We start from the raw sequence: 144,179 nt of genomic DNA, 5'->3' as shown, positions 1-144,179 counted from the left end.
ATCCTCGAGTCATAATGCCCTAAGCCAAGGATGAGATCTCTGGCTAGTCCACGTTGCTCCTCACAAGTAGTGGAAGCCTCTCTTGGGATGAGCTTGCCCTTGTTGTCCTGACCCGAACACCGAGGGATTCTTGCTTATCTCGATGAAACACCAACAATACCTTTGATTGAGCATATATCTCCTTAGTGAATCTCAAATCCTTGACCGCAGACTTGAGCTTGTCATGGTACTCTTCATGATTTTTTTTATGAAAAAGGGGTTTTCAAAAGAGAAAACCCAATGTTAGTATCTCAAAAATATTATTGTCAGAATCTTTGTATAGAAATAAAGTGGGTCTATAATCATGAACAAGGTATGATTTCTATATCACTATTCTAAGTGCTAAAAACCAAAAATAAAGGGAAGAAAAGAAAAGATACCTCTTGGTGATCTTTGCACGAAGTCACAAAATTTATGCATGTGTCGGCATCTGGCCCTCTTCGTAGGCAGAGCCTTGAACCCTCTAGGCCTCCAGAGAAATTTGCAGTTGTTCAACCATGCTCCTTAGCTCCTCGACCTCCCCTGTCTGCTTAATTGAGGGACTCGCTCATAAGCTTGTTAAGGAAGTTTGCAACTCTGCCTACTATCGATCTCGAGCCTCCACTGTATCCTCGAGGCTCCAAATCTAAGCATCGTATGTCTATTTCTCCTCCTGAGAAGTCAATAGATGAGCAAAGACTCAAATCTCAAGATGAAACAAAAAACAAAAGAAGGAAGCAAAAGCAAAAAAAGAAAGACGAGCAGGGTACTTCATGCCCTCTAGAAGGTTGCTTGACCTAGGTGGGCTCGATGTGGGATAACTGCGGTGGTAACTCCTCCTCCTCCTCCACCTCGATGGAGCAGGAACGTTGAGGCATCGAGGATCTGCCCATTAGCTCCTCAAAGGTAAAGGAGGCTACGCTAGCAAAGTTGCCTACATCTACCTTTGCATCCTCCACTGTCGGGATCTCGCATGATGCCATAGTGTTCTGCTTCGGTGCCTCCACCCTCTCCTCCATCATTGTGTCAGTCATTCCTTCCTCAGCAACTCAACAATGAAGGGGACTCAGATAGATTGCAGAGTACCATCTTTAGTACTCCATATTATCCTCTAGAATTTCCCAAAGGGCCGCCAGAATCACTAAGAGCCCCCTCTGTCTCTAGATGACTCTAGTCACATGCTTCTTCTCTGCTCTTGCCTCCATCCATGGACAAGTGAAGAGTCATTGTCCTACTAGTGCCATCTAGATCTCTTGCCGAAGGCAAATTTCCACATCACCCGATTCAAATAATATGGCTTCGTGATTCGATCAAACAACAAAGTACACAAAGCATAGTCTAGCAATAGGGCCCCATCCAGATGCTACTCCTCGATAGAGTAAGGCTGCTAAGAACTTGAAGAATAGAAGAGAAAAAGTACAACAAAGGACTAGAAAAAGAAAGAAAATAAATAAATCTTTTACCTTTTAGTGATTGAGGGAGTCGATCACCTCCATGAGCTCCCTTTGAGAGTGCATATCCCTCTTATGGCAGGCTGCCCACCAGCTAAGTCAGGGATGACTAGAGGAAGGTGGAGGACCACCTTGCTAATGGGGATATAGGCACAGAAAAGATAGAAAAAATGTTTGAAAATGTGAAAAGGGTTCAAAGTGAACATGCAGAGAAAAAGATAAAAGAAAAGAAAAAGTTTTATACCTCGAGAAGGAGAGTGCAGCCCATTAGTGCATTTGTCATTCTTCTCAAAACGTATTGATTGGAGTAATTGTAGGAATGGGCCAACATATTGTTGCACTAGTCAAATAGCATTGGGTCCACCACGAACTCCACGATACCAGAGTGGTACATGGGTCTCATCGCTAGAGAGGAAGATTGTCATGCATATCAAGTATAGAAGATAGGTCACCCGCCAATAGTAGATGTTGTGATGAACCCCACTGGGGCTTTTTGGGGCAACATACTATGTTTGCAATGAATCTTGATCTTGGTATCAGAGGAAGATGCTTGACTAAAGATCCATTTAAAAATCCATCCAGGATCCTTGTCATTGGTCACCATCCGATCCAGACCCATTAGAAGGCCAAGAAGATAGCGGACCTCTACAGGGGTGATGGTCATCTCGCCTTAAGAAACAAGGTGTTTGTCTCTCACCTGCACCTCTCGACCAATGCCAAGGTCAACTTCATGTTGACCTTGAAGATCCTATATTGGGCCATACAACCAAACCTGATCTCATCCATGACGACCATCAGCTCTTCGTCCTCATGGAGTTGCCAGGTGCGAAGAAGTTTGAGGTGTGTCCTACACCTCTTCTCTAGGACTTTCTATATTCTGAACAAAAATCAGTTAACATTTTGTCAGGATTATTCCAAGTAGGGAAGAAAAAAACATGATTAAAGTGCCAAAACTTACCATTCCCGTAAGTGCAAGATCAAAGATGTGTTGACTTTAGTCATGTAAGAAATCTTGCACCGCTTGAGGAAAGAAGGAGACATAGGAGCTAAACCTCTATCATCATCATTGCCCTCCTGAAACCATCATTGTCACCTCAAAAGAGAGAGTTGTGACAACTCACTAAGATAGCGTTATGGCCTTCTGCATATAGCGTCCATGACTGACCCTCATAACAGGCTGGCGAAGAAGAACTTCTAGCTTCTCATAATCCCCACTCTCCTCTTGGACCTCATTCATGAGAGACACTTATTTCTCACCAACCAAGCTAGCTAGAATCAGTGTTGCAAGTCCGTGACAACCTCTCCACAATATGAAAAGGTAACCCAAGTAAGTATTTTCTAACGATATATGAGGATTTTTATAAATATATTAGCAAAATGCTAATGACAATCCATGCGTTGTTAGCATATTGCTAATGACACATGCAAGTGTTCTCAACAGTAAGGTGGGTAAACATTTTAAATGTTGATGACACATCAAAACCTATGAATTGTCATCAGCATATTTTGAATTATAGTCAGAAAAGTCAACAAAAATGACCATGTGTCGTTAGCAATCATCGATTTTTGGCAACTTTTTTTATCCATTTTCATTGGATTTCAAGTTTGTTTTTCATATTTTCTCAGATAAAAATGTCTCTAAATAAGTTTAAAACCTATTTCCTAAGGTTTTAAGTCCAAAGAACTAGATTTACCATCGATATTCACCAAAAAAACCAATTTTAGGGTATTTTTTTGAAGAAAAAAAAGGTCACCCTTTGATTCTGCATCATTTCACGTGATTTAATACATGAAAAAGCTTTCTACAAGGTCATTTTTTATCCTAGAGCTTGAAAGAATGATTTGATCGATCATTTTTATCTAAGAATGCAAAAATTCAAAGATTCTTAAAAAGGGGGGGGGGAACTATTTTCATTTCTGATCGGTCTCTGCTTGAAGAAGCGGCCCTCACTATCGAATCAGAGGTGCACCCACTAGTTGATGCCATTGCTTTCTCAAATCAATAAAAAATCTAAAAAAATCTTGAGAAAAAATTAAAAAGTGGCAAAAAACATTACCCTAAAGGGTTATCACCCTTTTGACTGCTAATGACAATTCAAAAAGGAGCCTAGTATCATTAGCATTCTTGATATTATCATCAATAGTTTTAGAATATTGGCAGTGGTTTGTCGTCAACATTTGCATGTGCCATTGGGAGTTCAGATAATTAAAATCCATTTTTTTTTATGGTTTTTCGCTAATGACAATCAAATTGTTGTTAGCAATTCATGAATTGTTGCCAGCATTTTATCACACTTGAGCCCTCCAAGACCCCTCAGCATTCCTTAAAAATTGATTTTTTTTATATATTTGTGCTTATTTCTTTCAATTTTTGCATACATTTATTCATAAAATTGCATAAAAAGCTAGCAATTCATTCTTTCATGAAAAGATTGAATTTACATAGGAGAGTTATAAGAAAAATAATAAAATCGATGAACATTTTTCCACTAGATAAGGTAATCTGGGTTATGTTCGAAGCATCACAAGCAAGTAAAGGGGCAACATGATCCCAGGAAGAAGACACCAGTTTTTGGCAGAAATCCCACTCAATAGTATTAATGATGACATCTTGTAGTTCGTCTTTAGTTGCCTTGTTGTTCATGGTCCCCTGAATCTACATAAATTGGTGAAGGCAACTGTCAGGATGATAGGGCACCTTGTAACATGGACCAACTAGCCGGAGCACCCTTTGGGGATATGTCTAGGTAAACTTAGGCTTTCAATATATGTGAACATGCATAATTTTCCAAGCGATGATGCCCTCTTTCAGATTCTCCAATAGTAGTTGGTAAGTCTTCACAGACTGCCATTTTAGATCCCCTTCAAAGTTATTGTATCGCAGTCACTGACGCTTTATGGGAATCACATGTTTTGTCTGCATATCTGGAACGTGTTCATATAACTAGATCTCGAGAAAGATTTTTCTCCCTATAAATCTCTTGTCCTACAGGTAAGCGAAGGTGTTCAAGCCTCGGTAGAGTCATGCCAAAGCTACCATGCCTATGGAGAGGTGCTTTCTATGTCAAAACCAATGCTTTAGGAGATGAAAATGCTGAAAATTCATAACCTCATGGGTCTCCTCTAGGTTTATGAAAGTCACCAGGCAAATTATGAAGCAACCCCGAAGACATGTCTTGGACTAGTCGGACAGATTGTGACTACTTGTGAGACCCTGGTATGCTTCTCACAATGCTCTCAGAGTCAGGTAAGGAACCTCATGACAAATCATCTTCATCCATTAGGCCTCACCGATCAGATTTCTCAAAGTCGTTCTTTCATCACAGGGCTTTGAGTTCAAGAAAAATTAATTATAAATTGGCTCACCCTGTGGAGGAGAGTAGAGCCCTAGAATCTCTATGCATTTGTCAAGAGAGACAGTCAGTTCCCCTATTGGAAGCCAGAAGGTGTTGGTGTGGGGATTCCATCTTTTCGTGAGAGCAGTAATCAGTTTTCCATTCAAGTGAAAGTCACATAAGTGGGCTACATGATAAGGTTAATATTCAAACAAATATCCCTCATGAATAATGATAAACTCTGCAGTCCATAAGTGGAACTAGTTAGGAGAGGCCCCAGAGTCCACAAAATGTTTCATGTTCTCTCATAAAAAAGTTTACAATAAAAAGGGCATGAAAAAAAAAAAGCAAAAAAATAAAATAGAGAAATGTCATACCAAGTCGCCTTCCTCGATCCGGTGGTACTCGTGTACTAGGCCCATAATGTCAAAACATGAAAAAACATTGTCTCTATTGATCTTCACCATGATGGAAGGTTCTGGACATGCATTAATAGAGGAAGTCAAGTCATAACCAGAGGTTTTTGACAACTTAAAAGAAGCAGGGAGCCTTAGAATTTAAAATCCCTAGAAAAGTGCTAACAAGACATGGATTGTTGTTATCAAATGGCTTGAAGTTTTATTAGTATAAGCACAATCCTAATGAGATTCTAAGATCGAGAAGTGTCATAAGTGGTTTTGTAATGAAAAATGATGTGTTGTTAGTAGTTGCCTTTCAAAGATGGTTCAATCTCCTAAAAAGACCTCTTTAGTGATCATTCCATGCATTTTCATGTATTCATATGCATTGAATTTTGCAATTTTCTAACATATTTTTTTGCAAGAACCCAATTAATTCATTACAAAATGTGTACCTAGTCCTATCTTTGGATCATCCAATAGATAGATGAACATTAGGTCCATAGGATGTCCCATGGATTTGTAATACATGAAATTTTCTAATTATTTAATAAATAAAGATGAATTTTCATGTATAAAATTTGGGTCAAATTTCTAATTTAATTTGAATTTCAATTTGAGTTTAAATCTCAAGCTAATTTGAATTTCAATTTGGATTTGAATTTCATTTGAAATTTAGTTTCAATTTGGAGTGAATTTCATTTGAGATTTAATTCCAATTTAAGTTTTAATTTAATTTGAATTTGAATTAAATGCGAATTTGAATGTACAATTTAATTAAATTTAGACTTGAATTAAATATGAATTTAAAATTTAATTTAATTTAGATTTGAATTGAATGTAAAATTTAATTAAATTTGGATTTAAATTTTATTTAGGAATTTATTAATATTTAAAATTAGGTATTTAATTGAGTCAATTAAGGAATCTAGACCCATAGAGTGGATCCCCCCCCCCATATGGGCCCTCCTACTTGCCCTATACCTCTATATTTATTTAAAATCAAAATGTCTAAGTAGTTTTTTAATTAAAAAACAAACCTAGTTAGCTAAGAGCTTTAGGAGTTTCTTAATTGTTTTAGAAATCCTAATTGACTAGGATTTCATAGAATGACATGTAATTCTAATAGGATATCAATTAGAAAAGATAGAGAGGAGGTTTCCTTATGGGATTGGGAAACCTCATAAGGAACCTATAAAAGAGGAAGGTTCATCCCTCACCTTACATGCCCCTAGGTACTTTCTCTTTACTCTTTTTACCTTCTATCTTTATCTCTCCCTTCTCTCTTCATTCTTCCTCCCACGTGACCCTTAGAAGAGGTGCTAGTGTGGTTGTTCTTCTATTGGTAGTTCAGCTAGTGGAAGAAGGTGATCATCAAGGAAGGATGTTCAGTAGTTTCAATGGTTTTGATTTTTTAGGTAGGTAGACTCTAACAATGGGTGTGTGCATAGAGTTCAGAATTTTTATACTCGTCTTGAAGGATTGAGTCATCTCCACTTTGAACGCTCAGAAGTATTTCCAGAAAGGATGCACTACATTTCCGGTCAGTGTAATCTTGATAGAGTCTACTACCCAGCCGATTGAAGAGTTGAAGATCGTATATGAATTCCTAGACGTATTCTCAATGAAACTGTTGGGACTCCCTCTGCTCAGGAAAGTGGAGTTCGGCATTGACTTGCTGAAACTATTCTAATTTCCAAGACACCGTATCGAGCTAGAGGAGCTAAAGAAGTAGTTGCAGGAGCTGATAGAACAAAAATTTATTCGACTGAGTGTTTTACTCTGGGGAGTACTAGTATTGTTTATGAAAAAGGATAGTTCGATGAGGTTATGCATTGACTACAAAATGCTCAACCAAGCCACCATAAAAAATAAGTATCTTTTGCCCCATAGAGATGACCTATTTGATCAATAGCAGAAGGCTAAGGTGTTCTTAAAGATCGACCTTAGATCTGAGTATCATCAACTCAGAATCAATGATAATGACATCTTAAAGACATCATTCAGAATGAGATATGAGAATTGTGAGTTTATAGTGATGCCTTTCAAAGTCACTAATATGCCAACAACATTCATGGACTTGATGAATCAGGTATTCCGGCTATACATTAATTCTTTTGTAATTATATTTATTGATGATATGTTGGTATATTCAGAGGATGTAGAACATCGGGACCACTTGAGAGTTGTATTGAGGACTCTTAGAGAATATCAGCTTTATGATAAGTTCTTAAAGTGTGAGTTTTAGCTCGAAGATGTTATATGTTTAGGCCATGTGATCTCAAAGGATGGACTATTTGTGGACCCTACTAAGGTGGGTACTTTTTTCTAATAAACTTTATGAGAAATAAAGATGAAATTTGTATTCTTGATCATATTCTAATAAGTAGATCTCAGATATTCTAATAGGTGAAAGTCATGTTGAATTAAGAACAACCGAAGAATGTCAGTGATATCAAGAGCTTCCTCAGTTTGGTAGGTTACTATTGATGATTTATACAAGACTTTTTACATATTTTTTGCCGATAACCAAGCTTCTATGGAAGAGAGTCAAGCTTTAATGATATGATAAGTATGAAGAAATCTTCTAGATGTTGAAAGAGAAGCTCATGATGGCACCTGTATTGAACTTACTATCTGGTCAAAGTGGTTTTGTGGTATACACTAATGCCTCAGGTACAGACCTATGATACGTCTTGATGCATCACAGGAAGGTTGTTTTTTATGCATCTTGACAATTGTAGACTCATGAGCGGAATTATCTGACCCATAACCAGGAGTTGTTTGCAGTGGTATTTGCATTGAAGATATAGTTGCACTACTTATACGAGAAATAGTTTGAGGTATTTACAGATCACATGAGTTTAAAGTATCTGTTTTCACAAAATGAGCTAAATATGCGGTAAACACGATAGTTGAAGTTCATCAAAGACTATAAATTCACCATTTTCTATCATCCAAGAAAAGAGAAAATGATAGCAGACACTCTTAGTTACAAGGTTGGTGGCACTTTGGCCAGTCTATTGGGGAATAATGAAAATTAATAGAATATTTTGTTGATTAGAAGCCCTTTGTCGATGACCACGGTACTATTAGATTGTCTAGCTTGACCATCCAACCTGAGATTCTCATCAGGATAGTTGTGGAACAAAGAAAGGATCCTCACTATAAGAATCTTAAGGTACTTGCTCAATAGGAACATGCCTCTTTTATACTTAAAGTGGATGAGAGTATCTGGATGTTGGAACAACTTTGAATATCTAATGACCTTAAGTTGAGAGGAGAGCTACTTAATGAGGTTCATAAAACCAAGTACACCATTCACCCAAGAAGTATAAAATATTTAAAGACTTATAGAGAAGGTATTGGTATAACAACAAGAAGCAAAAAATCACAGGATATGTCTTGAAGTGCTTGACTTGCCAGTAGATCAAGATTGATCATTAGAGACCTGGTGGATTAATGAAGTAGATAAAGATGTCTTAGTGGAAATGGAAGGATATCACTATAGATTTTGTGGTGACTTTACCTAGAACTCAATGATAGCATAATTCTATTTGGGTTATTATGGATAGACTCATTAAATCAGTATATTTTCTGCTTATACAGATCATTCAAACCCTAAAGAGTCTACCTGATTTGTATATCAGGGAGATCATTCGACTGCATGGAGTGTCAGTCTTGATCATATCATATTGATATCCTCAATTTACTGCTAGGTTTTGGGGACAGTTACAACAAACTTTGGGTACGAAGTTAAAGTTTAGTATAATATTTCATCTCCAAACTTATGGTCAACTAAAGTGGACTATACAAACTCTCAAAGACATGTTACGAGTCTGTGTTCTGAATTAAAAAGATGATTGAGACATGCACGTGGTACTTGTCGAGTTTATTATAACAATAGTTATCACACTAGCATCGAGATGGCTCCTTTTGAGGCTTTATACGGAAGGCCCTATCGATCTTCTATGTATTGGAACAAAGTTGGTCACCAGACTATAGATTCACCAATTGTACTTTAGCACTACATTCAAAAGGTGCAAATGATATGAAACAGGTTATGTACAACCTAGAGATAGCAGAAGAGTTATGCAGACCAACGTCGTAAAAAACTCACTTTTGATGTGAGAGATTTAGTCTTTGTCAAGGTATCTCTTACCAAAAGTGTGTTCTTATTTGAAAAAAAAGGAAAATTGAGTCCCAGATATGTTGGCCCCTTTGAAATTCTAGAACTGGTTGACGAAGCAGCATACTTTTGTGATGATACCTCCTCAGTACATACAAATCCATAATGTCTTTCACGTGTCTATATTGATAAAATACATTCATGATCCATCACATATTATTCAGTACGAAGATGTAGATATAAGAGAAGACTTGACTATGGAGGAGAGGCCAATGGAGATTGTTGACCAAAGAGAACATGTATTGAGATAAAAAATCATTCCTCTTGTTAAGGTGTGTTGACAACATCATGGTATCAAGGAATGTAAATAAGAACCCAAATCTAGTATGAGGGGAAAATACCCCAAATTATTTGAATGGTCCTTGTATCTAATTTCAATGATGAACTTTTTTTAAGGAGAGAAGGATAAAATATCTGTGAGATTTTCCTAAATATTCAAATAATAAAGATAAATTTTTATGTCTAAATTTTGGGTCAAATTTTTAATTTAATTTGAATTTCAATTTTGAGTTTGAATTTCAAGCTATTTTGAATGTCAATTTGGTTTAAATTTTATTTAAGATTTCATTTTAATTTGGATTTGAATTTCATTTAAAATTTAGTTTCAATTTGAAGTGAATTTCATTTGAGATTTAATTCCAATTTGAGTTTCAATTTAATTTGGATTTGAATTGAATATAAAATTGAATGTGAAACTGAATTAAATTTGGATTTGAATTAAATATGAATTAGAATTTAGAATTTGACTTAATTTGGATAGCTAACACATGTGCACATCTATATTGAAAATCTTAGATTTAAATTCATTTTATTCAAGTCGTGATAGATTTTTTACTGATTGATAAATTTTGTCCACTGACTAATAAATTTTGTTCACAGAGTTCTGAATTTAGAACTTGTGTTTTAAGCATGTCATAGTTCTGAAAATAAATTGGTTGAACATAGATTGGTTTTAGAGCTTACCAGATGGACACACGACTTGTTAGAGTAAAGTTTGTAGGCCTAATGAGGCTATGTGGTTGTGTCTTCTATTGTGAACATGTGTTGAATCATATGCTATAATTTTCTATTATATTGTTAAAATAGATTGCATGTTATGTTAATATGCTTGTATGATGTTATTATATGCAGTATTATATTATATGTTATTATTATGTGCTATAAGACAAGAAATGCATGCATGTATATGTGAAGGAATGAGCTTATGGTTCAAGGAATTAATGTAGCGCCATGAGTGCATGAATTTGATATATTGCATATGATTATGTTCTTATGTGCTATAAGACATGAAATGCATACGTTGATGAATGAATTTGTGATTCAAGAAACTCATGTAGTGCTATATATATATATATATATATATATATATATATATATATACCTGTGTGTGTGTGGCATATGATGTTGATGATATGTTATAAGACATGAAAAGCATGCATGCATACGGGATTGCTCATGAATGAACAAGGGGTTGATGAGAACCTATGGCATGCTAAAAGTATACCAAGTTATGAAAAATACATGCACATATAAGTTTTTTGGTTATTGTCTTCTTAAGAAAGTTGCTCGACTAGTTTAAAGGTACCAAGGCATATTGAATGGGTTATTAAAATGAATAAGTTAAACAAAATGTGTAACCCATGAATGGGTAGTATGATGCTCATGCCATGAATGACTGTGTAAAGTTACCCTGGGGGGGTACTTGGGCTACTGAGCCATGTTGTGCTAATTGATATATAGTACATGTGAAAAATATAATCACACCCTTAATAAAGAGGACCCAATAACCCATTCAAATTGTGGCTTACCTTGGCAAGGGTAAGTGGTACACACTCTGATAGACCACATTTAATTTTTTGTTGAGAGCAATGACGTCTCATTAGTCCCTTGTCCTTGAAGCTTAGGAAGTCGAACTACCAATATGTCTTACGTGATAGATCTGTATCTTCTTTAGAAGTTTATGATGCATTGTATTTTTATGCTTCCATTAGTGAAATTTTCTCTAGATCACAGATCACTCACAGTGGGTCCAACTCAATTAAGGCACTCAAGTTATTAAAATACATAGCATAATAAACCCTAAAGTTGACTCTCTGTTTTGACATCTGACCCTATAAGTGCTTGTATGAATACATATTGGAGATAAACAAAGACCTTAAATGTAAACACATTTATTATGTGAAAACATGCCCTAATAATTCAAATGCATAATGATGAACATGTTCTTGTTCTTTGGCATATTGCATAAAAGTATTGCTATGGTTGTTCAGTTGAGTGTCTTATGATGATTATGTTGCAATATATATGTTCTAAGTGATGTGTGAATTCATGTATGTTTATATCTATTCACATATGCATTGTTATTATCTTTCTACTGAGACTTAACGAGTCTGACCCTTACATTACCAATATTCAGGTAATGAATAGGAAGTTGGTGTGATGGTGGGATGCTATGGGTGGTGCCAAGAATCATTTCTTTAGATCATAGATTTGTTTTTGAAAATAATTTATGAATTGTTAAGACTTGTTATTTAATTATATTTTCAAACAATTCAATCAATTTATGAATAATATTTTCTTATTGTCATATTGGATATCGAACTTCAGAGTTGAAATTGAATCATGAGTTAGACCTAGACCCAAGTCCAATACTAGAGTTGGATCCAATCCCATGTTGTGTTTAAATATCTGTAACCCGCCTGAGATTTTTAACCAAAACTAAAAACAAATGTTTTCATTGTATTTTTTATTTTTTTTAGAAAAAGTTTTTGTCTTTGGTTGTCTTCTTCTCGGAATGAGTTCTAGTGAGCTATTAAATGCTAGTGCTTACGGACAAGCTGACTCCCTAGCGCTTAGTCTGGTTAGAGTAATGTCATAGATAAGGCCTTGTATAAAAAAAATAATGTATTTTCAGATTAAAATTTTATGGCATTACAGGATTGAATGAGCAATCCAATACATATTGATAAAGAGATAAACCATTTCTATTAACCTTTATCTCCAAAGCATGTTGGGCTAGAAAGTATCATTTCAAATGTCTCTGTTGTATTATGAAGGTTTTGCCTAAAAGCTTGTTTGCCTTTGTCTTTTAAAAAAAGTTTGTCACTTACAAAGTTGTCAATCGTCTTTAGTGTGATCTTAATCCACAAGACACTTATTTAATCTTTTATCTAACCTCGCTTAGCAAGGACTTCTTGCTTAGAGTTACTGAGTTCAAGGAAAATAATCCTATAAAACAATATATTAGCTTAGTCTTCGGTCCAACTTCATTTGGCAAGATGTCTCTACCTATATAGATAGGCATTATAGAGAGACTCTTGTGTTAAGCTATGTACACAGTTTTATCTATCACTTGCACCATCAACCGCCAATGTCTATATCTTTGCATAAGATTTTCTCAAAAAGTACAATGTCATAGTCAATCTTTTGCTCTTTCTAAAATCGATGTGTCTACTTTTTTGTTATCAATGGAGCTTCACATACTCAATAACAAAGATGAGCATCTATAGACAACCCAATTTTGATTGAGTCATTTCATATACCAAATATCCCTTGCTTTCAGCTTATTTCAAAAAAGGCTAACTTCAATCTTATTTTTATCCTTAAAATGCTTCCTCATGGTTTAATGCAAAAGATGAATTAAACTAGAGGATTTTAGCTTTCAAACAAGCTAAAAATAAGGTCAAGCTGACACAGAAATCAAAAGTTATGGCCAAAACTTGATATATCGTTAAGAGACATACTTGAATTGTTGTCAGTATTTGACCTAAACCATGATGTGTCATCAGTAGTCAGCCTAACCAATGATGTGTCATTAGCAATTTCTTAATGACACATTGAATATCGTTAGAAAGTCCAAGTATCTTTAGCAGCATGTATCATTAGCAACATGTGTTGTTAGCGATTCATTTGATTCAAAACATAAATCATTTTGGAGACAAACCCTCTAACTTCCCTATCCTTAACTCATAAAGTCATGAGACAGGATCCATTGAATCTAGCCTACCCCTTGGATCCCTAAAGCCTATCTAGTATCCAATCAGAAGAGCCATTTCAAACTTCGACTAATACCTTAATTCCATATCATCCTTGGATGGACCCGAATCTACAGATCTAGGATATATGGGAATTATGCCAAAAACCCACCTAAAAACTATAAATAGGGCTTCAGTCACCCCACCCCAAGCAACTAGAGTTCAAGATCTAGTTATGTCTATACTCTGCCACAATCCCTACCTCTCTATACTTAGCCTCCTAACCTAGTTGAGCCCACTTAGCCTAGCCTAGGACCCATATCCCTTAATTCACCTATCTTCGGAGCTTATGCCTAGCTGAAGTGCTATTTGAGCTTCACTGCACTCGTTATATCATAGGAAAGGTCTACCTAAGTCTGAGGTGAGATTTGGTTTGATTTTTTATGTTTATTTCATTTATTTTCTATATTTCCTAAATGTGGAATTTCTTAACCTTTGTATATTGTTCATGATTTTTGCCTTTTCTTGAGCGTTGGTGTTGCTCTTCATCATCAACCTCACATTTCTTTTAGGACCCGTGTATGAGGTATAAGCACCCCACAAGTTGAAGATTGTGTTAAAGATTTTGAGATTTTGGTGTGGTTGATCCCTGCTCAGCAGAGGAATAACTTAAAAAGAGAACCCCAGAACTTTCACATTTGGGTTTAGTTTTTTATTCAAATATAAATTTTTTTTTTTGGAAAAACCCTTTTTTTGTTTTTTAAAAATTGGGGATCCACAAACTCAAACTCCACTAACTTTGTTATTCAAAACTTTAGATTGGTCTAGATAAACTAGGACTCTGCCTCACTTCAGATAACCTTTTCCAAAAGATAATTTCATTCATTTGAATTTTAAGTAAGATTGACTAAATTTAAAATTCATTATTCTTTAGAAAATTATAGGATAAAACATCTTTCTATAAAACTTGAAATTAATTTCAAAAGATTTTTAAAGAAAGCATACCTCTGCATATAAACATTTTATGAGATTGACTAGGTTAGAGAGCTTAAAACATGCTTGATGGAAAGCGATTCTTACTATTGGGGTCACCACTTAAGGTAAGCTTACTTGAGGACCATGTCATTAATAATGGATGATTATTTGGCCATGAATTTTAGCAAATTCTCATGCTGATAGTAACCTTTTTGAAATAGTTACACAAATTATTTTATTTTGATTTTTTTTGGAAAATTCTACAAAAATATTGTGTTAAGCCTTTTAGAACATAAGGAACCTCCTGAAAGAGCATGTTTTTGTTATTTTTCATGCTTTATAAGTGTTCATTATCATGAAAGCATGACGTTTTATATACATTTGATATTATTTAAGTTATGCATGATATTTAAACATAGATTATGATTAAATTTATGACATTTGTAATGTATTTTTTTAAAATTTATTTATGCATATAAGTTTATGCATGAACCTGTATTTTTTATGATATAATACATATTTTGTAATAAATATATATGCATTATCATGTGTGCATGGGCATGCTCCATAATACAAATATGTTTGTGGTAAAAGATTCTGTTCAACTGACTCATGCAATCACCAAAGTAATCTAAGTTGTATTAATTGAGGATTCTTTGGACCGTCTTAAGATTCAGTATTATGATTTTGTGTAACTTTATGAAACAATGATTCTACCCAAAGGTAGATCATTATGTTTCAAATTTACATAAGGTGTAATAATAGATGTGTATACTAGCCTATGAAGCATGTTCGTACACAAATGTACAATGCTGAATTGCCTTTAGTTACATGATCTGTTAGTTTCACCAATTGAAGTCAATTCCTTATGAATTAAGGAGACGAAACAGCTATGAGTATTATTGTTTCTATCAAAGTGAAATGATAATGGCTCAATTTTGCTTGTCTTAGAAAAGGTGAATAATAAGGGGTCTCACATTTACCTTCTCAATATTAATATTGTATAGAGAGATTAATCCCTCACTCATACAAAGAATTGAATAGTCACTCTGAAGGTTGTATATGAGAAGTAAGAGTGCTTAAAAAGATGCCTATGAGAAGTGGGAGTGCTGAAATAATCTTAGCATGTTGCTTTTGCAATCACGAGTGACTAAGAATATTGTAGGTGTCATCTCTCACTGCAGGAGAGTAAATGAATTTTTGAAATCCATTGGGACAGAAATTATTGATTTTATACGAGATTTTATCTCAGGTTATTTAAATTTAAAAGCTTCATTATAGATCTTGGTATAGTGGACTCTATTAAGAGGTCATTAAAGATCTTATGTGATAATGAAGTTGTCGTGTCATTTTTGAATACCAATAAAAGCTCAATCTTGTGTTGACACGTGAAGCTAAAGTATTTTATTGTTAAAAAAAGGACTGAGAATCATCTAATATGTATTGATACAATCGGTATGAAGAAAATGACTGTGGATCCCCTTACTAAAAGGCTAACACAAAGATTATATTCTCAACATATAAAGGGGATGTGTTTGTTTGATTCATTCTGATATATGATAGTGCATTATAATTATATGTGATCACGTAGATTCTCTATAGCTTTGTATATTATTGATTTTACATAAAAAAAACTCTCATTTAGGTAGAGAAAATAGTAGAATAACAATATTAAAGGATCAATAAAATGGGTTAGAGACCAACATATTCATAAAGGTAATTTTAACATGCTAAAACACTGAAAATAAATTATATTGTAGTGCATGAAAATATGATATTTCATAAAAAAAGTATTTATTTTCATGATTCGTATGATTCATTATTGTGATACAGGATAGCATGTGAACCTACATTAAAATTGAATCAAGATAACAGTAAAACCTTGATGAAGTGTTTTTTAATGCCAATGGGTCAAGTGGGAGAATGTTGAAATATGGATCGGATCCAACACCGACTATTTTTTTCTTTTTTTCAATGTTTTTAACATTTTTGATTTTTTGATTTTTAGGCCAGCCTTAGGTCAAAAAATGACTGATTTAATGGTGACCTTGCCAGGGGGCACCAACCTTGCCGCCTTTCGATCATGGCCCAGCTATTTTTTCTTTGTTTGAACATTTTATTTAATTTTTGGATTTCTGGCCATTTTGTGTCTAACCATGGTGGTACCAGCCCGACTATTTTCTTGTTGGTGGCTGACTAAAATATGGTCTATCCAATTTTCTCTTTTTTTCAATATTTTAAACTTTTTTTTATTGTTTACCCATTTTTCAGATAGCCATTGGCCATTTTCTAGCCAGCTATCAATTGGGAAATGGCGGGACCAATGCCGACCTTATTGAGTTGGATCAGACCAACCATTTTTTGGCTGGAGGCAAGCTTGAAAATGGTGTATCCATTTTCCCTTTTTCTTTTTACTTGTTTCATTCTTTTTTGTTTTTTTGGGGTTGTCTTGTCGTTTTCCGACATTTCGAGGAGTAGGAACGCAAGATGTGCATAGTCTTGAGTTGCAATCTTCATCTTGTTGGCTCTTTACCTATGGGATGAGTGAGAATCATCAAATGTAATCACCATCTCATCTTGAGTGTTATCTCATCTTGAGTGTTATCTTGTAATTCATTTATTAAATGAGAAATAGAATGTTTGCCTTTCTTCTCAAAAAAAAATTATATTCTTTTAGCTGAAAAATCATCGAAAAGTGGTCATCAATTATATTTTTTTTTATCTTTTTTTGAGTTTTGAAAATCCAAAACATATTTTCTTAAGTTTTGGGTCATTCAAACAACACAAAACTGGGTTTTTGAAAAACCAAGTTTGTCAAAAAAACAAGTTTATGGGCAAAACCAAGTTTGTGAGAACTTAATTGTCCATGTTCTTGGTTCTTATGTAAATGTTAAGCAGGTAGAATTGGAGCTTTTTAATATGTAATAGGGCTAGAACTGCTCTGCTGTGGGGCCCATACACACTTTTTTTTTTATTAAAATTGGTTATCTCAAAACAAATCAGGACCTGGATGGAAAACTGTTCAAGGTACCTTGGATGCCATTCTTCATGAAAATAAATGACACTCAAAACCCATCAAATAAGATGGTTCCTACCAAGATGGGTCCTATAAGAAGTTTTCATTGCACTAACTTCTTAGATGAACGGCACCTATCACTGACAAATGGACCGGTGAAATACGTCCAAGACAAGAGCCTTTTAGTCTGTGTTTGGGTGCTGCTCCTTTTCTTGATGGTCCCCAATTGGACCTGCTTCTCAGTGTATGGCCCAGTGAAACAAATACCAATGCAGAGGAACTGAAGTTCCAAGGTGGCCCTCTTATAGGGCCCATATTGTCCTTTGTCTTATAGGGTGTTTGTTTTCTCGTGTAAAGAAAAATATGCGGCCCAGGTGAGAAGAAGATGATGGGTCTGCCTTTTACACCAAGGCCACTTCTCTCTCAACCCTATGAAACAAACGGGCTCCAAGAGACGAAAGCATATCTAAGATCTTTTTTTATGATGGACAAGCGTGGTCATAACCCTTAATTATGATAGTACAACCTATTCGTCCCACTTTCTCATTCCACCCATGGTCAACATTTTTGTAGTTTAAATTAAATACTTAACCTTTTCTTTTGCACCTTAAGCTGTTGGTTTAAGAATATCAACATTGAAGCTAATACAAGCTGCTAGTAAATATTCACAAACAAAGGATAATTGGTGACCGCCCTTAAATCTTGTGTAATTTTCTTATAAGCATCTAACATACTGTATATTTATGTTTAGCTACCTCAGGTTTCAAATATTTAAAGTAAGTACCTAACTTTTCTAGAAATTGTTCATACCACTGCCCGAGTTGCTTTTCTCTCCGAAATTATTTATTTAGCCCTTAAGTCTAGTTAAGAAAATAAAATTCATTAATTTAACAAAGGGTTAAAATTATCATTTTTGAAGTAGCTAGGTAAATTAAAAGCAATTCAAGCAGTCATTGTGCAAACATTTGGAAAGTTGTATCGCCTTCTCTCTGAAAATACTTGTTTAGCCCCTAAGTCTAGCTAAAAAAAAAAAAATCAAAATCAATCATTTAAAAGAGTCATATTGCCATTTTTATTTAGACGTTTCATCTTTCCAAATAAGTACAGAAGACGGGGGGCTCTCAGTAGGGCTGGGAAACAAGCGAGCTGCTCGTGGCACAACTTATGCTCGGCTTTTGAAGTGCTTGTTATATATAAAATAGGCTCGAAAAGCCAATCATGAAAAGTAGGCGTTCAGCTCAGCTCAGTTCATATAAGATTGTTGAGTAGTAATAAATATGTAGTACGTAACAGAACATTGAAGTAATGTGATTTTCAAGCAATAGGTTTTGAGATAAAACCTTGCTGCTTCCAGCTCTGAAATTGTATATTTGTTTGTGAACTTATCATTTCCGGCTTCGAAACAATGCATTTTTTTTTATAAATAGAACAGCTCGAGCTCTCATCGTTTAACTCGGGCTTATCTTTTTGAGAAGAATTTAACTCAGGCTTATCATGAGCTCATCAAAAACTTTAGTCGGCCATCACAGGAATTGAGTCAAGCTTGAATACTTTGAGTTCTGCTCTTTCGGCTCATTTATAGACCCTTGTTTGAATGTACATCTGATTACACGTCCCATCCTCAATTGATTTACTAGTGGTGTGTAAATCTTGTTTATTTACAAAAAAAAAAACATGGGAAACTTGTGATTCCATACTCTGCAGTCCAGTCGGATCTCCAAGTTTAGAAAGCCTTTTGCTCTCTCTCTCTCTCTCTCTCTCTCTCTCTCTCTTATACTCCAAATGGAGCGTTCCACACCCACAAAGTGTATAGATCGTTGCTCTCCCAAGGGACAGATTGGTTTCCTGAGCGTGCGTTATGGGGTAAGGGCCCTTCTCCAAGATCTCGGTTCTTGGCTTGGTTAATTTTGCATGATAGGGTTCAGACTCACAGTTATTTAAAGAAGTTGAGCTTTCAGTTTCCAAGTTGGTGTGTGTTGTGTCAAGCTGCTGAAGAAACTACTTTTCATTTATTTTGGTCTTGCCCAATCTTTGTGGCCCTATTTAATAGGACGTGGAGATCTCCGAACGTAATTGTCAAAGAAGAGTCTTTTGCGCTTGATCTTCTCCTGGGCCCTATTGAAATTAGACGATGCAAGCGGTGGAGACTGATCTGGAAGACATGGTTGCTTACTACTTGGTGGTTTGTTTGGATGGCACGCAATGATGCTACTTTCCTTCAAATTCTGATCATCTTTAATCATCTTGTCCATAAAATCCTGGTTGATGTATATGCAATATTACGTATGCATCTTAGAGACCTCTCCTCTCATCTGAACGACGTTCACTCAGCGGTGGTTTCTTCTAATCCTGCGGATCCTGGTTGAGTAGGCTTTGTTGTTTTGTTGCTAGCTGTCTGTAGTTTCTTTTCTTTAGCTTTGTTTTTTCTATATTTTAGCTTTGTTTCTTCTGTGTCTGGTTCATGGGTTCAACATTTTGTTGGAGTATTAATGTTGATACTCTCTCTCTCTCTCTCTCTCTCTCTCTCTCTCTTTGCCATTGTTACAGAACTGCAAACCATAACTACCTGTTTTATTTTATCTAATACAGACATTTACATGATACTACTGTGAGCAATATCAATTGGGAGGGTCGGAAGGAGATCAAACTTATTTGCCAAATAACTCCAATAACATCAGTGAAAAGGGAAGGATGCAAACGCATGTCAACACAGAGAGCCGAAAAGAGATCAACGTTACTTAAAAGTGAAACTCAACAAAGCGTTGAGACCCACAAGCACAAACACAAACACAACAGCATAACATGAGAACACCAATAACACAAAAAACTCATTGAGGACCACAAACATCTATATGAGGATCGGTTTGTGGCAGAGGCAGGTCTTTGAGATATATGCGTAGATAGCATACACAGAGAGACAGAGAGACACATGGGTCTAAATTAAACGACCACAGCAAGCTAGCCAGCTAATTCCACCGACAACTACTTGCAAGACCATCAGGATACATACTAGATCCATACCATGCTCACATGTGAGAAAATTCTATTGCAGACGGCTCAAACAGCTAGAGTCAACGTCGTGAGTGAAGAAAGGAGTGTTTCCAGAGATGGGTTGGTGGCGCTGACGGTTATATATGGTTTGAGATGGTGGGAAATAGATGAGGCAGTGGCTAATCATGGGGAAGTTGGCTTGGGAGAAGTGGGCAGTTCCGGCAAGGTTGGCTTTGGGAGAGTTGGGGGAATGGCAGGAAGTGTTGGTATAGGAACGGTGGGTAACGGTGGCAGTTCAGGCTGGGGAAGAGTGGGTACTGTAGGAAGTTGAAGCTTGGGAAGAGTGGGGATGGTAGGAAGAGTTGGCTGTTCTGTTTCCAATAGATACCGGCCAGCTTGACAGAGTTCACAGCTTAGCACTGATACAGAGATGAGCAGAGCTAAGAAGAGAAGGAATCGAGAAGCCATTGTATGGATTCTGTGTGCCTTTTTCAAAATGAAACCTAGAACTTGGGCAATGGATGTGATGCTTCAAGTGGTGATGAGCAGAAAAGCAGCTTAGGCAGGGAATTTATAGAAGAAAAATTGCAAGGTTACATAGTTGTGTTGGTTAAGGTATCTTCCTAGTAGCTTTAATTGCTTATGGTGTGCAGGTCTTCAAAATTTTCTAAAGTTAAACTCATCCACAAACATGCCTACCCTATGGATAAGCTCTCAATGGGTAGGATTTATTTTCTAATCTGATCGGTGACATATAGCTCGATTGCCTAGTAGGTCCAATATGATTTTTGGGGCCATGCTGGATTTCTATCACGTGGAGCATACAGTGGTGGTGAATTGTGTTTCACTACATATCAAATCTCTCTCACAACGTGCCTGCAAATTTTTTGAAGAGGAATCAAGCTCTACCAGGTTAGGCCTAATACAGGTCATGTCTAGATGAATATATGGATCCGACCTAGGGTTCGTGTAAGGTGCAAAACGTGCATCAGTTTTGGGGTCTGCGTGGACGAACAGAAACGACCATTTACCACTTCAAGTTTGCACGTACGCCTCAGTACGTCAAGCGTACGCCTCAGAGGCGAGGCACACGCTCAAGGTACTGAGGCCTTGCAGTGAGGCGTTTCAGGCTTGAAACGCACGCTTCACTCATGTGAAGCACGCCTCAAGTCGAAACGTGCTTCGTTTCTTAAGTGTACGCATCTGTGTAGTCCCTACAAACCGTCACTTTCCTACCAAAATCCGCCACCGGGGATGGTGACAAGCAGGTTGGCACCGTTGTCAATGGGCTCAGACCACTTGCGAGAGAGCCGAGGTCAAATTCGTAGAAGCTGAGATGCTTCTGAGCGTCAATGGCAGCATGGCCGGAGGGGTCCTGGTCGGCTTCGGAGTAGTCGAGCTCGATGGCGGCAAAGACGGAGTTGTCGCAGTCGACGGCAGCGATGGAGTAGACGAGGGTGTGGGACTTGTGAACCTCGAGAGGGGAGGAGATGGTGAGGCGAGCAGCGGTGTTGCGGTTGAGGACGTAGACGAGCTTCTGCTTCTCGCAGGCATCGATCATGACAGCACGGCCCTTGGGGTCGACGGCGAGGAACTGGCCGGGGACGATTCGGCGGCAGCTGGACTTGCCGAAGGTCTCCTGGTGGACCTTGTTGAAGGCGTTGTCGAAGGTCTTTTGGAGGACGATTCGGCGGCAGCTGGACTTGTCGAAGGTCCCTTGGCAACTCATTTTCTTCTTTTTTTTTTCTTTAGGGAAGAAGAGAATTTTTCGGTTGCTTCCTATGAATTGTTCAGAGAGAGAGAGAGAGAGAGAGAGATGAGAATGCCCTAGGGGTCGGGGACTCGGGGGTGAAAATGGATCGGGTTCGATTGGACCCCAATTGATCATGATGCCTCGAGGCTTATGCATCGCTTCATAACATGCTCAACGCCTCGCTACGCCTCATCGCATTTAACAACCTTGGTTTGCAGTTATGATGGCAAGCAGCCAGAGAAAGTAACTTTCTTAATGACATCTTTTGAGTAAGGGCGGACTCGCCATCGTTGACGCATGCAACTCCACCGCTAGGATGAGTCAAAAAAATTTAAAACATCTTTTCAGTTATAAGTAGCAGGCCATAAGGAATTAGATCCAAATATGTCTACTATAATCATCTATAAAAGTAACATAATATGAGAATCATCATTTTGCCATAACGAGAGCTAGTCCCTACACATCTAAATGCATCAATTTAAAAGGTTCTTTTGACATAAAAGTTTTTTTGATATAAAAGTTCTAGATCCAAAAGGATTCATCTCATTTTGCCAAGTATACAATCATTATAAACAATTTTTTTCTTACAATGTTTTTTCTAAAAAGAAAATCAAGAGTTTGATAATTGTGGTGCATATCCATTGCCGCAAGGCCAAAGCAATGGGAAAACTTTTTGGAAGGGTGTGTTTGATCATGTGTCCTATACATGTCGTGGATGTTTGGGATGACGCAATGGATGTGCAAAAGGTGCATCCAAGAAATGGTGAATCACCATTCCACCCCTCCCCCTATTATGTCAAGAACAGGATGGTGGGGATGCTAAAAAGAAAATTGGGTAGGAGGCAGGGTCTCTCTCTCTCTCTCTCTCTCTGGTATGCATCAGCAACGAGACCAGCGATGAGAATAGCGGTGAGGTCGACTCTCTCTCCTCTTTCTTCGTTCCTTTCTCTCTCCTCCTTTTTCTTTTTTCTACCTCTTCTTCTTTGTTCCCCTCTCTCTCCTTCTTGGCTTTGCTTAAGTTTTTTTTTCACTGATTAAGGCTTTGAATAAAATAGGGATTTTCTTTGATTTGATTAAGGTTTTTTTCTTTGATTTTCTTTTATTAAGGATTTGAATCAAATGTCTTTAATTAGGGCTTTTAATATTTAATTTTGATTAGGGTTTTTTTCTTTCATTTTTTATTAGGGCTTTGAATCAATTTTTTTTAATTAGGGCTGCTTTTTTAGAGGAATTACGGCTTCTTATAGTTAATTTGATTAGGGCTTTTCTTGTATTTGATTAGGTTGGTTTTCCTTTGATTTCCTTTGATTAATATTTGAATTATAGTTTTTTATTTTTAATTTTATAGTTTATTTATATTTTGTTTGGTTTTTATGATTTAATTTTCTTGTAGTTTAGGGTTTTTTTGGTTTATTTATGATTTGTTTTCTTGCATTTTAGGGTTTCTTGATTTCTTTATGGTTTTTGCATTTGTATATAATAAATTTTTATATCTTTCTTCAAATTACTCAAAATTTAAACAATTTTTCATACTTGGATCCAGTTTGAGATCCATATTTGATGCTAAAATTCATAATTTTTTTGATAAACTTTCATAATTAGATCCAATATGATAACGATTAAAGCATTTATATAAAAAAAGATCAATTCTTATCTTTTCTCAAATTACCCAAATTTTAAATATTTTTTGGTTTTTAGATTCATATCTAGAGTTCAAATCTATAATAAATATGTTAAAACACTCATATGGTGGGGCAGATCGAATTGTACAATCCAAAATACCTCTCCCATTATATATATGTGTCCAAGCTGTCCGCATAGCATAAAAATCAAATACCTGGCACAATGAATACAACTTCTTATCCAGTCTAAACAAATTAACAGAGGACATAATACAGTTGTTAAATAGTGTTATGCTTGTTATGTTATGTTGTTCCATCTAATCTTGGACAAGCAATCAAACACACCTAAAAGGTTCAACTGAATAGGACATGTAAATGTGGCACCTCCAAGGCCAGTAAATTTTGGCACGTCCAAAGCACTCGGTGGTTTCTTTCTTCATTAAAGCAAAAAAACAAACTTAAAAAAAAAAGGTCATCCTTGTTGAGACGTGGTTGGATCCCAAAATATCCTGTGTAACCCTCCTCAAGAATTCTTCAGAAGACACTATTAAAACTTGGTCATGAAACGTGAATCCTTTGTCACCAATTTTTTGGAGAATGATACGACACGGATTTTTTATTTAATTTTTACTCAATAAAAAAACTATTTTTGATATTTTAATGTTAAAAAATACATGTTTATTAAAATAAAACATTACAAATTTTGTCCATGCATGTTGTGTCTGTGCTCACTTGCCATATCGTGTCCTATCATGTCACAAGGGACTTGCTGCCAAGTTGACGTGTCCTTGTGACATAGCGGTGAGTCCAACCAACCATGGGTCAGCCGGTCAGGAAGCTATATAGTTGGGGATATTGACCAGCATATGACCCAAAAGTCCGTTTCTCGTCGTCCATACACCATGGTTCCAGTTTTGGAGAAAACCTTTCATAACTTTGCACTCAAGTCACAGGGACAGGCCATTTTGAACGTGTCTCGTGTCCGAACATGTTATGACACGAATATGAACACAAAAATAGTTCAATAGATAAACAAAAATGCGTTTTCATATGAGAGCATTTTTTATGCAGTGACACTGCATGATGCATTTCCGCTGATACCACTAACAGCCACCCATGCATGTCACAAGGGCATTTTTAATCAATAAATTTTTTGATATTTTAATATTAAAAATAAGTTTTTTATTAAAAACACTTAAAGTTATTAGTAGTATCAAAATAATAGCCGTACGTGTTGATATCTTAATAAAGTATAAACATTTAAAAAGCTGTTGATATTTTGAAAATATCTTGAATTTATCAGTATTCTTCAAAAACTAAAATTGTGATGTTTTAAATAAAGGCTTGATTTGGAAAATATAACTATATATTTTCAGTATTTCATCGATTTTCCAATTAAAATACCAGTAAATTTCGTGATATTTTGAAACCGTTGCCGAAATTTGTGACACATGGTTTCAGGGCTTAATTTTTAGATTCAACATTGGGTCAACATTGGGAGGAATCCCTCTTATCTAAGCGACATCGATCTTGAGAATCCAACGGTCGATAGTTCTTCATTCTTGACGCTGAAACCATGGAACCCCACATATCTAGACCGTTGGGCTGTTCGTTCCTCTAGATGCAAGCAAGCACGTGAGAAAGTATCCGTTACGACTTGATCCGTTACAACTCGAACGTTGGGGCAACCGATGAACTGTACCACGGGGACAGTGACCACCGTCCCACCCATGAGTTATATATATATATATATATACCACCGACTAGGTCTGCCATCTATCTCTGTTCATCTTTTATTTGTTTGGATCTCTGCAATTAACTGGGGAATTTCAGGATTTCAGTTTGCTCTTTTTCTTGATTTGGCACCATTGATAACAGTCATATCCAACTAAAGGTACGTTTCCTCCTCAAAACTGTCTTGGGTTCTGCCTTTTCTTCCCATTTTTCATCATTAATCTTGTTTTTTTATTAAGATGGGAAACGTTTTTTCCAAAGTTGGTCTGAATTTTAGAGAGATCTCTTGAATATAAATGCAATCTTGCATTGTTCTTGAATCAGACTATGCCAAATCTCTTTTGTTTGCTGATTTCTCCTTGAGATTTCGTCGATTGCACCTGTTCCTTCCCATTTTCATCATTAATCTCGACTTTTGTTAGGGTGGGACTCGATTTCTCCAAAGTTGGTCTAATTTTTAGAGATATTTATTGAATTTACATGCATTTTTGTCAGGCTATTTTACAAAATTTCTTTTGTTTGCTGATTTCTCCTTTAGATTTCTTTGTTTCCACTTCTTTTCTTTCCTTTTTCTCTTTATGTTTTGAATTCAAAATTATGTTTTTTTATTCTTTTCTACTCCACCAAGTATTAGTCCTGTTTCTTTATGCTTTTGGTTCTGTTCTTTGTCTTGTTAGGAATTTCTTAACTGCAATCATAACTATCTTTATATAGTTAATTCAATAGTTTCAATTAAAGGGTGACTTGAACATTGCTAAGATTCTTCATCTGTTGCTCAATTGGACATTTGGATCCCGATAAATGAAAAGCGCTTCTATTTGGATCTGGAGTTCTCTAAGGTATAATGGGTCCAATTCAGTTAGGATGTAGCTTATACCAAACCCGACTAATCAGATTTCTTTCAATCGCTGGGATGTGAAATATTTCAAACCGAATCCGAATATGCTTGCTACAATAGAAACCGAATCCGATCCGAATTTAGATTTGTTATGAAAAAGTAAAACTACAATGGCTCAATGCTACAGTATTATACATTTGTTGACAAACTCTCACAACATTTATACATTGGAAACACGTGGTGCAGTTTTTTTTTTTTAAATTGTTTTTGTACATTTATGGCACTGCACAACTTTTTTTAAACCTTTTTTGAAACCATTTATTGCATTTAACAAAATTGAACACGCTTTATATCTTTGAAAAATACGTTTTAATTACATTGGTTTGCATCCATATAACCTAATAATAAGCATCCACTGGGATTCTCACTTGAAACCGAACCCGAGTCCGGATCCGACAATTTAATACTGAATGCAACCCGACTGTAATTTCGGATGTGCAACACCTTACCGAACCCGAGCAAAAGGATTCGGGTCAGGCGGATATCCGACCTAATCATGAATTGTTGACAATGGCATCCCTAGTTACCTGGAGATCATATTCAGATTGGATCCATAATGGATCCTATCTGAATTTGATCCATTTATCCTAGTGGTCTTGACTGTGAAAGAAGGTTGGTCTCTAATTAGTTACTCACCATGCTTGCTTTGGGACAGAGAAGATGGGTTTTGTTGTGGTGATCTCCCTCCCATTGATACTGTTTGCCATCCTTCTGGGGTTTGGGTGCTACTTCCTTGGTAGATCAAGGGGAAGGAAGGAGCTGCTCGCTACTGCTCAAGTGCATGTGGTTCCTGCACCTCCACCAGGAGCAGCCAAACTGGGCCCCACCTCTTCACCTCCTCCTCCTCCTCCAATCATGAAGCATGACAACTCCATGAACGTTTGATGGCTCTCTCTCTCTCTCTCTCTCTCTCTCTGTCTCTCTCTCTCTCTCTCTCATTATTTTTTGATGTACCCACAATAAATGCACCCACTGTATCAATGAATAGTCCATTGCCATTGAAATTATAATATGATGTTGTATGTTTGGTATCTTTTACTGATAACTTATAATATTGTTGTATGTTCACCCACTGTATCAATGAATAGTGCATTGCTATTGAAATTATAATATGATGTTGTATGTTTGGTATCTTTTACTGATAACTTATAATATGATGTTGTATGATTGATATCTTTTTCTGATAGCATTGGGTTTGTCACCACATGGCTGCAAGAAAATTTTGGGATCACTAAAGTTGTCAAAAAACGCTGTTGAGAGATGGGGTGTAAGAGGAGGGGTTAAGGAGAACAAAAGATTGGGAAGGCTGGTGCAACAAAGGGGGGTACAATTGTTATTTTTGTAACATACAACTATGGTCAATGCCTAACCATGGTTAACTTGTCACCAATTTAAAAGGACTATTGCGGAGACCAATTCGCAAAACCACATTAAGGTGGGGGCGATTTTGCACTTTTGTTCTCCTTAACCATGGTTTTGCGAATGGTTATTTTTGTAACATACAACTATGGTCAATGCCTAACCATGGTTAACTTGTCACCAATTTAAAAGGACTATTGCGGAGACCAATTCGCAAAACCACATTAAGGTGGGGGCGATTTTGCAAATCGACGATAAGGAGGGGGGCTATTTTGCAAAACACCTGAAAAAAAAGCCATGGTTTACTTGACACCGACTTAAAAGATTGGGAAGTTAGGAAGAAGGCATCAGAGGGTACAGTGGTCATTTTGTGTAACATGGTCAATGCCCTAACCATGGTTAACTTGACACCAACTTAAAAAGATGGACTATTTTGGGGACCAATTTGCAAAACCATATAAGGCAAGGACAATTTTTGTAAATTGATAATAATGTGAGGACTATTTTGCAAAACACCCAAAAAAACCATTGTATAAACCAAGGTTGTAAAAATGGTATAGGTCATTTACAGGTGAATCGGTTGATACTGATTCTCAACTGAATTGTGAAATGAATCAGCCTGCGAACTAATATTAAAAATATTACAAAACTATTTTGTAACATTTTTATTTACTTGAAAAAATCCAAATCGGGTCAATTGCAAATCGATTTTTTACTGATTTTTTTTATAAGGATCACATTTGTGCGGTTAGATTTAAGAAAGAACAAAAAATCATGAAAATCAGAGTTCATATGGTAGTTCTCATATTCTATATATAGAAAGAGAAAGAAGCTCGTAACAGTAGACGCACAAAGCGTCCACTGTTAGTGGATGGATGCTTCTCTGCCATTGAAATAATATTAAAAATATTCCAAAACTATTTTCTAACACTTTTTACTTAGATGAAAAAATCCAAATCGGGTCAATTGCAAATCGATTTTTTACTGATTTTTTATATGAGTCACTAGAAATATGGGCATTTCCATTGCTAGGAATCAACTGTTGAATCGTGTGTTTTCAATGAAAAATATGATTTTTGAATGCTTGATGAAGATTATGAGTTTGTTAATTTTAAGGCCTTAAAAGAATCTCATTTATTTATTATAATCGGATGATCCAGAAGCACACATCCATCACATTTGTGCGTTAGATTTAAGAGAAAAGAGCAAAACAATCATGAAAATCAGAGTTTCATATGGTAGTTCTCATATTCTAGTGACATTAGATGCACAAAGCTTCCACTGTTAGTGGATGCTTCTCCGCCATTGATCCGGCGTGATTCAACAAATATTGTTTTTGAACATAAAACATGCGGTGGTCGCGACCGTCAATAATGCTCTGGAATACACTAAATCGAACTCGCAAGGCACGTCTGATTCTCATTCAATATGCATCTATTGTTACATACCTCTCTCTCTCTATATATATATATATATCTATCTATCTATATATATATATATATATTATCAAAATATGTAAACTAGTATGAAACAAGATCTGCATAGTTTTTTTTTGCAAATCTAACCCTGTAGATGCATTTGGCGTGGTCCATTTGCTTGAAATTGACTATTGGATCATCGCCAGAAATATGATTTTTTATGCTTGCATATTTACAAAAATTCTAAGCCATTCATTTTCAAGTTATAAAATATCCTTCTTATATCATATGGATGATCCAAGAGGATGTTTCTATAAACCCATGCATCTAGAGTACGGTGAAATTTTAGAAAAAAAAAACTATGAAAATCTCAGTTTATACATGTTTACATATTTGACTGGTTTACGTATTATATATATATATATATATATATATATATATATATATATATATATATATATATATATATATATATATGGTGGTATACACTTGATTTACATAGATCTAAGCTCAAAATGCAAAATTTAACCCTTGGATCATATTTAACATGTTGTATTTACTATTTTCATGTATTGAAGTTTACCTAAATATAATGTTTTATACCATTTCTAGACCACCCTTATTTTCTTTAATTGTGAGCCATTGATTTTCACCTTTTCAAAAATAGGATCTTATGAGGTATTAGACATGATAAAACCATCTAGTTAGATCTACCATTTGGTGGTTAGATCCATATAAACAAGTGTGTACCACCATAGTAGTGTCAATGGGTTGGGTTTGACCCGGAGCCGACCCGTACCAAACCCTATAGGGTCAAAATTTGGTGATAAATAAGGTCTGATTAAAATTAATATGTGGTACCGGGTATGGTTTGTGAAATTTCATACCAAACTCGGGCTTGACCTAAGTTCTGACAAAGATCCATAATTTCTCAATATAAAAAAGAAACAAATATTATTTTATTGGGTATGGACCGGGTTTGGTTCATGTAATCAAGCTCTAAACATGGTTTATCTTATGGTGGATCCGATTGGAGCCAGGTCTGGACCACATAATCTCAAATCAGGTATAGGTTTAGTTTCACCTAAATCCGTTCCAAACCTGACCTGTTGACACCCCAACTTTATGGTATCATGGTGTAGATATATAGGGTAATACATTTGTGCTAAATGGGCACTGTGCTAAATAAAATATGATATTGGATGTCTGGTACTTTTTTGCAATTCTAACCTCATAGATGCATTCAACATGATTGATTTAGTAGAAATCGTCACTTAGATTATGCATTTCTGATATAAAAATGGCATTTGGAGCCTTAAAAATTTATAAAAATTGTAGGATGTTGATTTTTGAAACCTCCTAAAAACCTAACCATCCATCATAATCTAATGCTCAAAGTAATGATTCCTATAAAAACAAGATATAATGTTAGAATTTAGGGAAAAAAGCTCAAAAATCTAATAGCATGTTTCATTTAACACCTATATATAGGTCTCATTTCTCGTTATGCCCCATAGTTTTGAAGTATTTTATGATAGATCCGAACCGTTAGATGTGTTTAACATGCTTGATTTAGTGGAAATCAACTCTTGGATAAGGTTTTTCGACAAAAAAACATGTTTTTATGAGCCAAGAAAATGGGTACCTTTGTAGCCATTTATTTTGGATCACCGGAAAAACCTATATACAGGTTAGATTTCAGTGATCCAAAAGCGGGTTTCCGCTCAACAAAACCTATAGATCACATCTATGGTGTTAGATGTGAAAAAAATGCAAAAAATGATTATTTTTGAGAGGGGCAGACAGAATGAGAAGAGGGGCAGACAGAATGAGAAGGTGGGCAGAAGGATCACATTACTCTCCCTCTTATATATATATATATATATATATATATATATATATATATATATATATATATATATATATATATATATATATATATATATATATATATATATATATATATATATATAGATAGATAGATAGATAGATAGAGAACTAGAATATGACAACTAGAAATATGGGTATTTCCAACCACCTGGACGTGCTTGGCATGGTGAATTTACTAGGAATCAACCATTGGATCATGTATTTTTGAAGAAAAATGCATTTTTTGAATGCTTGAATATTTATGAAGCTTATCAGCCATTGATTTTAAAGACTTGAAAAAATCTCGTTTATGCATCAAAATCGGATGATTCAAGAGAGGGTTTTTAAGAAAACAAGCAAGCAGATCACATATGTATGGTTAGATTCAAGAGAAAAAAACAAAAAATCCATGAAAATCATGGGTCACACATTAATTCTCATATTTTCAGTTCTCATATATATATATATATATACACACACACACACACACACACACACACACACACACACATGAGCCATTACAAATATGAGTACTACAGTTTGAACTACTCGTTTCCAAAACATTTTTTTGCAAATTCAATGCTATACATATGTTTGGCATGGGTGAATTTGCTAGGAATTGATCTGTCTTTTCAATGAAAAACATGATTTCTGGATGCTTGAATATTTATAAAAAATTTGAACCATTGGTTTTCAAGCCTTTAAAAATCCTGCTTGCATTATAATGGAATGATACAAGAGTTGGGCCCTACAAAACCAAGCTTGTAGGTCACATCTATATGGTCAGATTTAAGAGAAGAGAACATACCATGAAATTTTTTGTTTAAACGATAGTTATACTTTCAGTTCTCTCACTCTCTCTCTAGAGAGAGAGATTGGGTGATGATCTGGTATGTGGTGGACCTGCTGAAAATGTGCAAATTCTACTGATTTTTACGTGGGACTGGACCTAGAGCCCGATTATGATAGACCCAGATCTGGTTATATTGACCATTTGAATCTAACAAAGACCTGAATATACTACACAGGTCCAACCATATGGGTTGGATATCATCCTAACAAAGGTTGGAATGGGAGCCCATTTTGATGCAGAGCATCCTGAAGATTCGAGCTTTGAAGACGAATTGGATCTAAATCCAATTCCAAGATGCGATCCAGGGCAGATCCAATCGAGCAGGACTATCAGGGTCTAATTGGATCTTTGTCAACCTAGATCCATTTTGATTATCGTGCTATAATATCTGAGATATTTTACAGCTTTCTCAGAGATTGTATTTTTATTATTCGATTCCATTTTGGCATGTGAGGAATCGCATTAAATATAATTTTATTTTTTTATTTTTTATTTTTTTTAAGAGTCGGATTCTACGGATCTAGATAGTTCTGGTACCCTGTAGGATCTTTTGGTGGTACTAGAGGGTGTATGGGGGACGCAGATAGTTTTTTTATTTTTTTGTATTTGTATTTTTCTAATGTATTTTGTGCAGGATCTAGTTTGCTACATGTTTTAGATCTAGATCAAGATCCGTTTCCAAAGGGGGTCCTAGTTGGCGACATTTGGGAATGGACCATCTTGGTCCTCATTCAAAATCCAGCCTTGACTGGTCTAAGTCAAATATAGTTGTTGGACCTTTTAATGCCCATGGCCAAAAATATCCCAAGTCAATATCATTTTTTGAGCATGGCTTGAGAAGGCCAATTGCCACTTTAATGTGGCACTTCCCCATGCTCCAGAGACTATTAATGAAGGGAGGTCGACAAAGGTAAGGGGGCTTTGTTAATGAAAATTTTGAAATTTTCTTGGTGGAGAAGAAGTGTTTGAAAGGTGAAAATAGTCTCAGTATTTTGACCATATCTCCATAGATACTAGTCTAAATTATGTGATCTTTAGCTTGTTGGAAAGCTAAGATTGTATCCTACAAGTTTGTTCTTTACCATTTTAAGTGATTCGGCTTGGTTAAGTTACTAAAATCCCTAGTAAATTTTTCTGTTGATAGCATCAAGCGCTTTGGTTGGTGGAAAAGCTCGAGTTTGTGATCTTTGAGAAGATCGACTTTAACGTGGCTGTGTAAGCATTCTTGGTTCGTGTTGGTTGCTGGTTTGAGTTGTGGTTTGAGTTATGGTTTGAAAGACTTCTTTCCATTGTCGGCTGCTTCTCGCGATATCCATTGCCACCTTCATCTGGTTATCATGTTCACTGGTTCATTTGAGTTTCATTTGTGTTATTTTTATCTTATGTGTTTCATCTTCGTCGTTACAAATTGCTTGAAAGTTGCAAGTAAACCATTTGATGTTTGATTGGAATGAATGTTTGAATTATTTTTATTAAGAAGTGATTCTATTATTCATAAAATATCCAGTTTTATTGGTTATTATATAACTCAATTTTTTGTCAAAACTCGGATTCCTGAATCTCAAGTTGTCAGAAATGTCTTCAAAGAAATGATCATATCGGGCTCAATATTGGTCGGTTTCTGGTGTTCTTTAGCTTTTAAAAAAGATAAGACATTTTTCTACAACTTTATAGTTGAGGTCATTTCGTGAATCAGACGTTTAAGTCCCTGAAAAGTATTGTCAATGTCTCAGTCTCACAGGTAACCACTGTCACCAGTTTGGTTCAGAACACTCTTAGTGGTGTTCGGTATTTTTTCATTATTTGGATATTCTCTACATGAAAATTCATTTTGTTTAATTCTATAGAAAGCTAAAACCTAGATCTATAATTTTTGTGTTTTGAGTTTTAATTGAATCTTCATTTAAGTACCTCAAAAATATCAATCTTTGTTGTTGTTGAATAGTGGAAATTTTAGTTCTTTATTCCATTTTTCAGAATTCAAAAATTTGTAGAGCCATGTAAAAATCTCAGAAAATTCTGAATTTTAGTTCGTTGGAAAGGTCTGGATCCAACCTTTGATTTTTCAGTTGAAAGTTTTTACAAACTTTACTAATTGTAGGGTCGAAAACCCCTTCGAACAGACTATCCACAGAATCCAGAAGTCTGTCATAGCCTTGTTCGTCAGTTCCAGTTTTGAGTCCGTAGAACGGACACCGCTGATCCGAATCTAGTGATTTCGGATTTGTTCAAAAGTTGTGCGAGTCGTGCATAACTTTTATTTGGGCTGCATCTGTCAAAGAAGAGTGAACGGGTCTCAAAATTTGTTCCTCAGAGTCTTATTCGCACTCATTATCGTATAAGCTTCTGTGCGTGTCAAGATCCGTTTGGATCTTGGGTCATGGATTGGTGTGTACCGAGTCCACATTGTGTTATTGCATCATTTTGATATCAGAGTGAGAGTTGCCAGATTTTTCAATCCGACATGAATCCTGGTGTTGTGGGGAGTCCAATTTTTTTTTAGATCCATGCATCATGTCTGGGCAAATAGGCTATAGGAGTCATAGCGAGTATAACCCTAAAAATGAAATCTGTGACCTTAGGTATGGAACTCAAACTCTGTGGTATAAAATCGAAGATCTAAGTCGTAGAATGGAAGATTTTACCAGAGAGCGAGAGAGAACATCCGAGTGAAGTCAGTGTGGTTCATGAGAAACGCGTAAGACATATTATTATGACTCTGATAAAGAATTTGAGTCAGAACGGGATAAGAAAGCTCAAAATTTGCAAAGTCAACTCTACGCTGAGCAAATGCGAATTGCAGGGATAAAATCGAAGCTTTATTAACTGGAATTAGGGGAAGAGCTTCATCACAGATCGGATTTGCTTCAATCCTTGAGGGTATATGGGTGGTCTGACTCCGTTCATGGATCTGACCCACATCAGAACCTGTATGCGGGTAGAAAGATGGATCTGCCTAGGAGATCCAGTCAGGAGTCTAGTGCTCCAAATCTGAAGGACCATTATATGAATTTTTCACAAAGAAATATGAGGCAGAGCCCTCATACACCTGTCTCATCCTTTAGTCCCCAACCCCACCTCATTTAAAACTGATAATTCTAGGGTTGGGTTTGAGAAAATCTCGTGTGTGAGTTGCGAGGATGAAGAAAGTTCTAATTCTTCTAATTTAGGATCTCAATAATTTGAGAAAGTCATAATAGAAAATGAGGATTGGGATAACAAAGAAGAGTCCCAGTGTGAAGAAATTAATCACACTCTTATTATTTTCGTAAAGGATCCTTCTAAGGAGCCTTTTCGTGAAATGGTTGGTGGACCGATATTCGATGAGAAAACCGAGAAGGAAACCTCACCTAAACTTGAGGATGTTACTATGAGTGTGTTCATTTTCGATCCAATCTTTAAAGAGATGAATGCAAAACCTACCCTCGTTAGAGAGACCGATGAGTTGTCTGATCTGTCTTCGTTTTCTGATATAGAAGATCGTGAAGAATGATCTCACATCACTTTTGACAACCCTTTATTCATAGAGAGCCCCAAAGGTTGTCTAAGCTTGGTCGAAGACAACTTCATCTTTAAAAATCCGCTCTTTGGAGAAGTTGGTGAAAGTATCAAAGATGAAGAGATGCTTGCATGTGAATATGTTGTTGATGACTTCACGCATGTCAATTATACCCCTATTTTCAAGGCTGATGTCGAAATTGAAAAGCTCAACCCAAGCATCAGTGAGTCTGTGGACATCCTTGTCAATGAACCCAGCATTTTTGAAAACTCTCATAGTGAACCCATGGATGTTATGGTTTACCCCCGCATTGCATCTGACATGATTGTCGACATTGTTTTGACAAGTCTCATTAGTATATCCATTGTCGAGTCAACTGTCAAAAAAGTGGATTTTGTTGATGAGAATCAACAAGACGTGTGTATCAATGAGCGCTTAGATGTTGAAAATCCTTCTATGGAATTGAATTTAGAGTCTCATTTTAGTCGTAACGCAATAGGTCTAGTTGGCATTAAAGCCCGAAATCTTGTTTATGACCATCAGGGTTTAGTAGATAATGTTGATTTTGTCTCTTTAATAAATCTCGATAGTAAATTTGGTCTATTGTTACATTGTATTGCTTGTGACTTATCTTGTGATTATCAAATTCTTAGTGCAAAATTTGACATTTTGAATTGCATGATAAATAGTCAAATTGTTATCCATTGTTGACCTAAATTTTGTTATTATCTGCAGTATGTTGATGCAAGGTAAGATTATTAAATATAATATCTTAGATGCTTTTGAGATTCAATTTCATTGTTATGCTTTGAATTTATCTAAATTGCATTTTATAGAGCATATTGCATTATATTGCATCAAATATTTTTATCATTCTTATATAGAATTTTTTGCCTTGTTTAGTTCTCTTTTATTTGCCATGAACAGATTCTGTGCTAATTACACTTTGAATGTGTGCATGGATTATGGAGTGACATTTGAGCAGAAACAGGCTTCGAGGATGAAGTCGTTTGACCTAGGAGGGAATGATGTAAAGCATCATGAAGATCCAAGCTTTAAAGATGAATTGGATCCAAATCCAATTCCCAAGATCCAATCCAGGATGCGATCCAGGGCAGATCTAATCGAGCACGACTATTAGAGTCTAATTGGATCTTTGCCAACCCAAACCCATTTTGATTATTGTGCTACAAATCTGAGATATTTTGCAGCTTTCTTAGAGATTGTATTTTTATTATTCAATTCTATTTTGGCATGTGAGGAATCGCGTTAAATATATTTTTATTTTTTTATTTTTTTATTTTTTTATTTTTTATTTTTTTAGGAGCTGTATTCTATGGATCTGGATAGTTCTGATGCCCTGTAGGATCTTTTTGTGGTACTAGAGGGTGTATGGGGAATGCAGGTAGTTTTTCTATTTTTTTGTATTTGCATTTTTTAATGCATTTTGTGCAGGATCCAGTTCACTGCATATTTTGGATCTAAATCAAGATTCATTTTCAAAGGGGGTCCTAGTTGGCGCCATTTGGGAATGGACCATGTTGGTTCTCATTCAAAATCTAGCCTTGACTCGTCCAAGTCAAATATAGTTGTTGGACCTTTTAATGCCCATGGCCAAAAATATCCTAAGTCAATACATTTTTTGAGCATGGCTTGGGAAGGCCATTTGCCTCTTTAATGTGGCTCTTCTCCATGCTTTAGAGCCTATTAATGAAGGGAGGTCGACCAAGGGAAGGGGGCTTTGGTGATGAAAATTTTGAAATTTTCTTGGTGGAAAAGAAGTGTTTAAAGGGTGAAGACAGTCTCAATATTTTGACTGTATCTCCCTAGATACTGGTTCAAATTATGTGATATTTAGCTTATTAGAAAGCTAAGATTGTGCGCTACAAGTTTGTTGTTTACTATTTTGCGTGATTTGACAAGGTTAAGTCATTAAAATCCCTGATAAGTTTTTTACTGACGGCATCAAGCCCTTTGGTTGGTAGAAAAGCTCGAGTTTGTGATCTTTGAGAAGATCTACCTTGACGTGACTGTGTAAGCATTCTTGGTTCATGTTGGTTGGTGGTTTGAGCTACAGTTCAAGAGACTTCATTTCGGTGTCGGTTGCTCCCTGCGACATACATCGCCACCTTCATCCGGTTATCGTGTTCACTGGTTCATTTGAGTTTCATTTGTGTTATTTTTATCTTATGTGTTTCATCTTTGTCGTTACAAATTGCTTGAAAGTTGCAAGTAAACCATTTTTTGTTTGATTGGAATGAATGTTTGAATTATTTTCATTAAAAAGTGAATCTATTATTCATAAAATATCCAATTTTATTGGTTATTATATACCTCCATTTTCTGTCAAAACTCAGATTCTCGAATCCTGAGTTGTCAGAAATGTTTCCAAAAAAATGATCGTATCGAGCTCAATATTGGTCAGTTTCTTATGTTCTTTAGCTTTTCAAAAAGCTAAGACATTTTCCTACAACTTTGTAGTTGAGGCTATTTTGTGAATCGGTCGTTTAAGTCCCTGAAAAGTGTTGTCAATGTCTCATTTTGACAGGTAACCACTATCACCAGTTTGGTTCAGAACACTCCTAGTGGTGTTCGGTATTTTTTCATTATCTAGAGATTCCCTGCATAAAAATTCATTTTGTTTGATTCTGTGAAAATTTAAAACCTAGATCTACAATTTTTTGTGTTTTAAGTTTTAATTGAATCTTTGTTTAGGTACCTCAAAAATATCAATCTTTGTTGTTGTTGAATAGTGGAAAATTTAGTTCTTTATTCCATTTTTCAGAATTAAAAAATTGTAGAGCCTTGTAGAAATCTCAGAAAATTCCGAATTTTAGTTTGTTGGAAAGGTCTGAATCCGACCTTTGATTTCTCAGTTGAAAGTTTTTGCAAACTCTATTGTTTGTAGGGTTGAAAACCCCTTCAAACAGACTGCCCACAGAATCCGAAAGTTTGTCATAGCCTTGTTCGTCAGTCCCAGTTTTGAGTTCGTAGAACAGACACTGCTAATCTGAATCCAGTGATTTCAGATTCGTTAGAAAGCTATGTGAGTCATGCATAACTTTTTTTTGGGCTGCATCTGTTAAAGCATAGTACACGGGTCTCAAAATTCTATTCTTCAAAGTCTTGTTCAGACTCATTATCGTATAAGCTTCTGTGTGTGTTAAGATCCGTTTGGATCTTAGGTCGTGGATCAGTGCGTACCGAGTCCACATCATGTTATTGCATCACAGTTTGTTATCCTGCATTGCATCTAGGTTATAGGTGGGTTGGATTTTAAAGCTAGTTCAAAGTCGGTCTGGGTCCAAGTCTGGAAAGTGGTCCAAGGTTCCAAGTACATAAAAAAGTTAAATGTTTGCTACCGTCATGAATAAGGAATTCCTGCATAAAAAAGTGTAATATTTTTAATTTTTAAATGCTTTTTACACATTTGAGCCATAAGGTGTGATCTAATTATTTGGGTAAGTAAAAATAGGTGTCTGAAACATTTTTTTTTTAAAGGCAAGCTATGGTTAGGCAGATCATAGTTGCCAGAGATGGGTACAAGTACGAGATACTGGTATGGGTTTATTGAAATATGTATATAAAAATTTTGGTATGAGTTTCTAATACACATTGATAAGAGATTTTGGTATGTGGTGGGTTTCTGAAAATTATATCAAATCATTTATGTTATAAAAATAATACCATAATATATATTGTAACAAAAGAAATGCCAAGAAAAAGCACTAAAAATCAAAATATCACCTAATTTTATTATGTATAGCTATATAGCAATGGGCCAATGTCTAAAAGCATAATATTGAAAGCAATATATTTTAAGACAAACTAAATAAAGAAAAACAAAGAACAATCTCAAAATAATGATGTAAGGGCTGAATCTTGCAAGAATTTATGAAAAGTATATGCAAATATGTGAATGATCTCATGCATGTCTTCTCAAATCTCAATCATGAAATTGATATAAAAAGTATAAAAATCATATTTAAATTAAAGAAAAAAATAACCTCTCGTGACAACTCAATGAAAGTGAGAGATGTTGATTGATCCACACATATATGAAAGGTGTAAGAGGGTGCTACAGAGGTTCTATTGTCTCATGTCTTACCTTGTTTTAGAGAGATACAATTATTGTTACCCCCATAAATGAAACCAAGTTTGGTACTGGTTTCACTTATATAAGAAACTAGTTTCCTATATTCTTAGAGACAAGTTTCATATGCTTTTACAGATGAAACCAAGTTTTGGTATTGTAAACACTTCAATTTGAACCAGGTTATTATAAAGTTTTGCTAGTTTAAACTTTTAGACTCCAAAATGATATTTTCTAAACTTTTATTTAAAATAGTAATTAAACTATATGATCTTAGCTTTTCAGCAAGCTAAAAATCTAGTCATTATGATATAGAAATAGGAAGTTATGACGAAAACAATGTAACTTATTCAATGAAAATCTTGTTTTCAATGCCCACTTTGAGTGCATTTTTTTTCTATCAAAATGATTAATTAAATTTGGGGATGTTAGCTTTCCAACGCATCAAACAGTGTCTCAATCTGACATTTGGATAGAAAGTTATGGCCAAAACAATTTACTCTATCATAATGGATCCGAAGTACGACCCAATTTAAGCATGGAGATCTGAAATTTCATTATCTAATCCATAGGAAACCTCTGAAAATGACATTCACATGTAATAATTGGACAGAAATAACCCAAAAGTCTATCATTGTCTTATTAGAGTCCCAAAAAGTAGAATCTTGTCCTATCCAAAGTCCTATCCCAAGCAAAACTTTTCTTGGATGACTCTTAAGGATAATAGCAAATCTATTTGGGTTTGATTCAAACCCAGAATTTCTTATATCCATATTTCATGTAGAATTCTATGAATAGGGGTTCACTCCTATAGTCTGGTCATATGAAAATCCCATACCTAAGTGTTGGTCCTGGACCAGAAGTTTACCTAAGTCTTGTCTGCCATTGATGAACACTCATACATACGTGGAGGTGCTAATAGACAAAAAGGAGCTTGAATGATAAAACGGACCCTCAAGTCCGTAAAAGGTATTTTTCAAATCCCTAATCTTATTATTTCAATTTCATATTATTTTTTGGTTGGTTGATTATGCATGTTTTATATTTGTTTGCATACCTGAATATGTGATTCGAACTACAGGGATCCCAAAATTGTTTTGACTTTACCTTTCCTTCTAGCAAATGACAGTCAGAGCTTGCAAACAACATCTCCACATTAAAAAAAAAAGGATTTTGTGTAATTTGGATAAGTCAGATCCTTTTCAAACTTTCAAATTGTTATCAACAGCTTTTTGCGATCACGATGGCATCACATTTTTTTTATAGTTAGAAGTGCATTGTTGGTAAGATTTGGGTTCTAACGAATCCAAAACCTATAAATTTTGAGTTTTTTTTTGTTCAAACGAAAAAAAAAAAAACCTTTTGCCATATAGGACAAAAATGACAACAATTTGGTTGTCCAGGGGCTAAAATGGAAAAATCCTTTTACCATTTTGTCCCTGTGTTTTTTTTCTGAACAACTGTCTTCCAAAGGTTGTATCTTAGTGATCCAGTATCAAAATCAATCAATTTTTCTTATGTTGAAAAGAATAGATTTTCAACTTTATTTCATATTTTAGGTGTTTTTCTTGAAACTATATATTTCTACCCCAAAAGTTTTCATAGAGGTTCTATTCCTATTTTGAGATATAAATTTCTAAATAGTTTATATTTTGGGAAGGTTATCTCTGTGCTTTGGTGTCAAAATTGAGTGATTTGTATTTTGTCTGAAAGATAACTCATTTTTCTACTTTGTCTTTTGTGAGTTTTTTTTTAAACAAGAATTTTTGGGTCTAAATCACCCAAAAGTTTATGTATCTCGTTTGGTAGTCAGTGAGATGGCAGAACAATTTCTATTTCGGGAGGTATTTCTCTTTGCTCGGGTGTCAGATGACATCCCAAGCTTTCTCTGATCTTTTGAGAGAAAAATCTATAAAGATAGTTTTCTTGGTTAAAAATCCCTATGAGAATTTTGTTATGTCATTTTAGGGCAGAAAAGCTCATTGGTGTTTTGGCATTCGAAATAGTGTATGTTTATGCTCCGGAATCTAAATCTCATGATTTTTATTTTTCTTTCAAAGATAATATCATCCTCTTTAAGGTTGCTTCTTAGTATCTTGCCAGTTGGTTCTTTTTTTAATATCGAATATATGATTTGCATTAGGTCCATGCATACATATGAGGTTTAGGTTTTATCACATTTTTAGAAACACTTTCTAGAGAAATTACATGTCACATAGAAAATAGAAAAACACAATCTCCAACAAGTTAAGGTTTGTTTGAGACATTGGTTGATCTAATTGTGTGCTCCTTATTTTTTATCACCATCTCTTTTAGGAAAAGAACCCTTCTTTTATTATAATTTTTTTCAAAAATCTCTTGTCCTATCATTTAGATCTTTGGATCACTTCTAGACCTTTAAGTTGTTAACTTGGGTATATCAGTGGTGGTACCATTAGAGCCAAATATTCTATATTAGTACCATTAAGTTGTTAGTTTGAGTATATCGGTGTAGACCCGGAAGGAAACCATGAAACCCCAAAACCTGAAGAGACCTCACAGATCAGTAGATATAGCTTTCTAGGGTACCCATTATTTTAAAAATCTCTCATTATTTATTGTGGGCCAGTGTGGACCAATTGTTTGGGGTATAATGCATACTTGATCCAAAACCCGCAAACTCCAAATCCAATTCATCCCAGAGGAACCATCTCTGGAGAATCCCACGTATGGAATGCCACCCTATATGATGCAAAATATCATATTCAATGAGGATCCTGAAAAAATGATTACACAAATATTCTTGATGAGTCTATAGAAAATCGAAAAAGAAGAAATGCCCTGATGTTTCCTAAGTCTAGCTTACGTCGATACCCTCATCGATCTCATAAAGTACCACAAACGGGTTACAAGACGGGTAGTTCTAACATAGATGAATCCCCAAGACCTCGCATTTTAAAGCTTGGTATGAAGGATGACACCCTCACTAGTCTAGTAAAGTCCCTCATGCAAGTTATGAGATGAACAACTCCAACACAGGTGAGTTCACCAGGAGACGAACCTTTAGGACCTCGCATTTCAAAGCCTAGTCTAAAGAAAGGGATGTGCTAGTACAAGCCAAACAAAACATGAAGAAGATGGAGAAAAATATGAGGTAGATCCACGAGCAGTTGAAACAAGAACAAACACAAGCCGAAAAAAGAGTCTGAAGAGCCCACAAATCATAACATGAAAAGGCACAAGCCAACAGAGAGATTAGAAAGACCAAATAGACTCTGGAGCCGCAAGATCTAGAGCATATAGAGAACAGTCAGTGGGGAGAGTCCCAACTGTCTAATGTGGATAGGAGAGTCCACAGATCTAGGCCGACTTGTCTAGTCCAAACCATGTCGTCTGAGTCAGACAGAAATATCAAATCACTGAAAGACATAGTCTAGAATCTAACATCGAAAATGAGATACATGGACATGGATCAGAGAGAATACTCCATGGATGACTTTCTGTCAGGGAGATACAATGATGAGACCCCTCCAAAGTTCCTAAAGTTTAGTGAAAAGGGAGACCCAAGGACTCACTTGTCTTTATTCATGAAAAGTATAGTCAAATATCAAGACAGCGATAGAAAACTAATTAATTGGTTCCCAAGAAGTTTGAATGGAAAGGCATTTGAATGGTTTGCCACCCTAAACCTTCCAAATGTCAGAGAATTTAAGCAGGTCATCAACATGTTCTTAGAAAGGTTAAGATTTAATGTTGAGGCTCTCTCCACCATCAACAAACTGTATGACCTGAAACAAAAGAAAGAGGAAGGTGCCCATGAATTCATTAACTGATGGCGGTTAATGGCTAATAAGATGCAGCAGTCAATCTTAGTTGATCATCCTGAATGACAACTTCTCCCAACCTCTACGGAGCCTAATCAGCATGGCTTAGGTTGAAACATATGTTGAACTTATCAAGAAGACTATCACCTTCAAAGTAGACATTCGAATAGGAGTGTATGACAGGTTCTTGAAGCCCAACAAGGACAACAACATACACAGAAAGTCAGACTTGTCCAAAGGCCAGGTCAACATTGTGAGAACCTCAGAACAAAACTCCCAAAAGAGCAACAATTAGGGACAGAAGGCAAGCAATCAGAAGGGCTCCCCAAAAAAGAAAAACGAGAACAGATATGGGGGCAATCCTAAGTGAACCAGAGATCGAACATTCATCAAGTTCGAGTAGCCTGAATCACAACTCCTAGATCTATTGTTACATGATGAACTAGTCAAGTTGCATGAGGTGTCTAACCTACCACAAATGAAAGAGAATGATATAGCCAAATATTGCAGATACCATAGAGATGTGGGTCATGACACCGAAGACTACTTTATCCTCATTCACATCATCCAAGACCATATAGACAATGGGAAGCTGCTAGTAAATGAAAAACAACAAGAGTCGAATAACAACGATCACGCCACAAAAAAAAATAGTCTGGACTCTGAAATAAGAGAGAATTGGTTCCCAGGGAAAGGTATGAAACAAGGATCATCTAACAATATAATGGTTTGTGTTCCATGAGCTCTCATATGTAGTAATTGTTATTGATCGATACTTCTAATACCCCAGATTCGTTGTCAAGGAGAACAAACGGTCCAAGAAAGAGGAATCCCATGAGAGAATCAAGAAGCCACTCAGATAAATATGATGCATCTAGACCCACTAGACAACAATCACATAAAGGTTTTTCTCATAACGTTCATCACAAAAAGGGACAACCTCACTATACAGTCCATATTGTTCAGATCTGAGGGGCAAGTTGACACTCTAAAGAAAGAAAAGATCATCTCATTAGGTTCATGAGTACAACACCAACCTGTTTGGGTTAAGTGTCAGTCATCTCCAAAAGGCCCAAGGTCATAAGCGAGTTTCTTCCAACCGCATCCATAATGATAACCTATGGTCTAGGCCACAAAGGACCTAAACCGAAAAGGGGCAAAAAGGAAAAACCCTCATGGGTCCTAAAGGACCATTTCACGAAAATAGCCATCATCATAAGCTCAACGAAAGGAGCATATAGCACAAGACTGACTCTCCTCCTATAAGGACTCAGCTAGAAAAAGCCATAAGGCAGCCTAGACTCTTTCATCTCTCTTTCAGCAAAAGGAAGACACTGCCCTTAGAATATTGTAATTACAGGTCGGGGCAGAGCCACAATGGTAGGGAGGAAAAAGGACATCTTGCACAGATCACCATCTCACAACCCCAGGTAAGCCTTCAAAACCTGGACTTTGTATATAGTCTTTTTCAAAAATCCAAAAAATGAGAAAAGCCAAGAAAATTAAAAAAAAAAAACTTTCTAAGGTCTAGGCTATCATCTTCGTTGCACGATGATACTATTCATGTTGACAAGACTAAGGAAGCTTTTGCCAAACCCCTTTCTTTATTTTCTTTGGTTATTCTCAATGATGTCTTTATGTCAAAATGACATGAGGCTTGTCAAAAGAGTTTGAACCAATGCAAAACCTAGGGATAGGGCATTGTAAAGTCATTTCAAAGTCTAAATCTTTTAAGAAAGAAGGAACCTTTAGTAGCCAAGCATATAAATCTCAAATCGGCTCGATCTCGTTCGATAAGACCCAAGTGGTTTTGAAAGTCTGGTTTACCTCTAAACACTGACCCGACCCCGTTCAGTGAGACTCGTGGTTTCTACATCCCAGTTGTCCTAGACAATGGCCCGACCTCATTCAGCAAGACCACAAAACGGTCTCCACACCCTAGTCATCCTTGAACTAATTCAACCTCGTTCGACAAGACCCATAACGGTCTTGACAATCCAAAACACCTTGACTCCAACAGTCATAAGATAAGGATAGAGCTTCATTATTATGTAATGCATGACATTAAAATATCATTAAAGGTTAGAGATCTTCTCCCAAAATAAATCTAGCTCTCTTCAAAACAATCATTCCCTCAAGTAGGTCCTTGCACCCGAAAGTCTACTATATGAGATAACCAAGTTTTAGAAAAATATAAGAAAATGACATATTGAAGCTAAGGTACTTTAATCGAAAGATTCTAGCCCATGAGCCTATAATGATGAATTATACAAGCACGAGAATATTATCGATGCATTCTGAGGAGCCTTTTCTTTTATCTCGATGATAAAAGCAAAAAAAAAGGAAAAAAAGGAAAACCAATACTTACCTCTGGATCTATAGCATGGTGGCAGGCTTCGATCATACGATTGCCTTAGGGGCAGAGGTTGGAATGAAATAAAAAAAATGAGAGGTAGGAGAAAGTCAATACTTGCTTCTAAACCTATAGCAAGGTGGCAGACTCCGATCATATGGCCATTAGAAGCAGAGGCTGGATAGCTAGGAGCATCTCTCCTAAACCAGAAAGCCAAACTCATGATTGCCAAACCTCAGGTTAAAGGGTGGCAAAAGTGAGGAATAAAGCCCATCCGAACTAATGATAAAGACTCTAGGAAACTTACCTAAGGGCAAGAGGTATACTTGAATGCATTATAATCAAACTTTAGCCTTTCAGAGTTCAAGCCTTAGTGGAGACCATTAGACCTAACAGTAATGCCTTGAAACTTAATCTCATATCTTTATAACTAGTCACTTTAAAACCACAAAATTAGAGAAAAAAAATATCAGTGAAGTCAAGTGTCACTATCGTAGACCAACCTGAGAAGAGAAAAGTTTAAAGTGTAAGAATCTTAAGTGCAGGAATCAACTTGTTAGGAAAGTTCTAATTTAGAGAAGTGAGAAAAGAATAAAAATCTTTGACCTTATATAATTAATCATTCATGGTTATCATAGGCTACCAACTCTACTACAAATGCATGAGTCTCACTACATATCATAAAAGTTTATTGCATGCATTAAAGAGTCTAGTCATAGGGATCCTGAGTTTGAGGAGTACAAAGAAAGACTTGTCGTCTCTTTGGTGCTACCTGACTGAAGTATGCCTGACTCTCCAAAATAGAGCAGAAAATCTTAGGTCTAAATTGATAATTTTAAGAAGGGTATCTTCACCTTAAGGCCCTATTGGGGTATTTATAAATTCAGAAGAGGTGTAGGATTCCTAATGCTTGCCCCGACAAAATTTCAAAAAAAAATTATCAAAAGGCATAAAAAATCAAAACAAACCTAAAATGCATGAAAGGGAGCCACATGGCTCTTGTGCTACCCCTACCTGAAGCTAAATATTTTTTTATATATTACAAACGAAGTGTTTTCTAAATTGACCCAACCTCATTCGATAGGACCTATAACGGTTTCTTTTGACACTAACACTGACCTCATTCAGTGATAGTAGTAGCGCTCACCATGCATGGCTGCTAGCGGTGGTGAAGGTCCCACACCCTACAGTCTACCTGACAAACGATTGTCGGAACCCATGGCAAAGTAGGCGATGACGGTAGATAGAGTGGTGGAGGTTCTTCCACCGAACTGGCCAGAGGGTGATGGTGGCCCCTCTATCGTGGGATGGTTGCGTCGAAGGGGGCGCAGCTACCGCCCCACTTTTCCTATTCACCATCCAGCAGTTTTCCCTTTTTTTTTTTGTAAAAAGGGGAAACCCTAATGGCCTCTCCCTTTTAAGAGAGAGGGTGGTGAAAAAAAAAGGAAATAAGTTAGGGTTTCAAAAACGAATCTAAAACCCACCCTTTTTTGTTTTATTTTTTTAAAAATAGTTTTTACCATCATGTGACCCTTCCTTTTTCTATTAATTGTGCTTGTACTTTTACACAAACATTCAGAACTTACTTTAAGATTCACGTCCAAGAATAAGGTGTTTGAATCGGACCAAGGCAAACCTTGGCAACTTAGTATTCGCGCCAGAAATACCCAAAATAAATGTGACGCACCAATAACCTTTATTACAAGATAAAACTCAGAATCCAGATCCATATCAAACCCAGTTTGCAAAAAAATGCAGATAGCCCGGGTCAAGCCCTACCCGGTCCATATCCTAACGGTTTACATAGCTATGCCCAGATTTGGTACCATGGAGACGTTCATTTGGTCCCAATCCAACCTAATGGGAGCTGATCCACATCCGGGTTGGCCCTCGAGTCTAGTATCACAATTGGACCCGTTACCATCACCTCCGATCCAGATGGAAGCACAATCGTCGTGTCATCCACGATATTCATTAAATCTGGGCCGTCGGTTCAAATCCAAAATTTGAAAATCACAATCGGGAAACTGACGATCCAGATTAAAGCATCATTTCCCTTCTCTTTCTTTTATCGCAAAACGGATTTCCGAAAAATTTTGAATCGAAAAAGTTTTTCCCTTCTGCTACGGTTAGGGTTAGGGTTTCTGTTTGGATCTTCAAAAAATCCTCGAATAAGAGGAGAGAAGGTTCCCTTATTGCGATTTTTCTCTCTTCCTACAGATTGAAATGGTACGTTTCTGTAATCTTTGTGTGTTCGAATTCTTGTTTCTTTCGGTTTTAGCAATGGTTACGAATTCGATGAATTCTGTCTTGATATTGTGATGATGAATGTTGATGGTTGCTGGTAGATTTTTTCGGTGGGTAGTTGTTTTCATGATGCCTTATGTATTCTTTCTATTCTTTTGGGAAGTTCTTTCCATTTGTTCTTTAAGCATTTTTTTCATGAGGAACGGGGAAACCACCCCCGAAATCATAAACCTAGTCGCGCTGGCTAAGCCGGATGTACTTACGGTCGCTTTTCCGACGGTGTAAACCGGTGGCGCACCCCTTGCCCCCAGGGAGTCGCCTTGCTTCTTCACGAGCAATGGGCATAATGCCCTTGCCCATTCTTACATGCAAGGGGCTGACGTCCGTGAGAATGGAACCCTGATAAACTGCCTAGCAACCAAGGCCCCCTCCCACTGCGCCAAACCCCTTGGGGCTTGTTCTTTAAGCATTTGTATCTAGGGATTCGGGATGACTGGCTTTGTTTTTTCAGTTTGTTGGGTTGTGGTTTAGTTTAGGGTTCCAGATTAAATTACAAGAGAAAATGGGTCGTTTGATCTTAGTTTATGCTCTGGATTCGCCATTTTCCCCATAGATTGGGAAGGATACAAGGATCGATGGAGCTGAACAATTGATTCATGCTTAGTCTTAGAGTGTCCTCAATTGGTTGGTTTTAGGTGAGAGAGAAAGTGTCTGAACGTTGAGTTCATGACCATTTCTTCATTTCAAGAAATTAATTTTGTTGTTTAGGTTTGCAATTTGATGTCTCATGTCTCCTGAATGTTGGTTGAAAGTTTAATTTTTTTTTCAGCTGGATTTTTTCAATTTATTGGTCTCGATACCTTGGATTTTGAGCTTGTGTGCAGTTTGAATGATAATTTTTTTATTGAGGATTTTGGGGCTTGGGAGTATGTGTCATCAAATGGTCTTCCATTTATAATTGGTGCATTAATTGAAAAGGTGTATACAAGCATGTGTTTTGGTGGTATATGACTATATGTTATTGTCGGTTTAGAATTTTGACAATAGTTTGCTGTTACGGTACATATGCATGCAATGCAGCTTGTTGTATTTGTTTAAAGTGGGTGGTATCTTTAAAGCCTTTATTGCTTATGTTGTGGAGCTTGATTTTCTCATTGTAATACAATATGGCTAACCTATGATTGTCCTTCTTTGTTCTTTAGTCTTATCAATTAATTTACCTTGCTTTATTTCTTTGTTCCTTAGTTTTATCAATTAATTTACCTTGCTTTATTCATTTGTATGAGGAACTGCAAACAATGCTTATTATTTCAAGCCAGTGCGATACATTTTAGGAAGAGCTGCATGTGGTTTTATAAGTGTCATCCTTATTATTTGTTCTTTATTTTTTCCAATTAATTTGTCTTACTACACACACCTTGTGCTTGCAGAGCTCATGTCATAGTAATCAGTCAGCTATATCTTGGCAACAGAAATTTGTGGGCATTAAAGGTTTTCCGATAAGCCACAGGATTTTGAAGCATGAAAAATGTAAAAAAGTGATAGAAAAATAAGAAAGAATGGATTTTATCATTTTTTTTGTAAAAAACATAAAGAAATGTAATAAAGTTAAAAACCTAAAAGATGAAGAATAGGAAAAGTCATATTTAAATATAGTTAAAATTAGAAAATGGAAAAAGCTTTGAAAATATAGTGATAATATGAATATCATGATGTTATCACATTAATGTTGTGAGATTTTAACATTGCTGGCATTTTGAATTAACATGATATTTTTTTCATTTCAATGAATTTTCATTACATTCCAATAAACCAATGTTTTCAAAATATAGCTTATATCTGGGAGAATGGTCTGTATTAGGAGGAGAACACTTGGGACAACATGTTACAAATAATTTGCCAAACCATAGATGTAGCTGCTAGCATAGATTATTTTTTTTTTATAATAAAGCTGAGGTTAGGCAGACCCCTACCTGTGAATTAAATAATAGAAAGTAGATACAGCTTATAAAAGCCTCCCGGGTTGGGCACCAGTCAAGAGGTTTATCTTTCCAGACATAATTCCAATTCAGAATGGCTAACTTAGACAGGTTCCTAGCCATTACATTACAAGATTTAGGGACAAGCGCAATCTTGACTTGAGAGAATTTATACAGGTAGCTCAACACTTCATACTTCACCAATCCCAGTATGCCTCTGCCTTCAAGTTGGGCATTCATGACTGTTATGTAGTGCAAATATATATATCAGTGACAGTGTCACTCCTCTCAATTGCATAAACTCCCATCCCAGCTACCAGCTTCCAAACACCCACCACCAAGGTAGCTTGACCATGTATCTACCTATTGTATAAACTCCCATCCCAGTTACTATTTTCCATGCAGTGTCTAAAAGGAATTGCTTGTTAGTGACCTCATGGTTGCTCATCTAAGATTACTCCTCTTTCAAATTGCATTCTTCTCTTAATAATTCAAATCTATGATTTCAGCATCCCAATTATGCATTGAAGAGTTCTCTTCTTGAAGATTCAATGATGATCTTGTGAGGAGGATCCAGCAAACAAAGAATCCTGCTCCAGCAGTCCCATTCACGCTGCATACCTTGATGGCCTTTTTTGAAACATCCTGCAGCTATGAAACTTCCCGATGAGTCCATTGGTCATGATAGGGGCTCCATCTGTCCACATTTCTCCATCTATTGAGAATTGGGTGATTAATTTCTTTGCCGATGTTCATCACAGTCTCCCTAACCCAATTCAAGCATTTAGCAACAATTTGACTCTGAGACAGGTGAATTTCTTCAAAGATCATCATATTCCTTACTGCCTGAATGGACCAAAACAAATTATAAGTTTATAACCTGGAATGCTGCAAGCCAACATCTCTGAATTGTTTTATCTTTGAAGCCTGAGGCACCCCAACGGACAAGCTCTGCCTCCAATTCGGAATTAGGAGTACACCATCTTCCAAATAGGTAGACTACCTTATTCCAGATTTCTTTGCTGACCCGGCAATTAATGAACAAGCTCTGCTAACATAGAATATTGCTTAGCAAAGATAACACATAATTTCTTGTTATAAATGATAAGGGATGACGATTTCCAGGATTTCCTACTAGATATGAAACTTGAAAGTGGTTGATGGCATGAACCAAATGGCAGGATGCACACATGCAGCATTTTTTAAGCAAACCTTTGTTTTTATTTACCTTTTCTTTTTGCCATCTTAAAGAAACTAGGTGGCATGGAGGTTAAGTGGGGAGACATCCATCAATACCATCATTGCCTTTGCCATACTTTCTATTCAAATAAAAGAAAACCATACTTTTATATTGTAACTAATTAAGCAAAAGAGGTCCATGATCAAGAGTTTTTGTGATGTAAAGTCAGAAGTACATACATATTAATTATCTCCCTGTTACATTGTTATGTATGCATTTATAATCAAATTGCCATCTAAGGTGGGAAGTGCGCTAAACATGTTGGTGTTAGCTGACCAGCAGTTTTGTTGTCTTCATCATAAACTTGCTATGCCATCTCTTATTGATTTATTCTCTGGACTAAAATTTATTTGTATTCTGAGTGCAGGATGGGCATGATCCAGCAGATCCGAAGCAAAGCACTGCTGACATGACTGCTTTTGTGAGTTTTTATTTCCTGCAAATAATTGTTTATTGAAAATGAAAAGCCATAAATTCACATAATCTATTCAGTTGTAGCTGGACAGATGTTAAAACAGATAGCTTTTTCAAATAGTGATGTTGAGCATCAGTGACATCATCATCATCTGTCAAGCCCTGATCCATCTAAATAGGCTTGATTTTGAAATGATCCTTTTCATTTTCATTCAAGGCATTCTTCAGTCAAAGCCATGCTCATTCTTAAATCTAATCTCATTTTCTACAGGTACAGAATCTCCTTCAGCAGATGGTAAGATTTCATCTGTGATAGAAACTACTCAAGTTGGTTTACCTTATTTTTCACTTGAATTAATAGGACATTTTTCATAAAAAAAATTGTGATTGCAGCAATCAAGGTTCCAGACTATGTCTGAGTCCATTGTCTCGAAGAATATCCTTTTGTTATTATGTGTGTGTGTGAGAGAGAGAGAGAGAGAGAGTCTGCCTGTTTGTGACTTCTTAACAGCATTCTACTTGATGAAATGGGCAACCGTATAAATGAGCTGGAGCAGAGCATCAACGATCTGAAATCCGAGATGGGAGCTGATGCACCAACTTCTCCTTTGCCTCCATCAAAGGCGAAGCAAGAAGAGGGCAAGTCAGACACCTTGTCTGGCAGCTCAACATAGTTCGCAACTTGGCACTTGTTGAGAAATGTTGGTACTTCATGACTGGGTGCTGACAGATTTGCATGTAGTGCAAACTATGATAACTAAATAGTCTTCTCGTGTGTATTTTTCATTGAGACAAACTAAAAATTTACTTGGGTCATCTTGAAGGATTATCTGATACATCTTATGTGTGGTCTCCTTTGCAAGGTTGTGCTTTGTCCTAACTGCTATCTCCCTGTACCAAACCAGCTTGGTTCGGTTGGCATCTGGGCAGCATCTTGGATGACTGTGTCCTGGTCAATGCAGACTACAACTGGAGTTGGTTCTAACTGAACCTGCACATTCAGGTGTCTATATGGTTGGATGCGTTTATTTATGATACTGCTGAACAGAATGCCTGTATTGGCAAATTTTTTGAAAGAAAGCGTGTTGAATACCCACCTGCTTCTATATTTGCTAGTCTGAGTGCCCGCCCATAGGTTAAGGGCGTTAGGTTGTACATATTATGATATGATTACATGTGGGTGAATAAAAATAGGGATGCACAACGAGCGGAGCTAGCTCGGGCTCGACCTGTCTAAGCTTGGCTCAAACTCGTTCGAAAAAATAAATGAGCTGACCTTGAACAAGAATTTAGGCTTGGTACACGCAAACGATCTGAGCTTCAACAGGCAGTCCAGCTCTATAAGCTCATTAAGCCCGATTAAGCTCAACTCATATAATTATATAAAAAAAATAGATTTTATATATGTATTTTGTTCATAATATAGTCACAAAGAGGGCTCTAGCCAAGATTGAACAATCAGGTTTCCAAGCCTGCCCAAGCTTGTTTTGCACCCGGCTCGTGTTCCTCCCTAATTAAAAATACCAACTAAATAAAGTAACATTAAGAAATTTATAGAAAGAAAAAAAAACTTACCTATTGCATAATCTCAGATAAATGATATCTAATGAAGGCTGTTTTTGCTCCTATGTCGGGTGTGTTTAGTCCATCTATCTGAACGATAAGGGAAAAAATACCTAATGCAGAAAATTAGACGTTAATTGAAAGTGATCTTTTAGACAAATTAGTGTTGATGTTATTGTTATCTTCCCTATATATTTGAGGATGTCCCGAGTTATGATTTTCATGCTATTATAGGCTTTGCTTACCTTCCTTTTATGAAGTTTTATCATTGATCTTGCTAAAGGCAGTACCCACGATGCTTCGCTTCGAAAACTAATCCCACACCACTCCAAAGCGCAACAAAAGCGTAAGCCTGTAAGTCTTAACATCAGGAAGCAGGGTTAGGGTAGGTTTGTTTTAGTCAAGAAAAGGGAATAGCGAGGGTGCTCCTTATCACCATCTCCTTCTTGCCAGAGAGCCCCACCGATCGCCGGCTACTTGTCCTGGTCGACCACCTTGTGATCCAGTCCATCCACTCCCTCCAATCAAGATTTGAGAGGGTTCGACCTTGATTTTAGGCTTGCCGATGACCTGAAGCTCATGTTGCAGTGCCATGGGCAGTACCTTTACGATCGGCTCTGTGATTTAGTATTTGCCGTATAATGTTTACTATTTTTTGCTCTTAACTTGTTGGTTAAGCACAATTATGATGCAAATTTTCATGTTATTATTTTTTAATGTCATAATTTTATTTTTTATAAGAAATTTTGTATTTTAAATAATTGTGTGTGAAGCATATGCTTTTTATGCTTTGAAGTGTATGCCTAGCTTTAGGGAGGCCTAACACCTCTCTCACTTTTTAGCTTTTAACAACACTGCCCAGACACCTATTTTACAGTAAGTTAAAATTTTCAACTCATATGTGTCAAGTATACCTATCGAGGCTTGAAAATGCTTGGGAGAGAAAAGTTTAGAATGGTTGACAAATCTTTTTAACAAGATTTGGCGGACAAATAAGATGTCTAATGAGTGGAGGAAGAGTACTTTGGTGCCTCTATATAAGAATAAAGGTGATATACAAGATTGCACAAACTATCGTGGTATAAAACTCATGAGTCATACTATGAAACTTTAGGAGAGGGTGATTGAGTCTAGGTTGAGGAAGGTTGTCATGATATCGAAGAATCAATTTGGTTTTGTGCCTGAAAGATCAATTATGGAAGCTATACATCTTCTTAGACAACTTATTGAAAGAAATAGAGAGATGAACAAAGATTTGCATATGGTTTTTATTGATTTGGAGAAAACATACGATAAAGTACCTATGGACGTTCTCTGGTGGACAATGATGAAGAAAGGTGTTTCTCTTAAGTACATTAGTATAATTAAAGATATGTATGAAGGAGTAGTAACCAATGTCCGTACTTGTGGAGGGGTGACAACCAATTTTCCTATAATGGTTGGGTTACATCAATGATCTGCTTTAAGCCCTTTCCTATTTGCTATAGTGATGGATGAGCTTACGAGATCAATTCAAGAAAATGTGCCGTAGTGTATGTTGTTTGCTGATGATATTGTTTTGATTGATAAGTCTAGAGCTGGGGTTAATGCTAAGTTAGAATTATGGGGACAGACATTGGAAGCAAGAGGTTTTAAGTTGAGTAAGAGTAAGACAAAATATATGGAATGTCGGTTTAGTAAGCAACGAAGTAATGATGGGAGCGTAGTGAAGCTTGGTGAGCAAGAAATACCGGTGGATGATTATTTCAAATATTTGGGATCTATCATTCAAAAGTATGGAGAAATTGATGGAGATGTAAATCATAGGATAAAGGTTGAGTGGATGAAATGAAAAAGTGCGACTGGAGTGTTGTGTGATCGTAGAATGCCATTACGGTTGAAGGAAAAGTTTTATAGGACAACTATTAGGCCCACTTTACTATATGGTACGGAATGTTGGGCTGCCAAGAGACATCATATTCAAAAAATGAGTGTAGCTGAGATGCGTATGCTTAGATGGATGTGTGGAAATACAATAAAAGATAAGATTTGAAACGAGGAGATACGTAAGAAGGTAGGTGTTACACCCATTGAAAATAAGATGAGAGAGAATCATTTACGGTGGTTTGGGCATATTCGACGAAGGCCTAATGATGCTCCAGTTAAAAGGATGGAGAAATGGGAAAATATATTAGTTAAAAGAGGTCGGGGTAGGCTTAAGAAGACTTGGATGGAGATGATAGGAAAGGATATGAATGCTTTGAACCTCACTGTGGACATGGCATTGGATAGAAATGATTGGAGGAGAAGGATTCATGTGGAAGACCCAAAATGATTTTCTTTTTTGGTTCATATCGCCGACCCCAATTGTATTGGGATGAAGGCGTAGTTATTGTTGTTGTTGTATACGTGTCAAGTGAGATAACTAGATGAGTAGGTCACACTGTCATAATTGAAGGGTCATGGGTTCAAATCGCACTAGGCGTGATAAATGAGGGGTCGTGGGTTCAGATGCCATTAAAAAAATACTTTTTTTCCTTGAAGGATGGGAAAACCACCCTTAAGATGAGAGACCTAGTCGCACTGGCTAAGCCTGATGTACTTATGACCATTGTCCCGATTAGGGGTGGCAATCGGTTGGCGGGTTGGCGTGTCAGCATACCTCAACCCGAACCCGACCCGTTTATTAAACGGGTCGGCTGTGGCAAACACGAACCTGACCCGTTTAATAAACGGGTAACCCGACATGACCCGCCAACCCATTTAATAAATGGGTTGGGTCGGGTAAACGGGTTTTCAGGTTGGCGGGTTGACGGATCGGGTTGGCAGGTAGGCAGGTTGACGGGTCGGGTTGGCGGGTTGACGGGTTTACCCACCCGCCTAACCCGTTTATTAAACGGGTCAGCCGGGTTGGCGGTTGGCATACCCCCAACCCGAACCCGACCTGTTTAATAAATGGGTTACGCGGGTCGACCCGTTTATTAAACAGGTTGGCTTAAGCCCAACCCGAACCCGCCTAAGAGGCGGGTTGGCTGGTCGTGTCAGAAATTGCCACCCCTAGTCCCGATGGTATAAACCCGTGACACACCCTTTGCCTCCAAAGGAGTCGCCCGGCTGCGGTTGAGCAAGGGTCTATTCCTTGTCCTGGCAAGGGGCTGACTCTGATGGGAATGAAACCCTGACAACTTGCCTAGTGGCCAAGGCCCCCTCCACTGCAGCAAACCCCTTGAAAAACAAACACTTGCTCATAAGAATGGAGCTTACGAATTATGTATCTTGATTAATCCAAGCGGCTGGCCGCAGCTCGTGAATGCAGACACAAGCTGTTCAAAATTCATATAATAGTAACGCTCTCATGAGTGGCTTTCTTGGAGCCCCTCCAATCAAACCCTGCAAATTTCGGAAGACAGTAAGGCAACATCATTCCAAGGGATTGTTCCAATCGTAGAATTCAATCTCTTTGGATTTGCTATACCTACAAACTTCTGGTATAGGGTTGGGAGATAATTAAATGGGAAGTTTTCGAAAATAGGCCAAAATATTGATTTTTTCCCAAAGTTTTGACAATTTTTTTTTTTTTTGGGGGGGGGGGGGAGGGGTAGCCAAACCCCGACCAGTTTACAAAACCAGGCATTACAATTTAGAGTTTCACTAAAGATGGGAACCAGTCTGGAGGGTTTGTCCTTCCATATACTATCTTGCCCAAGGTTCGCTAGCTTAGCTAGCCTAGTAGGCATGTAGTTGTGCTCCTTTGGAGTCCAACGACAGGAAAATGTCTAGAGTGAGCGCAGAAACTGAAGAGTGGACTGCTGTAGTACAGAAGAGTGTCGTAAGGAACCCTTCATTGCTGCTAAGATGGTAAATGCTAAGTACTTTTAAAAAGACTAGTATGCCTGCTAAGGATAACATCTAGCTCGACCACCCTTCAATATATCTTTGGAACTTAGAAAGCAAGGGCGCACGTAGTGAAGATTTTAGCTTTCTAAGGAAAATAGGTAGACCCAAGTATTTGATTGGTTGTGCACTTTGCTGCCAATGAACTAGTGCTTGAATATGATTAACCCAATGGCGAGCAACATGGAATGGGATAAAAAATTACTTGTAGGCCTGATTTGGATTCAAATTATTTGATTACAGAAATTTTATCAGCAATGAAGAAGAGTGCATCGTTCTCCATTTAAATGATCGGGTGTTACACAGGTATCACATTCTTCCATTTACGTGACAGGCGCTCCATTACAATCAGAAATAAATAGGGAGAAAGATAACCCCCCTGCCAAATTCCTTGCGAACTAAAAAATAGTGGGACTGGCTGTCCATTGATAATGAGAGAAAAACTATTAATGATAGCACGTCATAATATAATGAATCCAAATGCTATTAAAGTCGAAAAATTGTAAGGTCTTTTGAAGAAATGACCAATTCACATGATCATAAGCCTTGGCAAAGTCAATTTTTAAACATAAAAGTGGGCTTTTTTACTTTTAGCCATTGAATGAACCATCTCATGTCCGAAGACTTTCCTGAATATTGCGCTCTCTTCAAAAAGCTTTCTGATTATGAGATATAATCCTTTGAAGAACTGACCTTACACGATTGACAATTATTTTCGAAATGATCGTATACAGAAAATTGCACAAATTGATAGGCCGAAACTCAAAGAGTGTAGAAGCATCTTGGACCTTGAGAATAAGGCATTATTAGTACTAATCTTTTGCAATATTCTGCCGGAAAAAAATTAATGATCGCCTGAGATACGTCATTTTCAACAATGTCCCAGTATAATTGAAAGAATGTACTAGAAAAACCATCGGGTCTAGGAACACTCTCTAACTTAAGTTCAAAGACCTTAGCTCGAACCTCTTCATAAGTAACTTGTTGGAGCAGGCTAATATTTTCATCCTCAGTGACTTGGGGCGATGCTTTCCCTATAAAATCATCAGTACAAACTTGCTTCACCTAAAAGAGCTGTGAGAAAAAATTTATTGCCTCGTTGATTATTTCTTGAAGGCTATAGCATATAGAACCATCTGGCCTAGTGACGAATTTAATATTTTTTCGCATGACATTGGACTTAAACTTGGCGTGAAAGAAGGATGATTTCTTGTCGCATTCTTTAATCCATGTACATTCTGAATTTTTTACGCCAGGACTCCTTGATATTACATGAATGAAAGAGCTTATCTCGAATTTGAACTTCTTTAGCATGGAGAGCTAAATAACCTTATTCAATAAGACGTTGGATGTTATTAAGTTCTAGATGACACTCATTGATATTTTTATGAATGTCACCAAATTCATTTTTGTTCTACCATTTGAGTTGCCCGTTGACAGCATCTAGCCTTCTAGTAACTCTAAACATCGGAACTCCACATACTGGCAAGCTCCACGATTAAAGGGAGTACCTAAGTTTTTACTTCGTTATAAAGTCATCTACACATTTTAATTAGGTCTGCCACTATATCTATTCTCCCAATCCAAAAAGGAAATTCATTACGAAGGTAACTCATGAATGAATAGGTAAAGATTTAAGAACTTAAAATCCATCAACAAAGAACCCAAATTCATTTTTTAAAGGTTATTACAAGCTTTTCTCACTGCACTGCTTTTTATCCATTATTAAAAGTTGCCTTTCGAAAGGAATTAATTAACACATACAAGTTTTATTTATTTATTTATTTTAAACGCAAGCAGTGAATGTGGGATTTGTTCGCGGAAGAGGAACAGAACGATTCCACTTGTATGTCTCGAAGGAAAAGAAAATTCATACTTTTAAATAGGCTCCCCTTAGAAATGATTTGGGTTATACTTACCAAAAATACAGAATCATGCTTATAAAATGACCACAGCTTAGGCACTATGTTGAATATTTTACTAATTAAATTAACCGTTAAATTTATGAGACAAACGCAGTTATAAGCTCATGGAAGTCTAACCAACGAAAGTTATCACCCACCCTCTTTTTTTTAGGGAAGAGGCCCCGTTTTCAACAAAGATTCCCCTTTCTGCAGTAAGCCTGTAACGTCTGCTGTTTTTCTCAGGGTGGGGTCCGGCCTTGTTTCCAAGTATGAAGGCTCCACGGCATGCATGGAGCCTTAATCCACAGTACATAAATGTGCTCTAAGAGCACGTTTTATAGGCGGGAAACACCAGTGCAGAGAGGCTGGTCCCTGACCGTCCCACATTTGATATGCGCAGTGTGCTGCATCCAGGACAGACAAAGTACACCCTGTGCATTGCTCTATAAAGCGTCGGCACAGGACACACCAGTCACACCCGCAGGGGTGTTCCCAGCGAGTCTGGGACAAACACCGCAAGTTTTGTCCAAGCATAATTTGTTAGCTGAACGTGTGATTACACAAGGCTACTAACTTCTGACATAATTAAGAAAGATTAAATAATTGTCGATTCAATAGTGCTATCACAAAATTGGAGAGCAAAGTTTTACCTCACTGCTTGTTTTTCCTCTGTTTTTTGTACTCCTTGTACAGACTCAAGGAAGAGAGTGTAAGGTTCAATTCCCTTCTCAGTTTCTCATTCTCAGTGATGTCTCTAAGCACCACAAAATGATCTGAAAAACTTTTATTCAATTCATCATCTCCAATGTTTTCTTGATTGCTCATGTGCGTGGAAAGAAATGTTGAAGACCCAGTTCCTTTTTTCCGGTTACGAATGGTTTTTGGGGGATTCACCGCTGCGCTGAACTTCTCTTGATGTATTGAGTAGTCAGTGAATGCTTGCTGAGGAGACAAGGTTGAGAGGTAGACCTGGTTGTTTTTAACACTCATGCTAGAAATGCTTGAAGCCATTGTTGAAACAGCTGGATGATAGTGTCTGCTAAGTAAGCTAAGCTCCCATAGAACTGATGACAGTGCACCACTGAGATTTGGATCAGATGCATCAGGATGATATTTCTGCCATAAGTACACCAACAAAAGGGAGACAAAAATAAGTGATCAGGGAATTCTTGGAATGCCAAGCAAGAAATTTATCCATTCATATCTGGCCCAGTTTTTAGAATCTACAATTGTGGTTGAAAGATTAACTCTTTTAACTAGGCTTTGGGCCATGTTTTTCGAGTTGTAACTAAAAAAAAAAAAATAAACATAGGAAATATCAGTGTCATACTGCAATAGGGCCAGCCAAGGAGCCACCGCCACCATCATTTTCTAACAAACATTGGCATTTGCTGTTCTTCTGGAGCAGATGCCTTGAAGCGACCATGGCTGCAAAATTGTTTAGAATTGAAAATAGATTGTAAGAGATAGCATGCAAGACATCTGCAGGTACAACCGGAAACCATAAACAATAAACATGAAGCAACTCATGTTTGCTCATTATCACAAACACAACAAAATAGTGGCCTTGAGATGCTTGTCAATGCCAACAAGTTAACTGACTGTATTTTAATCATCATTACAAGCCAGCATGATGAATATAAATTTCTTAGAGTGACCCTATTGGCAGATAAGCCAGAAATTTGTCTTTTTTTTCCCTAACAGCTAAAAGGCATGTGGTTTGTTTTTACAAAAATGTATGTATATATGGAACCATAAACTTAAGGGAGGATTTTGCTCCCCATTATCTTAAAGTATCAAAAGATGAGATGGATACTCCATTATGAACTACAATTCTGACAACCATTTCATGCCTTTCTTGATAGAAGCTGACACCACCAGTGAGTATCATGATTTGTTAGGAGTTTTGTGTTACTGTAACTATATTGTTTTGTAATTATTTTGTAGTTTCATTTAGACTTTCATATTCTGTTGTATTACCGTGTAATATCAAGGGTATTTCATCTTTTCTGGCTCCTCACACTTATCGGTGGCAGACTTGTGATTTTATAGAATAAAGTTAATAAAGGAGAGGTTAGACCCCCCACGATTCCACATTGAACTAGTGTATCAGCCCTAACAGTCTCAGCTTTTCTTCTCATTTTGTATACTTGCGTGAAAATCTTTGATGGTATCGGTGTTAAAAACTTTTTATATATATATATATATTAAAACTGTTTGTAATAGGCAATGCCTTTTAAGGGTATTCTCATCTTTTATATCATTGTAATTAGTACTGTCCATTAAGGACAGTTTTGTATTTTTTCTTTATTTCTTATTTTTGTCATTTTTAAATCATAAAGAGGCACTTAGGTATTTTGTCACAAAGAGTTGTTGGGAGTCCCAACCGTCATAAATATGACTGTTCGGAGCTCCCAACAGCTCTATTTTGGGAGCTCATTTCTCTTGTATGTTATAAATAGGGGACTCTTTGTCCCTATTCCTTAATGCTTCTTCTAAGCATTTATGTGCAATAAAAGTTATATTTTTATGTTGTTTGTGTTTATGTTCAAGACTCTTTGAGGTCTTTGTATGCACTTTTGTGCTTGTATTGTGCCATTGTATTGTCTATTCTTGGACTTGTGCATGTGATTTTGCACCTTGTTTTATAATTTCACATACTTCATTACATGGTATCAAAGTCATAGTGTTTTTGGACTTGTGGAGACTGGCCATCAAGTGCTCTTGGTGATTGATGTGATTCAAAGAGAGGTATTCTTCCATATTTACTTCTTTATCTCTCTTCCTTCTCACATTCCAAATTAAGCATGATTCAAAGAAAGATCTTTCCTTCAAACTAAATAAAAATTATATGACGTGGGCTTCAGCCATGGAGAATAATCTTAAAAGAAAGAAGCTTTAGAGATATGTGATAAGCACAATCCCCGAACCTCAACTTTTGCTCACCAAGAAAGAAGGATAATAAATTAAAATTCTTGAAGGAGATGATCGTGACAAAGCCATTAATGAGTATCAATCCAAAGTGGAGGATTGAGAAAGCAACCATGAAAAAAATCTTGCATGGTTTATAAACAATGTTGACTTAAAAATATGAGCTAACATTGCTAAGTTTAGAAAGGCCAATGAAGCACTACCAAGCAAGGGGACATTAGTGTCTGTGACCTTTTTAGTGCCATATCTCCTTTATAGGATGAATTAGCACTTTTGGAGCCAAAATGGGTTGTCATTGAAGATGTGAAGCTTAGGCACCAACAAATGGAAAGAGAGCAATTCTTTCAATTATTGTATGGTCTCCACCCCAAATATGAGCAAGTGAGATCTTCCTTTCTACATAGATCTACTTCTCTTCCTCTAGAAGATGTCGTTGCCGAGATATGTCAAGAGTAAACTCGTCTTTGCATGTCTAAAAGAGAACATGATGTATTGGCGGTATCTAAGTCCAACAACCATATGAAATCTTACAAACCTCCACACTTTGGAAGGGCAAAGTAACTATAGTAACAATAATAACTATAATAATGAAAACTATAGTTGAGGTAACTATAATGGTGGAAGAAAAGGTATTTGCCACCATTATAATGAGCCGACACATAAGGCCTAATTATCCTAAGCTCAATTATAATTTCAAGAACAAAGTGACTTTCGTTGAAGAATCCAAACCCAAGGAGGAGACAAGCAAAAGAGGAGACATTTTTTCTCTTTCTCAATTATCGGAGGCACTTCAACAAATACTCAAATCATCATTAACATCTGGTGCCGCTATTGCCTCTTCTTCTCTTCCAAGTATATCTTCTTGGATTCTTGATTCGGGAGCCTCTTTTTATATGACTCCTTATAAGAGTTTTCTTTCCGATATATGCACCAACCCAAAATTTATCATTTGTTTCAATTGCCGATGAGACCTCTTTAAAAATTGAAAGCATTGGGATTTGGGACTTTAAATTCAAATTCCTCTAAAAAATTCCTTGTTATAAAAATAAGAATTGTTCCTAAAATTAATTTAAATATTTTTTTCGTTTCTCAAATATCTGGTTATGGATGTAAAATCTCTTTTTTCATCAAAAGGTTGCACCATACATGATCTACGGTCCGAAAAACGGATTGGGCAAGTAACTAGAAGATGTGATCTTTATTACATGGATTTTTTGTCTATTCCCTCTAAGTCATTTTGTAATTATGTTCAAGAAAAAGATATTGAAATATGGCATAAAAGACTTGGACACCCAAGCTTTTCCAAGATGTATCAATTCTCATTTGTGGAGACTTATTGAAATGAAAAAGATATTATTTGTAAAGATTGTATCTTTGAAAAAATTAAATCTATTTCCCTTCCTCAAAGAACTTTTGTTTCAAAAATACCTTTTGAATTGGTGCATTTGCATGTATGGAGACCCTCTCTGGTCACGTCAAAGGGTGGTTACTCTTATTATGTTGTTTTCATTGATGACTTCACAAGATATGCATGGGTCTACTTTCTTAATTTAAAATCAAATGTTTTTTCCTTCTTTAAAGAATTTCAAATGATGGTCAAAAATTAATTTCAAAATAATATTTTTATCCTTAGATCCAATTCATGCGGAGAATATATGTCAAATAAGTTTCAAAATTATTTAAGAAAAAATAGTATTTATCATCAAAGATCGTGTCCTAGAACCCCTCAACAAAATGGGTTGGTGAAAAGAAAGCATAAAAACAGCTAGAACCTTGTTTGCAAAAAATGTTCTTAAGAAATTTTGGGCCGAAGATGTCTTAACCTTAACATATTTAATAAATAGAATGCCCTCATCGATTTTGCAAAATGCCTCTCTATTTGAAAAATTATTCAAAATGCAACCCGATTTCAAAAGTTAACGATAAGGATGTGAATTTCTTAGAAAAAGAAAATGATTTTGATAAAGAAAGTAACAAAGAAGTAGACTATAATTTCTTATTTGATTTCTTGCCAAGACATGAAGATGATTCCCATGAATCAAAAGATGGTGAATTAAGTTATGACAATGATATTTCTTTGTATGATAAAAATCCCGATAGTGATATTTTGGAATCACTTTACAATGATGATAATTTAGTTGAGAACTTCTCAAAATATTCAAGTTTATACCCGACATAGTCAAGAAAACCAAACAAATGCGTATGAGAGATAATCTTAAGACCTTTCGTTAAATGAAGCCTCTAGTCAAGATGTGTCAAATAGAAACACTAGTCTTAGGAAATCCGATAGAACTTCCATTCCACCTAATAGGTTTGTATCCTACGAATCCTTCTTCTAACTGTTCATTTCTATCATGAACTCTTTCATTATAGTGAAGTCAAAGACTGTCCTCATTGGATTGAAGCTATGAACCTAGAGCTTGAAGCACTTCGTAGGGCACATACTTGAGAGATAGTGAATTTACCCTTAGGAAAGAAATCTATAGGATGCAGATGAGTTTTTAAAGTTAAAACTAAAAGTGATGGAACCTTATAGTGATACAAAGCCAGGTAGTTGTCAAAGGCTATGTCCAACAACATGGAATCTATGTCACACGGACTCGGCTAGGAGGTCGACGCACCCTCGTCGACACACCCCGACACGGGTGTGGCTTTCGACACGGGGCAGACACGATCAACGAAGAGTCAGACTCGGTCAACGCACCGGGGTTGAGTTCGTCCACGTTTTGGACTAGGTCAACGTTGACCAAGCCTATATTTGTCCATTTTTAAGGCAAAAAACAAAACAAAATGATTTATATATATAAAACCAGACTGTGCACAGTCACAGTGACTGTGCTGCACAGTCACTGTGCTGCACAACACAATGCTGTGTGCACAGTATGTGCTCTGTGCAGTGACTGTGCTGCACAGCACAATGCTGTGTGCACAATCTATGCACTTTTTTTTAAATATATATATATATATATATATATATATATATATATATATATATATATATATATATATATATATATATATATATATAGCCGAGTCCCCATATCCAAAATTTTTGAAATTGTGCCGCACCTATGTGACAGCATGGAATTGACTATCAAGAAACATTTGCCCCGGTAGCCATAATGACTATAGTTAGAACTCTCATAGTTGTTGCATCCACCCAAAAATGACTTATTTACCAACTAGATGTCAAAAATGCATTTTTCAATGGTGATCTTAGTGACCGTCTATATGAATTCTCTTTTGAGTTTCAAGATTAAACAAGGAAAAATTTTAAGATTAAGGCTTTATATGGTCTTCAACGAGCTCTTAAGGCTTCGTATAACAGATTTAGTACTTTATGATATAATTGGGTTTTCGATTATGTTATACCGACACTGCTCTCTTTTAAGAATACAGGTACAAATATTGTGATATTGTTGTTATAGGTTGACCACATGATAATTACATGAAGTGATAAAAAAGGAGTTAGTAAAATTAAATCTGTGTTAAAAGAAAATTTTGATATGTATGATCTGGGTTTCTTGAGATATTTCTTAGGAATTGAAGTGGCCTATTCCTCCGGAGGATATATCTTATATCAGATGAAGTTGGCAGCTGACATTTGTGCTAAGTCAGGTATTTCTGACGACAAAAAGGTGAAGACTCCTGAAGTTGTCAATACAAAATTAAGAATTAAAGATGGAACTCTTCTTGAAGATCTGACACCATGTAGACAACTGATCGGATCCCCCACCTACCTGTCCATTACCAAACCCGACATAGCTTATGTGATTCATGCAATCAGCCAATTCCAACATGCACCAACAAGGGTGCACATGAGTGCAGTATTAAGAATTATTCGATACATTAAGAACTCAATAAGCAAAGAGCTTTTTTTCTTATCATCATCATCCTCTTTAAATTTACTTGCTCATATTGATGTTGATTGTAGAGGAAACCCTAATGATAGAATCTCAATTACCAGGTTTTGTGTTTTCTTAGGAGATTCTATGATTTCGTGAAGGTGCAAGAAGCAACAAAAAATATTTGTGTCCTCAACTAAAGCTGAATATTGTGCGATGGCTATAACAACAATAGATATTGTATAGCTAAGAAGTCTTTTCAAAGAAATGAGAGTGATCTTGTGATAATAAGAGTGCAATCTACATTGCGAGCAACCATACCCTTTATGAATGAACCAAACACATTGAGATAGATTGTCACTATGTACGCGATGAATATCTAAGAACTATTGAGTTGTCGTATGTTATATCAAAGTACCAGCTTGCAGATTTCTTCACTAAAGCTCTTGTTGCACCTCGATTTATGTCCTCCTCAACAAACTTTTGATAATGTCACTGTAAGTTTGAAGGGGGTGTTAATATATATATATATATATATATATATATTAAAACTGTTTTATAATAGGTAAAGCCTTTTAGGGGCATTCTCATCTTTTTTTATCATTGTAATTAGTATTGTCCATTAGGGACAGTTTTGTATTTTTTCCTTATTTCTTATTTTTGTCCTTTTTAAATCATAAAGAGGCGCTTTCATCCTTTTATCCCAAAGAGTGGTTGGGAGTCCCACCGTTGGGATATCCCAACAGCTCTATTTTGGGTGATCCATTATCTTGTATGTTATAAATAGGGGACTCTTTATCCCTATTTTTTAATGCTTCTTCTAAGCATTTTATGAGCAATAAAATTTATATTTTTATCAAGACTCTTTGAAGTCTTTGTATGCACTTTTGTGCTTGTATTGTGTCTTTGTGTGTTTGTATTGCCCATTATTGGACTTGTGTATGTGTTTTTGCCTTAGTTTTATAATTCTGCACACTTCATTACAATCGGAGCCAAGGATAAAGATCTGAATCTGCCACAAATAAGTTTAGAAAGGTCTCAGTATCTTCTTCTCTTCCAAGCTTTCCAAAACCCTCTTTCATCTTTCTCTTTCTTTTTGAGTTTCAAATCTTTTGCTTCTTGATATTTTCTAAGTTTTTAACCTTATTTCTTTCTTTCTAGTTTCAATCAACATATTTCCTTCATCAAATCTGTTTCTGACATGTGTGTGTAACCACTACGAATATTGTCTAAGGTTGTAGAGCTTGTTCATCAAAGTGCAAAACGTGGCAGTGGCATTTGTGCAACTGAAAAGCCTCACAAGGAAGAATGATCCATACTTTGTTACACAAGTCCTCTTTGGCTTGTTTCCCTTCCCAATCAGCACAGTACCCCTTTCTTAGGTCCAAGTACTAGGCACTCCTTAATAGCTCGAACAGGCTGGCTATGAGGGGGATAGGATCAACCCTTTTTATGGTCATCTTACCTTTAGTGATGCTTTAAAAAACTTTTTTATGGTCAAACCTTTTGAAAAAGTGTTGTTAAAGGTTACAAAAACCTTTAGTGATGCTTCAAAAGTGTCGCTAAAGCCTTTAAGAGGAAATTCACATATTCTCATGTTAAAAAGAAAATTTGCATATTTGAGAAGAAATTCGCATACGTGGGAGGAAGTTCCCATATTTGAAAATTTGGGAGGAAGTTCTCATATCTAGAGAAAATTCGCTTGTGTACATAGTAAAAACTAAAAAGGTTTTTTTACAACCGAAAAATTGTGAATTTGGATATCTGGCAGATTTTGAAAATTGTAGGGCGTGCGCTGGAGGGAGGGGGTTTTGAAGTCGTGGGAGAGGAGGTCAGTAGTCATCGACACCGGTACTGGATCTGCGGTCACCGGTGCTAGAGGGAGGGGGGATCTGCAGTTGTGGGAGAAAGGGAGAGGGAGAGGATGGAGGCTTTGTAGTCGCCGATGCTGGAGGGAGGGAGGCGCAGCCATCGCCGGAGGGAGGGGGAGAGAGAGAGGTTTGGCATGTTAATCTGGACTATCTGATCATAAAATGATTGGATGATCCAAGCATGATGGGTAGGTTTGGCATGTTTTGTAGTGGGCAGGTTTTCATTTTTGTGTATATATATGCACACATCTCCATGTATGTACGGCCATGTGCTGATGTCCTCATTTTTTAGAACTATCAAGTTGTGTTGAAGGTATCAACATTGTGTTCCCCACATTCATATCTAGGTGGCATAGCACAAAGCTATGTTCTTTCATCTATAACAGATCTGAATACCTTAGATCAGATCTATTTTTAAGGCTTTTGTTTCAAACCTGAAGTATATCTTTCTGGTTTCCTCTTTCATAACCAATGACTCGTATATATGTCACCAATTATGCTCAGCATCATGAATTAGGGAAGGCATATTGATAACGTTTTACAGATCTGACAAAAGTGGTTAGTACATGCATGCACACCAAAAAAGCCAGAACTCTAGCATGGGGGAAAGACTCCAAAATGGAACACATCACATAATATGAACGTGTATCTTACAAAGGAAAAGTTACACCCGTGCTAGACCCCTGAAACTGTTTCCATGGTTTACTATATGGAATTTTGGGATGTTTTAAGTAATATATTGTAATGCATCATAAGACAAGCTACAACTTTCACAACTTTGCTTCACAGTGAATAGTCCCCAGACAACTTTTGTAGTTGACTTTCTTAAAACTTGGCTGTAACAAGTATTATGCAACTAAAACAGCTTCCACAAAGTTACAGGCAAGCAAGGAAGAATTCATCATGACAACCTTGTAAGGGTTCAGTTTCTCCAATCAGCTGCACCATTTCAAATACCAGGTGGAGGTTATCATGGTTTTATGATCAAACTATTGCTTATAAAAAGCCTCTGACAAAAATCACAACATATAACACTTCTCAGTAGTCAGCATCCATTATTTCTAGCCATACAGATCACCAAGAGGACCATTGGACCCTAATAATATATTTATTTTCCCATGCAGAATATTTAAATAAAATCTTACGAAGTATGAGAAAGAGTTTCTTCTAGCAGTCCAAGGGAACCTTTCACTATGGTAAGATATTTCAGATATTTTCAGCCGAAGAAATACATAATACATGAATACTTCATAAGTGCTGAAGGTAGAAATGAGCAAGTACCTGTCATAGCCTCCGCTGTACCAAAACAAAGAGAAAATGTCATTAGACGTTTGACAAAAGCAGCTGCTCTGTGCATGTCATGTTGTCTGCCCTCACATAACATTATCTTTAAAGCTTCAGCAAATAGACCACCAAGATTTTCTCTGGAAAATAACAAGAAAACCCCAACATTTCAGCAACATACAGGCAATGCTTACTTAAACAACTACAACATAAAATAAAATCATTCACATCAGCCATTATAAAAATTAAAGGCCTTTAGCAGTTTCAAATAGAAGTGCACATCATATGAACATAGCTTTTCATCAATGAAAAAAAGTTCAGTAAAACAATGTTCTAGATCAAAATTGAAGCAGACAAACTTGTACACTCAAACCTGTCAGGCCTGTACTCAAGCAGCAGATTGTATAGCTGAACAAAGAACTCTTGTAGATCAACATTCAGTGCATCCATATTATTCCTCATAATTCTAAATACGACAATGCAGCATTGGAGGCGCTCTGGAACAGTCAAGTTGTTCTCAGAATGCACAGTAGTGTCATCGCCTTTGCCAATAGCAACCTTTTTGAGGCAACTCAAAAGATCACCCAAGAAATCTATGCTAATCAAATGAGAGAACTTTCCCAGCCCTCTTAGGCATGGAACGAGTAATGAGTGTGCAGCAGAAGCACCATCTAAGGATCTGGTACCAGAATTTGACCTGGAAGAACATAAACAACATGATCAACAAATCAGAGAAGACTATCCTAAGCCCATTTAAACAACCACACACTATGGACAAGCAATAGCAACAATTAACAGATGATTTTAGTTCTCCAGAATACGGTAAAATCACCAAAAGGTCAAAACCTTACCAAAGCCACATACTGCTGTGACCTAAAACTAATCATTTGGCCACATTGATAGTCAAAGCACAGTGATTTGCACAAACAAGTTATACATCCAGTAATCAATCACAGCAGTAATATATGAAGAAAGGAAGCACGATTACCATGCAAAGTACAGCTATCAATAGGTCACATATCTGACCCATTGGAGTGCACCTGGACCTGCCAGATAACATGTACTTAGATCTGGGTCATATCAGGGCGAGGACATGGAACCCAAACATGACCCGTACGATTCAAAAGGTGCTAGAATATATAATTTTACTCAAAATATATATAAAATACTCAGGTAGACCAGGTTGGGTTGGATATCTGACAGAAATCATAGTTCAATCCTGATCTGAATATTGTTCAGCTCGGGTTCAGGTTAACCCAGGTAATGTTTGGGCTGGTATGCTCACACTCAGAAATTCGAGTCCGGTTGGACACCTGATCCATTGACCGACCTAAAGCGGAGAACCAAAAACTACAGGAGTAAAAAAAATTACAGAATGTTTACTGTATGTCAGCTGATTATTTGAAATATACGCGTGGTGGTAACAATGGTGATAATGACCTTTGATCGCCAATGTCATTCACAAAGATGCTTTGAGTGAAGGTTGTAAGCATTGTATCCTAATCCATATTAGTCGGATCCAAATTGAGATACGTATCATATCATAAAAAATCATAAATTTTGAAAAAAAAAATAAATTCTAAAAAAATCAGAAAAAATTAGCAAAAAGTCTAAAAAATCACCGCACACGAAACAATGATGAAATGCACAAAATATAACCATAAAATCGGTTTTCACTCATTACTCAAGTGCCCCACTGCCATGCCGGATCATTTGATGTCATCTTCCCCAAAAAAAACTCAATAAGAAACAAATAATAGGGTTTTTTTACCTTAACCCACTTTGTTGAGTGGAAAAATGGTGGAACTGCACTCTAAATTGATGAAATCACAAAATCCCTCTCCCTTGTGCATGGATCGGCCCCCAAATCGCTCTTACGGGTCCTAAAGTGCATGGTCTAATGGCCTCTACACAAATGAGAGAATCAGCCCTCAAGAGGTCTTTAAAATCCAAAAACAAAAAAATTATTATTCGAGCCTTTTTAAAGTATGCTGAAGGTGTATCGTACGATACGTACTATACGGATATGATACACACTCGTATCGTGATACGAGTGCGTATCGTATGATTTTTCTAAAAAGAAACAATATGGACAACATTGCATTGAGGAACCAACACCCTGTTCATCCACCTGCTACAAATGCACCTTACAAAATGGACAAATTCATAACTTTAGGTTGGTGTGGGTGGGAGGTGGTAGTGGCTGTTGCAAAATTGAGATGCTGAGGTCGTGATAGTGGCAGCAGAAGTAGCTAGTATCATGAAGGGGAACTAATGTACCAGTATTGGTAGTGATAGCATTGAACGTTTTCCATGGATGCGAATGCACAATTGATTAACATGATATGATAGTTATAATGATGATAAATTGTTGTGTTGAACCTCAAATAAGGTCCAAAAAGTTGCAGGAATTCTGCAATATGACACTCACGTGATTGAAATTGCTTCCATGGCAAACCAAAATGCACATGCACCTACTAATCTCAGAATGAACAGCAAATGAACAGATTAATGGCTACATCGAATGCACAATAAATCATGAATCACCTGTACAAACAATGTCATGAATGATACTGCGGCTTTTTTTTATTATTAAAATATAAATTTGAGCAGGTAAGCTTGATGTATCAGGGATTCAGGATTTTCCCAAATAATTGTCTGCACATGCACAAGATTTATTCTGACAATAAAAAGTGTTTTGGTTCTTGCCGTTAAGCTTGTGTTCCACACTTCCATGATAGATCAAAATATAATTGCACCTACTAATCTCAGAATGAACAGCAAATGAACAGATTAATGGCTACATCGAATGCACAATAAATCATGAATCACCTGTCACAAACAATGTCATGAATGATACTGCTGCTTTTTTTTATTATTAAAATATAAATTTGAGCAGGTAAGCTTGATGTATCAGGGATTCAGGATTTTCCCAAATAATTGTCTGCACATGCATAAGATTTATTCTGACAATAAAAAGTGTTTTGGTTCTTGCCGTTAAGCTTGTGTTCCACACTTCCATGATAGATCAAAATATAATAAATAATGATCATCATTTCTGTTCAATAGAAGGTTGAAGCTAAAGAAGTGAAAACAAGGTTTATAAGAATGTGACATCAAGTTGCAAATGTCTCATCTAAGGGAATGCATAAAGACAAATTTCTGAAGAACAAGTTATACATGATTCAACATGATGTACAACCAAAAAGGGAGTATTAACTATTAAATGATCTTACTAAATGACAGAACTGTACTTTGTTTACATCTTTATTGTTTTATCTCATTATTGCAACATTTTGAATGTATTATGTCTTCTGTTTAACCTATTGAGTTTATTACAAAATATAAAGATAATATTGAGTTTGGCCCCTCAAAGGTGAAAAGGGTCACATTAATCTCTTCTCTTCTTTCTTCTTCCCCTATAACATGTTAAAACTATAGGAAGGGCAACCATTACACAATGAAAGCAATACCATCAATGATCAATGAAGCTTATATTACACAAGCAAAATCTATCCAAGACAAGTCTTCCATTATATATTTGGGCATACAGATCCAACAACTCGGTTCACAAGGAGGATGGGATTTGGATTCTGAATTAAACAACCCTTGTTCACTTATTTAGAGGAGAAACAGAGTGCTTAAAGCAGAACTCCTTTCATTTCATGAAGGCTAAAATCACCCCAAAGCCTCTACCAAACAAAGCAGCATCAAGTATAGTCTAAAAAAAATGAAGATTCATGCATTTCTATCCAATGAAACAAAACCACAACACTGAAATCAGTCTTGCTATGAATTCCTAAAAGTATGAAGTTCCTTGATTCTTCTTGTATCCAGTTGTTTCCACATAAAGGATGAAGCTCTTGAACATTATTTCTGGTTCTCCACCACATGGCATGCATTAAAAAGTCATTGCTTGGCCTCGAATTAGCTTGATGTGTGAAAATGAATCCACAGACACAGCACCAAGCACTTGAAAGTTGAAACATGTCAAGCTAATAAAGCCCAACTGATGCCTCTAATTGGTTGTTTTCTTGTCCCACCACCCATAATCACAAGAAATGTTCCCCTTATTGGAACTCTCACCATAACTGAAATTTTAAATTTAGAACCTACGGGCCACCTGATGAGCTTCACTATTTGTTTTAGTTTTTAATGGCGATTTTGCACAAATAATCATAAGATTAAAAGGAGCAAAATGTAAGAATATCACAAAACTCCCTCTTCAATCCATGGAGTTAACAGGTAAATGAGGTAACTGTTGGACCGACAGTACTGACCTAGACTGCATCATGAGTTGCCAACCAAGTATTTATCTTCATTGTTGACAGCTTTTTGATTAAGGTGCATTATATTCTGTTCAATGAAGCATTGGTTGATAGAGAAAAGTTGTGTAAATAATGTAGAGAAAATATATCTTACACGAAGGCCCCATCCAAGTTCTGGACCTAAAGGCCTGATATTCACATTTCCACCTTGGAGTCTGTCCTGAAAATGACAATCTAGGAGGAATCTTCTAAGTGTGACAAGAAACAGTAAGTACTGCATGTTAACCCTATGAATATGAACAATGAATTTCACAATAAAAAGACTCACTCAACCCTTAGACACATTCCAAATTCTACGAAATTTGTAGCAAGTAAAAACCTCATTTGAAGCTTAAGTTTCACGTCTCAACTTCTATCCCAACATGGGAATTATTCAGGTAACTTCCATTATAGGAGAAGAAACAAGCATAGGAAGAGTGGCAATAACATGTGATTGCCTACTAAGCATCCAAGAATGTTTCAAGAATCAAGTATGACTAGCACAAATGTAAATTACATATACAACAAGTTAAAATCTTGCAAACTGCACAAAACATTTTATTATGCACACAGAAGATTAAGTACGCAATCTGCCACAACAAAAATATGCATAGAAGAAAAGACTAAAGTAATTTCAGGTTGTTTCCTATTCTTTTTAAAGAAAGGTAAACCTTATCTCTGTTTAAAAATGCAAATTGTTTACAACTAATACAGAAGTAAAGTCCAATAAAAATCTAAAACAAAAGGGTAATGTTGTAGTATCAATCCTTTGCTAAATTTCCTAAGTTAGACATACCCAGAAAAAGTAGTTGCCATGATGTGCTTTAAAATACGAAAGTATGTTCCAAACATAGCAGAGAGAGTTTGTGTCTGCATCCTTCGACGATCAGACTGATCCGAAACAAACGAAACTTTCCTAAAATCTGCATTAACCTTTACAACAAAGCATCTCAGACATTCAATAAAATAACAATATAAATAAAATCAATTTGCACATATCAGATGGCCTTGGTTGAAAAAGGAGACCTCATCTTGAGTCTTTGCAAGCAATTCTTGTCTGCTTCTCTTTTTTTCGTTAATTTTCTCTTGCTCCTCTGCGCCACGTTTTTCCCTTCTTCTTTTTCTCTTTGTTTTCTCATACTCCTTGACCGGCTCAGGTTTCACAAGATCCTCATCAAAAGACAATGACAGAAAAACCTGATGACATTTCACAGACAGAGGTATTTTAAGTCTTTAATGAAGAGAAGACTTTTACATTATCCAGATATTGCACAGCAATAGCAAAGCGGTATGAACAGAAAGAGGCTAACAATCTTTGAGTACATGCCATAAACCTCAACTTAAAATGCAAAGACCACAAATGCATGAGATTATGTGTGAGGCCTAGGGGAAATTTTACAATCAACTCAACAAAGACCAGTAAAGGACATAACATAGTTGCCCGAGCGGGAATCAAAGACAAGAAGCAGTACAAGAATCAGAATTGAGGAGTGATCATTTCAAATCTTCAGAGAATTGGGAAAGCAAGAAGTGAGTAGGAAGCAATGTGGGGAATCATTTAGGAAGTAATAAGTGAAATTGTGTTAAATACTGATAAATCAATGGAGATAACCAGAAAACTTTTAAGAAATGAAGATTACAGCCAATAACTATATCATTCTACTAGAAAATCTCCACATCAACTAGTTAAGAGAATAACACACAAATGTGCATTCAACAGTAGTACAAAATATTCCAAAAGCAACAACTTAATCAGAGCTTTTGAGACCAAACATTGGAACAATCAAGAAGTTGTGACTTGATTTATGCATACTTAATCATCATACAAATCTAGGAAATTTCAACTCAACAATAACATAAGTTAGCCACTACATGAGATTGAGCAGTAACTAAATATGCTAAGGATAGAAGTGTTTTATAGATTCATACTTGTAAAATGATATCCAATGCCAATCTAAAGTAAAAAACAATCATTCTTTCATCTAAAATACAAACTAATGAAGCAATAAAAAAATATATTCATAGACTTCAGATTGTATGCAGCGTCGTCGCTGCATGGTGGGCATGCAGCAACCTGCCCGACAACCATCCATCTTGACATTTCTTGAGAGCTATGTCACAGGAACTCTCCAACTAGGTGCCGCACCCACACCCACACCCGATGCGGTCAACCTAACCCTGGGTGCAGTCAACGCACCCAGGGTCATTTATGTCCAACTTGTGGACTTTATATATATAATTTTTTATATTTTTGCCGCACCCCCGCACCAAAGTTTTTTGAAAGTGCCGCACCCCTGCACCTGCACCCGCACCCATGTGACATAGCTTGAGAGGGGTCTGTTGTACACTTCGAGAAATGCTGAGATGGATGGTCAGCAGTAGTGGAGCTGCATGCTAACCATGCAGTGTTGCTGCATAAAAAATGGATATTCATATTATCTCAAAATTTGCTAAAAAAAATCTAACATTCAAACACCGTTATACCTATATCACCATCACCATTTTACAAAATGTTTTAATCAGTGACACCGATATCGCCAATATTTTCAAAATATAGTGATATTTTTTGGCAATTTCAGGTCATCCGATAATATCGCAATATTATCATGATATTTTTGAAAAAAAATTCTTATTTTTATACATTTTAAGCCTAATTTTTGTATTTTTTGTATTTCAAAAGCTTTTTAAACTTGTTCCTTATATTTTTCCAAGAAAATGATACAAAACCTATTATTTTCTTATTTTTCTTATTATTTTTAAAATTTTAAAACTCCTAAGATTTTCCTGTGAAAACCCACTTTCAATATCTCCAAGTAAAACCTTCACCGAGAAGTTACCTTGAACAATATAGGTGACTATAGTGTCATGATTTGAAATCAAGTTTCCCATGACTAGTACGATACGTATCGTTACTAATGGGGTACAATACGATACACACCTGTATCTTACAATACGGGACGTATCTTAAGATACGTTATAAATGTAGTGTAAATGCACTTATTTCAAATTTTTTTCGAAAACATATAAGGCCCCTTGTGGCTAGTTCATATTCATCCCTAAAGAGATTAAGACTGATTTAAAGATATTTTTTTCCAAAAACAAAGAAGATGATGCTGATGATACTCAATGGTTGGCGTTATCTAATTCATTTTTGTTTGAAATTTTAAAAAAAATAGTTATGTAAAATTGTTAAACATTAAAAAAACAATGTGTTTTTTTTATGTAAACACACATTATTATAATATGCATATTATTTCATAGTTTGCATTTTCCTTGTGAGATTGCCATTTATAGCATATTATCTTGATTATTTAAGGTTCAATGTCTTATGCATGCCATTCGTACCAAGACATAAATGCTTCATATGTGATTATATGGTTGTATTTTGTGAAATTCATCATTGTTTCATGTGTTATGACTTTTTTAGAATTTTTATATTTTCTGATTTTTCTTGATTTTTTGGAAATTTTTTATTAAAATTTACAATATGTCTATGATACGAAACAATAGGGTCTAACTATGGGGCCCGACCGATACAGGTTCCGATACGATACATACAACCTTGCTTCTAGTAACTATGGGACATAAAAATATCACAAACTATGGTACTTGGACATGCCATTTTACCCTCCGTACCCATGTCAACACACATTGACACCGGGACACGCCATTTTACACTCCATACATACAAGTTTATATTCAATTTACAATTTATAATTATATTTTCAGTTTATAATTTTATATTTTCAGTATATAATATATATTTTAGATATAGCATATATATTTAGATTACAAATATTCATAATACTTCATAACTAAGCATCATATGTATCCATGATGTTTTACATATACCCACAAACTGGTAGGGGCGACTTGTGAATGTCACCAAGTTGACGGGACGTCACAAGTTTGAAACCCATGGATGGTGCCCCTTGCCACAAGGTCGAAGCTTGGGTGTACTCCCCGGTGGGCAGGGGGGACCTCAAGGGTTTTACCAACCGGAGGCCAGCCAATGTGTGGTTGGTGATGGGGGGCTTCCCTTGGATTATCCAAAAAAAACTAATATGTATCAGTTTTTATCTAAGTCTGTATTTTATGAATTTCTAGACTTTCTTCTCTTTTTTGTGTTTCGGGGGGGGGGGGGGGACAGGGTACCAAAAGATTCCCTCTATGAGAAAGATTATTTTATTCAGGCCATGTGAAAGTTTGGTGAAGCCCACCTAAGATCAAAGGATCCAAACACAATATCTTTGTTCCTCTCATATCTGAGGAAAGATATAAAAAATACATGGTTCCTCAGATCTCTTTAAGGAACTTTGATATCCCTGAGGAAATCAAATGACCCCTAGGTGTCCCATGTTAATGTACAGATGGTATGAGTCCACATTTATATTTTCAATATGCTTCTTTCCGATTTTGATAATTCTGGCATTCTTTTATAATAAAATTCAAAATACCAAGAACGAAAATCTACCAGTGTTGACATAACAATATAGCAAGCAAAAGAAGGCCGCAAAAGAATACAAGCAACCTCTATGCAGTCAGGATGAAGCTGGCAATCATGAGCCTTCACAAGATCTGAAATCAATTCAGCAGCCTCCACTGTTGCCTCACCACCATGCTTTCCCTCGTTAAGAAAAAGTGATTTCACAGCATCACAACAAAGTTTCCTACAAATACAGACTAAGACAATGAGAAAGTCTATTCAACTGCAAAGCGAAAAGCAATAGTCAAACAAGATTACAATCGAAGGTCTCCTGATCCAATACTATGGGGATTAACCACCAGCTTGCTTATAAAAAACAATATTGTCACTTGTACAGCACCCACACCACCAGCATGGAGCTATTTAGCAAGAGTACTGAAAAAAAAGTCCTAGTACAATGAGAGAGAAAGAGAGATGTATGTATGCATGTACGCATACATTGGTAGAGTCAACAGTCAGCAATAGACCATTCATTAAGGTAGAATTTGGATCTATGAAGCTAGTCGGAAGGCTTCCTGATGGCTAAGATTGATAATATAAAGGGAAAAACACAGCCTTGGTAAAACAGCAAACAGCTCGAGATCTCATAGTTAATGATGAGAAATTGTAACTCTTGTCTGCTATCAAAGGTAAAATTAGGGAGCACAGAGAGAAGCAGGAGCTTTACCGCTTTACTTATATACTATGACATCCCCAAAAAGAACATCTGAATATGCAATGGTTTTGAACTCTGATTTCTTACTTTAGATGCTGATCTATTTGGGACAATGATCAAAATGCAAGCAAAGGGCAGGCAGTAAAGAATCTTAACAAATGGTTTAATAACATAACGAGATAAGGATTGACAGGTAAAATTTTGTACTAAAATAGTAAAATACTTGTTGAAACTTGTAGTCCGAAAGGGAACAACCCTTGGGTACCCCTTGTTGGAGTACAAATTAATTGCTAATAGAAAATGATGATGATCCCTTATGAGTAGTCTACAAAAATCACAACCATTAGATTCTCTACTTCGAGTTGTGATCCACTACTACATCCCAGTGTTCCTAGCATGATGTCATTTCTAATCCAAATGATCTTACCTTAGCATGGCAATATTCTCATAGCTAAAATGACCCTACCACACGACTATTTTTGTCTTTAGATAGGAGCAAACAGGAATTACAAATATGTCAAAAAATACCAAGTACTTGGAGTTGTTAAAAGAAAAACAAGCAAAAGAACTCCAATCAAGATTCTACAAGGATCAGGACACAATCTTTCTAATTAGAGAGTAGCTAGTATCCTACACATATTTTTCATCATGAGGGAAAAGGATCTACATATCCACCATAAAAAATATAATATAAAACGAATTTACCAGCACATTTTCATGCACATATCCTATCAGCACACAAGTACCTTATAACATCATCTGAGGAATTTGTGTTTTTAACCACCATATTCAGTAAGCTTTCACGTAGGTTGAAGTGAGGAACAGCCTCAAGCAAAGCACATAAACAACGAATGGCAACATGCTGAAAGAAATATTGTTTCTCCAATGTAATGAGCATCTGGAGGTATGCCTGAAAATAAAAAAACAAATGAACTCAACTCCAATAAACTTATCCCAAAGAATGTAAAATGAATTATTGAGCAAGTTGCAGTATCTTCTATGAATAAGAATGGAAAATAAAAGAAAAAAGGGGAAACACATAAGAAGCATGAAACAAGGCAGATGACTTTTGTGTGTTTGTGTGTGGGTGGGTGCTTCTACGGTAGTATTGTACCACCATAGCATATGGTGGTACACACTTGATTTACATAGATCTAAGCTCCTAAAGCAAAATCTAACTATTGGATCATGTTTAGCATATTTCATTTATTATTTTCAAGTGTTAACAACAACAACAACTACTACGCCTTCATCCCAGAACAATTGGGGTCGACGATATGAACCAACAAAGAAAATCATTTTGGGTCTTCCACATGAATCCTTCTCCTCCAATAATTTCTATCCAATGTCATGTCCTCGGTGAGGTTCAAAGCATTCATATTCTTTCCTATCATCTCCATCCAAGTCTTCCTAGGCCTACCCCGACCTCAAATATGATATTTTATACCAATTTTCAACCACTCTTATTTTTATTAATTGTGAGCTATGTCACAGAAATTCGGCCAGCCAGGTGCCACACCCGCATCGATGTGACGCGACTCGGGTGCAGGTGCGGCACCCGGTGTGGTCAAACTGACACTGGGTGCAGTCAACGCACCAAGAGTCTTAATTATCCAATTTTGGACTTAAAAAATATTTTGATGAAATGGGGCTAGGAGGGGGATTAGGACAAAAAACTCCCCCCCCCCTCCCGACCCTGACGCCTCCGCTTCTCCGTCTCCAACCCAGCGGCACGGCGAGGTCTCTCTCTCTCAGCGAGGTATGTCCCTCCAAAAAGGAGGCAGATGTCGACGGATTTCAGTGTGTTCCTTCTGACGGCGAGCTAGAAACCAAGAAGGAGGGGGAGTTTTTCGACGATGGTTGTCGCGAAAAGGAAGGAGGAGGGGACTAAGATGGGTTTTTTTTCAGCTGGGGTTAATGAGGACATCGAAGATACAGTTGGGAGATCTCAGGCAACGACTGAGGAGGAAGGAGGAGATCGGGCAGAGCCAGAGAGGGTCTTCGGCATCGACGCCATCATCTTCGTCATCTTCCTCCTCTTGGAAGGTTTTTCGGGGGCTCGATTGCCAGTTTGAAGACTTTGTTGATCCTTATTACCTTTCTTTGAAGACTTTGCTGATCCGACTTTGATTCTAGCTACTGACATTAATGTACCCTTATAGCTTTTAGAGTCAAACCTTTTTTTATGGGCAAGCTTGGTTTAGGCAGATCCCCAGCAGTTACACAAACTTCTTAGAAATCGGTGCCCATTTCAATGTAAAGTGTTTCCTTTGCATGAGAATGAAACAAACGATGAGCCCTAACTCTATGACTACCAAAGGAAAGACCTTAATTCTGAGTTGAGCCATGTTCTATCCTTCTACTATATTTCTTATTGATGTTGTTTAACCTTTTTCTCATTTATATAAAGTGTTTCTTAGCCATTAGCGGGAGTAGCTTGACTAATCTGTAGCCCAACTCTCTCTCTCTCTCTCTCTCTCTCTCTCTCTCTCTCTCTCTCTCTCTATATATATATATATATATATATATATATATATATATATATATATATATATATATATATATATATATATATATATATATATATATACACACACACACACTCCCGCACCCAAGTTTTTTTTAAAGTGCCACATCACCGCACCCGCCTATGTGACATAGATTGTGAGCCGTCTGAAAAATGGAGTCTTATGGTGCATTAAACATGGTAAAATCTTATAATATACTAAATAAATCATGCTAAACACATTTGTACGGTTAGATTTACTATTTTTTGGCTAGATCTATACAAACAAACCACCATATGGTATCATGGTACAGAACCACCAAACAATTGGAAGCTGACAGCCAGCTTCTGGTGGGTGACCTCTCTCTCTCTCTCTCTCTCTGGCTTCCAAGCAAACACACCCCACCAACTGCTCAGCTGGCCCCAAAGACTGTTCCGGATTCCGACTACTGGCATTTGAAAGGGAGATTGGGCAATAGATGGAAAGGGAACGTAAGAAGGCGAAGAGTAGTTGATTGGGAAGAGGACAAGTGAAACCTGGTGTGTGGGTGTTGTCAGACACAGAAAAGAACAGTCGGTTGCTCAACGAGAAGGCCACCAGTGACAGTCAACAGAGAGAGAGAGAGAAAGGATGGTGATCGACAATGTGTTGAGTGAGTCGATGACCATTGAATGGTTATTGTTGGATGTCAGACAGTTGTCTGACAAAGTACATGGAGAAAATGGGCGAATGGGTGGGGTTTCATCAGAATGAGAGGATCGGGCATGCACGCATGAGAGAGAGATTTGGAAGAGGGCATTTAGGACCAACCAATTGAGCACAATCGGACGGTACAAAATGACCAGTAGAGTTTGGATCGTCCTTGTGCTGGACGGTCCCCCCCCCTATATATATATATGTATATATATATATACATATATATATATAGGGAACCTACAAAATACAAAACCTGTTAAATGAAACGTGATAGTGGATTTTCATGAATTTCTAGTGTTTTTTCGAAATTCTGACCATACGGATGTGATCGATGTGCTTGTTTTTATAAGAATCACTTCTTGGAACATTTGATTCCAATGCATGAATAGGTTTTTATAAGGTTTCAAAAATCAACAACATGCAATTTTCATAAATTTTTGAGGCTCCAAATACTATTTTTTTCATCCAAAATGCATGATCCAAGTGTCAATCTCTAGTAAGCTATGTCACACGGACTCGACTAGGGGGTTGACGCACCCGCGCTGACACGCCCCGACACGGGTGCGGCTTCGGACATGGGGCAGACACAGTCAACCAAGTGTCGGACTCGATCAACGCACCGAGGCCGAGTCCGTCCATATTTTGGACTCGGTCAACTTTGATCGAGTCTATTTTTGTCCATTTTTAAGGCAAAAAACTAAAAAAAATAAAATTTTTATATATATTTTTAATATATATATAGCCGAGTCTTATTGTTGTTATATATATATATATATATTTAAAAATATATATATATATATATATATATAGCGAGTCCCCGTGTCCAAAATTTTTGAAATTGCGCCGCACCTGTACCCGCACCCATGTGACATAGCTAGTAAGTCAATCGTGTTGAACACATCTATGTGGTCCGAATTTCAAAAAAAAATACCGGAAATCCACTATCATGTTTCATTTAGTAGGTTTTGCATTTTGTAGGTTTCCATTTATATATATATATATATGATATTTGGTCATGACACCATTACGTACAAACAACTTTTTTTTATTTTTTCATTTTTTGTTGGTTGTTTTCAATGAAACTAACCTTACATATATGATCTACATGTTTCGCTTAGTGAGAATCAGTTCTTGAATTATCCAATTATAACATATAGGCAGGATTTTATAAGGCTTCAAAAATCGACAGCTTATAATGTGTAATACTTTCCTGGGTCATAAAATCATGTATTTTTCATCAAAAAAAAACATGATAAAAAAGCTGGTTCCCATTGTTTTAAACATTCTGAATCCATCCATGAGGCCGGCTTGGATCAAAACAACTTGCGCATGGGAGATCATTACCAAATACTCTCTCTCTCTCTCTCTCTCTCTATATATATATATATAGAGAGAGAGAGAGAGAGAGAAAGTTTTTCCTTCATCTTCTTTTTTCTGTCATCATTTAAATTTATTACCCACCTCCCATGCTTCATTAAATCTACATGGGGTCGAATTCATGAGTTTAGGGGAAATAACTAAGATACATCCAATCGCATCCTGTACAAACAAGTATGCGCATACAACATTCCCTAAGAAACTGACTTTAAATGCACAAATTTTGAAATAACTATAGGACCCTAACCCTAACTCTAAAGCTTAGATCATTTGTGTTCAATCATGCTATGTCGGTATACCCACCTCCCATGCTTCATTAAATCTACATGGGGTTGAATTCATGAGTCCTAATACCTCCACTCTTTCTATTTAAACCTACAACTACAACAACAACAACAACAACGCCTTCATCCCAAAACAATTGGGGTCGGCGATATGAACCAACAAAGAAAATCATTATGGATCTTCCACATGAATCCTTCTCCTCCATTCATTTCTATCCAATGCCATGTCCTCGGTGAGGTTCAAAGCATTCATATCCTTTCTTATCACCTCCATCCATGTCTTCCTAGGCCTACCCCGACCTCTTTTAACTAATATATTTTCCCATTTCTCCATCCTTCTAACTGGAGCATCATTAGGCCTTCGTCAAATATGTCCAAACCACCGTAAACGATTCTCTCTCATCTTATTTTCAATGGGTGCAACGCCTACCTTCTTACGTATCTCCTCGTTCCAAATCTTATCTTTTATTGTATTTCCACACATCCATCTCAGCATACGCATCTCAGCTACACTCATTTTTTGAATATGATATCTCTTGGCAGCCCAACATTCCGTACTATATAGTAAAGCAGGCCTAATAGTCGTCCTATAAAACTTTTCCTTCAACCGCAATGGCATTCTACGATCGCACAACACTCCAGTTGCACTCTTTCATTTCATACACCCAACCTTTATCCTATGATTTACATCTCCATCAATTTCTCCATACTATTGAATGATAGATCTCAAATATTTGAAAGAATCATCCACCGATATTCCGTGCTCACCAAGCTTCACTACACTCCCATCACTACTTCGTTGCTTACTAAATCGACATTCCATGTATTCTGTCTTACTCTTACTCAACTTAAAACCTCTTGCTTCCAATGTTTGTCTCCATAATTCTAACTTAACATTAACCCCAGCTCTAGACTCATCAATCAAAACAATATCATCAGCAAACAACATACACCACGGCATATTTTCTTGAATTGATCTCGCAAGCTCATCCATCACTATAGCAAATAGGAAAGGGCTTAAAGCAGATCCTTGATGTAACCCAACCGTTATAGGAAAATTGGTTGTCACCCCTCCACAAGTGCGGACATTGGTTACTACACCTTCATACATATCTTTAATTATACTAATGTACTTGAGAGAAACACCTTTCTTCATCATTGTCCACCAGAGAACGTCCCTAGGTACTCTATCGTAAGCCTTCTCCAAATCAATAAAAACCATATGCAAATCTTTGTTCCTCTCTCTATTTCTCTCAATAAGTTGTCTAAGAAGATGTATAGCTTCCATAGTTGATCTTCCAGGCATAAAACCAAATTGATTCTCCGATATCATGACAATCTTCCTCAACCTAGACTCAATCACCCTCTCCCAAAGTTTCATAGTATGACTCATGAGTTTTATACCACGATAGTTTGTGCAATTTTGTATATCACCCTTATTCTTATATAGAGGCACCAAAGTACTCTTCCTCCACTCATTAGGCATCTTATTTGTCGGCCAAATCTTGTTAAAAAGATTTGTCAACCATTCTAAACCTTTCTCTCCCAAGCATTTCCAAGCCTCGATAGGTATACCATCTGGGCCAACTGCCCTTCTTGATTTCATTTTCTTCAAAGCCTCTGCAATTTCTTTCTTTTGAATCTTTCTAGTTAAACCTATTAAAAAAAATGTCAAGCCGCAATTTACACATTTTGACTTACTGCTTCCCTAGAAGTGTTTATTCAGCTGTTCCTCTCAAACTTGTGTATAATTCCCTCATACTGGTTCCTGTTTATTGGTTTTACACCAGTATTCCAGCAACTTTAGGCTGACTACATTTTGAAGATTCCTGAAATGACTGTTATTTACCTGCCTCTGGATTCCTTTGAATTTACTGGGTAGTCAGGGGTGCACGAAGCTTGACAAACAGTCCTCAGTGAAAGGAAGGATAGTTCATGAAGAAATTGTAATCTGAAGAAGTGCTCCAAGCAGTTGGAGCTGAAGCTCAGACCCCCAGAAAATGTGATCATGAGGACATTAAGTATGTGTGTGTCCAATTCGCAACATGACATGATAGAACTTGATCCTTGGGCTTTATATTGGGTCAAGATATCTTTACCGCTTGAGGGAAAGACAAGAGATGCCATCTACAGCCAGAAATAGGAGATTGGAACCAAGCAATTGCTCACGCATGGATTCTTGCACACAGAAATATGAGATTGGAACCAAACAATTCCTCACGCATGCATTCTTGCACACAGTAATTCTTGCATGATATAACAATCAGATATCATAAAAAAGTATAAAAGGCCTTCTCTTAAAAAGATATTGGCAAATAATGGTGAATGTTGAAACAAATGCAATAAACCAGAAGCTACTTTTTTATATATTTCTCCAACAAAATAAACAACTAGGAGCTCTTCAATGATCCATAAATTCAGTTTGCATTCATCATGATTTCATCCTACAGTAATTTAATAAACATTGGAATGTCTTCAGTCTTCCTGACTTGGAATCATTTAACATACAAGAAGCAATCCCAAATCAAGCAAAATACCAAGTAGCATTTCAACAGCAAAAAACAAAACAAATATTTCTTCAACAAAATTAACAAAGAAAGGTAGCAAAAAAGGATTGACTTAAACAAGACATTTTTATAATCACAGCTTTTAAAAGTCAAGAAACAAACCCGATATGAGTGCAAAAGCATTGATTCATTGTACCGCATCCTTTTCACTTCCTTTGAGACTACCATTTGCAGCTCCTTTTCAGTTGGGAGTCGGATACGGTACCTGTTGCAGAAACATTGAAATAGAAAAAAAAATGAAGTCCATATGCTCTTCCAAGGGGGAGAAGAAAGAGGAACATGAGTTTATCAGTTTGACACAAACACCTATTCTTCCAAGTTACATGTTTTGAATATCAAAATAACCAAGCAGAAGTTATACCCAGGTATTATATCTTTAAAAACAGCCAACAGTGACAGCAGCCCAAGTTTGACTAAAGTTTTGTCGTCATCATTACAGATCGCTAGAAGCTCTTTCAAGGATGAAATATTCTTTTCCGGATCTACAAGTAGGCTCATTCCAACTTCAGCTAGTCTATTCTTCTTCTTTTCAAACATCTCTTCTGCCGAAAGATCTTTTTTCAGGCTTTCCTGAAGGAGAAAGAAATGAGTGATCATTTGTAGAGCATAATGAATAATAACCAAAACAATGAAAGGACTTATTGACATTTTGTAACTTGACGGCATCAAAAGCACACTTGAAGTATGAACAAAGTTGAACACTACAGAACAAGGACATGAACAGGCTACCGTTAGCTAATGAAAGATCAGGCCCAAATTTAGCAAACACCAAATAGAGCTTGTAAATCCAAAAGTGGTCCCCTCTCCCTTGCCCCCTCCTCTTCCCCAAAAGCCCCCAAGCCAAATCCCTACAGAAATTTTAATCAGTAATTATTAGTTGCCTGCCTAGAATACTTTCTCACATACATCTGTGTGCACATCCACACATTACATGTTTGTGTGATTTAAGAATATAACTTTGGGCCCGGGGAGAGCATCAGAAGCTACATATGATATGGTGAGAACTACAGTTACTTATTTAAATGGAATGATAAATCCAGCTTTTGGAGGGTTGCAAGAAACCAACATATCGTAAACACCTAAAGTTCCTATCAAGTGAGTACCATTTGGGGAAAATATTTCCCTGTTTATCATGCTCTAAGCTTGTCTTTTCTGCATCTATCTGAAGGTCTTTCAAGTGAAGGATTTTAGCTTTGAGTACTTATAACCATCAACATTTCGTAGTACCACTTGAGGATTTATAGGAATGTTAGACACAATCACTAATTTGACTTGTGGACCAGATAGACCAGATCTCTAATTTTATGATGTCCCTTTCCAAGTCTCATCTATCCCATCCTTAGGGATGCAAAAGGGAGTTGGTAATTCATGAGAGAGTACTTTTCAGTTAAAATCCTGTTATAATCTCAATTCAAGAAAAAGGACTTCCCCAGCAGTAGGGCCCAGCCTCAAAAGGACTTTTTGGGGAACTAAAGTGAGGAGGAAGGAAGGAGGTGTTAGCAATGATTTTACAATGAAAGAGCGTGACCTAGCATAGCACCATGCCACCACTTCAACTCGTTAACAAAAAAACAGAATACCCCAGCTTGAAATATAAGATACAAAATTGTACTATTCCTGAAGCTCTATACCAGATGAGAATCCTATGCAGATAATTTCCCAATTCCCTAAATCTTACCAAGTAATCAGACACATTGATCCACCTTTGCCAAGTGAGACTCTGAATCCTTGGGAAAAGTGAAGATAATCAAGCAAGCCTAATCCATAGATCATACAAGAAGTCAATATTCTTTTAATGAAATTCAATCCTTAAAACACTCAAAAATCTGAGCAATCCTTGCCAAATCCCAGAACGAGTCCAACTACAACAAGTTGCCAGCTATGTCACATGGGTGCGGGTGCGGGTGCGACACAGGTGCGGCGCAATTCCAAAAAATTTGGACACGGGGACTCGGCTATATATATATATATATATATATATTAAAAAATATACATTATAAATATAAATATATATATTTTAAATATATATAATTATATATATAACAATAAATTAACACATAAAGATTGTACATTTTAAAGCAAAAAAAAAAAGCAATTCTTAACAATACAAACTTACCAAAATATAACACGTGAAGAAGCTTGTGAGTGTGATAAACAACAAAACTTATCATAAATTTGTCTCATCGTCTGAATTAAAGGGAAGAACAGGATCGAGGTAGTCCATGTTGAGAGTATGTAAATTATGCTCTCCATCCAAGTCAAAATCTTCTGGATTTACATCCCAATTCTTGGATGGTCCATTACTGCATCAAAAAATGACTATATTAGTATCTAATTTAAAACTTTGAATACAAATATTTAAATACAAACTTTGAATACAAAGAAAAAAAAGTACATATACTCTTCTTTGGTGCGGCGAGAAATTAATCGTAGATTTGAGTGAACATAAACCAAATCCTCTGCTCTTTTACTAGTGAGCTTGTTTCTTTTAATGTTGTGAATTTGAGCATATGAATTCCAATTTCTTTCACAACAAGATAATGTAGCAGGTTGAGATAACAACTTCATTGCAAGACGTTGCAGATTTGGTGTCTCTGATCCATATGTTGCCCACCAATTAAGGGGATCTTTCTTGTCCCTTGCCACAAGTGCTGCTAAAGAATCAAATCTCCTAGTAGAAAACTTGTCAAACTCACTATTTACAACCTTAAACATGTGAGGATCATTAAAAAGTCTTCCCAAATATATCATTCCATTTCTTGATATCTCAGGATCTTCATTTGGAGAAACACGACCAACACCTACTGTCAACCATTTTTTTGCGTAGTATTTTGAATTGAGAGAGTGTGTCATGCAATGCAAAGATGTATTGCTTTTATCCCATCTTCTCACTAAAACTGAATGTACATGATTGTAAAATTCTGAATCATCAAGTGCAATATCTTTCTTCTCATGTTTAAAAATGATACTTTGAACTTTTTCAATCATATTGTCCCACATTTCATAAATTCTATGAAGCATGGGTACATCTCTTTCAACTTCTCTCAACATTTCCCAAATAGGCTCTGTAAATTCAACAAAATATGTAATTTTATCCCACCAAAAATCATCAAGATGCATTTTTTGATAGTTTGAGCCTTGACATCATCTTCAGTACGATAAAAATCCCAATCTTGATCAGCCACCATCGTCATCAATGCATTCTTGAGTTGCTTAATTCTTTTTATCATAACAATGAGAGAAACAAAACGAGTTTCAACAACTTTCAGTAACTTGAGATCAGAATGCCTATTAAATATAGAAAGGGCATGATGATGATTTACAACAAAATTTCTAATATTTCGAACATCATGCTCTATTTCCTCAATCCATAAGCACATTTCATGTGCATGTGCATCATCTTTTGATGGATTGCATATACTCTTAAGTGTCAAATTTAAACTGTATGCTGCACAAGGAGTCCAAAAAATATGTGAATATGTATCTTCACTTGCCAAATTCATTCCTGCACGACTGCAAACTGGAGCATTGTCAGTAATGATTTGCACAACACTTTCTTCACCCATTTCTTTTATCACTTCGACAAATAATCTCTTTAAATATTCAACATCTTTATACTCTCCAGATGCATCAACAGTCTTCAAAAAGATTGGCCCATTAAGTGAGTAAGCAATGAAGTTTATCAGTGATTGCCTTTGTATATCAGTCCACCCATCAGAAACAATCGACACTCCATGTCGTTTCCATGCAAATTTTTGGGTCTCTAATAAGTCTTCAATTCTATTTTTTTCCTCTGCAAGAATGACTGTTCTTAGTTTTTCTGAACTAGGAGGCACATAACCACTCAAATTGCAATTAGCCAAAGATGTAATCATATCTTTCCAGTATGGACTTCTAGCTACATTAAAAGGAATTGAGCTTGAGTAAAAGAATCGACCAATCTTTTTATCAATTTTTGCTCTTGCTATGTTTTTGAATGATGCTTGTATTGTTTTATTGCTTTCCATCTTTTTTTTCTTTAAAAGCTCTTCTTGTATATCACTAGCTGTAGGAAAAGACAAATTAATCGAATCGCTTCTTATCTCTGCAATTTTTTTCTTTTCAGCTTCCTCTTGTTCTTTTTTTAATTGCTTTAACATGTCTTTGTCAACCCCAGAACATGCCCTAATTCTTTGACCACGAATATGCAAAAGATGTGCTTTCACACGCGTATAAAAACCTGTAAAAACAGTCTTACATAGATTACAATGAAACTGCACATTCCCACCACCACCACTACTAGCTTTTACCCCTTTTGTCACAAGTCTCCAAAGTGGTTGAGAAACTTCTAATTCAGGGTTAGAACTTGAACCAAACGTATTGACACTACCGCTAGAACTCGCCATTATATCTGAAAAGTGAAAACTGAAAAGAAAATAAGTAAATAAAATAAAGTTAATAAACACTTCAAAATAATAGTAATAGGAGCTACCCCCTATCTAACTCAAAAAAGGAGGAGCAGGGCAAGCCCCTGCTGAACCTTATATGTGCCAGGGGCTTCGCCCTTGCCAAAAAGCCAAAGGCAGCAGGGGAAACGAGGAGGGGCCGAGCCTCTCCTCGTTTTCCTTTTGTTCGGCAGGGGTAAAAAGGAGGGGGGGGAGGGGGCTCGACTGACAGGCCGAGCCTTGCCACGCCAGACATAAGGGAAACGAGGGGCCGAGCCCCTCTTCTGTGAATCGAAGGCAAAGGAAGGGGTTGAGCCCCTCTTCTGCGAGCAGAGGGTGCAGGGAGGGGGGGTGGGTGGGGTCCTGCCGCTCCTTCTTACCCCTATCAAACAAAAGGAAAACGAGGAGGGGCTCGGCCCCTCCTCGTTTCTCCTGTTGTTTGGCGGGGCAAGGATCGGTCTGTCAGCCGAGCCCCCTCCTTCCCCCACTTCTACTTCTTACCCCTGCGATAAAAGGGAAACGGGGAGGGGCTGAGCCCCTCCTCTATGAATCGAAGGCACAGGGAGGGGTCGAGCCCCTCTTCTGCGAGCAGAGGGTGCAGGGAAGGGGGGCGAGCCCCTCCTCTGTGAATAGGAGGCACAGAGAGGGGCCGAGCCCCTCTTCTGCGAGTAGAGGGTGTTAAAATGTAAAACTGTACATATATGTATATATAATAATATTATATTATTATATATATATATAAATACATTTTTAATTTCTTTCTTTTCTGTATTTTTTTTTCCTTTATTTTTAATTTTTGTCTTTATGTCATCTAGTTCAGTTTGAACTAGAATGACTGTTGCTAGTCAAGTCCTGTCCAGACTTGACTAGCAATAGAGCTGTTGGACTGACACATTCCAACAGCTCTAAATAGAGCTGTTGGACTGTGCCCAACAACTCTATTGAGTCCTCTTTCAGCTGTGTATATAAAGGGGTGCAGCCCCTCTTGTATTTGTCTCCAATGCTTCTTAAGCAATTGGTTTTTCATATCAATAAAGAATACATTTTTATTTTTATTTTGTTTCCAGTTATACCCTTTTTAAGGGTTATGCTTTAGTGTCATTCTTGACACTTGCTCTTGTTAATCAAAGCTCGTGTTTCGAAGATCCCCATTTCATTTCATGGTATCAGAGCCGCGGAAGTACTAAATCTTGAGGAAAAGCTGCCTCGGTTTCCATGCCCGTTTGCAAAAGTGTTCGCCACTTGAAGAGAAGTGTTTTATCGCTTCATTGGAGAAGATTTCACATCTTGTTGTATTGTTTTTTTTTTCTTTCTTTCTCATTTTCCTTCTTGTTTCTCTTCTATCCCTATTCTTTCTCTCCTTGTAATCGATGGATGACAATGATAAAGTCACCATCATGCCTATGAAACTAAGCGATACGAACTATGTAACATGGGCTTCAATCATGAAGCACCATATATGGGGAAAAGGCTTATGGGGGATTGTGGATGGTTCCGATTCGGAACCTAAGCTATCTCTTACTAAAAAGGAGGGAGATAAAGACGTCCCTCTATCGGAAGAAGAGAAAATCAAGGCTATTGCCTCATACGAGAAGAAATGGAAAGAATGGAGAATATCTCATGCGAAGATAATGTCATGGCTTATCAATAGCGTTGACATTAAAAAATGCTCAAGTCTTGCCAAATTTGATCATGCCGATAAGGCATGGGAATACCTTAAGAATATGTATTCCCTTAAAGATATTGCACACGTGTGCAACCTCCAAGAAAAAGTTCGAATGATGACACAAGGAGACAAAACTATTCGTGAATATTACAATGGGTTGTCCGAACTTTGGGAAGAACTTTCCCTTTTAGAACCAAAGTGGCATTGTGCCGAAGACATCGAGCTTCGTCAGAAACAACTCGATGTTGAACATTTTTACCAGTTTATCACTGGATTAAGGCCGGAATTTGAAACCACTAAATCGGCCCTACTTCACCGGGGAAAAATTCCTTCTATTGTTGAAACTATTGAAGAGTTAACAATGGAAGAAAATCGTCTCCGGAAAGGTTCTTTAAAAATTGAAGATGATTCCGTTTTAGCCGTGTCTAGACCAGGGAATCATGTTCGATCATATAGGCCTCCTCACTTTAACCGACAAAATGGTGACTATGATAAGAAGAAAGTTATTTGTCATCACTGTCATGAACCGGGACACTACAGGCCACAATGTCCCAAACTTAAGGAGCTGAGAGAAAAAAGAGCTGCAATTGCTGGATCGGAGCCTAAAGATCAAGATGCACCAGTTTCCCTGGCCCAACTAATGGAGATCCTTCAGCCTCTCATCAAAGGTGCCTCTTCCTCATCTGAAGCTTCGACCGGCGCAGCAGCCTCATCTTTTTCTGATTTAGGTAAAATTTCTTGGCTTCTTGACTCTGGTGCATCTTTTCATATGACCCCAAATAATCAAAGTCTATCCAAATGTGTTAAAAATAAAACAAGTGTGTCAAAGGTCTTTACTGCTAATGGGACTTCTCTTGAAATAGAAGGAATAGGAGATTTTGAAAAAATTTATAAAACAAAAAAAATTTTTATTCCAGAAATTAGACATGTTCCCAAATTAAATTTAAATCTTTTATCTGTATCTCAAATTTCTGATTATGGGTGTAATATTTCTTTTTCTTCTCATGGTTGTTGGGTACAGGATCGCCAATCAGGCAAGCTGATTGGGGAAGGCCATAGAGAAGGAGGACTCTATTACATGAATTTTTTGGAAATGCCGAAGAAAGCTTTTTGTTATAATATTCAAAAAATAGAGTTGGAACTGTGGCATAAGAGACTTGGTCACCCACATATAGCCAAAATCCAACATTTTCCAAATCTAGGGAAATTTTGTAACTCTGAATCATTTGATTGTAAAGATTGTATTCTCGGCAAAATGAAAAGATTACCATTTCAGAACAGAACCTTTTTCTCTTCAAGACCACTTGAATTAATACACTCGGATGTTTGGGGTCCTGCACCAGTAATTTCTAAAGGAGGATTTGTTTACTATGTTATTTTTGTCGATGATTTCTCCCGACATACGTGGATGTACTTTCTCAAACATAAGTCTGAAGTATTTTCATACTTTCAAACTTTTCATAATATGGTTAAAAACAAATTTCAAAATGATATTACTATTTTTCGCACAGATTCAGGGGGAGAGTTTTTATTCACAGATTTTCAAAATTATCTTAAATTGCATGGCATCACACATCAAAGATCTTGTCCTTATACACCTCAACAAAATGGACTGGCAGAACGAAAACATCGCCATATTATAGAAACCACTAGAACTTTATTAATAGCAAATCAAGTCCCTAAAGACTTTTGGGCAGAAGCTGCCTTAACTGCCACCTATCTCATTAATAGGATGCCATCTTCTTCGTTACAAAATATCACTCCCATTGAAAAACTTATGAACATTTCTCCAGACTACTCTAGATTAAGAATATTTGGGTGCAAATGTTTCATATTTACTGACAAAAATGATAAACTTTCCCCTCGTGCGATTCCCTGTGCCTTTTTAGGATATGCTGAAAACCAGAAAGGTTATAGATGTTTTGACTTCAAAAATAATAAACTATATGTGTCTAGAAATGTTTCCTTTCTTGAAAAGGAGAGCTTCTTTGATTTTAGAAAATTAAAAGACGTCACTGAGTACTCCTTTTTGCTAGATCTAACATCAACATCTGATGAATATGACCTTGATTGTAACTTTGATGATGATCCAAGAATTATTGATCTTAATGTTGAAAATGAAGAAGTTCATAGAGATACTAGTATTCAATATTCCAGGCGACAAGAGTCTAATACTCCATGTGCACTTGAGAAATATTCTAACATTCCAACTAGACAATCATCCCGAATCTCGAGGCCTCCAGAAAAGTTTGTATCATACGAGTCTTTCTCACCCACATATAGGGCAGTTATTGCATTAATTCACTCATATGAAGAACCATCCACATATTTTCAAGCAAAAAATGATATCAAATGGATAGAAGCCATGAAAGTTGAATTAGATGCACTTGAAAAGGCTTCTACATGGAATATTCAAGATCTTCCTCCAGGGAAGAAAACTATAGGATGTCGATGGGTTTATAAAATTAAAACCAAGAGTGATGGTACTCTTGAAAGATATAAAGCCCGTTTAGTAGCCAAAGGTTATGCCCAAGAATATGGGATTGATTATGAAGAAACCTTTGCTCCGGTGGCTCGTATGACTACTGTCCGAACCTTAATTGCCTTAGCTTCTATCAAAAAATGGTCTATTTTTCAAATGGATGTCAAAAATGCTTTTTTAAATGGAAAGCTAGTTGAAGAAGTATATATGGAACCCCCTCCTGGTCTAAGTATTCCTAAGGGTAAAGTCCTTCGCTTAGAAAAAGCTCTTTATGGACTTAAACAAGCACCAAAAGCTTGGTATGATAGGTTTAGTCGTGTTATGATTGATATTGGTTTTCAATTCTGTTTAACTGACACTGTTTTGTTTATTAAGAATTCTGATGCAGGGATCATTGTGCTTCTTCTCTATGTGGATGATATGATCATCACCGGAAGCGATAAACAGGGAGTTGAAACAATCAAAACACTTCTTAAATCTCATTTTGAAATGACTGATTTGGGCTTGTTAAGATATTTTTTAGGCATTGAAGTTGCTTATTCTCCTAGAGGATATTTATTATCTCAGACTAAATTTGCTTTTGATATTGTTTTCAGGTCTGGTATTACTGATGATAAGAAAGTTGACACTCCAGAAGTTGTTAATGTTAAAATGAAGATTGATGATGAAGAACTTCTTGCAGACCCTACTCCTTACAGACAGCTTGTCGGGGCACTTTCCTATCTATCCATTACCAGACCAGATATAGCACATGCTGTTCATACAGCAAGTCAATTTCAACATGCTCCTACTTCTGTTCATATGGGAGCAGTCATGCGTATTATCAGATACATCAAGTCCTCTCTTTCACGAGGACTTTTCTTATCTTCCTCCTCTTCTCTTGATTTAATTGCATATACTGATGCTGATTGGGGAGGTGATCCCAATAACAGACACTCAACCACTGGCTTTTGTGTCTTTTTAGGGGAATCATTAATCTCGTGGAGGTGTAAAAAGCAGCAGAAGGTATCTCTCTCATCCACCGAAGCTGAATACAGAGCCATGGCAACCACGACCATGGAAGTAGTTTGGCTCCGACGACTGCTTGCTGACATGGGAGTTGAAGCAACAAAGGCTTCACAAATGTGTTGTGACAACAAAAGTGCGATCTACATTGCCAGTAACAGAACATTCCACGAACGCACCAAACACATCGAAATGGATTGTCACTACGTCAGAGAGGAATATCTACACGGGATAATTGATCTGCCATATGTCACTTCAGAATATCAGTTAGCAGACCTCTTTACAAAGCCTCTCGCTGCTCCCCGATTTCACTTTCTCTTAGACAAACTTTCGCTCATTGTACCGTAAGTTTGAGGGGGAGTGTTAAAATGTAAAACTGTACATATATGTATATATAATAATATTATATTATTATATATATATAAATACATTTTTAATTTCTTTCTTTTCTGTATTTTTTTTTCCTTTATTTTTAATTTTTGTCTTTATGTCATCTAGTTCAGTTTGAACTAGAATGACTGTTGCTAGTCAAGTCCTGTCCAGACTTGACTAGCAATAGAGCTGTTGGACTGACACATTCCAACAGCTCTAAATAGAGCTGTTGGACTGTGCCCAACAACTCTATTGAGTCCTCTTTCAGCTGTGTATATAAAGGGGTGCAGCCCCTCTTGTATTTGTCTCCAATGCTTCTTAAGCAATTGGTTTTTCATATCAATAAAGAATACATTTTTATTTTTATTTTGTTTCCAGTTATACCCTTTTTAAGGGTTATGCTTTAGTGTCATTCTTGACACTTGCTCTTGTTAATCAAAGCTCGTGTTTCGAAGATCCCCATTTCATTTCAGAGGGTGCAAGGAGGGAGGCTGCGAGCAGAAGGAGGGTCGATCGACATACCTGTTGAGTGTTGACGGAGGAGGAGGCGGTGCCTGCCTGTGCGTACCGTCGCCGGAGTCTGGATCGCCGGCGTGGGTGTAGGAGAAAGTTGCAGGGGCTGAGGGGGAGAGGCAAAATCGAGAGGGTAAGCCCCTCCCCCTGTCGATAAACCCCTTTTAGGGTTCGACTGCAAAAGAAATTTGGATCTGGGTCGAGTCTGGACCCGACCCGACCCGGATCCAAAATGTAATTTAAAAATCGAAATGGATAGTTTTGGACTCGGTCAAAGTTGACCGAGTCCAAAATGTGGACGGACTCGGCCTCGACTCATTGACCGAGTCCGGGCCGAGTCCGAAGCCGCACCCAAGTCCGCACCCGTGTCGGGGCATGTCGACTCGGGTGCGGCACCTCCTTAGCCGAGTCCGTGTGACATAGGTTGCCAGCTGTCACATGGATACTCCATTTTGGCCCCTGTATCAGGTCCCCTTGGTATATTAGTCAGATTGAAAACTTCATAACAATGGCCATATCTCCGTATTAGTGGTCATATCCATGTAACATAAGTTGCCAGTTCTGGAGCCAATGATGTAGAACATGCTTCGCTTTGAGCATTCTAGTCCAACACCATATTCCTTTACCAGTAACCACCACTGTTTGAAAGCAACCTAGCCGATGAATCCCCAAACCTCCAAGATCATTAGGCAATGACACATGACACCAAGAGAACCTCCAAACTTGACTTATTTCAATTGGTCAAGTCTCTGACTCAGCTGAATCTAAACAACAGGATTTTTCATTGCTGAGTAGATGTCCACCAACTCAAGAAAATCTTGTGAAATTTTATAATTTGAGGAAAATATTTATAATTTACAATAATGAAAAGAAATAGTAAATTATATTATTTGAAATACAAAAAGCAAATAGTAAAATCATAATAGAATCATGCTATATTGAAAACAAACAATAGATTAAATTTATCACAAATGGGTATCAAGATTTTCATGTTTAATGAATTTATATCAAGCAAGTCGGAACAACTTCAATTTTTGCAACCATTTGTAACTATTTTTGGTATAGAAGAATCTAATGCTTGACCTATTCTGGTCTTGCTTGTTTTCTTTGGGACACTTCACTGTTTGGAATAGTCAAACTGAGACAAGGGCTTTGAGATGTTCTTTTGGCAGCCTGGGTATGAACAACAGGTAGAGAATACACAATTATTTAGAAATGGTGATTGGTGACTACTTTTAAGATGATGTGAAAATTCAGATTTAGGTTGGACTGATCAAAACTGGGCCTTTGCCTAGGGAGGGCGCTAATGTGTATTTTCCTTGTTTCTTTGTACTTCCATCACTTTCTTATCATACCCCTTTTTTTTAATTAGACTGTTCTTTCTTTTATGACAATTTGATGTGATATGAGTTGAAGAACTCGATAAACAGAGGAAGACAAACAAGACTTGGCCGGAAATCATGCATACCAATATACAATATTTTTCTTCGGGAAAGAAGAAAATCTGTTTTTATTATTTATAGGCAGCAAGAGATACTTTAAACATATGAAGTTGGTGGCAAGGAATCTCCAATTCCAGCAAGCCCAACAAAAGGGTTGGTTGACCAACATGGGAGATTTTGTAGTGATAAGTTTTAGCTCTCAATGGAAGAAATGGAGAAATATGATTCATGGAGATAATCCATGTGGCAGGCATAATGCTTAATGATGATGGTTATAACTGATAATGTTGACAGTAATGCCAAAAAACATACACATCAATTCTCAAGGTTCTTGCAATTTTTTTGACAAAAGTAACAAATTAAGAAATTAACCACAAAATTTATTTGAAGCTGCAACAGAAAAAAATGTTCATACATGTCTATAAATGTTGGAAACCTATGTGGTGCATCCAAAAGTGTTGTTTACTCCAGTACCCAAGAACTAAAGTGCCAAGAAGTGAAAAGAAGTGTCACTATTGACAGATACATGCAACAGATATGGCTGCTGGTTGGAGAGTCTAGGAAAAATAAGATAAACACATCCAAAGACAAGTTCCATACGTGTCCATTCATTACAAGCTTACTTGCATAATTATCTATATGAGAATTAGAATTTGAGATTTGTAAACTAGGGTGTCAAATAGGACATATATGTGTATGAATTAAGCTTATGTTTACGAGACAGGCAAATGGAGTCATTTGCAAGCCCACATGAATTCAAATAAAGATTTACAGATCCTTCTTTATCCTAGGAAACATGAGAGCTATTTCCTATTAATTTGAGACACATGGAAATATGGCATCTTTACTAACTCCTACAACCTCCATACTATTAACCATAGGGTGTCAACGAAGTTACATACCAGAACTTCTAATGTTGAGTTTTCTTGCACCGCATTTATCTTCTTTTCTTCTTTCAACTGCACCTTTGCCTGTTTCCTACGTTCCTTTAGCTGTTGTCTTTTTTCTGCCTTTGTGGGCTTCTTTTTCATTGTTTCAGATTCATCAACTCTACAGTTGCTATCTGCACCAAGATCCACTTGAGGTTTCACAGGTTCATCCAAAGCTGCAACGACCACAAAAATCATCAAATGATAAAGTAAAGCTCTCAAGCCTTCCTCCTCTGGTAACTATGAAACTTCTAAGCATAAAAGACCAAAAATGCACCACCAACATTCATAATGATGCATCTTCTATATGCACCAGTAACATATCTTCAGTATAGAGACCTTGTATATAACAGGCAAGGAAAAGTAGTCATTCTATTGAATGAAGTTCAGCATGGGCAAAGACAAACGCAGATATTCAACAAGCTTACTTGCATAGTTATCTAATTGTGAGAACAAGAACCTGCGATTTGTAAACTACTTACGCCATCTGCTTAACTGAAAATATTAAGCAGGAGAATCAAATGTTACACACCAGAAAGCAGATGCAGTGTCAGCTTTTTGACAGATGTCTAAGTAGAAGAATACACATGGTTAGATAAGAAAAAACAACTGGAGACACTAAGCAGCAGAATGTAATGAAAAATATGTACCTGCATGTGTGTGTATAGGGGTAATGTTTGCTACACTCATGGATAAGGAACCCCTTAGTGAAAACTGTTATATTTTCATATTTTGAATGTTTTTTGCACGTCCGACCATCCAGATGTGATCTACATGTTTGGTTTAGTAAAACAACCCTTGGAACATGTTTTACCAAGATGTGTGTGAAGTTTTCTGAGGGTTGAAAAAATCAACAGCCTACAATGTGTGGAATTTTCAACCCTCAAAAAATCATATTTTTACATTGAAAAAATATGATCTAAGGGTCCATCCCTACTATTTTGGATCTTTTGACTATGCTGAACACATCCATGAGGTCAGATTTGCTCGAAACAACCTCCTCCCATGAGTTCCAACTAGGGGGTTCCTTACCCACGGGGGTAGCAAATGCTTTTATAAATAAATAAATAAATGATCATTAAAGAAACATCAGTGAACACATGAGATCATAGATGACATCATAACACTAAGAATTATGGTACTGCCTATGTCACATAGACATGGACGCAGGTAAGTGACATGAAGCACACATGTTTGGTACAACATGAGAGTTTTGTATAACTACAATGCGAGGATATGGCTGTACAAGCTTTTCCTACACATGAAGATGTTAAAGGATAAATGTAAAACAATAGTATGCAAAGTCAATGCTATTAAGGTCATTTCTGTACAGAATTAGATGTTTAATTCATGTTTGTACATTACTTAAGTTGGAAGGATATTTTAGTCCAGAAAAGTTGAAAAAGAAGGGGTCGATTGTTTATGTATTGTATTTTCTAAAACTTAAGTAATAAGAAACTGGTTTTCCTTCTCTCGTTTCCTCTTTGCTTCTTTGCTTCAATAGAAGAGATGAGCAGATTATTAAGTTGTTTGATTTATATGGGCTAAAGGATCCTGTTCAATAGTTTGTTTTTTGAGAAGTATGTGTCAGCAATAAGCAAAATGTTGAGGCATAATTCATGATCCTATGAGAATGCTATAACCATAATGTTGACAATGAAAGAAAACACAAGAGTGAGAATCTGGGGATTTTATGGAAAATTTTCCAACTCAAGTGTGTCAATTATTTCAAATGGATTGAAGAAAGCAAAAAACAAGCAATTGAACAGTAAACTTCTAACACATTTCTTTCAATGTTCCAACATGAACGTGATTTTTCAAGTGTGAAAGAAATGGAAAAAAATTTGTGTGGTTCTTGTGCTAGCATTCAAATTGGAGAACCCTTTGTAATGAAGTGCCAAATGAGTGAGGTGATATCTCCAAGAGCAAGCACGAGAGCACGCACATACACAAGAAGCCACTAATGGGCAAGATTGCAATAAACCAAAAAAGTGGTAAAACACACAAAATAAGGTGAAAAAATACATTCCACTCACATGAGGCTTTTAGCTTACAATGGGGAAAACCCCTTTATTTATAGACAAAAGAGGAGGCCTTGGAAGGGGGGGGGGGGGGCTTTCCAAGGTGAAAAAGAAAGAAAATAAGAAAAGAAAAAGGAAAAAAGGAAGAAAAGAGAAAAAGTAGAAAAAGAAAAGGAAAAATACAAGTTGTGTGAAAATGTAAAAGGGCTATTTTTCCCCTAGTCGGTATTTACAAAAGAAATATATATTTATATATGTAGATAGACACATAGACATATATATGTAATATATATATATATATATGTATGTGTCATAATATATATATAACATATTTTAACACCCTCTACATCATGAAGATCATAATAGATAATATTAGCAGTCATATCATATCTCCATTTTTTCCTGTTAGGATAGAAGTAGAAAGATTACAAAGATTACGACTATATATTTTATGGTTGCCTTGTGTAGTGCATATATTAAAGTTGATTTTCAGGATCTCTAATCATGATGTTGGGAGATGCATGCAAAGTAGAAGATGTCATAGTATACATTATTAGTCATAAGAAAGCACTTCTTATTCATACCAAATGACAACTTGGTGTTCTTAAAAATTGCAAAAATAAGGTTTGCTTCACACTGTATGTTGTTTGCTGATGATATTGTTTTGATTGATGAGTCTAGAGCTGGGGTTAATGCTAAGTTAGAATTATGGAGACAGACTTTGGAAGCAAGAGGTTTTACGTTGAGTAAGAGTAAGATAGAATATATGGAATGTCAGTTTAGTAAGCAACGAAGTAGTGATGAGAGTATAGTGAAGCTTGGTGAGCAAGAAATAGCGGTGGATGACTGTTTCAAATATTTGAGATCTATCATTCAAAAGAATGGAGAAATTGATGGAGATGTAAATTATAGGATTAAGGTTGGGTGGATGAAATGGAAAAGTGCAACTGGAGTGTTGTGCGATCGTAGAATGCCATTGCGGTTGAAGGGGAAGTTTTATAGGACGACAATTAGACCCGCTTTACTATATAGTACGGAATGTTGGGCTGCCAAGAGACATCATTTTCAAAAAATGAGTGTAATTGAGATATGCTTCGATGGATGTGTGGAAATACACTAAAAGATAAGATTCGGAACGAGAAAATACGTAAGAAGGTAGGCGTTGCATCCATTGAAAATAAGATGAGTGAGAATCGTTTACGATGGTTTGGGCATATTCGGCGAAGGCCTAATGATACTCCGGTTAGAAGGATGGAGAAATGGGAAAATATATTAGCTAAAAGAGGTCAGGGTAGGCCTAAGAAGACTTGGATGGAGATGATAAGAAAGGATATGAATGCTTTGAACTTCACCGAGGACATGACATTGGATAGAAATGATTGGAGGAGAAGGATTCATGTGGAGGACCCACAATGATTTTCTTTTTGGTTCATATCGCCGACCCCAATTGTTTGGGATGAAGGCGTTGTTGTTGTTGTAAGGTTTGCTTCACGCATTACCAGTCTAATATACCTTCTGAATGTTAGAGAAAGTATAAAATTCACAATTATATGTAACAGTTAGAATTAGTGGATTGAATAATTTGATGATGAAAATATCAAAAAGTAGAAAATCAATCCCCCCATCAAACGAGTTATGGGATTCAATCCAATTGGCTTCACCCATGATGAAGCCAATATATCTATTGATTAAATTTACTAACCATAAATTCCTTATATGTGATCAAATACATGATGAGGTAATGATATGTTGGGACTTCTAAAAGACAAATTTAATCAACATGATGATTTGTATGAAGAGACTCATATAATTCTTACAAATGGGTGGGAAAGACAAATGTCCAGATTCATTGGTTTGCACACACTTTCAGGCCCAAAAGCTACAACCACATATACCTTAAAACCCTAGTACTAGTGGTGGGGAATGAGTATTTCTAAGTAAAATTAAGAAATTATGTCACTAACCTTTGAAAATTCTTAATCTTGAATAATCGAGAGATTTTAAATAAATTTTCAATGGGAGAAGTATTTTCAAGAATAGTAGAAGGCATTCTATTAATTAAATAAACCGCCGTAAGAGCGGCTTCGGCCCACAACTTTTTTGGAACATTTTTTTATATTAGAAGAGTCTTAGTGGTTTCAATAATGTGCCGATGCTTTATTTTGGCCAACTCATTTTGTTGTGGGGTGTAAGAGCAAGATTTTTGATGAGTAATCCCTTGTTGATCGAGAAAACTTTTAAAATCTTTTGACAAAAACTCTCCCCCAGAATCGGATCTAAATATCTTTATGGAGGTTTTGAATTGATTTTTATTTCCTATTTGTTTGGTTTAAAGCAATGTCACATGGGTGCGGGTGCAGCACTTTCAAAAAACTTGAGTGTGGGGTGCGGGGTTGCGGCAAAAATATAAAAAATTATATATAGTCCAAAAGTTGGACATAAATGGCCTTGGGTGCATTGACCACACCCAGGGTCAGGTTGACTGCACCGGGTGCTGCACCCGCACGCGCACCCCCGCACCCGACGCGGGTGCGGCACCTAGTTGGCCGAGTCCCTGTGACAAAGGTTTAAAGCAATAAACAGGATAAGACAAAGAAGAAGGTGATCTTTTAAGAGCTTTACTCTTTTGCAATGAGATAAAAATGTTCTTGTAATTGAGAGAAAAGAGATGCTAAATATAAGACCATATCAGTTTTGGACCAGTGATTCTTTCACTATGGTGATAAACTTGAATCAAGAGCTTTTGCATTAAGGTTCCTTCTTAATCTATTAATATATATTTTGCAAACGGGGGCAAGTTTATCTTAAAGCAACGCCTTAACAATATTTATTTCTATTGCAGAAAATGCAGGAGGGAGTTACGATGGAGTTGTAGCACTATCCTATCTCGAACTCAACTTTTACTTAATTGGTGCATCTCAAATGGCTTCTGTTATATTTCTATGTAACAAAACATCACCATAAACCGGAGTTACCGGAAGCGCCTAGGGTAATGGGGAAGCGTGCTTCCCCGATATGCACTTCAGAAGCGCGAAACGTCGCACTTCCGAAACGCGTGGGTAAGCATCCCTTTTTTGGGGAAGTGTGCTTCCCTTTTATGGGAAGTGCGCTTCTCCCGCGCTTCCCCCATTTTTTCGCTTCCCCCTCGCTTCTGGTTCGCTTCCTAGGTTGCTTCCGGGTCGCTTCCGAGGTCGCTTCCGAGACGGTTCGTAATTTTCTTATAAGTAGTCCCACGCTTCCCCGCTTCCTACATTTTTGAAAGTGCCTCGCTTCCCGCTTCCCGTATCGTTTCCCGCTCCCACTTCCTCAACTGGCAACTCTGCCATAAACACTGCATAATCCTAAAATACTGCAATATTTTCATAATATCGTGATATCAACCCAAAGTTTACTCGATAAAAACTACTTTTTGCATCTTTTTTATACTTTTTATATGTTTTCATCCATACTGGACTTTCTATATTCTGTCATTCATATTACTCATAATTTCATTTTATAGCTCTTATGCTATCTAGCAGTCTTTCATTACATTCTTGATGGCTTCTTTCGTTTTTAGTATAGCAAACCTGCACGTTCCTTATCCCAAAACTCTTTCACTTCATTATTTCCTAAATCTTTTGGTTCATCCATCCATACTTGAAACATACTTCATATTCCACATAACGCACCTGTACGATGAAGAACTTGCATAATTGAATGGTTGCAAAAAACTACACTAGTGCAGCACATAACAACGGACAGGCAACGATCATGGAAAACAAATAACAAGATTCACTTAGCAAGCCCACCGGTTCTGTAGCACAATTTTCCTTCCATCGTCTTGATGGGAAGAGCGTCCGCAGGCGCAACATGGTGCCCCTCTTCTTCTGTCGGCTCAACCGACACCTTCCTCCGCTTCTCGTAAAGCTGCTCCAGTGCGTCGTCCTTCTCGTCATCGGCAACTCTTGCCACATGCCTACAAACAACACACCCAAAACTCAGCACGCAGACACGAAAAAACACAAATGTTGGTTTAGAATCCGATGGAAACAAGCAAAATCGCGCGCCTTGTAATGGATTTGGTGTCCATTCTCTTGAGAAACCCCGCGTAGTCTCTGTTCTCCTTCAGGAACTCGAAGTCCTCATCGGATACCTCGATTTCGTCCTCACCGATCTCCGGCGGTAGCAACGGATAGGGATTTCCCTTTCTCTTCCCCATCCTGCAGAGAATTGCAAAGGAGAGATTCAACCAGTTAAAGACGTAGATGGCATTAGCGGGACTGTTAGAAACCAAGCGAGAGAGAGAGGATTGTTTACCTTCGGCCACCGGCACCGGCCAGGGTGCCGTTCGAGCTCGCCGGTGACCGTTTGTCCTTCATCAAATAAACCCTAACCCAGAACCGCGTCTTAACCGTTGATCTCCTTTCCTCTTGTTTTTTTTTTCGTCTCCTGATTTATCATGTTTTTAGCTCAAACTTTTCTTTACGCCTTGCAATGATCGGACGTGCTCCAGACTCAGCCTACCTTTTTCTTAGGGAGCGTTTGAATTCCCCGTCCTGGGACTCACTGAGCGCTGGCTCCACACGTGTCCACATATCCACGCAAACACTGGACACGTGGACCCTGATTTGGTGCATCCTACGGATGTGAAAACGCTGTTCCGTGCCCCCAGAAAGCGTTTGAATGGCGGACAGTGCTTCCTGTCCTGTAGTCTGTGCAGACATTTTAAGACGTGTTGTCCTGCCGCATCCATACACCATAAAAATTTATTTTTTTATTGTTTGTTTCAGTTTGTTCGCCATTATTTCGTGGGAGGCCACAGAACAGCGACAGACGTTTCTGCATGTGTGTGTGTGGGACACACCAAATCGGTGACTGTGCATCTCGCGTTTGCATAGGTATGTGGATCCGAATGGGCCCGGGGTGGGTGCATCTCCTAGACTGGGATCCAAACACCCCCACGGAACAGTAGCAGATGGACAAGAATGGACAATAAAAAAATTGAAAAAAATAATGGTGCATGGACAGCACGGCTTGGAATATCTACAGACAGTACAAGACATGACATGCTGTCTATGATTCAAACACCCTAAGGTACTAGTACCTGCCTTGAATAGACCTAGCATAGGCAAAACCAAATCCAGGACCTGCCATCGATAAACTCTACTGGACCCAACAAAATAAAATTTTTATGTTTATATTGAAAAAGTAGAGGATCATAATCCAAATCGGTAAAGACATAGATGACATTAGCTTTTGAGCACAATTAGGGATGGCAGTAGACCGGGGGAAAGCGGAGCCCCGCCCCGCCCCATTTGGACCGGGGATGAAGGGTATGAAACGGGGATGGAGGTGGGGACGAAGGTTAAAATCCATCCCCGTCCGGGGATGGACGTGCACTTTTCCCCGTCCCCGCCTCATCCCCGCCCCAACCACTTTTCCCCGCAATATCCCTGCCCCGCCCCGCCTCATCCCGGTTTGAACCGGGGATGGAGGACATGAAACGGGGATGGAGGATAAAATCCATTCCCCGCCGGGGATGGAGGCGGGGGTGGAGGATAAAATCTTGAGGCGGGGCGGGGGTGGAGACCTTGTCCCCCGCCCCACCCCACTGCCATCCCTAAGCACAATATCGAGATTGGCTGCGGATTAAAAAATATGATAAATTTGGCCAATTAATTTTTTTTATTGCAATACTTTTGTCCTTTTGACCCCTAAAAAATTAGGTGCCTTAGTCAAAACCATTTTTCTAAGCTACTTGCCAAAAAAAATCAAGTGACTTTTCTCTCTTGAAAAATCAAATACCATGACAGGATCACTAGTCAAGTGAGTTTGTCCAAAGTGTTTGATTTTTCATGCAACAAAAGGGCAAAAGTATCAAGAAAAAAATTAATTGACCAGATTTATCATATTTTCTAATTTCTGAATGGTTTCGGTATTGTGCCAAAAAAGTTAGTGTCTTCTGCATCATTGTCTTGGTCATCCCGACTTTTTCTAGTTTGAAATTTCACAAATAAGATATGGGTTCATATACTACTCAGATCCAATCAATCCAAAGCAAGCAACTAAACAAGATATTGTGGATATGCAGATAATTCCACCTAAAAAGGGTTAAAAAGATAAATAATGCTTTAAAATATATATTTTTTGAAAATGATGTGGGTGCGCAGCATGCAAGTTGATCGTATTTTCTCTCCAAATGATGAAGGATCAACTTCAACATGATGGTAGCTTTTCGTACCTTAAACCACTTTTCTTTATTTCGTACCCTCCCTATTTCAACATAACCAGAGTAGAAGAACACTGCTGCATTGAGAACCAACTTAGTGTTACTATCTAGAATATGACAACAAACTTAGATCCAGTGCTCAGGATCCAGACATCACCTCTAGAGCTCCAAGAGGATTGACCAAATGTGCGTGTAACACCTATGACTTTTCATAGTACTTTTAATGTATAACATATTATTAATAAGGATTTTTTATGTGAAAAAAAATATAAAAATGCAATTTAGTCTAAGTTGAATTATAAAAGATATTTTATAAAGAATTAAAGTTTGATTTTTAGTGAAATTCAAATTCATATTTTAAAAATTGAATTTATGAAAAATAAAAGTTTAACTAGAATAATTAGAAATTTTTATCTAAATAAATTGAATATGATTTTAGATGAATTTGAGTTTAATTTGATTTGTATGTAATGTGTTTTTATTAAATTAGAATTGATTTTTGATGAATTTGAACTCTAAATGCAAAAATAATATAAAATATTTAAATGAGAATTTTATAGAATAAAAAACTTAGATTAATTAGGTTTTATAATATGGTGGAGGTCCATAGGGTGGGCATCCCTTATGTGAGCCCATCTTGTGGCATTTTATGTTGGAATTTAAGTTTGAAAATTAGTAAGTTAAAACTTTAGACAATGATATTTCTATGTTTTCTAAAAAAATTAAGTAAAGTAGAAAAGAAGAGAAATAAATTAAATATGTCAAAAGCCAATACAAATGAAGCTTTATGTGGACTTTTAAAACATAGAGAGAAAGTTCTCTAGGGTGGGACGTCCCATCCTAGTGAACTCTCTTGGCTGAATTTTATTTAAAAAATAATAATAATAAAAGTCAAAACTTACTAAATAAGTTAGAAAGGTTAGTGTATTAGGAGTTAAACTATATAGTTTTAATAATTAGTAAGTTAGAAAGAACAAGAGGGGACGTTTCATGCTTGTGGGTCCAATGTGCTTAGTTAAAACCTCTCTAAGAGGTAAGAGATGATATATCATGTTGCATATTATATAGCTACATAATGTGGTTACATAATATAAGGTTCTATATTTAGTTATATTAATATAACTAAATAGAATTAAGTAAATATTGGAGAGGTGATTTATAAATTTTCAAAATGTATTTTAGAAAGTTAGTGATGGAAATTGAGAAGAGTTTAGAAGGTTTGATAAGTGGAAAGATACTATAAAAGGGCCAATGAGGGGCTCATGCCTCTCTTATTAGATTTTTTAATTTTCTTTCAAGTTTTTCTCTTTCTTTCCTTTCTTTCTTTCCTTCTCTTTTGTTTTCTTCTTCTCTATCGGGTTGAGAGGTATTGGAACTCCATTAGAGAAAACTCAGTCAAGGAGTACAACCACTTTGAAGGAGACAGCAGATTCAATCCCACATTAGATAGTTTGGTGTTCGTGCAGTTTCAACTCCGACGATTTTCTTAAATTTTGTTAGGTAGGGGGTTCTATCCAATACTCATGAATTTAGACTTGTATGCACGATTATGATCCGAGTGCTAATGAGTTGAACATATACGTTGATTTAAATCGATATAAGTGTCAATGTAGGTTCGGATCCATTACGTATTGAGTCGGTTTCATGAACAGATCCATATATGGATAAGTCATGAAATATATTTTTGTGTTGAATCTCAATCAATCCTTGGTTGAGCCAAGACTAATCGAGTATGTTCTATAAAAAAAATCAAGCCATGTGTGTTTCTTTAGCTAAAGGGGTGTTTTGCATTTTTATAAAAGTACTATTTTACGACCTTCATGGTTCTACGATTTCTGGTATAACCTGAACTGCTTGTGCTTTATATTCATATTGGCATGTGTTTGCTTTATAAATAAATAACTGAGTTCAATAAAGTTTATTATTTTTATACAGGAAATTGTGTTCTCGCATGTACCCATATAGATGTCGGGTATGGGCGTGAGCCTAGTTTCTTGAAACCGATGTGTGGCATGGTTTAAAGAATTGTTCCCAACCACCCTTGAAAATGAGTCAGACCAGCCCTTCAGTGGACTAGACCTGCTTGGTTTCAATGAAATCATTAAAAAAAAAAGACTTTTTATTGCATGGGTAATATAAGGTTGTTGCCACTTCGATCTATCAAACCGAAGATTTGACATGGTCATGTAATCTTTTAAGGCCTCGTGAATTAGAAATGTATATACATGTTCTACTTTACACGTAAATGGTTGAGTTGGTAAGTGAAAAGAAATATATATGTGCATATGAATACAGGAAAAAACATTAATGGTGATATTCAACTTGGTATGAGTTTTCAAAAAATGGATACAACCTGATAAGAAAAACTGATCCACTCGTGGATCAGTCATGACGCTAGTTTACATGCATTGTTACTTCTTTTGATTCCTTCATGTTTTATTTGTTACAAATATGTATATACATATGTATATGAAAAGATACATATAATATGTAGAGCAAATCGGTTGGGGTTCTTCCCAATGTCCAACCGACTGCTCTTATGTTGTGCGGACCACATGGGTCCTGACCAACACAACACTCGGTGTTGTGATGGTCACAATGCCGGCCAAGCCGCACCTGTTAAACTGGGGTCAGTTGGACCCCAGCCAGCTGACTATCTTGGGTTTCTTGTACCAGTCGCGGTCTGACTGCAATTTCGGCTCAAGAAAAAAAATATATAGATATATTGATAGTTATTAATATCATTAACTATTAGTAGGTATATACGTTATTTACCTGCTCATGCATAAGATTATAATTGTTTATGAATGATATTCTTGTTATGCTCTGCGATGTTATGTATACTTGAAATGGATGATTTCATGAATAAATGTGTAAATTTATCATAATATGATCACGTATACTAGTTTTGATTTACCTGTGTTGAATAATATCTCCTACTAGGGACTCGATAATTTTGACCCCAATAAATCATCCAGGTTCCGAGTAGAGAAACCTTGTGATGGCAGGACGTTGCGGCGGGACCAGAGTCAAGTCATTCCTTTCCTGCAGAGTTTTGGATTTAAATTTTATTTGTCATTTGAGCATTTATGACTCTGATGTTATTTTTAAACTATGAGACTGAATTAAATTAATTATGTGATTGTTAAATTCAATTTAATATGGTGAATGGTTTGATAGATCTGTAACCTACCCAATCTTTTTTATTCAATTTTATTCATAAATGATTTTCACTGTGATTTTCAAATTGTAAACAAAAAATTCTCATGATTTTCGGGTTAAAATTTTAGAGTGTTATAATGTGAGTTTCATGTTGATGATGTGGCAGCAGATATAACTTCTCTAATTAAGGAAATGATAATTGTTCAGAGTATTAGTCAAGATGAGAAGCCATATCATACATGGCATCACCAGGAGGTAAGCCAACTAGCAGAGAGGCGTAACATGAGTGGGCATGAATCCAGAGAATCTTAGGGGATGTACCCCCTTCTAAAAGTTCATTTAATTGCTTTTTAATTAAGAATACTTAATTAGTGTGGGGTTCTTAGATAGGTAGGAGCCTTAACTTAGATGAGTTATTAACTTTTTTAATTGGATGATGTACTGGATAATTAGGACTCAGTTCTCTATATATGGAGGTCTGGGGAAGCTTATTTGATTATGAAATAAGATGTCTCAACTCTTCCTCAAAAGTTGTCCCTCTCTATCTCTACCTCTCTCTGTCTAATGTCTCTTTCTCTCTCTTCCCTCTTTCTCGTTTTTCTCTTTGTTCTCCCTCCTCTCTCACGACTTCTGGTCCTCCCAAGACCTTGCAACATCTCACTCACACAAGGGCTGAATGTTTATCCCCTTTACTTGAGCCCAAGCTCTCCCAATGCTCGAACCGTGCATTTTTCCTTCTCTGCGAGCAGAGTGCCCTTTCTACATTGTAGATCATGTGTTTGAGTTCTAGAACATGGGAAACTCTATCTTGGACTGCTATAGACCTTCTAGGTACCTCTATAACCCTTTCTTGGCCTTAGATTAGCGTTCGTTGGCTTACTAAAACTCAAAACCGCATCATGTCGAGTGTTTGAAATGTCTGAATTTCCTAAATCGATAACCCTTGTTCGTCAACAATCTTTCCTTGTGTTTAGATCATATCTCAATGTAACTTTCCAAAATTTTATCAATTTTTTTAGGAATTTTTTGTTTGAAATACGCATAACAAAAATAATTAAGCTAAATTGCTGAAAATCTTGGGTGAGTTACAAGTATAAACATCCAACATAAACCTTGAATTAAATGTTGTTTAAAATGAATTTAAAATAGTTATTACACAAAGTTTTATCGAATTAAACTAGAAATGATTTAAATGATAGACAATGCCTCAAGATCGCCAGAAAAAATATAGATCTTGTGAAACCAATCGATGCATCCTGCAATGGCGCCTGCTTGATCATTCCTGACTTAAAAATTTTAATAAATGAGGGTCAATCTTCACAAGCCTTAGTAGGGATCATTTTCCAAGGCACGCAAGTAATATGCTAACATACAAGAACATGCTATATTTGGAAATTGCATTACAATCATTCAAGCAAGAGTAAATAACTCAGAGCATATTAGACGTAACAGTAAATACAACTAAGTGTAGAAAAGTAAAGTTGTATAGAAATATTTATGTTTCACTTGATTAACTCCTTGTAGGTACGCGCAGTTCGAATATATTGAGATATATAAGATCACCTGAGGATTTATTATGCTTGAGTGTTTTAATACCCTGAATGACTATTTGAACTAGATTCTTAAAAAGACAATATAATAATCGAGAGATAAACCCTAAAGGTCAAGCTAAATAGGATACATCTGACTTCTGCATAAGGTATATGTCCTACCCACTTAGGATAAAATTTTATAGTATGAATCTCCTAACTCTGTGGGTGGGAGACCGAGCCATTGCCGCTCATATCCTAATAACAACAAAAACCCAATAAAGTTTGTACCACATACCTTCTCTAAGGTAGGCTGAGACCAGATGGGTATCCATTTTTTTAATTTAATTTATACAAAATTATATGTACCTGCTTCATTGGGCATCCAGGGCTTCGAGAGCCCAAGTACTACTCCAGGGTACACAGCATATCTGCCTCCATGACAAGAGCAACAAACTACTCGAGTGTGGTAGTCAAATCATTTATTTTATTGGTACATTAAGATCACTCATCCAGTGATACTCATCGTGCATTTAAACCAACATGCACTGAAAGAAAACCCTGATACATTTAAACTATGCAGTCATTCATTTAGGTTTATGTGCATGCAATTATTAAATTTAATAACTTAGGCATACAGATAGTACCCCATTGGTCTCTTTCAACCACATGGCTAGTCTCGGGCAAACACACGAGTGCACGTACTATACCATTGAAATTATAGTACAATATTGGCATGGCACACATTAAAAATTTCAAAAGTGCTTATGTGGCACACAAAGGTTCTGTGAAACCTGATTACTCCTTTTCGAGCTTTCACATAATCATGACCCTATAAGCTCTATAATTATGCAATTTACCATAAACATGCATATAACAATATGTGGTTCATACTCTGGACATGATGATGACATTCATATGTGAATCACATTCCACATTTACATGCAAAATAACAAGTATAATTAACAATTTATGTTTTTTGCAAAGCTCAAAAAAAGTGTATCATTCTTTTCATGCACAAGCGATAAAATTTGCAACTTTTGCGAAAACATGCTCATGTACACTTATTTTCATAAAATGATGGCCAAAACAATAAAATGATTAGTATTACTACATTTCACCAGGTTTCTGAGCAAAATAAACATCCCAGATAAGTGTACAATTGGAATTTGCGATTTCAAAGCATTCAAACATATTCATACACAAAATGAAAATTCTTTTTATACATATATATGTTTTTCCTTGAGAATCTTTCAAACAAAATGTTCGATATGAATTTATATATGTATATGTGTGTGTAATCCACACACACACACACACACACACACACACACACATATATATATATATATATATATATATATTCAGTGACTGGCCAATGACATACCACTTTCGGTCCGACCACACACTCGTCATGGATGTGCGTAGTATGCCATTCAACCACTACCCATTATTTATTTATTTATTTTTGTTATGAAACAAATACCATAAATTAATTCATGCAAGGTGTGTTCAAATCAAATGTGATAGATTTACACGAACATGAATCATGAATACATGCTTAATCCTTTAGACTCTACATAAGGGAAAATAACAATTAAGTGTACAAGATCTATTACATGAATATGATCATCATGTATCTAATGTATACATATATATATATACATATATATATATACATATATATATATTATTTTGAATATCATTCTAATCAATGTAACACAAGCATGCAACGTTAACTTGTACATATATATAGTTATGAACCCCTTCTCTTTTCTTTTGTTCAATTCGAATCACACACATATTCAACGTGGTTTAATCACACATAATATGCTATCGATCTCACTGACGAAGGTGGATCAATACACATATTGAAGTGTGGTCCAACATGATCCTACGTGCTGGTCCATCACCCATGCACGTAGGTAAAAGAACCCTACCTCGTTAACTGATTGAACTTGCAATGAGGGATTGCAGTTGGGTTGTGTGTGTACTTCTCCTTCCAAACTCCATCAATAGAGTTCCTACACCTCACCTATGTGGAAGGAGATGAGAGGGAAGACAAGTGAGAGAGAGGGAGCATGAGGCATGTGAAGCTCTCTACCATGTAGGGCCTTACCCAAGTTTTGGAAAGAGAGAGGGGCTCCACCCCCTTTCCTTTTTGGTGTTCTTCTTCTTAGAAGGTAGGTGTTTACTTCCTTCTTATCTTCAAGCTTTGTTTCTTTTTTTTCCTTTTGATTTAAATCCCCTTACTATAGAGAGAAATGGAGGACGATCCTCCCATCTTAGGTAGGTGGGTCCCATGGGGGGGGGGACCCACACTTACCTTTTATTTGATTTTTATTTCTTAATTGTTAGGTTTAGTATTTAAGTATTTAAACCAAATATTGGTTTTAAAAAATTCCATTTAATGTTTATTAAATTTAAAATTTAGATAACCTTATCATGGTAGGTAGGTCCCATAAAAGGGGAGGGGCAAGCCACCCTACCTTGTATACTCGAATTCCTTATTATTTAATCCAAAAAATTCTAATTAAATTTTAACCTAGCTTTCCTTTTGGTCATCGATCCAGATTGGATCCAATAACATTGAATTAGATACCAATCCATATCCAATCCCATAATGTATTTCAGATTCTTCTGAGATCCAAATCCATATACCAGATCTAACCACTTTCAAAATGGATTTCGTCTTCAAATTTCAATTTCACGAGGGATTTAAATTCAAGTTTAATTTCCTCAACCTTTAAATTCACTAGAATTGATACTTTGAATTCTTATTCATTTTTTATAAAATAAAATAAGAATAAAAATCCAAAAATTAAAATAAAATCCTCCTTTAATTACTTAAATAATTCACAAAAATTTACAGGTCTTACACCCAAACCTTCACACACGTCCATAGATGTCCCTAGAACCCTTGTACCATATCCTTTCACTTTTGGACATAAATTACACCGAAATACTCACCAGTTCCAAACAACTCTTATCTGATTTAGCTGTTTAACCCACCTACACAACAACTATCGAAGGTGATTCCTTTCTGGCATCACCATCTCCAATGCCCCAACAACACGCCATGGACCACGTACAGGTCTAACTAGGTTGAAAACTCAATCATCCCGCATCACATGACTGCAATACCATGCCTGTGGAGCAGGATGTCTTTGTGCCTAGAGAGGAAGCACCATTGTGCATAACAAAGAAGCTGAGCTATCTATCGATCAACTATATCACTGAATGTGTTAGAAATATAACCCTCTGCAAAACAAAGTGGTATCCAAGCAAACACATCCAAATAAAGCTTCCACCCTCCAACAGTGATAAAATAAAAGAAATTTGCAGGCATGCAGAACAAGCTCAAGCGATTGTCGAACAAACTTAAGCCAAACTTTTTCGGCAATGACAAGCAAGCATGGATTAAGGTATCACTTGAAGCGAATAGAGTGGTCAATTAAAGACCTCAGTGATCGCATAAAGACCCTCCCCCACAACACACTGAGGCAACCAGGTCCCCAAAGCTTTGTATTCATTAATGAGCACATGAAAGGACTAAACGACTCGATTATCGGGGGGTCACCTCATAACTTCGCAAGGTATGGATAAGAAACCACTTTTTAAAGTACCTTTTTTTGCGGGTGAGAACGTGCATGAGTGAGTTTTCAAACTCAAGTACTTTTTCACATGCCACAACATACCCCTTGAGGCATGAGTTGCCAAACCAGTCACCCACCTTGAAGGTGGCACCCTTTAATGGTACGAGTGGTTGGATCTCATACACGAAAATCCCTCTTGGGAGGAGTTTGTCGATCATGTCATAGAGAGATTTGAGCCCATTGTATTGGTGAATCACTACATAGAGCTAAAAAATCTCAAGCAACGGGGGAAACTTGGACTAAGCGAAATTTGAGAATCTTTGTACGCTTTTGCCCCAAGTCGATGATGCGACCTTGTTCGGGTCTTATGTCGGTGGGTTGCGAAAAAATCTTTGTATAGAAGTCCTATCTACAGTCATAAGAACTCTAGAAGAGGCTTACAAGGTGGCCAGGCTCCACGAAGAAAAGCAACACCGACTCTAAGCGATATGGAAGCCAAATCGGTCATATGATCCCCATGATCATTCTTTGGATGCACTGTTCGAACCAAAGCCAGTTGAGGGGGTTACCTCAACACCTAAAATGCAGCAGATCTTGAGTGCATAGCGTAAAGAATGCTTTAAGAAAGAAATATACTTCAACTACAATGAGAAGTGATTTAAGGACCACACATGCAAGTACTACCATATCTTTCAAGTGGTAGAATCAGACTCCAAAGAAGAAGATTCGCTAGACAAAGAGAAGACTTTCCATGGGGTCTCCTACCTTGCTCTCTCAGGCGCCTCTACACCCAACAACATATGGTTACACTACTCTCTAGGCACCCAGGAGGTGGTTGTGCTTATTGATACAAAAAATACCCACAACATTATTCACAAAAGTGTAGTTTGAGAAATCAGGTATGAAATTAAAGAACACCTCAATTTTGATGTGATGGTTAGAAATGGATCACACTTTTAGTGTGTGGAGGTCTTCCCTAATGCGTGTCTACAACTCCAAAGATTATGGTTTGTGCCAGACCTATATATCTTACCCATCCATGGAGTGGATGTGGTCCTAGGTATATATTGGCTTCAGACATTAGACAAGGTAGCCTGAAACTTCTCTGCTATAAAGATGTCATTTCATAGGGACATAAAAGAGGTTGTACTTGTTGCAATTAGACCTCCAATAGCGAAAAGGGTACAACCAAGAGGAGCGTTAAAGTTATCATGGGGTTCCCAATATGTCGATTTGTTAAATGCCCAAGTGGTGAATCCACATTCGACTCTAAATTCCATCAATGCCCCTACTGATTGGTTTGAGTGTTTCGGTCGTCAGAGCCCCAAATACTCATCGGGGGATGCACATGTGATACTCTTTGACCCATATGATGTGACAATTCAGAAGGTCACAATCTCTACTTTAAGAGGGCAAAGTGGCATAAAAAATGGTGGTCTGTTACGGTCTACAATATGACAATAAACCCAAATCCAATGCAAACACCATCTCTAGAGCCCCATGAGGGTCGACCATCAGTGTGTGGATCCAAGATGACGATGTGGCAGCTGAGGTGACTTCTCTAATTAAGGAAATACTAATTGTTTAGAGTTCGAGTTAAAAAGAGGAGAAGCCAGACACATAAGATCACCAGTAGGTAGGCCAACTAGCAGAGGAGCCCCACATGAGAGGGACATGAATCTAAAGAGTCCATTCTAGAAGTTTATTTAATTATTTTTTAATGAATAGTCCTTAATTAGTTTGATTAATTAGTATGTTGTTCTTGGATAGGTATAAGTCCTAACTTAGATGGGTTATTGGCTTTTCTAATTAAATGATGTACTGAATAATTAGGACTCAATCCCAGTTCTCTCTATATAAAGAGGTCTGAGGAAGCTTATTTGATTATGAAATAAGATTATGAAAGTTTTCTCAACTCTCTCTACTCATCCCCCCTCTCTACTTCTCTATCAAATGTCTCTTTCTTGTTTCTCTCTTTGTTCTCCCTCCTCTCTTGCGACCTTTAGTCCTTTTTGAACCCTATCATATCCCAATCACACAAGGGTTAGGCATTCAACCTCTTCACCAAGTCTGAGCTTCCCTAATGTCTGGACAATGTGTTTTGCTTTTCTGACAAGTTGAGTGGCATCTCCACATTGCAGATCGTGTATCTGAGTTCCAGAACATGAGGAACTCTCAGCTTGCTACAGACCTCTCAGGTACCTCTACAATCATTCATTGGCCTTAGATTAGTTTTGGTTGGCTTTCGAAAACCTGAAATCGTATCCTATCGATTGCGTAAAATGCCCGAATTCCCTAAACCAATAACCCTTATTTGTTAACAACATTTCTCTATGTTTAGATCATATTTCAGACCTTCACACACATTCATAGGTGACCCTAAAACCCCAAGACCAAAGCCTTTCAGTTATGGACTGCTGAATCACTTACTAGGTCCAAACCGCCCTTACCCAAGAACTGTGATTTAGGGTTAAAATGAGAGAATTAATCAACTCATTCCCCCATTCCATGTCTTCAACCGGCACATCCAGTAAAATCGCCACTGGCACTGCTAAACTGCACTAGCTAGTAGAATCAAGGTGTGGCTTCGACAAACAAATCAAACAAGATGCCTGCAAAGGGTGAGCACCAACCCAACCCGGCAGCACCCTGAGTGAGTGTCAACAATCAAGCAACAACTCACATCTAGGTGGTGACTCATTTAACAGACAGAAAAAACCTACATAGGCCTCAAATGCGTTTTGACCACAACACGGTCTTTGGGTGGTCCCTAGACCGTTAATGGCCCACTCAACCGAACGATAGCGCTAACCATGTATTGACTTCCTACACATGGAAGGCACTATCGGCCCGACATTCATGAAGTATATACTTTCACAGACCCACTTACTTTGACAATAACCTTCACTCTTTTTTACATGAATAAAGATCTTACACACTCCTGTGCTTTACAAGTTGCTCAAATGGTACGACCGCATCAACAATCATCAGTTTTGTGTATGGAAACTCTTTAGCTATCTCACCGCAAAACCAAAATGACCATGCTACGAAAAGAGACTTTTTGTTTGTCTTTCTTTCATTGAATAAAGGGTCTCTCGTGTCTGCCTTTTAATTGATCTGCCTTAATGAGGCACGCATGGATTTGGTATAAATTTAAGTGGTATAATTTTTTTCAACAATTAAAAGTTTAAATAGTATATTTGTCTTGACTTTTTTATACTAAAAAAAAATTCTTATCCAAGTGAAACGTAAGAGAAACATATAGGAAATATGTTTTCCATGTAAAGTATACAACATATTAATTTTTCATATGATAGTAAACAAGTTTCTTATTTAATGAGAAATGTGTTTTCCATAATTTTTCCACACAAGTTTCAAAAACATCTTCCCAGGAAGTGGATTTCACACATGCAAGTAGAGCTCCTGGTAATGTATTTGAAAAATAGGTTTTTAGGATGATTTTTGCTTAACCCATGCCCAACCAACCAATTCTAACTTATTGCTTAGAGTCATAATTGCATCATTACTGGGCACTAGATACTAGAAGAGTTTTTGGATAATTGTTAAGATTTGAGAAAGAGAAGAGTTTTATATAATTGTTAAGATTGATATGCTAGTTTAACCTAGACCTAGATTAGTAAATTAAATATGTCAAATCCTACTTAAGATCCAAACCAGGTCCATCTCTTTTTGTGTAAACCAAAACAAACAGGGATCCAATGTGCTGCATATACAAAAATCTAAGCAAACCTACTGATTATGATCAGATCTGTCTTGGTTAATTCTCCAATCTATTGGATGTCCTATTTTCTTCTTCTCCATTATGTGTTAAAGAAGATGGAAAAACTCGTGTCAATTACTTTGGTATGACAACCAATATCATCATCATATTCAACTTCTTAATTGGGCTTAGGTATGTAAACCACATCAAGAGGGTGGATTGGAAATTAAATCTCTCCATGATCATAATTTGGCATGTTTAGCAAAGATTGAATGGTCTATTCTTTTATCTTGTTCTGCTGATCATAATCATTGAGCTTCCCTTATTCACCTAAATATTTGATTTAATGGTTGATGTGGTTTTTTAATTAAGGAGATTTTAAAAAAAGCACCTAAAGTTTGGACATCAATAAAGAACACTTCTAAGTTTTGATTTTTTTTAAATTCACTTAAACTTTTTTAGTTTTAATAAAAAACTTCCATTTATTTACCCAGAGTTAATCACTAACTCAAGATGAGTTAAGAGGGTAAATTTACTAATTAACAATTCAAAGCAAGGTTGTTTGTATTGTACCGTATTGTATGACACACTATGATATATCATTACTATGAGGAATAGTGATATAATATACACTCATATCGCAATGCAAGTGTATATCATATCTGTATTTTATGTATCATACAATACATGCCCATATCGTATTGTATCATACGATACAATATCAATGTACTTAAAAAATGGCCGAGTTGCCTTTTTGCCTTTTTGAGTTTTAAAGACCGCTTAAGGGACAACTCTTTCATTTTATGTAAAAGCCATTAGAGAGGTATTCATACACCCTAAGACTTGTGAGAGTGATTTGGGGGCTAATCCGTGTGCAAGAAAAAAGACTTTTGCAATTTGTTCAAGTAAGAGTGTATTTCCACCATTTTTCACTCAAAGAATTGAGTTAAGGTAAAAAAAACTTATTATTTGCTTCTTATTGAGTTATTTATTCGAGACCCATCTAAATGTTGCTGCATGCATGTTAAGGGAGTTTCCAAATGTCATGAAATGACAATCAATAATTACTCACTGGTTTTAGAGAGAAAAAAAAAGAAACGAGTGAGGTAGAAATGGGGTATGCACAACCCTAGAAAGATGAAGATGGATTTCCTACTTCTGATCCTACAACCCTTAGCATAACATTAGAAGTTTGACGTTATACAATGAAGGAGAAATGTATGGTTGGTGCTAGTAGTAATGCCAAAAGAACAAAAAGAAGAAGCAAAAGAGAAAGAGGAGTACGAGGGAGTTCTTCGAGATGAGGTAGAGCTGAAGGCTCAATTAAGAGTTTTTCTTTTCCTAGAACTGCCCGTGGGGCATAATCTGACATTTGTGTTGCTATTGACTCCACAATAATTAGTTGAACAAATGAATGTCATGGTTGCGAGTTGATTCTATGATGTCTGCATTCTTTTAAATGAAACATTTTTTTTTCATTTTCAAGTCATGACATATGCCAGAACTAGTATCGGGTCTTGATATAAAATACCTTCATATCATGCTTTGAGAGAAAAAAATTAGATACTAATGTGAATAAAGTGAAAGCATATTGTGATAAGATGAGACAATCATGGAGAGAAATTGGGTGTAACATTAAGACAGATGGGTGAATAGATAGATTGTCTATTGCCTCAAAGAAACTATATTTTTGAAACCAATTGATCTGTCTGATACGCCTAAGACAATAAATGTATTGCTTAGGATATTCGTTTTAGTTGTGAAAGAGGTCCAACAATTCATTACTAATAATGCAACAAATTATATGGCAACGTGTAAAGAATGACAGAAAATTATGGGTCATTCTTTGGATCCCGTGTACTGCTAATTGCATATACCTCATGCTTGAGGATATTGACAACATGGATAAGATAAAACACACAGTTAAATGCCGCCAAGTTACTAAATTTATTTACAATCATGTATGGATTTTGAACTTGATGAGTACACTAGTGGTGTTAAATTGATTCGTTGTGCACAGTGCAAAGTCTAGTACAAAATAGAATTGCACTAAAAAAGTATTTTCATCATATGAGTGAAATGCATATCCCCATACAAAAAAAAAGTAAAGAGAAATTATAGATATTGTATTGATAAGTGAATTTTAGGATTCATGTGTAAAGTTGTTGAGAATCACTATACCTTTAGTGAAGGTGCTTCAATTAGTTGACAATGAAGATAAATTAATTATGAGTTATCTCTATGAGGCCATGAATAAGGCAAAAGAGACCATTGAAAATAATTTGAATGAGAAAAAAATTGTGCATCCCTATATGGAACATTATTTATCATAGGTGGACTGAGAAACTTCATCAACCTCTTTATGCTGCAATATATTATTTAAATCCTACATTTAGATATTCTCCTATATTTAAAATAGATAGAAAAATCAACAAGAAACTCTTGGATTGCATTGAAAGGTTGAACTCTGATTATGACATTCAAGATCAAAATCATAAGGAAATAGAGATTTATAATAATGCATCGTATGATACAAGGAGACCTGCAACAGTACGAAACCATGCCACGATGCATCCAAGTAATTTATTTTATCTATTTCAATTTTAATTTCATATTGTTATTTAGTTATGATATTTCGTATGATTGTATCTATTATTGTCTTATTAATTTTTTTATTTTTTATTTTTTTTGAGACAGGTGGTGGACCAGGTTTAGAAGTGGTATTTTCAAAACTTGAGAGCTTTTTTCATTCACATTCTTAGTCAAACATGTAGTGCAAGGGGATGCGAGAGAAATTAGACCGTCTTTGAGCAAATACATACAAAATAAAAAATGGATTGTATCACAAAATGCTCAATGACCTCACCTACGTTCGCTATAACTTACGACTGAGATAAATGTATATAATTTATAAAGGTTATTTTTTATTTTTATGTGTTTACTTAAATTTTTTTATATCATACAAAACCCAATTAATTATAAATTTTTATGTCATCTTTTTAGGCAAATATAAATTATCATCAAGGAAAACAAAGAGTAATTTGGTCCCATTAGTTTGAAATTTTTTGATGTATTGGATGCATGAGTTCAAGAAAAAACAAACATTTTGAATAAAGAAGTCATTCAATGGATAAACGTGAAAGGAACTCATGACGTAGATGATGAAGAGCCCATGTACATTGAAGATGATGCAAATATCAAAGAAGAAGGAAATGAAGAAGAAGATAATGATGATTGATGATTGATGATACATTTTTAAAAAACTTAGTTATTGTTTCATGTGTTATTTTAAAAAACTTGGTTATAATGCCTTTTGGAGCTCATAGATACATAAATGCTTCATATGTGATTTTATTGTTGTACAATTCATCATTATTTCATGTGCTGTGTTTTTTTTTAGATTTTTTGTTATTTTTTATTTTTTTTATTAAAAATTTATGATTTTTTATGATACGATACATATCTTATTTACTGATACAGGTCACAATACAAACCTTGATTCAAAGAATCCTTGCCTCAATGTTTTCCCTCTTTCTTGGCTTTTTCACTTTCATGCATTCACACCAAACCAAGGATCCTACTAAGTTGTAGCTTTCTTACGTCCAAAGGAATATCCATCATACCCTGCGCAACACCTGTCAATAAAGATCTCTCTCTGACAATGTACCAAAGAATAACTCTTCCCATTTAGGTATAAGAGGAGTGTCAAACTAAATGATCAGAACTTTACTCCCCCAAAAATCGTCAACCCTCTCCCTTGCTATGCATATTTTCATTACTTGTTTAATGACATAAAAAAATAACTATCGGACACATGGAAGTAAAGCTTGTGCAGGGTATTGTTAACGTCGCATCTTATGTTTTATTTCATTTCTGAAATTATAATGATTAAATGAATTTCATAGTTCATTCAAGGTGACAACTTTCCCAAATCATATCAGTAGAGATGGGTTGTTCTTGGAGCCTTGCCTTATCACATTGGTCCTATGCTGCAAGAGATTGAGAATCTCACCATCTTTCTCTGTGAGGCCGATCCTTACCTTGTTAAGGGTAACATGGTAATTCTGCATCACATTTAACATAAAACTTGAAGGAAGCAAACTTCTGTGTAGGGGTGCACACGAGCTGAGCTTAGGATAAAAAAGCTCAGCGCATTCAGAAAAAGACATGTTCAAGCTCAGCTCGAGCCGAGCTTGAACAACACATACAAACTCGGCTCGAGCCGAGCTTGAACAACACATATACAAACTCGGCTCGGCTCGGCTCAAGCCGTATTTTTTGAAAAAAACTTCTTCAATGAATGTGCAAAGGGTGGGATTCAAAACACCCACCTCTTGTACAAAGAATCAAATACACTACCCACTTGGATAAAACCCTGTGTTTGTGCCTTTTATCCCCAAAAAAGTATACATATTCTAAAAGTAGCCACTGTATGACTATTAGCCAAGCTTGATCAAGGTGGGACCATTTTATATTTAACGAGCTTGAGCTTGTGTTCAAAGGTCGGCTTGTTTATTTAATCTGACATAGTCCTAACCGGGCTTAAACGAACCCAGCCTGAGCCGCATTACTCCTGGGCCCTTTTAATTAATCATGATATTTTCAGGTGCGTTTAAAAAAAATCCAGTGTTTTTTTATTAATTCCCAAACTTTTAGTGTTTTTTTTTTAAATTTCCTTTTTAACTACTACTCAAGGTCATACGGTTGGAAGAGTTTAGGTAGTGGTGTCTAAGTGGTATGGTTAGGAGGACATTGGTAGGTTGGTAATGGTTTAAAAGTTTATTTTTGGTTATCCAATACCCCTTAGTGGAGTCATTAGGAATTCCGATTTCTAAATGTTTACTTTGTTGCCTGTTTCCTATTAATGGAGTGGACCTATTGGATTCTGATGTAGGACTCGGCTTTGGCCTTGATAGCTCTGTTTTGCAGGATCTTAATGATGCAGGATATAATCAAGAGTCTATAAGGCTCATTTCAGATCAATTTAAATGAATGACGTCCATTTCATTCTCATCCAAGAAAAAAATGGGATTTAATATGATCACGAGGCACTCACCATAAAATGGGTTCATGTTGTGGGATCCTGACATCTTGTGATAATTCACATGTCATGTTTCTGGGATCCTGTGAATCAGGAGACTCGACAAAATTAGAGTCAATCTTAGCAGACCATTCATCTAAACTGGTAAGCTCACTTTCGTGTTGGTTGGCAGAGAAGAGAAGTCCTGGTTTATGATATGAAAAGACATTTTCATCAAAAACATGTCTTGATGTATAAACATGCTCAATGGGGGAAAAGAAACAACGGTAACCCTTGTGATGATCATTATAACCCATAAAAACACATGCTAATGTTTTTGGATCAAATTTGTTGGTTGCATAGTCCTGGAGATATGGAAAGCATCGGCATCCAAAGAGTCGCAAGCTTGTGTAATCCGATTTCTTTCTAAATACCTTCTCATAAGGAGTTTTCAAAGATAAGTTTGACATAGGTAGCCGATTGATAATCCATCATGTCGTTAAAAAGGCTTCCACCCAAAATCAGGTTGAAATTTGAGCATGAAAAAGCATGGTCAACCCATGTTCGGTGATAGACCGATATTTTCGTTCAGCTATACCATTTTGTTCTAGAGTTTTTGTGCAACTTTTACGATGGATGATCCTGTTTGACTTTAAGTTCCGAGTTCAATACTCCTAAACGCGACACCTTTATCGGTTTGAAAAATCTTTATTTATTTTTCAAACTGAGTTTAAACATAGTTATGAAATTCAATAATTTTGGTGCACTTATGTCTTAAGAAAAATATCTAGAAAAAACAAAAATATTCATCAATAAAGATTGCATAAAACCTAAAACTTTGATAGAAAATAATGGAAGCAAGTCCCCATAGATCACAATGAACTTTTTCAAACAACTCCATTCAATAATCATCAACAGAAAGGAAAGAAAGTCTACTTATTTTGCCCATTTGACAGCTTGCACATATAGCACTTTTAATAGACTTTGATATTATTGAAATCACTTTATTTTTTTTCAAGAAAGTCAACAACTTGTGCATGCACATGCCCAAGTCATTGATGTCAAACTTCTCAACTTGAGTTTCTAAATCATGAAGAAAAGAAGGCTTGCTTTTTATGATCAACCTTGTTCCTTGAGATGTCGAATTCATACAGGTCTCCTAATCTACTTCCTATTGCCACTTGTCTGCCTGTCCTCTTGTCCTTAATCACAAAACCATCATATGAGAATTCAAATAAATAGGGCATATCAGAAGTTAATTGACTTACATACACCAAATTCTTTTTAGTCTCATGAACAACCAAGACATTGTTCAGGTAAAAATAATGATCACCATTCTCGATTTTTGTGGATCCAACAGGAGTGATATCTAATCTGGCACCATTTTCAACCATAATTTTTTCTAACCCATAATACTTAGAGCAAGTTTCGAGATTACTTGGATTAGTAGTATTGTGCGAGGTGGCTCTTGTATCAAGAAACCAATCTTGATCTTAAATATCAACAAGTTTCATGGTAGCAAGAGCCTGCGGGACATCTTCAGCTTGATAGGCGTGATTAAAGCAGTGCCAACAATTAATAGCATTATGGTTCGTTTTGCCACATATTTGACATAGGACTCCTTTTTCTTTTCCTTGATTGCCTTTGACATTTAATTGATTAAAACCAAATTTGGTCTTGTTTTGATTGAATCGACTGCTGTTTTGTCCAGCTTGAATAATCTCGTGTCCTTTTGAGTTAAACTGTTGCATTGTGTTAAACCGTTGCTTTGTGTTAAACCGATTTTTCTGATTAGTAAATTTTTGGCCAAAAAATGCAGAGCTCTCATTCACACCTTCTTCATGTATGGTGCTCATGGTTTCACACCCTTAAATCTAGCAAACCACTTCATCATATGATAGAATTGATGGTTTCAGCATGATTGTAATAAATGCATCGTGCTCATGACCCAGCCCATTGAAGAGCCAGAGTACCATGGTTTCATCTTTCACGGGCTTGCCAATGGCCGCAAGTTTATCATAATTTTTTTTGAACCCATTGACATATTCATTTACCGAGGTTTTTTTTCGATATGACTGTAACTTTTGCGTCAATAAGAATTCACAATCTTTCAAAACATGAGCAAAGGCCTCTATAAGAGTATTTTATACCTCACTGGATGTTTGGTGGCCAACGATGAGACCCAACACTTCCTCGGACAGAGTGCCCGTGATCTATCCTCGCAGTAGCCTTTTAGATTTTTTTCAAGCAATAAACTCTGGATTTGAGATGCGATCAATGGTTTGAGTTGGAATTTGAGTTTCGCCATCTACAAAGCCAATCATGTCTTGGCTCTCAATAAGGCCAAACAACTATGTTTTCCACAATAGGAAATTTGAATAATTGAGTTTAATTACGATGAAGTTTGTCACATTCAAGTTGAAGGGGTACAAGAATATGATAGAGCAGTCGGTGGGTGTTGATGTCATTGAGAAAAATATACCAATCACACAGGATGCAAGACACTTTGATGCTATAAAAGAAAAAGATGCACACACAATTTTAACGTGGTTCAGTGAACTACCACCTACATCTACGATACTCTACTCAACAATTCATGTGTGGAGTTTTTCACTATTTAAAGGTATTACATGGTTATCGACTTTTGTTGATTTTTTCTAGATTCTTCTTTTTGATAACATCGTTACATTTGCTACCTTGATCTCTCTTCATTCTAACCGTATTATCTTCAATATCAAGATTATCGTTATCAACGATAATCTTGATATTCTCGGTAAGAATGATTTCCATCATATTAGCTTCACACTTGATATTGTCGGTATTCTTGGTCTTCATCATATCATAACTGTTTGAGAGAGTCCATTGTCGATGGTCTTGATCATGTTAGCTTCACATGTGATCTTATCAAAACTTCTTATGAGAGTCCCATTATCGTGTCCGACTATCTTGGGATCTCTATCGTAACTAGCTTTACATTTGGCCTTATCATCATCTCTTGTGAGAGTCCCACTATCATGGCTGATATTGGCGTGATCTCGTTTGGCTTCACATTTGGCCTTATCGGACTTCTTGAAAGAGTCTCATTATCGTGCTCAATATTATTGACATTATCTCCTGTCAACACTGCCTTTATCTTGTCATAAAAGGATCCTCACTCGATCGGTTGAAAGCTTTGGGTTATGATTTTGCTTGTCAATGCACACTTTGCAAAGAAGCAGAGGAGTCGCTGTTAGAATATCCAGCTCAGAATCTGATCCAAATATCTCAGCATAAGAGTCAAGAAAATCTGTTTTGGTAACTTGCGGATTTACGGCTATGAATAAAAAAGATTCCATAACAAATAGGAGGCCTACCAGCAGTGTTGATAAGGATGGCCCTTTAAATCAGAAAAATCGTCCCTTTGATAGAAGATATTGAGCTCTTTCTTATTTTCATGCCTCTAATTAAGCTGTCAAGATCTTGTATATATTTGTGGAGAGATCAATAATATTCAAGAGAGTGAGAGAGGCTTTAGAATTTGATGTAGGTCTGTAAGACTGAACCACGTTAAGATCCTGGTGTTCACTTGGCTTTTGTGTTTTGCTCTGAATTCTTGGATGGTATCAGAGCATCCATGCCAATAGTCGTACAGTTTACATTAATCGAACAGTTACATACTTATATGCATACACTAGCATTAGCACACCTGCTTGAAACACATCGTTATATTTGGGAAACTTGGAATTTACATTTGCACATTCTTGACTCAATTTGGAATCATGAGACCGGAAACAGAAACATCATAAGCAAACACAATTAGGACTTTAATAACCTAACATATTGGGAGGGGAGCACCATTCCACCCTTCCAAGCATCCAAGCAGGGGATCGATGAGCTTCCCCTCATTGATTGCCTTGAACACCTTGTCAAAATCTTCTCCCGGCGAAAGAACCTGCTCACCTGACAGCAGAGATGTCTTAAGCTCTGATCTGACAAATTGATATATAGGGTAAGTCCTGCAATCCTCGATCCTATTAGGAATTGCAGAATTACCACTTTGGAGTGCCTTCCTTGCCAGTTTCACCTCTTTAGGCAATTGGGTCTTCAGTTCTTGCTCAAAAGAAGCAATTTTTTGAAAAATGGACATCTTTTCATCCGCTTTCTCAGAATTATCCATTGTCCACTGAACCAGCACCTGCCTCAGCTTCTGCATTAGTGGGTACCCATCACTGCATGGGTCATCGATGTATGAAAAGACATGCTCGCTCTCAACCACCCTCAGCAGGTCTTTCTCACAGAAGCGTGATTGAAGAAGCTCACCGTTGCTGCCCATTGTCAAAACAAGCTTTGCTGCATGACTTACTGATTGCTTCACAGCATACCGGAAGTTTTCCTCTACATGTCTGAGGTCAATAGCTTGACATAGAGCCACTATGTAGGTTGCAGACATAAGTTTCAAGATTTCAACAGCCTCAGCTGTCTTCCTGGCTGAGATGAGGCCAAGTGAATTCACATCCTGGTTATGCTGCTCAGCACTCTGGACATGATTGGTGACAGGATTGGCGAGGTACTGAAGTTCAGAAGTATACGCTGCCATGGCTATCTCTGCACCCTTGAATCCATAGTCCAAGCTCGGATTAGGCCCTCCACTGAGGTTAGAGGGCAACCCATTGTTGTAGAAGTCATTGACAAGCTCAGAGAATTGAGCAAACATGAGCTTTCCTATGGCAGCCAATGCCAACCTTGTGTTGTCCATTGAAACACCAATTGGCGTGCCCTGGAAGTTGCCGCCATGGAGAGCTTTGTTCCTGCTGACATCTATTAGAGGGTTGTCATTGACAGAGTTTATCTCTCTCTCCACACTGGCTGTTGCTGCTCTTATGACTTCCATCTGTGGGCCCAGCCACTGGGGCGAGGTCCGCAGCGCGTACCTATCTTGCTTGGGCTTCTGAAGCGGATTCATCTCATGGGGCTTTGATGCTGCTTTCATGTATGAACTGCCATCCAGTATGTATTCCATCACTGCTGCAGCCTCAATTTGGCCAGGGTGGTGTTTCAGCTTGTGAGTCAGGTGGTCTGTGAATTCTGGCTTGCCTGTCATGACCTCACAGAACAGAGCCGACAGCACCTCAGCCAGAAGCGCAATCAAGTTGGCATCAAATAGCACCAGTGAAGCAAGCCCAGCAGCGACTGCAGTGCCATTGACAAGTGCTAGGCCTTCCTTTGGCTTCAGCTCAAAGCAGCTGCTGGTTATCCCAGCTCGTTTAAATCCCTCCTCTGCACTGATCTCGGTCCCATCCAGAGTTCGTGCCCGTGCATTAGGCCGGCCAGTAAGCAGCCCAGCAATGTATGACAGTGGCACTAGATCACCAGAAGCAGTTATAGTGCCCCTCAGTGGAAGAATTGGCGTGATGCCGGCATTCAGGAGCTTAGTGATGGCTTCAAGGATCTCCCACCTGATCCCCGAGTAGCCCTGCAGCAGTGTGTTGGTCCTAACGAGCATCGCCGCACGAGATGCGGACACAGGCAGGGTCGAGCCATGGTCAAGGCCCGGGACTAGGATGCCTGCATTGAGGAACCGAATGAGTTCCCTCTGGAGGGCTTCACCTTGGTTGGTCCTGCGGTGTGACGTTGCACCGAACCCAGTAGTGACACCATAGCTGTCAACACCCTTACATGTGCTATCCATGACCCAGTTGCTACTTGCATCGACGTTGGTCTTAGCTGCAGAGGAGAGCTCAACTTTGACGTTGCCGGCATCCAGTGATGACGGCCAACACCGAGCTATGGCAGTGACCCGTGCGATGGTTAACCCAGAACCCTCTAGCTTGACCAAAGGGGTCCTGTACTGTCGAACCATGGACTTGACATAGTCTAGGTGGCTGCCAGTCAGTGACTGAGCTGCCTTCTCCCAGTTGAGATGATCAGTTTTCTCGGATGGAAGATTATGATAACCGTCTTCAAGGAGATGTTTGAATTCCATAGTGATTGGTGCTAAGAGCAGAGTGGAGCCAACAAATCAAGAAGAAGATGAATGGGGGAAGAACTATGTTTCTACTCAGTAAGGGAACAATATTAAGGGAGGAAGGGGATTGCTGAACTTTTTCTCCTTGTGGGTGCCAAGGAAATTGGACACGAAATTGATCGTGTCAGATTTCCTGCCTACCAACCTCCCCGTTGGTCTCTTTTATAGGTGAAAAAGCAGGAGGGGATGAGAAATGGGCCTCACTGGTCTTGTGGGTAGATTGCCATCTTTTTGGTTAGTTGGAAATGAATTCTGACCGTTGGATGGGGGTGGCTAGGGAGTACCAAGTGGCATTCAGGAGGACCATGGTGTTCAGTGTTCACACCAGAGGTCAATAAATAAGTGGGTTGGTGGGGGTGATTGGACATAAGTCTATTTTCTTTTGGGAAAAAGAAGTAAAATTTATTAATAAAAAGAGATGTCAAACCGATTCAGAATCTTCCTCGCATAGAACGCATTTTATTGGCAATGGAAATCACCATTTTCTGCAGCCTATCGAAGGTGTTGATATTGCCAGTTAAGACTGTCCATCCAAAGTTACGAGCCCGAAAATAGCATGGCTGCATTGAGGTCATGAAGACATGCAGTTCAATGCCTGCTTAATATGCTTTAATTCATAAATTAGGGGTCCCCATGTGTAGGTACAGAGAAGTAATGTTCTCACTAAAAAGTTTAAACGGATTTTTGTTACACAGTCCATTATGTCATCATTGGTAGTGTTGAATGCAAGAGAGCTTCCTGCACTCATCATCTTATCTTACTATAAGGCACACACTCCAGCAAAATTACCTTGTTAAGAGTATCTCTGAGAAAGCTAGGCCTTACAGTTGGGTGCTTTAGCAGTGTACCACTTGAGTAATGCCTGAAATTGAGCCCCTTTTTATATCTATATTAGCCATTAGTGGCCTAAGAATAAGAGACATATACTCTAAACAGAAACCACAATACCAGTCTTTAAATGAGGAAGATAGGCCCTGGACTTTGTCTAGATCTAACTCTTATTTGTCGTCACTGTTCTTTGTATGACAAAATTATAGTAAGAACATGTGCCATGATCAAGCACCCTAAATGCCCCTTTTGGAATCCAAGGTTGATTGGTTGGATCTATCTATAATCATCAATTGAAGTTCTACCCTGCAGTTTCTTTCATTAACACACTTGAGGGTTGATTTTCTACTTTCTATATGATTATTGGAATTCAAAGCATCTGAATTAGCAAGCCATGTAGTGGGATTTGTACATGGTCTCTACTTTCATTTGAACCTTTCCAGATCCTATGTAGATCTGGATTCAATAAGACAATCTCACCCCAATAAATCTGGATTTTAATGACATTTACAGTGATGTCTTTTATAGTTAACTTCAGTTTGCCAAAATTGTGATTTTGAAGTTTTGATTCAGAATAGTACGCTAGTTGGTTTTTCAAGATTCAGTTTGGACATGGTTTGAAAATACTTCCCTTCAAAGATCATTCTACACACTTAGATTGTAAATACTCGGCTCCAAATATTGTTATTATCAATGTTGTCAGTATCGCTTGGTATCGGCAGAAAATAGATACGATACTAACCTTAATCGGCTATTTTTTAATAAATGTAAACAATGCTTACAACTATTTTTTAAATATTATTTAATGGTTTTAACACATGACGTTCTGATTGACATGAAATATTTTTTAATTATCTTTTAGCAGATTCAGAATGATTCACTTGAGAATTGGTATCGGGCGATTCACCTGAGTCGTTGGCCAAATGATTCAGGGCCGATACAGATACAGATACTGACAACATTGGCTATTACGCATTTAGATTGTTGCAGGTACTCACCTCGTGGACAAACAAGGACAAATGGATTTGTAATTAGGTCACACTATCTTAACCGAAGGGTCTCGGGTTCGAATCCCCCGGGGTTGATCCCCAGCTTGCCTATAAAAAAAAGTAGTGTTGTCCTTAAAAAAATGAAGTAGATTTGATTGTGCAGGCAGCAAAAGATATATATGTCATTTCTGTTACATGGCCATGTAGATCATATTGTTGCGCCAGTCATTTTCTTTCTACCAGAAAGTAAGTTCATCACTTGAAAATGTTTTATTAGAGAATAAACTTAATTAAAGTCATATTTATCACTAATTTAGGTTATGATGTGATTGGCCATGCAATCATGTGATATTGGTCACTGATCTTATTAACACGTACTTTTTATGGTTTTGGAGGAAAGCGATCTCCCGTTTGCTTTACATAATTCTTGATGTCATTCTTTACTGCACAATTGATTGAAAATTTTGGAACTTTGTTGTGGTTGGTGAACAACTTCTCGTCTCCAGCCATTGTTGCAAACCCTGGTCAGAAAACAAAGGACTGCTTGGCACATTATCTTGGACTAGACCAAAAGAGAGGTGGTTATCAAAATCATTAAAGTAAATGTGTTGGACCCTGGACAGAGGAGAACTGGATCTAGGTCCGATCTCTGCTTAGGATCCTTGTATAACGATCTTGGACCACATCTAGTTGAATCCAGTATAGACAGATCCAAATGCTACAAGGAATTTGTGAATAATCATGGTGTGGATAACCAGGTAAACCAGTTTTTCTTTTTCCCTTTTTTGTTTTTTGGTGCATAGTTCAAGTATAAAATGGGACAGGGTCTGTTAAATGAACTGAGCTACTCGAAGGCATGGCTCCATATGGCTCTTATGAAGTTCATTTGGACTCGTCGAGCGAGCTCTGTGCGCCAAGATACAAGTAGCTTGTGCAGTGTAAGTGAGCCTTTGTGCTTGGCTCATTTAAACTCATTTAGATATTTCTTTTTCTTTTTTTAAATTTAAATGAGCCACTTTGGGTGCAGCCCACACGAGCCAGATGAGTCGAGCCCAAACAGTGCCTGGCTGTAAACAAGATGAGCCTGAGCAGCCCCTGCTTGGTTCATTCAGCTTGTTTGTGAGCACTATGTATGCCTCCAGATTTTGGACTGAGTGGGATCCATTTCATTTATGGTCCAACTTACTCAGCTTGTTGGCCTGCTACTTATTTTGGGCATGTAGTTTTATTGGGACAAATTCATGTCGTTCTCAGGCTGGGATCCATCGGGTCCGCAATCTTAAATATGACCCTTGGGTGAAGGATGGACAAACTATAGTACATGATTTTTAGAGCAGTCTCCAAGACTGGCTGCGGTAAAACGTTTTATGTAAAATGTCTGATACAAAATGATTCACTGCCCTTGCCCACAAGGGCTCCGCTCATCTGATAGGGACGACTTGTTAATGTCACCAAGTTGATGAGACGTCGCAAGTTTGAAGCCCATGGGTGACATCCCTTGCCTCAAGGTCGAAGCTGAGTGTATTCCTCAGTGAGCAGGGGGACCTAGGGTTTTCCCTTAGATTATAAAAAAAAAAGTATCACTGTCTATGTTGTGGGACCCACAGGTACCAAATAGGAGAATTGTAGAGTGTTAGTATTTTACATTAACATTGTAACCAACCATTGTAGCTGATCAGCTTGTAAGATTATGTGGCCATAAGACATTACCCTTAAGGGTATGTTTGATGCATCGTTTTCAACATGATTTGGACAAAAATCTCGTCAAGAACGACGATTTCTAACAAATGTTGGATGCAACAGACGGAAGTCCACACATCTACCGTGTCCTTATACATATGGTTTTTTCATTCTACCCTCTTCCCTGTTACAAAAGCAACAGGGACGAGAGGAACAAAAGTATCTCGATGGGCACGCCGGCTCCTCACCCTCCTCCTCCTCGCCGAGCTCACCAACTTTTGCCAGAACGTCTGGATGCTCGCCAGGGCCCGTAGTGGTGAGTCCCCCTCCACCTGAAAGCTCTGCGATCTCCTCTCCCCACCATTTTATGCTTTCTATTCTGTCATCCAGGGCGTCGTGGCCCTGGTCTTCACCTACAAGATGAGGGCTTTTTATCTCAGTGGGGCGACAAACGATGTGATCCCCCGATGGGTGTCATGGTCTTGGATGGTTGTTGTGGTCACGGTGATTGCCATGCACATCTTGTGGATTGTGAATCTTTGGGTAGAATTGTATCAAGAGAAGTTCTCAAAGTCGAAGTCATGCATATTCAAATTCGGAATCAGAATCAGAATTAGGGAAGAAGGTTAGGTAAAAGAGCATCCCCAATAACGTAGAAGCAGTGCGTGGTTAGAAGTATGTAGATTGGGGAAGAGATTAAATCATGTATACGGAGAAAGGGTTTCGAATGGAGTTCATTGGAAGAACGGTGATTGAGAAATATAGTGGAAAAATTGAAACTTTAAGGAGTTTGTTGATTTCTGTTATAGGGGGATCATGATTCGCAAGGTAAGCTAGTTCTTCTTTTTGGCATATTTATCAATAGTTGCGGAAACAAGAATAAGATACATTGTCACTACTTGAATCTTTAAATACAAAAGGTTTAAATGATACAAAATGATAGCTTTAGCCCATCATCTCTAATGGGTGAAATGATACAATATTGGCGGAAAACTTAAGTAGGAAGAAGGAGCTTAGTTGATATTTAATGTGTAACATTCTTTGGTCGAAAATTTAATAAAGTTCTGATTCATAGTGTCACGTTTTTATTGCCAATTCTCTCTATCTTTTCCTTTTTGTTCTTTTTTCTTCACTTGCATTAGAGCAATAGAGATAATGGGGTTTTCTCTTGTCTTTATGCTCGTGTGTTTTGTGTCTATATGGTTAATATGTAAAGTGTGGTGCATGTATCGAATCATAGTTGTTAAATGCTTTCATAACCATAATAACATACTTGGTCCATTGGAATTGAAAGCTTCTTCTTAGAAAATTTGCTTAGATTTAGTTTCTAAGGTGAGCTTGAACATTTAGTTTTTGATCAGTGATTGATTTGATTTACTAGAATGGTGAAAAAATTCTCAAGCATTCAAACATATCATATTATGGGGGTTATTAGAATCTTAGAAATGGTTAATAATTTAGGTTTATACAACTTTTTTGTAAAACGGGAGTATAGATTTTGAGCTTCTTGCAATATAAATGGCAAGTTCATTGGGCAAAAATGACGTAATTGAATCCATATCCCGGCAAAACACTATAATAAACTTGTTAAAACATGTAAAATGGTGGAAGGATCGGGTTTTACGATTCAAAACGAAGTAATTTGACCCATTATCCATGACTGTTCAAGTTATCCACACACACATTTGAAACATAGCATTTGAGTACAGTCCAAACAAACGATAAACTTGGAACAATTGTTACATAATGAACATAACCAATGTTCTGTTTCATTCTTTTTGTTCATTTCGTCCAACCCTGGACAAGCCATCAAATATGCCCTAATGGGTCATGAACATATATATATATATATATATATATATATATATATATATATATATATATATATATATATATATAGAGAGAGAGAGAGAGAGAGAGAGAGAGAGAGAGGGCTCACTTGTTTCACTTGTGAATAAAATGACTGTTATGTAATATAATACGTTATTAGAATATTAGTTATGAATACATAATGGTTCACATCGAATGTGTTGTAATATGGAGAAGTGTTTGAGCAAGAGACATGATACCATTCCAACCCCTCTCATGGTTTATTAGAATGCATCAATGACATGGCAAGGGAGAAATGATGAGAATGTGACACTTGTGAGGTTGTAGAGGTTGCGGGAAAACTCTGTTCTTGGACGACTATAAAAAAAAAATTTGACTCTAAAAAAAGCTCTGTTCTTAGAGACCATTAATTTAACTGCATTCCTCTCCAACAATTGAACTCGCCCTTGTTCGGATTACTTTTGCACTACACATACATGCCCTTTGAGAGTATCTCCTACTTGAGCATCTCATGTGAACATGGTAAATAACACTTAAACCTCACTCCTATGTCCCCAGGCATTGATGGTGCACTGTACTCCATGCCTCCACCAAACATATGATCTAGCTTCATATATCCGGAATGCTTAAATCTGGACCCTTGTTCTTTAGAGTGGATGGTGTAGATGGAATATTTTTCAAATAAACAATACTAATATGCATCAACTACTGGAAGCAGATCCAGTATTCCTGCAACTAGGAGGAGCCATGGCTGCCCATATTAGAAAAGGGCACTCTCTACTAAAAAGGAAACCCAGTCTACTGCCCCCCTCTTAAATGGCCCCCCTAACACGGGACCATGCCTGTCAACTACCAACGCATAGGGTACTCTTTTCCAAGAACCAACTAGTAGGACCCACCTAAACCAGTTGGTCCTGCGAATGATCCTCATAGGTGATACCGAAAATCACCACTAATTGTGATTTTTTCAATATCCACCCTCATGGAAAGTCTTTTTAGGCTTCTCTTAAAAGGCATTTTTTACCACCTTGGCTTTTCCCTAAGGGCATTTTTGTATCACCAAGGGTTTTTTTTGGTGGTACGGACATGCCACCTCACACGATCACCACTAGTGGTGATTTTCAATATCACTTGTAGGGATGGCAATGGACCGGGGCAGGGGCGGGGGACAAGGTCTCCACCCCCGCCCCCATCTCAAAATCCAAACCTCCATCCCCCACGAGGATGGATTTTAACCTCCACCCCCGCCTCCATCCCCGTTTCATGTCTTCCATCCCCGGTCCAGATGGGGGTGAGGTGGGGCCCCATTTTCCCTCGGTCTAGTGTCATCCCTTAGAAGGATTGGGGGTGGGGTGGGGCAAGGCGGGGATTGAGACGGGGATGGGGCGGGGCGGGGGAAAGCATAAGATCATCCTCGCCTCCATTCCCGCACGGGGATGGATTTTAACCTTCATCCCCGGTCCAAACGGGGCGAGGCGGGGCCCCGATTTCCCCCGGTCCACTGCCATCCCTAATCCCTTGATCCCAACCCGGTCGCTCTCAATCGGCTACATCTTCATTGCTGCCTAATGATGGCTTGCACCATTGGTTTTAATGATTGATGGGTGATAAAGATGTATCATCTCCACTTGCTCATAAGTTGATCAAATACTATTCACTGGAGGCCACTTCAATAAGTTCATTTATGTTTCCATGTAATACGTGGGGTGCATTTGATACATGTTAGTGACGTCTACATGACATCTATATGAGTTACTTTGGTTTCCAATAGGGAAATTTCTAAAATAGAACCTAAAGGATGAGTACTAGCAAAAACACACCTAAGCTTTTTAATTAGATTGTTAAAAAACACAAACTTCTAGCAGCTAATCAAAAGCAGACTTTCCGATGGTCTAATGGGATTTCCATCAACCTAACTGTGGTTAAGTTATTAAACCAATGTTTTTATCATCCTTAAATTCAAATCTCTCTCTCTCTCTCACACACACACACATATACGTAACCCCCAATGAAACAAGAAATGGCTTCCCATTCTGTCTGTCATTGGAGTTTCTTTGTCATCAGCAAGTTTGTGTTGTATGAAGGATGGAATATAAGAGGAAGAACAAAGGTTGGTGGTGAATGGTGATAGATGATAGAAAGAGTGGTGGTGATGGCAATTAATAATACAGAAATAATATTTCATTTCCCTACACCCTCTCACAACCACCCATCAATCACCTATTAATTTTTTATTCAAATAAAAAATAATAGGTGATTGAGGGGTGGTTGTGAGGGGGAGTAGCTAAATAAAATATATATGAGCATGACCACACGAAAAATTGGGTGGTAAGAGCCTAAGAGGTGATGGTGATAGACAAAAAAGGGAAAGTGAGGATGAGTGGATAGAGGGCGCAAAAGTACAGAAAAATAGGAGGTGGTAGTTTAAAAAGAGAGAGACCGAAAAAATGAGAGTTGGTGGTAGACAATGGAAAAAATGGAGAATATGGCTGTGTTTCAAAAGAAGAAAGAAGCGTGTTTTCTGGGCAAGCTGTGGAGTTAGGTAGTGTCAGGACAAGACAAATGCATTCAAGGTGCCTGAAGTGCAGAGCGGAAAAGTAGGAAAGTGAAGGAGAAGCCTACTTGAGGAAGAGTCTTAGATGAATTAGTATCACACACTTGAGCTCACTTACACTCACCTATGTATAGGTAATAAAAAGGCACACGCTAGGATCAAAGGGTACCACTTTATTTTGAAGAAGGTGATGAGTCCTAATATGGCCAAACACTCAAGAGGAGGGTAAATTTGGTTTTTAAAATTTTTGTTAAAGAATATGCAAGATAGAAAAGAAGATAATTCAAGATAGCAAATGTATAGAAGTTCGGCCAATCTTGGCCTACGTCCTCTCAATCACAAGCTTAATCTATTAAAACCACAAGCTTGACGGTGCTAATAACCAATGCAATGGTTTCACATTTCTTATAAAACAACAACGTGAATTTTTTTTATTCACAATAGCTCAATCTTAGAGCTTACAAACAAAACAAAAGCAAATCACTCTTTTACACTCCATAATGTATATACAATGCTAATCAATAGTGGAATAAACCTAAGGCAAAATAAATGATCACACATTGAAGTCATTCATTTCAACTTGCAATGCATTACCTCCCTCCCTAATTGCATTCCAATTAATCTCCTACCAACAACCAGGGAGATTCCATCCCATGATTACTTAGGTCACCCCCACAAGCTACGATGGTCCATACGGTAATTATGGCCATATACCCGTGATAATCATAGATTTACCGTGTGATTGTGAAAAAATAGTAATAAATTGCTCTCTCATGCACAAAATATCGACAACGATCTCATCCTTCTTCCACAAACACACAAGTCGACATAGGAGGGATTCTAAAGAATTCTCTACAAAATTATATTTCTTAAAATTCTTCATAGTACTATCAATTGCACTCGATGAAAGTTTTGTGTCTAATAAGAAGACATTATCAGCTTGTTTCTTCAATATCAACTCATAAATCTCCTTCCTTGCCCATGTACGGACAAGGCCTCTTATATTCTTGTTAAGTTAGATTCTTGATATGGAATCTTCCTTCATCTCAGAGAATATGTTTATCGTTGGGATATTGTTACCTTAGTGGGATTGAGTCTGTACTTCCGTAATTACCTTTTCTTCCTCTATATATATTAATCAAGAGGTAAGAAGATAATAACAAGGGGGAAATAAACTCGATGGAGGTTGACTCCTTTTTATCGTGGATGTAGGCTATATTAGCCGAACCACGTAAACTTCATGTGTTTCATCTTTCTTTTCTTCGTAACATGGTATCAAAGCCAGGTTTTCTGTCAACAGATTATTCCTTCTCATGTTGAGCATTGATGGCCAATGATCGTGGAGCAGCTTCGCAGACCACAGGTACTTCAAATCCAATGGCTACGGGTATACCTCAATCACATGACTCATCTAGCCATACTATGAAGATTACCACTATTCCTTTGAACGTATTAAATTACCTGTCATGGTCGAAATCTGCAATGTTATTTTTGAGTGGTAAATCGAAGTTGAGTCACTATTGGCAAGACACCGAAACCGTTAGATGATGACCCTAAACTCGATGAATGGATTTTTGCTTATCACATGATCATGGCACGACTCTTGAATTCAATGTAGCCCAAAATCTTTGATGGTTTTCTGTTTCTAGACTCGGCGAAGGCTATTTGGGATGCAGCCCAAGAGTTGTATGGTGAGTAGTTCAATGCTGCTCATCGATATCAGTTAGCTATGCAAATAAAAGATCACAAAAAGGATAATCAATCCTTTAGCGAATACATTGGGGCTCTCCGGGCAATGTGGGATGAGTTAGATTCTTATACTCCCACTATCACCGATCTAGCTACCATGAATAAGTGGTGCAAACAAGAGAAACTCTTTCAAATGCTTGCCGGTTTGGGCTATGACTAAACAATTGCGTAGCCAAATATTGATGATGCCAGAATTGCCCTCTCTAAATACCGCCTGTTTTATTGTCATGCATGAAGAATGCCGCAGAAAGGTTATACAGATATCCTCCAAAGTCGACAAAAATCAATCAGCTCTATTGGTTAAAACCAATATCGATAACTCTCATGACCAACATAAGATCAGTCATACCAATTCAGCTACCCGATTGTTTGATACTTATTGCAAAAAGAGAATCATACTAAAGACAAGTGTTGGAAGTTAAATAAGAAAAATCAATATCAGAATGTGAAATCTAAGGGTGCTCATATGGCTGCTAGAGGTAGTGAGTAAACATTTATGATTGATTAGTTAACCCAAATCCTGAGTGATTTCTCAAAGAAGACTCTCGCTGCAACCGCTGTAAAGGATGATGATTCAGGTACTTCTTTTTTGTCTTTTCTCTCTTTTACCAATTTGTCAAGTTGAATAGTAGATACAAGCGCCTCTGATCATATGTTTGGTTCAAAAAATAACATCACCAATATGCAACCCATTGCTCACAAATCAGGGACCATTGCCAACGGTGAAAAAATATATGTTGAAGGAGAAGGTTTAGTTTCTTTCTTTGATTCTGAAAATGAGAGCCAAGCTTTGCTTATGCCTCAACTTGCTTCTAATCTCTTATCAGTTAGTAAGATCACCAAAACTCACAACTGTGATGTTATTATTTCTCCATCTAAGGTGTTTTTTCAGGATTGAACAACCGGGAGAACGATTGGTGAAGGAGTTGAACGCAATGGTTTATACATGCTTAATGCACACCCAATTGCTCTTAAAGCATCATCGACGGCTGTTGGAAAACGATGGCATGCTCGGCTGGGTCATCCGTCAAGCCGAACATTATCAAAATTATTTTCTGACTTAAGCTTTGATTGTGGTCGATGTGAAGTCTGTCATTTTTCTAAGTTTGCAAGGTTACCTTTTGAATCCTCTGAAACTCAATCGCTTCATGTTTTTGATTTAGTTCACTCTGATGTTTGGGGACTGACACATGTCCTCTCGTATAATGGGTTTAGATATTTTGTGACATTTATTGATGATTTTTCTAAGGCTACTTGGGTATATCTTCTTAAGTCTAAGGAGGAGGTATTTTCTCAATTTCAAAAATTCTACAATCTGGTTTTAACTCAGTTTGTTATTCGTATTAAAATTTTAAGGATGGATAATGGAAAAGAATACGTGAATAAGAAATTTTTGGCTTTCTGTGATGCTCATGGGCTTAAGCATGAAACAACATGTGTTAATACCTCACAACAAAATGGGTTAGCTGAACGTAAGAATCATCATCTTCTTGACGTCACTTGTGCTCTCCTATTTCAGACTCATGTTCCAATTGAGTTTTGGAGCGAGACTATCTGTATGACCAACTACCTCATTAATCGGCTTCCTACTAGCACCCTAAGTTCCCCAATAGAAGTTCTTAAAGGAACCAAGTATTCTCTTCACCATATGCGAGTTTTTGGAAACACAACATATGTTTGGCAACATCCTCATAATCGCCACAAACTTGACCATCGAGCCATCAAGTGTGTCTTTTTTGGATATTCTCCCTTCCAAAAGGGATACAAGTGTTATGATCATACCAATAGGAAGATGTATATTTCTCAAGATGTTAATTTATTGAGGATCAACCATACTTTGATAAACATGATACTCACTCGTCCTCTATGACCACTAACAATAATGCTTTACCTATTGCATGGTTTGATTCACCTTCTACAGGTTCTGGATCCATCGAGGAGGATCAATCTCAAGGGGAGAATGGTAGAAATGGTGTTGCTTCACATCATAATGAGTCTGAGTCACAACTTCAGGAAGAAGATAATTCTCAGTAAGTAAATATTATTCAGAGAAGATCAAATCATGAAATTCATCCTCCACGACGGCTCCAAGATTATATGTTATTTCAAGCAACTCAATATCCAATTCAGGCTCATGTTGCTTACACACATCTTTCTCCAAAATATGTGGCTTTTCTCTCAAGTATATCCCAAGATAAAGAACCAAAGTCATTTGAAGAAGCAAATGACTCTCCTGAATAGATAAAAGTTATGGAAAAAAAGCTTCAAGCTCTTGAAAAGAATAAAACATGGACCCTAGTGCCATTACCACAAAAAAAAAACAGTAAGCTGCAAATGGGTGTATAAGTTGAAATATAATAGTGATGGGTCTCTGGAGCGTTATAAAGCTCGATTGGTCGCAAGAGGGTTCACTCAAACTCACGTGATAGATTACACAAAAACATTTTCTCCTGTGACTAAGATGAATACTATACAAATTCTCTTATCTATGGCTAGTAATTTCAATTGGGACATGTTTCAATTAGATGTGAAGAATGCTTTTTTGTAGGGTGACCTTACAAAAGAAGTATATATGCAACTCCCACAAGGCATGGACAATAAAGGAGATTCAACATTAGTATACAAACTCAAAAAGGCTATTTATGGATTGAAGCAATCATTCGTGCATGGTATGAAAAACTAAGTGCATCTCTTTTGAGTTTTGGTTTTTATAGAAGTCTATCTGACAATTCGTTATTCTCACGGAAAGAAGACAACAGGATTGCTCTTATATTGTTCTATGTAGATGATATTATTGTCACTGGCAATGACACACAAAAAATATTGGAACTCAAGAAATATCTTAAAACAACGTTTGACATTAAAGATTTGGGTATTCTTCAATATTTTTTAGGAATCGAAGTTGGGTACTCAAAAAAAGGGGCATACCTTTCACAAAGAAAACATGCCCTTGACTTACTTCGTGAAACAGGAAAACTTGGAGCCAAGCCAGTCAATTTACCGATAGAGATAAATTACAACTTGGATAAAGTTACAGATGAATTGATAGAAGACACTAAGCAATATCAATGACTGGTTGAAAAGTTAATTTATCTAACAATCACTCATCCAGATCTTACCTATGTTGTGAGTGAAGTTAGCAAGCATATGCAAGCACCAAGAATGTCACATCTAAATGCAATAAATCACATACTTAAAAATATCAAACAATCTCCTGGTGAGGGGATTTGTATGAGAATGAATAATCACTGTGATATTGAAGCTTTTGCGGATGCTGACTGAGCAGGGGACAATACAAATCGAAGATCTACAACGGGTTTCTGTGTGACTGTGGGTGGTAACTTGGTTTCTTGGTAAAGCAAGAAACAAAAGGTTGTATCCCATTCCAGTGCATACCGGGCTATGGCCGCAGTTACCTCAGAGATTATATGGACTAAAGTTGTTCTCAAGGATATGGGATTTAAACTAAAGCAACCCATAAATCTTCATTATGATAATCAGGTAACCATACATATATCAACTAGTCCAGTTTTTCATGAACGAACAAAACATATCGAAGTCGATTGTCATTATGTTCATGAAAAGGTGGAAAGTGGTGAAATAGTAATAGTATATACTAAAAGTGAAGATCAAGCATCAAATATTTTTACAAAGGTTGTCTCTGGATCATGTCTCAAATATATCTTAAACAAGCTGGGAGCTTTGGACATATATCTCCACCAACTTGAGGGGGAGTGTTAAGTTAGATTCATGATCTGGAATCTTCCTTCATCTCAGAGAATTTGTTTCCTTATGTTTATCCTTATCATATTGTTACGGTTGGGATATTGTTACCTTAGTAGGATTGAGTCTGTACTTCCGTAATTACCTTTTCTTCCTCTATATATATATTAATCAAGAGGTAAGAAAATAATAACAAGGGGAAAATAAACTCGATGGAAGTTGACTCCTTTTTATCATGGATGTAGGCTATATCAGCCGAACCACGTAAACTTCATGTGTTTCATCTTTCTTTTCTTCGTAATAATTCCAATATAATATTTTCATTGAGACTAGTTGTAGGAGATAACAAAGACGACATTCACAACCTTGCCCTTCTTATTTTGAGGTGTAGTCAGGCCCATCTAAAATAATTTCGCAAGTTTCTAGATCTACACATTTGGTTTGGATCTTCTGCTCCTCCCACTAGATCCCTGGTCTGACGTGGGCTATCCAAATAGCTTACCTGCTCCTTTTTTTTATCCCACTCCACTTAAGTCCCCTCCATTTAAGATAGGTCCCAAGAGAAGTGGGTCTCTTCTTGGAATGACGTGATTCTTTAATAACAATCTCCTTGGAAATAGGCTTTAACATGATCATCTTTTCAATATTATCCCTATGATTGAGGATAAGTACCTGATTCGGCCTACAATTCATGAGACTTTACATGGCCATGAGATTTTTAACTTCCTTGCCAGATTCCAGTGAAATGCGGTCGAAATTTTCAACCTCCATTGTCTTCTTTGTCCTTTCAGCTTCATTCTGATCATCCAAGTATTGGTTCTCCACTTCCTTCAATTCCTCTATGGGTCAAGCTTTTGATCCTCTTCCAAACCCTTCATTCAATGACCCATCTAACACTTCATCTCATGATCCATCACCCACCTTTTTGGTATCTTCTTCTACCTTATCACTTGATTCTCAATCTTTGTTGGCCACCTCTGCGGATTCGAGTTTCAATCTCATCGTTGATCTTGGTCCTCTACCCTCAACAACTACATACCTTAAAAGGTTTTCTGAGCATAAAATATTGATAACAATGGTTAAAAACAAACACAATTCCAC

General features: G+C 37.0%; 4 protein-coding genes and 1 pseudogene across 4 annotated transcripts; 2 read left to right on the top strand and 3 right to left on the bottom strand.

The window, feature by feature from the left end:
* Window positions 1–21,536: 21,536 nt before the first annotated feature.
* LOC149844844 (spliceosome-associated protein 130 A pseudogene) lies at window positions 21,537–22,076 on the bottom strand (annotated as a pseudogene).
* A 4,938-nt stretch (window positions 22,077–27,014) lies between these two features.
* On the top strand, window positions 27,015–27,239 carry LOC149844843 (uncharacterized). The gene has a single exon (XM_089986367.1). It carries the CDS (start codon window positions 27,015–27,017, stop codon window positions 27,237–27,239), a length of 225 nt encoding a protein of 74 aa, XP_089842493.1.
* A 23,230-nt stretch (window positions 27,240–50,469) lies between these two features.
* On the top strand, window positions 50,470–52,317 carry LOC149844842 (heat shock factor-binding protein-like). Its single transcript, XM_089997357.1, has 5 exons — window positions 50,470–50,637; window positions 51,435–51,488; window positions 51,753–51,776; window positions 51,875–51,917; window positions 52,001–52,317. Exons 1-5 carry the CDS (start codon window positions 50,494–50,496, stop codon window positions 52,153–52,155), a joined length of 420 nt encoding a protein of 139 aa, XP_089853483.1. The 5' UTR covers window positions 50,470–50,493; the 3' UTR covers window positions 52,156–52,317.
* Window positions 52,318–59,398: 7,081 nt separating this feature from the next.
* On the bottom strand, window positions 59,399–104,964 carry LOC149844841 (binding protein). Its single transcript, XM_089995317.1, has 14 exons — window positions 104,782–104,964; window positions 104,532–104,684; window positions 104,274–104,440; window positions 98,438–98,640; window positions 85,993–86,201; window positions 85,734–85,836; window positions 78,947–79,110; window positions 77,591–77,729; window positions 74,086–74,256; window positions 73,856–73,992; window positions 69,126–69,449; window positions 68,750–68,892; window positions 60,152–60,249; window positions 59,399–59,937 (listed from the first exon to the last, which is right to left on the bottom strand). Exons 1-14 carry the CDS (start codon window positions 104,841–104,843, stop codon window positions 59,473–59,475), a joined length of 2,538 nt encoding a protein of 845 aa, XP_089851443.1. The 5' UTR covers window positions 104,844–104,964; the 3' UTR covers window positions 59,399–59,472.
* A 22,435-nt stretch (window positions 104,965–127,399) lies between these two features.
* LOC149844840 (phenylalanine ammonia-lyase 1-like) lies at window positions 127,400–129,866 on the bottom strand. Its single transcript, XM_089997360.1, has one exon. The coding sequence runs from the start codon at window positions 129,681–129,683 to the stop codon at window positions 127,533–127,535; it is 2,151 nt and encodes a 716-aa protein (XP_089853486.1). The 5' UTR covers window positions 129,684–129,866; the 3' UTR covers window positions 127,400–127,532.
* Between the last annotated feature and the right edge of the window lie 14,313 nt (window positions 129,867–144,179).

This window comes from Nuphar pumila, chromosome 2, assembly GCF_984573655.1.
Source record: "Nuphar pumila chromosome 2, dmNupPumi1.hap1.1, whole genome shotgun sequence".
NCBI classification, from domain to species: Eukaryota; Viridiplantae; Streptophyta; class Magnoliopsida; order Nymphaeales; family Nymphaeaceae; genus Nuphar; species Nuphar pumila.
Note: the sequence above shows the minus strand (reverse complement) of the source record. Positions and strands in the feature narration are given on the sequence as shown.

Bases quoted from the DNA above. Each gene is read 5' to 3' on its own strand.
- LOC149844841 (XM_089995317.1), bottom strand. From the start codon at position 104,843: ATGAAGGACAAACGGTCACCGGCGAGCTCGAACGGCACCCTGGCCGGT. The intron at 104,685-104,781 runs GTAAACAATCCT...AATTCTCTGCAG, and splicing joins GCCGGTGCCGGTGGCCGAAG to GATGGGGAAGAGAAAGGGAA. The intron at 85,837-85,992 runs GTATAACTTCTG...TTTCTGCAACAG, and splicing joins TTTAAAGATATAATACCTGG to GTACCGTATCCGACTCCCAA.
- LOC149844840 (XM_089997360.1), bottom strand. From the start codon at position 129,683: ATGGAATTCAAACATCTCCTTGAAGACGGTTATCATAATCTTCCATCC.
- LOC149844843 (XM_089986367.1), top strand. From the start codon at position 27,015: ATGGGTTTTGTTGTGGTGATCTCCCTCCCATTGATACTGTTTGCCATC.
- LOC149844842 (XM_089997357.1), top strand. From the start codon at position 50,494: ATGAGTCCATTGGTCATGATAGGGGCTCCATCTGTCCACATTTCTCCA. The intron at 51,489-51,752 runs GTGAGTTTTTAT...CATTTTCTACAG, and splicing joins CTGCTGACATGACTGCTTTT to GTACAGAATCTCCTTCAGCA. The intron at 51,777-51,874 runs GTAAGATTTCAT...TTGTGATTGCAG, and splicing joins AGAATCTCCTTCAGCAGATG to CAATCAAGGTTCCAGACTAT.